The 129,705-nt window shown below is 37.5% G+C and overlaps 2 protein-coding genes, 1 long non-coding RNA gene and 1 pseudogene across 4 annotated transcripts; 1 reads left to right on the top strand and 3 right to left on the bottom strand.

Moving 5' to 3' along the window:
• Positions 1 to 10,130: 10,130 nt before the first annotated feature.
• Positions 10,131 to 16,245, bottom strand: LOC311580099. Its single transcript, XR_014773360.1, has 3 exons — positions 16,140 to 16,245; positions 11,277 to 11,403; positions 10,131 to 10,353 (listed from the first exon to the last, which is right to left on the bottom strand). It is a non-coding gene; the product is annotated as an uncharacterized lncRNA (long non-coding RNA).
• An 11,596-nt stretch (positions 16,246 to 27,841) lies between these two features.
• On the bottom strand, positions 27,842 to 61,733 carry LOC311579598 (vomeronasal type-2 receptor 116-like; the record flags this gene model as incomplete). Its single annotated transcript, XM_084750305.1, has 7 exons — positions 27,842 to 28,737; positions 30,327 to 30,450; positions 32,313 to 32,525; positions 33,798 to 33,944; positions 55,783 to 56,681; positions 60,690 to 60,819; positions 61,563 to 61,733. 7 exons carry the CDS (start codon positions 61,731 to 61,733, stop codon positions 27,842 to 27,844), a joined length of 2,580 nt encoding a protein of 859 aa, XP_084606431.1.
• Positions 61,734 to 62,309: 576 nt separating this feature from the next.
• LOC311579597 (vomeronasal type-2 receptor 116-like) lies at positions 62,310 to 68,165 on the bottom strand (annotated as a pseudogene). The gene is made up of 4 exons: positions 68,144 to 68,165; positions 65,659 to 65,746; positions 63,561 to 63,852; positions 62,310 to 63,218 (listed from the first exon to the last, which is right to left on the bottom strand). The product of its transcript is annotated as a vomeronasal type-2 receptor 116-like (transcript).
• A 7,604-nt stretch (positions 68,166 to 75,769) lies between these two features.
• Positions 75,770 to 97,439, top strand: LOC311579596 (vomeronasal type-2 receptor 116-like; the record flags this gene model as incomplete). The annotated part of the gene is made up of 6 exons (XM_084750304.1): positions 75,770 to 75,879; positions 79,762 to 79,861; positions 80,333 to 81,145; positions 82,498 to 82,725; positions 93,638 to 93,761; positions 96,535 to 97,439. 6 exons carry the CDS (start codon positions 75,770 to 75,772, stop codon positions 97,437 to 97,439), a joined length of 2,280 nt encoding a protein of 759 aa, XP_084606430.1.
• Positions 97,440 to 129,705: the final 32,266 nt, after the last annotated feature.

Genomic DNA, 129,705 nt, shown 5'->3' with positions numbered 1-129,705 from the left:
CTAGAAAGGACTTTAAGTACTATATTGGAGAGTTAAAGAGAGAGAAGACAGCCTTGTCTTCTCCCTGGTTTCAGTGGAATTGCTTCAAATTTCTCTTTATTTAGTTTGATGTTACCTATAGGCTTGCTGTGTAACGTCTTTACTGTGTATAGATATGTGCCTTCTATCCCTGAGCTCTCCAACACTTTTAACATGAACAAGTATTGGATATTATCAAAGGCTTTTTCAGCATCTAAGGAGATTACCATGTGTTTTTTTTTTACTTTAAGTTTCTTTATACTGTGAAGTAAATTGATGGATTTCCATACATTGAACCATTCCTACATTCCTGGAATGAAGCTTACTTGGTCATGATGGATGGCATTTCATCTGTGTTCTTGGATTCTGCTTGTGAGCATCTCATTAAGTATTTGTGTGTCATTGTTCATATGGAAAGCTGGTCTGAAATTCTCTTTCTTTGTTGGGTCTGTTTGTGGTTTAAGTATCAAGGTAACTGTGTTCTCATAGAATGAGTTTGAGTGTTTTTCTGTTTCTATTTTGTGGATTAGTTTGAAGAGCACTAGCTATTCTTTGTAGGTCTGGTAGAATTCTGTGCTGAAGCCATCTGGTCCTGTGCTTTTTTTTTTTTTTGGTTGGGAGACTTTTGATGACTTCTGTTTTCTTATAAGATGTAGGATTATTTAATTTTTTACCCAATCTTGATCCGACTTTAGTAAGTGGAATCTGTCACTTGTTGTTGAATAGAGAGTTGTTCAATTTTCATACAATCGAAAGACATTTTATTATTGTTGTTGTTGTTGAGGTCTAGCTGTAGTTCATGGTACTCTGATAAAATATAAGGTATTATTTCAATCCTCTTATATCTGTTGAGGCTTTCTTTGTGACAAACAGTATGGTCAATTTTGGAGAAGTTTCTGAGGGATACTGAGAAGGTGTACTCTTTTGTGCTTGGTTGTTAATGTCATTATTTCTGTTTTGTTGGCCTGTACTTTGGCAAGAATGGGGTGTTGAAGTCTTCCACTATTATTGTGTGTGGGACTATTTATGGTTGAAGCTTTATTAATGCTTCTCTTACAAATGTGTGTACCCTTGTATTTGGGGCATAGATGTTCAGAATTGGGGTCTTCAGAATTGATGGATTTTTCTTTTGATGAGTATGAAGTGTCCTTCCTCATCTGTTTTGATTAATTTTCTAGAAAGTCTATTTTAAGAGCTATTAGAATGCCTACTCCAGCGTTCTTCTTGGGTTCGTTTGCATGGAAAACTTTTTTCCAGCCATTTACTCTCAGGTAATATCTATCTTTCTATGCAACAGAGTGATCCATCCTGTTTATAAATCCATTCTGTTACCTTTGCCTTTTCAATGGTGAATTGAGTCCATTGACATTGAAAAATATTAACGACCAGGGCCTGTTAGTTCCTTTTATATTGATGTTGGTTGTCATAGCATGTTTGTGTGATTTTTCTCTTTTGTTTTTTGTTGTAGTGAAGTTACTTATATCCTGTGCCTTTTGGGCTTGTAGGCAACTCTTCAGGTGGGTGTTTTCCTTCTTGTACCTCCTGTAGAGCTGGGCATGTGCATAAATAGTGCTTAAATTTGGTTCTGCTGTAGAATATCTTGTTTTCTCCATCTGTGGGGGCTGAAAGTTTTTCTGGGCATAATAGTCTGGATTGGCATCTGTGATCTCTTAGGGTTTTTAAGACACCTGCCTAGGCCCTTTTGGCTTTTATGGTTTCTGCTCAGAAGTCAGGGGTGATTCTGATAGAATTGCAATTAGATGTTACTTGGCTTTCTTCCCTTTCAGCTTTTAACATTTTTCTTTGTTCTGTATTTTCAGTGTTTAGGATTTTCTTTTTCTTCCATTATTTTGTTGAGTTTTTTTTCCTGAGCCTTGCAGCTTGGAATCGTCTCTTTCTTCTATTCCTATTATTCTTAGATTTGGCTTTTCATGGTGTCCTTGATTTCTTGGATGTTTTTTAGTCAGGGATTTTCTATATTTAACATTCTTTGACAGATACTTCAATTTCTTCACTTGTCTCTTCTACAACTGAGATTATTTCCTCCATCTCTTGTGTTCTTTGGGTGATGCTTACCTCTGTAATTCCTGTTTTCCACCCTATGTTCTCTATCTCCAGGATTTTGTCAGTTTGTGCTTTCTTTCTTGTTTCTGTTTCCATCTTCAGATCTTGAACCATTTTATCCATTTCCTTTACCTGTTTGTATTTTCCTGCATCTTTGAGTGATTTATTCATTTCCCCTTTTAAGGCCTCAATCTTTTCACTCTATCTTTCTATATTTCTTCCAGGGTTTCCTCTTCAAATGCCATTATCATCTTCATTAACATAAATTTAATGTCAGTTTCTTGTGTTTCAGTTGTGTTGTGGTATCCATGGATGATTGTTGTTGCATTACCGGCTTCTGGAGATGTCATATTGCTCTGGTTTTTGTTGGTTGTGATCTTACACTGGCCTTCAGCCATCTGGTTGTCTCTGGAATTGGCTGGTAGTTCCTGGTGTCTGCTGTAGATATTGTGGTGTGGGAAGAGCCCTAGGCAAGAAGGTGGATGTTCCTGCAGGAGCCATTCTTGGATTGGTTGGTATGTTCTCTGACTGGATTCTCAAGGAATTGCACACAGTTATCTTCAGATATGTGATCATGCAGACAGACTGGGATCTGTCAGAGTCTGGGAGCCCTCCTCTCATCAAGACAAGTCCTGGAGTCAGACAGCTCACTACTGGATTTCTTGCTCTGAGGTTAATACATTCCATATCTCCAGACACTATAATCAGACACTTGGCTCCTTGGGTCCAGACATTTTGGAGAATCTGTGACTACAGAGGTCTAGTGGGTCAACATGTAGAGACAGGTTGAGCTTTGGCATGATGGCTGTGGCTGTTTCTGTGGCTCCTAGGCCTAAGGAGCCATGCACCTCAGTATCTGAAAGGTATCTATGCATAGGATGGTGTGAGTATATGGGTGGCCAGAGACTGATACCCTGCTCCACTCTAAACCTGGGGTCTTTTTTCACAATTATCCAGGTGACCTGAGGTTGGAACTAGTTGTTTGCCTCATCGTGGGCTCTCCTCTCATCTGGAAAACACAGATGCTGGAGTTTTGGGTTACACAGGATTGCCAGTTCATAGGTCTGCAATTGCTGTTGTTTTGCTAACCACATACAGTGGATGATTGGAATTGCTATCTTGGGACCTCTCCACTAATTTTTACTACAGGAAAAACCAATGTAATATGTCACCACGTAATACGCCACCTACAAAAACTCAAATCTCATGGAAATATCCCCCTAATGAAAATGATATGGAAGAAATTAGAGACCAATAAAAAGAATAGCTATAAATATGTTCAAAGTACTTAAAGAACACAAAAACAAAGAAAATTATCTGGGTAGTTCAACTGATGACATGAAAATAGACTTTGCAGTTTTTAAGAAAATAAAAACTAAAACAATGCTGAAAAGGAAAACCTAACTCAACATCCCTAGTCATCAGGGAAATGGAAATCAAAACGAACTTGAGATTTCCTTTTATACCTATCTGAATGATAAAGATCAATAACTCTAATGACAGCTCATGCTGGCAAGGATGTGGTGAAAGGGGAACACTCCTCCACTGCTGGTGGGAGTGCAAACTTGTTCAACCACTCTGGAAAGATATATGTCACTTTCTCAGAAAAGTGGGATTAGCTCAATCCCAAGACTCAGCTATACCTCTCCTGGGCATATATCCAAAAGATGCCTCACCGTACAGCAAAGACATTTGCGCAGCTATGTTCATAGCAGCCTTATTTGTAATAGTCAGAACCTGGAAACAACTGAGATGTCCCTCAGCTGAAGAATGGATCAAGAAACTGTGGTACATCTATACAATGGCATACTATTCAGCTAACATGGTAGTGTACTCTGTAGATGAAGGCAAAACAAAATGGAGGACTCTAGAAATGATTCACAAACTGCCATGCAGTGTCAGAATATGAAAATATTCAGCGAGCATTTTCAGTTAGTATACTCCAACTTCTACCATTTATAATCACACTCAAAACACAAGGGCTGGCATGAAAGTGGGTGACTGGCACAAGGATATTTTGCACTGCTGAGTTTCTGAATTTATCATGGAAGAAAAAGGAAAGAAGCCATACACCAACAGAACACACATGAAGAAGAGATAAAATATCATACAATGTTCTTTGATCCTCTGAGAATTTTTTTCCTCTGTGAGATATAAGACTCACTCAAACTGAGCTCTGACACTTGCAGAGTTTCTCCTGAGAAGGAGCAAGTAAGACTGCAAGAAAACTATTCTCACCCATGGGGATCAGATGGCTGCAATTGCACAATGTCTAATATCTGTACAATGTTTGTTGAGAAGGCCTTACTTAGGGAAGTACAAAGCCATAAAACTAGATGCCATCAAATCTAAAAATTAACAGTGTTTGAGACAGCTGTGTTGGTATGCTGCTTTATACCTAGCATTAAGAAGGCAGAGGGAGGTAGACCCCATAGAAGATCAGGCTTGGACTACAAGGCAAGTTCTGAGCAAGAAAGCACAATAGAGTGATATACTTATTCAGTGAAACAAAACAAGAATCAACAATACAGTACAGTACAATACATAATGCAAACCCACATTGTCCATGCATTTATTGGAGGATTACTCTTTGTTGGTCCAAAAGACAACTTGAGTCTATCTCATACAGCTGAATGCTCAAAATTATTTAAAAGAGGCTTTCTAATTTTGTCCTAATATATAGTGCATTTTATAACTGTAAAAAAACAGTGTGGCCTCATATTCACCCGCAGTATATATACTGCACTTTTCCTCATGCTAAGGTGTAACATTAAGAATGCATCATGAGTTCTTAATAAAGACATATTTCTGAATGCTGTATACACACTCTATAGTTTATACACCTCAGATGGAAAATAACAGAAAGTAAAAATTTGCTTAGTAAATGTTAATGTTTTCAACCATTATTGTAGAGTTCCATTATTCTAGAGTTCAGCAAAGATTCCATCAAATATGCACGGGTTCCTTTTGAGACTGATTTCTAAACAACTCTTGGAATACTAGGCCTGGGGGCAAATCCCACTCTCTTGAATAGGCAAGGTAGAACAGGGGACTTAGAAAGCATGGATGAACTTAAATCCCAAGAGTGTTGTAACTGCTACAACAGCACGAGGACCATGTTAGTAAACAAAAGAAAATGGAATGCCTCTCCCAGAGGATTCTTCCATAACAACCTGGCAACCAGAGGATAAATAAAAACATCCCAATAAGCCCCAGGATATATGACCTGAAGTTTATGGACATGGGTACATATCCACAACACAACTTTGACATCTGGTGTCCTCCTGCACAGCAGCAGAAAGCTATTCAGATCCCTGGCTGGGTTCTCACTGCCTGTCTCCCAGCCCTACTACTCTTCTAGGCTGCAGTTCCCCTACTGCTCTGCTGACTCCTGGAGGATGCCACACAGGGTGCCCTGCAACTAAGGGGAGTTTTTCTGTCTGCACAAGATACAGAGATACCATGTGTGTCCTCTATTTGGTTCTGAGCAAGGTAGCTTCTAGAGGTCCCTCTGGGAATGCTGGGCTTTCCCAGCCTATCATGGCCTGGTTCAGGTAACCTGGCTCCTATAACCTAGTTCTTACCTTGCACTTGTACAAGTGCTGAATTTTCCAAGCCCATACAACCTCTGTATCACTTCCTCATCATGTCTCAGATGAGACAATTGCCCCAGGCCCAAAGATACCCACCTGCCTCACTCTGTCAAGGCTACCTTCAATACAACTCCACTTGTTAGGCTGTCCTGGACCTGTTCTATACAGCTTCCCCACAGGTAGCTGCCATTTGACACCAGAACAGTGTTTATAAATGAGCACAGAAATAAGAAAACAATACAGTGTGAGAGGTACAAGATGAGATATCTTCATTGTGCACAAGCTTATAAACTTAGGGCTGAAAATCTGTGATGAATTAAGTAGTGCAATCATCTAATGTCATCACAGGGGCCTCCATCCATAGATCAGCTAATATTGGCAGTCCAGGAGTCTGTCTGTCTGGTTACATTCTCTAGATTACTAAGGGACAGTCCAGAAGCTTAAGTTTCTACTGTCTCCTGTCTCAGATCGATCAGCCCTGATACATGAGCAAATTGATACAAATTATTGTATGGTCATTTGCCAACAAGAGCCTGAATTTACTCAATGTTGTATTAACCATCTTCAATACTACCTTCAATACTGAGAACACCAAAATGTCCTCAAACAATAGCTTCCCATTAGTTGATATGACCATCTTCTTGTATTGAAATCCATGAAGCACTTTTTGCATGGTATGGTTTGATTCACTGTAACACACTGCCTTGTCTCTGGTCTCAAATGTCTGAGTTTTGCTGTTTTTAGTATCAATATTCTAATATAATACTTGGGAATGGGACTAAATACTTTACCATCTTTTTTCAGTACTTCAAAATTATCTTCCCACACACCCTTGGAGACTTTTTTAAAAAAAGGATTTATTTATTTATTACATAGACAGTGTTCTGCCTGTATGTAGGCCTGCACACCCGAAGAGGGCACCAGATCTCCTTATAGATGGTTATGAGCCACCATGTGGTTGCTGGGAATTGAACTCAGGACCTTTGGAAGAGCAGCCAGTGCTCTTAACCACTGAGCCATCTCTCCAGCCCTGCATTGGAGATTTCTAAACTATATATGAGCATGTTCATCCTCTGTTCTTCATAGGTTATTTCCTTAAAGCTTCATAGTCTCCTGATATTTGTTTGGATGGACTCACACATGAAATTAAGCTGAATATAAGTCTTTATTAAAGCATTTTCTTGAGTTTTATTTCATGCTGAATATTTGATATGCTTATAATATTGGCATTGTATAAACGATTTAACAAAGAAATTCAATCCATTTGCTGAGGCTTTTAGAGTGGAACTTATAAGGTACAGCAGAGCTCAAGGATGGTACAATGGTGTTCAGTATTGGTCCATGGACAGCAAACAGGCTTCTGAGGGCCATTGGAGTTGGACTGAATCATAAAAATCAGCCCAGTTTGGACACTGTCTATCAATAATAGGATTGTAGCTGTATTTCCATTTGTCTCACTGCAGACTTCTCCCTTTCCATGAATGCAAGGAAGAGAATAGTCTTCTTTCTAAGGCCCCCCCAAGCCTCTGAACACTGTCTTGAGCTCTTTTAATGGCACCATGTATACTACCATAGTAGTAAGCCTGAAGAGGAGGCAAAAAGACTTCCCTACTTTATTTAACCAATTGTTTTCTCTCTAAAGTCGGTTCTCCGATGTACAAGTTTGGAGGAACAACGAGAGGGTTTGGTCACATGTTGTAGGAGAGGCTCCTCCTGCGGAGATAACAACATTCATATGCACCCACGCAGCCAAGTGGGAATTGACAACAGAAGCCAGTATGCTTGCCAGCGAAGTCCATCCTGTCCAATCAATGGGGTTTATTGGGGTTACTTATATAAATATGGGAACAGAGTTGCTTCTAGGAGCAAAAGGGATTCAAAGACAGTCGCCATCAAGAAATGCAAGCCAACATGACATACAGCTTATGAACACTGAGCACCCAGAGCACACTACACAACTGTAGGCTTATCTACAGGGAAAAGGGCATCGTATCTTACTGGTTCAAGCCATCAAACCCCTTCTATGCAGCAACACTGGTGTGAGTTTCTTCAGATGTTACTAAGCACAATTATTCCTGTCTGCTTCAGGGACTTCTTGATGCTATTTTGAGTGGTTTATTTCCTGTTTTAATTCACTTCCCTAGAGGATGAAATGTTTTAGCCTCAAAAATAGCCAAAACAACAAAACAAAACTGCTACACAATAGAATATTCTTAGGGATTCTCCATTTCATCTTCACTATGAAGTAGTTGAGGCTGAAAAAGTAAAACATTTTAACAGATTTTTTTTCTACAACATCACATTTGCATGTATTCCTTCAGTATAAAGTCTTGATATCTTTTCACCAAGATTTGAACATAATTACTTAAAGGCATTCCCAGGTTTCTCACATTCACAACGATTTTCTAGTGGGGAACCTGTAGTGGCCCATTGGAACAGAGTCTGGACAAAGCATATGCCATATTATTTACTATTTAACCTTCTTTTGTTCCAGTATGAAGTTTCTGATGTTTTCTTAGGCCTGAGAGGCAGGTAGAGACTGGGCCATACACACTGCATTGATTAGGCTTCTCTCCTGTATCAATTCTTTGATGAGTTCTAAGGTAGGCTTCTTAGATAAAGGGTTGGTCAGATTCATGGCATTGCTAAAATTCACACTTCTTCCACTATGAATTTTCTGATGTTTTCTAAGAACAGAGCCACCGGTAAAGGACTCTTCACATTCACTACATTTGTAAGGTTTCTCTCCTGTATGAAGTCTCTGATGTGTTCGAAGATGATCTTTCTGGATAAAGCGTTTGTCACAGTCACTGAAGTTGTAAGGCTTCTCTCCTGTATGGATTTTTTGATGTGTCCTAAGATTGGCTTTCTGGATAAAGCATTTGGCACAGTAACTACACTTGTAAGGTTTCTCTCCTGTATGGATTCTGTAATGCCTTCTAAGGTAGGCTTTCCAGATAAAGCATTTCTCACATTCATTGCATTTGTAAGGTTTTTCTCTGGTGTGACATTTCTGATGCTTCCTAAGGTCTGAGCCAACCGTGAAGGATTTCCCACATTCGCTACATTTGTAAGGTTTCTCTCCTGTGTGAATTCTCTGATGAGTTCTAAAATTGGCTCTCTGGATAAAGCATTTGTCACATTCACTACACTTGTACAGTTTCTCCCCTGTTTGAATTCTGTGATGTCGTCTAAGGTTGGCTTTCCAGATGAAGGATTTGTCACACTTAGTACATTTGTAAGGTTTCTCTCTGGTATGGATTTTCTGATGCATTCTAAGGTCTGAGCCAACAGTAAAGGATTTGTCACATTCACTACATTTGTAAGGTTTCTCGCCTGTGTGAATTCTCTGATGTTTTCTAAGCTTAGCTTTCTGGATAAAGGATTTGTCACATTCACCACATTTGTAAGGATTCTCTCCCGTATGGATTTTCTGATGCATTCTAAGATCTGAGGCAATGGTAAAGGATTTGTCACATTCACTGCATTTGTAAGGTTTCTCTCCTGTATGAATTTTTTGATGTTGTCTCAGGTGGGCTTGCTGGACAAAGCACTTGTGACATTCACTGCATTTGTAGGGTTTCTCTCCAGTATGGATTCTTTGATGTATTCTAAGAGATGAGTCAACGGTGAAGGATTTCTCGCATTCACTACATTTGTAAGTTTTCTCTCCTGTATGAATCTTTTGATGTGTTTTAAGTTGGGACTTCTGGATAAAACATTTGTCACATGCTGAACATATGTAAGATTTCTCTCCTCTATGAATTCTCTGATGCCTTTGAAGGCCTGAAGAAGTGGAAAGGAACTTACCGCATTTGTTACATTGGTAAAGCTTCTCTCTATGGTGGATTCTGTAATGGTGTTCAAGGTGTGATAATGTATAGAAGGACTTGCTACATTGCTTACATTCGTAAGGTCTCCCCTCCTCCATGAATTTTCTGAGGTTTTCTAAGACCTAAGCATCAGAGAAAGGATTTTCTACCATCGTTATATTTGTAAGTCTCCTCTCCAGTGTGGATTCTGTAATGTTTTTTAAAGCCTGATGAATGATAAAAGCATTTACCACACTCTGTACATTTGTACGGTTTTTTTCCATAATGAATGTTGTAATGTACATTGTGGTGTGACAAATACAGAAAGGACATGTCACATTCTGTAAAGTTATAGGGTTTCTCCCCAGGATGAGCTCTCTGATGTCTATAGAGGCTCAAATAGGTCCTGAAGCATTTCCCACATTTCCTGCACTGGTATGCTTTCTTTCCACTACAGAGTTGTTTCATCATGAGTTTATGTTTCCAGTAAAAAGATGTATCATACTGTGTATTTCTGTGTCCTTTCTTTCCAGTGTGGACTTGTTGATATTGGCTAATGACAGAACACAAATTTAAATATTCTCTATAATCTTTATATTTGTCTCGTTCTTCTCCAATGTCCCCACTTTTCTGTGTCGTGGGAGTTGATGGTTTAATGGCGGCATCCTTGAGGTTCCCACTTCTGTACTCGCAGTTTTCTGTAGTATCATTTGTGTTACAAGATATGCCTTGGGAGGATTCATGAACTATTTTGCGAAACTCACAACATGTGTAAGACTTCTTTTGGGTACTTGCATGTTGACAGACAATATGCCTTGATCCTTGATCCACACCTTCCTCATATTTACCACATATGCAATGGTTCTCTGGAAAATTAGCACAATTAGGGACAATAAGGATTGATGCTTGATTAAACAGAGTCAATAACTGATGCCTCCTTAAGTTCTCAAAGACAGATAAACTAGCAATTATTATAAACAGAGCCCTCGGCAGAGGACTTTTTTTTCCTTATTATTAACGGATGCTCAGAAGAACTTCTACTCTGATCTCTATCAACCTGAGAGGACCAATAATAGCCTTCTCTCTCTAATCTACATATGTTACAGAAGGTTTAATGAAATGGTAATCAAATAATAATGCAATTTCAGAAAGACACTCTCTAAACAAGCATATAGGAAACTCTATCTATTTTTTTTGTTTGTGTTTTTGAGAGAGTCAAACTGTGTAGCTTTCATCGGCTAAAACTCAGTATAACCCATGCCAGCTAGACACTCACCAGATCCACTTGCTTCAGCCTTCCTCCCTAGTGACAGGATTAAAATCATGCTGTGCCAAAACTAGAGACCATATCTCAAAAAAATGAATAAAATAAAACAAACAGACCCCAATACACACACCAACAGCTTTCTGTATTTTAAACCTCTCCATTTTTAAAAAAATCAGAAACAGGTACACAGCTTAAACCAAGAGTAAAATCAAAGTATTCCAACAACAAAATATTGCACTACATTGCATTTCACTGTTTTGAATATTCAATTTTCTTTGAATTCTAAAATCAGGATTAAAAACAAGATGAAAGGGTTAGAGAGCGCTTATACTATATAGCATTGTGTATTCTTTGCACAGAACACTGAGAACTGTAAAATTACAGCTACTGTTATTAGATTTTTTTCTTCCTGATAGTCTGTAGACAGGTCATAAACTTTCTAGAGATAAACATACATACCCACAAAGTAGGTAAATACAGAGAAAGGATGGGTGATGAATTTTACAAGAAAAACACTCTTACCTACAAAAACTAGGTTGCTGTGATTCTCCCACATTACGTCCATGTACAAAGCCCTTTGAGAAGAGTTGAGAAATTCCCACTCCTCCTGGGCGAAGTCCACAGCCACATTGCTAAACGTCAACAGATCCTGTAATGAAAGGTTACCCATTTGCCATGTGCAGCTGGACAAAGTGCTCGCCTAGTTGAAAAGAGACCTAAAGAATTAGAGGCAGTTTTGTGATATAGATGAGGCATGCCATTTATTCAAAGGCAAACGTTCTCCAATGATGCTGCAGACCGTGGTTCAGAGCACTGATGGCACTTCCGGAAAACTCAAGTTGATTGTCAGTACCCATAGGGCACTACACAATAGGTTGTAACTCCAGTTACACCAGATTCAATGTTTTCTTCTAGACTTTCTAAGAAGAATGTACTCATATTACTCATGCATACATTCAGGCAAATATACCCACAAAGTAAAAATGCGAGTTAATTTTAATAAAAGATGCACTCCAAAATACTCACAATCTCTCTCTATATTCTCTATCTGTGAAAACAGGATGACATAATAGACATACAATCAGCAAACTTTGGGTACATATAAGATACACATTTGAGGTCTAGATCCAGGAGTATTCCTTTATGAAGCCTGTGTTGATATCAAATGGTATCACATTGTTGCAACGCAGATGAAAAGAATTACGAGCAAAACTGTGATTCCATTGTCAACCTTGCTCAATAAGAACACTGCACCAGGGCCTCATCTGACTCAATTCTAACACGCTCAGCTGGAGATCCTGTGATGTAGGTTACAATGCTACACCATTTGTAAAACAAAGAGGTAGAGTATGGAATGCAGAGTTTACAGATAAATAAAAAGTCAAGGTCAAGTATGCAGATATAAGTGAGTATATACCATTTGAGTCTTTCTGCTTCTGGGTTAACTCACTCATTATGATCATTTTCTAGCTCAATCCATTTGTCCACAAATTTCGGGAAGTCCTTGTTTTTAATAGCTGAATAATATTCCATAGTGTATATGTACCACAGTTTCTTTATCCATTCTTCTACTGAGGGACACTTAGGCTGTTTCCATGTTCTGGCTATTGTGAATAAGGCTGCTATGAACATGGTTGAGCACATTTTCTTGTTGTGTGCTGGAGTATCTTCTGGGTATATTCCAAGGAGTGGGATAGCTGGGTCTTGAGGAAGCCCTATTCTCATTTTTCTGAGATAGCACCAGATAGATTTCCAAAGTGGCTGTACTAGTTTGCATTCTCACCAGCAATGAAGGCCTGGGGGCACTCAGAGGAAGGACAGCAGGCTACCAAGAAGAGACTTGATACCCCATGAACATATACAGGGGGAGGAAATCCCCCTCAGCAACAGTCATAGGGGAGGAGAGTAAGGGGAAAATGGGAGGGAGGGAAGAATGGGAGGATACAAGGGATGGGATAACCATTGAGATGTAACAAGAGTAAATTAATAAAAAAATTTAAAAAATAAATAAATAAAAAGTTAAGGAGCTTGGGTCTCCTTACTAGCAGCAAGGGGAGTAAGGTCACTGCACACATCCGACATTCCAGACAACACACAGAATCAAGTACTTTGTGGAATTACCATATGAGGATATTTTCAGTATCATCAAGGAAATAGAAAAACCACCATTAAACAGCATCAATATTACCTACATTTTTCTGAAAGTCAACAAAACCAATATGGATGACCGATAATTTTGGAAATTGTTGAGGGCTGTGCAGGAGGAACAACAAAACAGTTTTAGAAACTCATGGAATGTGGCCCATGGGTTAGCACAACCATGATGAGTGCGCCTCGGGTGGCCGAGGCCCAAGGACTGTGTTCTGAGAACTTCATGCTGTTATGGAGCATCGCTCTGCTTGCTTCCCTTGTCATCGCCACATCCCATAATATATGAGTTGTATGAAAACCCTAAGGGGGCTTTTAACCCATCACCGGCACTTACCAATCGTAATGTTTGATCTTTTTCAGGCATTGCTGCTGGAGCAGATTAACGATTCAACCACCACCCTTGGAAAGAACTTAAAGATGCAGATTGTTAGCAATGGCCACCACTTTTAGAAAGAATTTGGAAAAAGATTGTTTAGTAATGTCAGGTAAAGAAGGTTTTGTTAGTGGCTCTGATGTAGAGTATCTTGAGGAATAACTTGAAATTCAGAAAGGTACACACTAATGCTTGAGCTAGGGAGTTTTTGAGGCCAGAGAACAAGAACAATACCCCAATTAGCACTAGCTAATCTGACTCTGCAGAAGTTGTGCTGGTGATTAAGGTAAAGAATAATTACTTGTACCAATTTTTGCCCTCATCTTCCTGATACGATTTGATAAAAATTGTTACTGAGTAGATAACTGCTTGTTTTTATATATAAGTTTAGATTTGTGATTCTTTTAAGATTTGCATAACAATCCTTTTTATGATAATTGATTCTTTCTTTGTAACCCCAATTATACAATTATAGCCTAGCAATAAAGAGAAAGTGGCTGAGAAAGAAATTACTTTGGTTGCTTACAGTTTGTTAATTCATAACAGGTTGCTTAGTCATAAATGCACGTGCGTTCTTGGGAATAGTTAGTTTTCTTCATTGATAATATGTAGAACATTTGATCATATGAGGGCACTGGGAAACATGTTTTAATTATGTATATTCATTGTTATTGTTCACTTGAAAAAAAACAGAATGAAACCACACTGAGAATTTTGTACTGCTTGAAAGATTTTGCTGGGATATATAAGCTGTAGGAGGAAAAAATGAAATTGTTTGAGCTTGTTGGCGTTTGCTCCATCCACTCAATATGCATGTGTGTGTATGTGTATGTATGTATGTAAAGTTTGTTGGAGCTCACTCTTTGGAATTTGCTACTTCCACCCAATGTGTGAGTGTGTATGTGTGTGTGTGTGTGTGTGTGTGTGTGTGTGTGTATGTGTGTGTATGTGTATGTATGTATGTATGTATGTATGTATGTATGTATGTATGAAATTGTTGAAGCTTGTTGGAACTTGCTTTTTGGAACTTTTCTTGCTTCATCCACTAATGGTGTGTGTGTGTGTGTGTGTGTGTGTGTGTGTGTGTGTGTGTGTGTGTGTATTAGTGTATGATTCTTTCCCATCTTTTCTTTTCTTTTTCTTTGATGGCTACAAGTAGTTCCAACCCAGAGAATCTAGCTTTGTAGCTTCAGAAAAATAGTCTGCTGAGTGATCAGTCCCTGACTCTGCACATGCTGTCTCAGTCAGTCTTCCTTGGCCTGATGAAGTTGGCCTTTGACAAGAAATTCCATGTGGGGGTTCACTACAGAATATGTGTAAATATGTGAAAATGAATGTCCTATGTGATAATGCATTCAGATGATGTAGAAAGATATTCTGTGATAGTTGTAATAAGTTGTGTGAAAATGATACTAAATCTTAATTAATTTTGAATATATTGTTGCTCACATAATTGTCTCAACTAAAATTTTGAAGGTATTAACTTAAGTGCTATTCTTCTTTTCAGTATTTGATCTCAATCATATAAAATGATTTTATATTTCATAGACAAGTGTCACTGATGATGCTTTCTCCATTTTGGAAACAAACAGAATATTATACACTGGCTCCATCATCAATGTACATCAGAAATGTAAATCTGAGAGTTACAGAGATGTCTCAGAGGTATCTGTTTCTGTTACTTGTCTCACAGAGAAATAGTTTAATTTTCTCTACACACATGAGAACTTACATCAGTGTACTAAGGGTTGGGTGGCAATTCAAGGCTACATTGGCAGCAATGGAAGTATGTACTACACACATAAAAACATGCAGATGAACACTCATATACTTAATAAAAACACTGTCTTACGTGAGAAATGAAAACTCTCTGTGGGGTCTTTGACTATATGGTACATAGTTTCTGGGAAAGGAAACGTATAAGATGCAGAGAGCCTTCATCCTCCAAAAGATAAGAGCACTGTTATTAAAAGGGACATTTGTTATGCTTGAAATTTGATGGCTTATGCACAAAGTGAAGCCAATAACTAGAACATTCTTAGTAATACATTTGACATGATGTAATACAGAGGTGGGAACAGGCCTGCTTACACCTTGTGTGAAAACTAAAAGACAAAGAGAAAGTCCTGATTTATCTATTGTGAACTTATCTCTGAGCACTGGAATTAAAAGAATGATATGAGCAACACTTTTCCTGAGACAAATTGTTTTCAGATGTCAACACATCTACAAGTAAGTATATCATCCTGTGTGATATCCAATAGCAAAGATAAAATCCACTATGATGCAATCTGCACCTCCTCATAGAAATAACAGTTTTATGGCAAGAGCAAGCCATGTACTCCTTCCATCATCTGCGTTCTGTAGGAAGCTAAATATTTATTACTGAGATTCAAAACAGTGAGTCTCTTCTATTTCAATTTTACCATAAATTGTGATGTAGGCCAAAAAGTCCACGTGTTTTCATGGCTACGAAACCTCCCTGAAATGCAACCATATGAGACACGAGACCTCCCTTCTTCACTAATGTATTAGGACAAGAGTCCATCCTCTGTAAGAACTGGGCATCTATAGGTTTACTTGATCACCAATTATAATAGAAATACATATTTCCTTTCAGAATTATAGGTCTTAAGTGCATGAAAATAATGTCATCACAGTCATAAGCCCGGGAGGATACAATGGGGCAAGACTGTCAAAGGTGACAAAATGCAAACGCCTAATCTTAATTATCAGAGAAGAAAAATAAGAAAAAAATAGGAAATAAACACTTTGGATAACTTTATCAAAGACAGAAAATTAAAGGCGTGCATGATTTCAACAACAACAAATCTTCAAAGGCATGTGGACACAACACTGACCTGGTGTACATTTATTGGAGAAGCATCCATTCCTTCTGTTGCTCCACTCTGAATTTCTATCTCAGGAACAAAGACTGTAACTCTTCAAGACATTTCAGACTAAGCTATCAAAAATAAGAAAGCTAAATTTAGTACAATCCTGTTACAGACAATGCTATCCCACATAAGAACACCCCAGAACGAAAAAGATACAAGAGGTACTGTCCACACTCTTATAGACAGAGAAGCACAGAGGATATATTTAGAGTGATGACAGAAAATAACTGTAGATCTTATCACTGCACCCAGAAATGTTGGTTCTTAAAAGACTTTGAGGAAAAAAGCACACTTGATGAAAGAAAAGAAATAGCACAGGTCATCCACTCAAGCAATGCCAAAGTTCACAATTGGAGATAAACCATACATAGAAAAATCAGAGAGAATTTATCCATGATAACACAGGGAATAAAGACATTTTACATAAAGAATAGATGAACAGAGGGCAGCTGGGTGCAGGATATCATTTCCAACTCTCTCTCTCTCTCTCTCTCTCTCTCTCTCTCTCTCTCTCTCTCTCTCTCTCTCTCTCTCTCGCTCTCTCTCACACACACACACACACACACACACACCAACAAACCATTATTTCTAACTGGAGGGAAGAAACATACTACCAGTAATTTTATCAACCAGAATATTTTTTCTAAAAAGTCATAAGAGAAATACAAAACCTGCAATATGAAAAGTTTGGAAATGTCTAAGACAAAGTTCAACAGATTTTGTGATGAGCTACCAAAGCGACAAGGAATAAACAGAACACTCCAAGGCCCACAGTCCAGTGCAGAGGAAAAATGAGCAGCGTTAGCAGGAAAAGTGGAAGAAGACAAAGATGCATGCCTTCCCTGGTCCCATTTACTCCAGAGGCTTAAGAGTGAGCTGGAGAAATTTGAATAGGCCAAAGGATAAGAAGGAGATAATGCTGGGAAAGAACGGCACCATACTCGTGTTTAAAGATCATGATGTCACAAAATTCCCCACAGATACCGTGTGAAAAAAAATCTCAGAATTTTAAGTGTTTTAACTATTATTGAAAAATATAAAACCAACACACAAAATGACTAGTTTTCCTATAAATCTGTAATGACCATTTGAAAAGCAAATTAGAAACATACCCCATTCGGGTAGCTTCAGAAAGAACTAAGAAAAAGCCTAAATAATGATGATGTCCCTTCTGTGAGGAGATTTTTAAGGCACTGGAAAGAAAAATGAGAAATCAGAGTACATAGGAAGTGAAGTGCCATGCACTCTGACAAATGACAGGAACTGAACTAACAACAACCAGCAGCACTGATGCAATTCCCATCAGCAAAATACTGACATTTTTCCCAACCAGAAACTGTCACATGGTCACAGGAAAATCCCAAATAGCCACGTGAGGCGCTCAACCCTAAGAGAAGGTAAGAGAAGTTTTCTTTAAGTAGAAATTAGGGGTCCAGGAAACTCAGCCTCCTGCCCAAGAATTCGCAACCTTAGGTGAGAGAGCGAAAATCAGATGGATTCTCCTTAGTCCTTTGCCACAAAGAATTTCGGACAATTATTAAAGTGTTCGTTAAGATCCAAAACCCAAATATATTCAGAGGTACAGCTTTGTAACTTTATAGTCACAGGAACTAGTGTAAAGAAAGCCCATGAAAGGGGACATAAAATCTCTTCCAATTATATAAACAAACAAACAAATAAATAGAGAGAGAAAAAACATTTTTCTTCCAGGGCTATCTTGGCAGGGCTGGCCAAATGGACTCCACAGCCACTTGGCTTGCAGGCATGTCCTGTGTGTTTGCAGCTCATCTTCCAAGCAAGCAAACCAAGCCCACTGGAACTTTAAAGCACTCCACCCTCACTGCCTGTTTCAATGAGGAGGTGGGGATTGGGGGATTGGGGATTTAGGGGAATGGGGGTGTCTTTCCTAGGTTGGAGCACTGAAAAGTTTCTAAGGCAACACCTGAATCCCAAAGAGTGGTGAGAGGTGGGGGTGGGGGTAGGGGGGAGAGGGTGGGAAGGGGGTTGGAAGGGGGTGGGGGGGAGAAGGTGCAGTGCTCTGCTGCAGCAGCTTGAGCTTGCTTGGCTAGCCCAAAGCTTAGGGTTTTTGCTTTTGGTTTTGGTTTTAGTTTTGGGTTTTGTTTTTTGTTTTTGTTTTGCCTGTTTGATTTTTCTTTGTTTTCCCTCACATTGGGAGTAACTCAATACACATTGATCAATGCTCCCTCCATGGGGAGAGAGTAATACAGGCCTAACCTCTAGTATAGGAAAGATGGCACTTAGGACACAAAGAACTAAAGCCAATGCTGATGGAATTTCCTGAGGTATTGCACATTCATTATGTGGAGGACACTCTCTTCTCCTGCTTATCTAATCAATACTTAAATGAGTGCTTAACTTTCATGGTAAATAAACAAAAAGAAGGAAATCTAAAATTTTGGGTCTTGTCCACTGGGTACATTTTTGTTTTGTTATGTTTTTCTAGACAGGGTTTCTCTGTGTAGCCTTGGCTGTCCTGGACTCTTTTTGTAGACCAGGCTGGCCTCGAACTCACAGTGATCCGCCTGCCTCTGACTCCTGAGTGCTGGGATTAAAGGCGTGCACCACCATGCCCAGCTATGGGTATATTCTTATCTTTCAATCACTAGTGAAGATTTAGGTCTGCTCTTTAAATTGCCTTTAAGATGCTTGGTTATATTCTGTGGAGAGATGGCTCAATGGTTGAGAGCACTGACTGCTCTTCGAAGGACCTGGTTCAACTCCCAGCACCCACAGGGCAGCTCACAACTATCAATAACTCCTGTTCCAGGGGATCTGACACTCTCACACAAATGTACATGCAGTCAAAACACCAATGTACATAAAATAAAAATAAATTATTTTAAAAAACGAAGTGTAACACCTGAAGCAAGATGGCTTATTAGCTTCTTTAATAATGCTACTGCTGGAGTGCTAACTCATAGAACTAATCCCTTACTGCTTATTCTTCCCTCTTCTTCTTGGCCTGATGGAATTACGTATCAACAAGATAATGGTATTATAGAAATTTATTTATGTCAAAATTCTATGCAACAATCTGTAACTCATTATTTACAAGAAATTATAGACTTAATAGTGATGAAAAGGACACGTCTTAAACAGCTTACTGGCAAAGAGCCTACAGAGACCATTGTCTCACTAAATTAAATTCAGGGTAATTATTTCTTCAACACTGATAATTGGTATGTTGCATTAGCATGTTACTTGAGATCAATAGATAATCTCTATCCAAAGGATACCCTCTTAACACTGCTCAAAGATATACCACAGTATTGCCTAAAACTAATTACATTAAAGAAAAGAGTTAACCCAGAAGCAGAAAGAGTCAAATGGTATACACCATTTGAAGGATCCAGAGGGTCCTAAAAACCTACAAGAGGATCATTATGATGGGCAAATCTGGGTCCAGGGGTCCTGCTCAAACTTGGCCAAGGACAATACAGGCCGTAAACTTCAAACTCCTACCCAGATCTAGCCAATGAACAGGACATCCTCCACAGTTGAGTGGAGAGTGGGGTCTGACTTTCACACGAACTCTGGTGCCTCTTATTTGACCACGTCTCCTGGATGGGAGGCCTGGTGGCACTTAGAGGAAGGACAGCAGGCTACCAAGAAGAGACTCGATACCCTATGAGCATATACAGGGGGAGGTAATCCCCCTCAGTCACAGTCATAGGGGAGGAGAATAAGGGGAAAATGGGAGGGAGGAAGGAATGGGAGGATGCAAGGGATGGGATAACAATTGAGATGTAATATGAATAAATGAATTAAATATATATATATATATATATATATATATATATATATATAAAATCCCTGTAAAGATTACTTTTAATGTTTTTACAGATGACTCTTCAAAAGGATAAGGAACACATGCTTTCTGTTTTATATACAAAGCCCATATGCTCCACACACACACACAAAATAAGATTGCATCCATCCCTCATTGTAGAGCTTAACAGTCTAAACATTAGGTGTCATTAATTTATTCAATCAGCTTTTATTAGATGTTTCCCAACCACTGCATATTTGAACTGACTGTTGTTTATTTAAAGTTAGAAGACATGTACAGGGTGGCCTAAGGAAAATCGGAGTCTTCCTGTCATGTTGAATAGCTCTGGAACCCTAGTTTGCACATCCTCACCCAAAATGGAGGGGGGTCAGCATTAACTGATCTCATATAAAAATTAGACCATGAAGGATAGAGAGGCATTGAGAATGGAAACTAACCTACCTTAAGGGAAAAGGAATGTTGTAGAAGGATTGTTACAGAAGGTTGAAAAGGTACAACAGAAGCAAACACAAGTTCTTCAAGGATACAGTAGTAAACATAAAATTGGAATGAGTGGGACATGAGCAGTTTAGAGACAGATATAGAGATGACAAAAGTGTGTGTGAGAGAGAGAGGTTTAGTGTACTTGTTTAACTGGGTTTGCTCATCTTAAAAATAAAAGGTACCAGTTCTGTTCCTTCTCTTCAATGGCTTCTAGTGTCTATCCTATTTGCGTTTCTGAGTGAGAATTAAGCATAGAGGTCCTCGGAAAGACTCCATGAAGCTGATACTGAGACTCACAGCCAAACTCTGGAGTGGACCTCAAGGAGTCTTATGGAAGAGCCCTGGGGATAGAAGGACCTGCATCACATGTCAGTTTTCAGACTGTCAAAGCAGAACCCAAGTGGTTTTTGTCAGGGGTGATAAAAAATTATCTCTGAATGGGGACCACATAATATTGTTTTGCCATACTACAGATTGCTTATGAACATTTATGCGAGATAGGCCATATTACATCCATGATTCTCAGTAAATCTCTCCAACCCATCAATAGAATTAAGACAGTCCTCTCCGAAAAATTGTGATGGTTCCTTACATCGACTGGATCCTGTAATGGTTGCAGTTACAATACTTTTTTTAAAAAAGAAGTTGCCTATCCCAGGGATATATATTCTACACTAGAATATAAAGAGAAGTTCCAAAAGAGCCTTAGGATTAGTAAAACTACTAATATTACAGCAAAATTACTAGCCTTCTCCCATGCCTATATTAAACATATTTCCTTTATTAATTTTTATTGTGTTGCCTGCATATTTTGTGTCCATTACATACATACCTGTTGCCCATGAAGTTCAGAAGAGAGCATAAACTCCCCTGGTATTGAATTTATATTTAGTTCCAAGCCACCATGTGCATGCTGGAATCTGATCCCAGAGCTTCTGCAAGAGCAACAATTGCTCTCAATCCAAGCTTTCCTTTAGCAGGTTAAGGTTGTCAGCTCTTCAGTGAAGGTCTTTCGTTGCCTTTGGTGGTCAGGATTAATAAGAATCTAATTTAATTCTTGTACATGCCTCTATTTAGTATTACTGCTACATTTATTTTATGTGTATGAGTGTTTTGCTTGTGTAAATGTATGTACACCGTGACAGTCCCAGGTGCCCACAAATGATAGAAGAAGGAATCAATTCCCCTGGAATTGGAGTTATGAGCCACTATGTGAGTGATGAAAATTAATCTAGGATCTTCTTAACAAACGCTCTTTATATTTGAGGGTGATTCTAGCTCTCACCCCTTCTTTGGGACAAGGATTCACTGCCTAGCCCTGGATGAAATGGAACTCCCTTTATAGACAAGGATGGTCTCAAACTCACAGAGATCCATGTTCATCTGCCTCCTGAGTGCTGGAACTAAAGGTCCATGCCACCACAACTGATTCTGTTATTTAGTTTTAATCTTTTGTTAGACAGGCTGTCATAGAGATAGGTGGCATTTACAGTGAAACACCATCTATCAGCTGTGAACTGATCCAAGGTACACATGAACTCGCAACAGCTTTTGAATGCATGCACAAGACTTGTACAAGATAAAACTATAATGAGCTTAGAAGAAAAAAATCTTACCCCAAAATATAACGAGAGTTCACACATAAAACTAGGGTTATTTCCAGCTACTATTATGTTCAAAGTATTAGACACAGGGCTGCATCTCAGTCATTACTATCTTCTTAGATGAGCATGAACAGAGGAGGAAATCCATAGTGTAGATGAAGAAATGGATCACCACAGGATATTGATTTGTTGGAAGTAAGGGTCAGGGAAGGAAGCCATGTTTTATAACTCAAATAATAGTTTCTCATGGTTAATGATGGATTGGATGTTAATAGATTCAGCAGAGCCAGGAAATCTCTGCATTTTGCTTGATTATTGGTTCTCCCCTCAGTGCTCAGCACAAGCCCAGGTTGAATATTCTATATCTATAGCATGGGTCACACTGTTTATTATATATAGATGATGGCTGCCCTACAAATGAGGCTGTTTGGCCCTGGCTTGGATTTCAGAGTATACATATGAGTTCTGACTGTCATAGGTCTTTCCAGAACCCTAGCTCACTTCTTCCTATGGTCCTTCTGAAACACAGCACTGATAGCATTTTTAATGGTAGTCACACAAGTAGCTTTTTGATAGTGATCTGGGACCAAATATGTCCAACACAGCTTCCTGCCAGGAGCCTTAATATATGGGAATGTGTTTGGCATCATTACACCTGAGGCTGAGATGTGCTCAGACCTGAATTTTGCAGCTTGTATTTATAACTTGGAATAAAGACGATAAATGCAGAGTAGTGAGGCAGAGAATATCCAGACTTTTACAGGGGAGTAGATCCTCCTGGAAAGAAAGGAATTGGGGATAGAGGAATGAGTGCTCCAGTGAGCAATAATTAAACAATGTCACAATAATTTTGTTATGCTAATAATAACAATGAATAAAAATAGCATACTAAGTGCCAATATTTCACAGAGGGTGACTGGTGCTGCATGCTGTGGCTGCCAATATTATACAGGGAAGGTTTGCAAACTGGGCTGCTTTTGACATGATTTAAGATGTGTCTCTGCTATTTGCAAGTCTTTCATTTTTTACTTTTACACTACAACTAACTTTCTTTCCCTTCACTAGGAAACTTGTCTAATTAGAGGGTGGCCTCTTAGTGTCTATGGTCCCTGCTACAAAGAGTTGTTGCTAGAGTCCCTCTCATATTTCTCTGGGCATGTAGCCTGGATTAGTTCTCCAGATTATCGCAGAGATGTCCCAGCCCACAATTTATCTTCTCTTTTCAGACATTTCATCCTCCCACCCCCACTCTCCCAAGGTCTGATCTCCACTTTTATATCTCTGTTTCCTCTTCTACCTTATTCCGTTTCTTTTTTTTATTTTTTATTTTTTATTCTTTTCTTATTCCCTTTCTTCAACCACTACCTTTGTCTATTTTATTTCTCTATCTGATTGAGATTTAAGCATCTTCACTTGCTCACTTGGATTCTCCTTGTCACTTACCTTCTTTTGGTCTATGCATTATACTATGTTTATCCAGTACGATATGGCTAAACTCCACTTATAAGTGAGTATATATACTATGCGTATCTTTCTGGGTCTGGGTTACCTCACTCAGGATGACCTTTTCTGGATCCATCTACTTTCACAAAACTTTCATGATTTCTTTTTTTTTTAATAGCTGAGCAATATCCCATTGTGTAAATGTACCACACTTTCTTTATCCATTCTTCAGTTGAGGGACATATAGGTTGTTTCCACATTCTGGTTATTATAAATAAAGCTGCTATGGTCATAGCTGATCAAATGTCCTTATATGGTGGAGCATCTTTTGGGTATATACTCACGAGTGGTATAGTTGGGTCTTTGTGCCGTTTGGGTAGTAGGGTGACTGTGTCTTCAAAGAATGAGTTTTGAGTTTGGTAATTTCATTCTGTTTCTCTTTTTCTGGAATAGTTTGAGGAGTATTGGTATTAGTTCTTCTTTGAATGTCTGGTAGAATTTTACACTTAAGCAATCTGGCTCTGGACATTTTTTTTTTGGTTGGGAGATTTTGATGATAGCTTCTATTTCCTAGGAGGTCATAGGACAGTATAAAGTGTTTGCCCGGTCTTGGTTTATCTTTGTCAAGTAAAATGTATTAAGAAAACCACACATTTCTTTCTATATTTTACAATTTTGTGAAATATAGGTTTTTGAAGTAAGACCTATTGATTTTTTTCATTTCCTGTGTCTGTTTTTATGTCCCCTTTTACACTTCTGATTTTTATTAATTTGGAGACTCTCCATGTACCTTTTAGTTAATTTGGCAAAGGGTTTATATAACTTGTTGATTTTCTCAAAGAACCATCTCTTGGTTTCATTGATTATTTTAATTATTCTTTTGGTTTCTAATTTATTGATTTCAGCCCTGAGTGTGATGATTTCATGTCATCTATTCCTCTTTGGTGTGTTTGTTTCTTTTTGCCCTAGAAGTTTCATATATGCTGTTAAATTGCTAGTATGGGATAAATCCAATTTCTTCATGAAGGTGCTTAATGCTATGACCTTTTCTCTTAGCATGGCTTTCGTTGTGTACCACAAGTTTGGGTATGTTGTGCCTTCATTTTCACTGAATTCTCTAAATTTAATTTATTTCTTTATTTCTACCAAATCCAGTGGTCACTGAGTAGGGAGTTGTTCATTTTCGATGAGTTTGCATACTTTCTGTTGTTTCTGTTGATATGTCTAGCTCTAATCCCTGGTGGTATGATAAGATGAAAGTGGCATTTTAATCTTCTGTGTTTATTGAGGTTTGCTTTGTGACTGAGTGTTAGCAGCCATGCTGAAGAAACAGCAAAATAGCTCTAGAACTCATGGAATATGGCCCATTAGTTATACAGATTTGGGTGTGTCTCTGGTAGGTTTAACCTCAATAACTATGTGTCCTGTGGACTTCATGCTGTTATGGAGCATAGCTCTGCTTTTTGACTTTGTTTTCCTCATAATTCTCCTAATATATGAATTGTGTGAGTACTATGATCCCTCACTGGCCAGTGTCATTGGCCTATGCAATAACAATGCTTGATCTCTTTCAGGAATTGCTGCTGAAGCAGATATTAATGAATCAACCACAACCTTTGCAAATAACCTGCAGATGTAGATTGCTAACAATGATCATTACCCTTAGAATTTGGAAAAATAGATTGTACAGCAAGGTTAGGTAAAGATGCTTTTGCTGGTGGCTCTTATATAGAAAATCTTAGGGTAGTTTTTTTTTCATTTCTTTTCCTGCTATCTTATGTAACAAAATGAAAGTTCATAGAAGACATTTGTGTCCCTTGTAAAGGCTCAGTAGTTGAATCTCATGCTCCATGGCTGATGGCTTTTCATCCTAATGCTCTAACTCCTACATGATGTCTTTGAGAAGGTAACCAACACATAGATGTTGTCTACTGATATCCATGCACTCAAAGTAATTAAAGAATGTTTAGTAAAATCTTCTCTACCCAGCACACAAATGGCAGATACCAATCATTTTACTGGAAGATCTTTGGATTGGAATCTGTTTTCTAGTCTCTGTGGAACTAGGTATATTTATAAAACAAACAAACATACAAACAAAAACAAACAAGCAAGCAAACAAAAATGTTTGGTATTTCCTAATAGAATGCTGTTGTTTTAAGAACCATGTTTTCCTTCAATAGAACTATGACAACTGAGGAGAGTATTGATCATCATAGTCATCTAAAATTCAAACATTCAGAAAAATATCATTTTAATAATATTTTATTCTATTGTCAATAGTTCAACTGTGTCTCTCATAGTAGATTTACCATAGAAAGTTATTATGTGATATGCATAAAGAGAACCCCAGTCATCTCTTCTCAAATATCATTTTCTATGTGTGGGTTCTTCTAAGTCTGACATCTTAACTGTACAAAAAAAAAGGCAGAATCCTAATGCAGAGTTTAAAAATATTCTCTTGTAGTTTTTAAAATATTATGTGTGGAGAGCCACAGATAGCAGCACCCCCTGCTGCTTCCCCGGCTCAATGTGCCCCCTTTTGCGCATGCGCAGTGAGTAAACCTTTGCGCATGCGCAGTGTGCCCCTTTTTTTGCGCATGTGCAGTGAGTAATCCTTATGCACATGTGCAGTGAGCAAGCCCCTTATGCACATGCCTGAAGGCATGGTGTGAGGTGGCATGATTCAAACAAATCATAGTGTCAGGTGGTATGATCTGACAAGGCATGGCGTGAGGTAGTGTGATCTGAATGCACCAACCAGGAGTGACGACGTGGCAGTTTCTGATAGGACAGGCACACTATAAAGTCCTGTGGGAGCTTTTCCCGGGGTCACTCCAGGATCCTGAATAAAAACTGCTGCAAGAAGAGTTCCCGGTGTTGGTGTCTTTCCTGCTGGACGGGAGCGGCATTGGCAATTATGCATTGTCAGTTATTTATATTTCAGTGTGGGTATGCGTGTGTGTGTTTGTGTCTTGTTTTGTGCACCTGTGAGTTCAGGTAACCATGTAGGCCAGAAGACAACATCTTATGCTTTGGAATATTGTTACATGGGGTTTTTGATACCACCTTTTTCAGGGCTGAGTATTAAATGAGGTCTTATTAAAGAGCAGGGTATGACATTAACTGCTGAGACATCAATCCATCTTCTTTAGTAGTCTTTCTGTATACTGAGCCATCACTCTGTAAGTTCAAGTCTTCTATGTCGGTGGATAATATCAGGATTCCCTTGCCTTCCCCCCCCACAAGGAGGACCATTGTTTTACCTTCATGTGAAAGCCTGAGTTCATTCTCCCACAAACATCCTCGAAATTTTAATCACATTCTATAGGCATCAAAGTCATTCATCGAGATATTAAAAAGAACTTTGATTTTATTTTGAATGTTTTTTTTATTTCAAGAGTAAAAGAACATTTGCAATCTGTGTGATGCTCCAATAGTGATAAACTGTGATATATAAGTGGATGGGTGCTGTATTATATCAATGATGTAGACAATTGTAGTAGCCATGATATTTCTATAAAACACCATTAGAGAAGACAGTGAGAATCATTCTAAAAACAAAGAGATCTTGTACTATAGCCCAATATTTGTTGGTTATGCACCAACTTTATATTTGTTGGTTAGAATTAATTCACCAGTCAGAATACCTGGCCCAAGTCAAGATCCAGGCCATGAGAGAGAGCCAACCACCAACACTTTTAATGATACTCTGCTCTGTTGCAGACAGGAGCCTAGATGAATTGCTCTCTGAAAGACTTCACCCAGCAGTGACTCAAAATCGATTGCTGAGACTCACAGCCAAACATTCAATTATACGTAAAGAGTCTTGTAGAACAGAGGAGTGAAAAAGAAAAGGGCCTTCAGGCAATAGGAGCTCCAATGGACGATCAACAGAGACAGCTAACCAGAGCCCAGAGGGGTTTCGTGACTGAAGCAAGAAGCAAGGACCATGTATGAACTGGACTTAGGGTTCTTACACAGATGTATATGATGGGCAACTCTGGTTTCATGTAGTTCCTCAAGTTAGAAGCCTGTGTGCTGTCCCTGACATGGACTCTGTTGCCAGACATTTGTTCACTTCCTCTTGGTAGGACTGCCTTTCTAGGCCATAGATGAGGACATGATCAGTACTGAGGCAATTTAGTAAGCTAGGGTGGATGGGAAGAGGATCTCCATTTATCTGAGGAATAGAGGAGAAGTGTTGGGAGAGAGGGAGGAAGGGTGGGACTGGAAGAAAAGAAGGGATCGGTTCTACACCCAGGATGTAATGTGAATAAATAAATCAATTTTAAAAAGTTTCATGATATATGATTTTAGGAATATTATTTCATCCTGATCTTTGGAAGAGAAATTGTGTGTGGTCTGAATACAATTGTGTAGCACTTGGGAACAAAGATGCACACCAGCATCCCTGCACTGGAAGACAAGATGGAAAAAATCTCCACAGCCACCATGACCTTGCCCTTGGTGCTATGGTAGACAGGGAGGAAAGTGATCCAAACAGTGCAAAACACCAGCATGCTGAATGTCAAGAACTTGGCTTCATTGAATGTGTCAGGCAGGTTCCTGGCCAAGAAAGCCAAAATAAAGCTTCCCAGGGCCAGGAAGCCTAGGTATCCTAGGGCACAGTAAAATGCTATAACTGAACCCTTGTGGCAGATAATAATAATGTGGTCATGCTCAGAGCGTGCATCAATATCAACAAATGGAGGAGAAGCTCCTAGCCAGATTGAACAGAGAATAATTTGGATGAGTGTACAGAGGGGAATGATGTAGTTAAGTGTTCCTGAAACCAGAATGTACTTTATCCTTCTTGCAGGAGCTGTGACTTTGAAAGCCAGAAGCACTGTGATTGTTTTGGCCAACACACTGGAAATAGCCACAGTGAATACAATTCCAAATGTAATTTGCTGCAGGATACAGGTGGCTGAGTTTGGATGGCCAATGAAGAGCAAGGAGCAGAGGAAACAGAACATGAGTGACAAGAGTAAGATATAGCTGAGAGAGCGGTTATTGGCCTTCACAATAGCTGTGTCATTGTGTTTCAAAAATACCCCAAGAACCAGAGCTGTGAAGGCAGAGAAGCACAAGGCCATTAAAACCAGAGCCATCCCCAAGGGGTCTTCATAGCTCAGAAAGATCACAGCTTTATGGATGCAGTAATTCTTCTCAATGTTGGCGTACTGGTCCTCTGAACACTTCACACATTGATCCATGTCTGATTGAAAAAAGGACAGGTTTGTTAGTACAGCTTCAGCAGTTTATTGATAAGATATTTCAATACTTCTGTTGGAGGATCTCTGAAATACTTGCATTTGCTTGCTTATAGCATAATTGAAGGACATTGCTGTACAGCAAATCTTATATTCATTAGTTCTTATATTTACAGAGAACAAAAGCAAACCATCATTTGTCTAACTGTGCTGATGAGAACATTTACATATTTTCATAAAACACAGATTTCTTTCATTATTCTGAATGCTGTCATGAAGTGACTTAGTCTGGTAAATTCATAGAATCTAAAATCACTAACCATAGTGTGGCTGAGAGTGTTTTAAAATCACCAATCCCATACATTCTTTGCCTCCTAAGTGCATTGGCTGTTCAATTAATGCTGTCTTTATGTGAGATCAAGACTGTCTTCTACTTGGACAAGACCTATGGTAGCCTTTCTTGTTCCAATAGCCCAGCCTGAACATATTGATATAAAGAAACAGTAAAAGAAATCATCAGGGTTGAGTTTTATGTTTCTGTTTGTGTGTGTGTGTGTGTGTGTGTGTGTATGTGTGAAAGTGTTTCTATTGGTGTGTGGGGGAAGTAGGAATGTGAGTGCGAGAAGTTAAATTAATATAAATGTAATATTAATGTTTGAAAATTATAAAAAATACTTTATATCTCCTTATTTATGTTATTATCTGGCAGTACAGAGAAAGAATTCCAGAATCTTGATCATGGGAAGCTTTAACCTTAACATTGAAGGTAGTTACCTCTGCAGACTGAGCAGTACAATGCCCTTCATTTTGACCCCTTCATCATGAGAAACATCCTGCACCTTCCTACTTTCCTAATTTCAATCTGTATGAGACCCAGACTCTAATTTATTATTTCATGAAATTCTTAGGGTTGTGTTATTTAAAATTTTCATGTAAGACCCATTAGATTTTGTAGATTATGTATCAACACTTATCCCTACTTTACTAGAAACAAATGGCATCAGACACTTGAAAATGGGCTTCTGGATATTCAATGAATTCTCTTTCATATTTATCAGTTTCTGATAATTATACAAGTAATTTTTTTTACCTCTACACTAATTTCCCTAAAGATACAGATTTGTTTTCCATGCCCTCATTACCCTGTGCATTGGTCATTTGCCTTATCTGTTCTACCTGGGGCTATGTACATACATGGTGCACATAGACATATGTAGTGACACATAAATATATTCAAAAAGAGTAAGTGCATATTTGAAATATTAGTGACTACAATCTTCCCTACATGTAGTTTTAGAGATGAATGAGTAGGAAAGATCTTTGTAGACTATCTCACTGCAGCTTGATTACAAATATTGTTTTCATTTGTAAACATTTGTAAATGAAAATTCATTAAATTTTCAATGAATCAAAATGTAGCTTTAGGCATAAGAGTTTTTCGTTATTATGTTGTTAATGTTTGTATCCCTATATAGACTGATGGAGGAAATGGTATATTTTATCTTTGCAGTTACATTTTATACTCCTTCAGCATCCCTTTGTTGGTGGATCGGACTACCAATGTGAAGGCTTTATGAGAGCACCAAACACTCACTTGTTCCATTAGAAATTTCATTTTCTGGGCAAGGCATACAAATAAAACAGCAAGCTGACATTCCCTCCTGCCTGAATTGTCTGAATCCAGGACGACAATCAGCACTGCATACAGAGGGCAGCATCTGAGAAAATAATATACATGCTAATACCAGAAGTTTTATCTGCTTCTGCCATACCTATATTATTTTAGCATGTTAAGATATCAATAAGATTATTTTATACACAGAAACTGAAGTACCACATGTCACTTAGCACTTTGTATAATGCCAAACATATGAATCTATTAAAGCAAATGAATGAAAAGTGAGAATATTATCAAATCTTGGAAATTCTAGAAAAGTAACTTTTAGCTTCCTTTCTGTGAGCAGTACATAAATTGTAACCTGGTTTTCTAATTAACTTTCATTGAGCTCATACAAAGTACAGTAAAAACACAGAAGTTAGTAGGGGAACCTTAATTAAGGAAATTTCTCTAACAGACTAGCCTGTCTTTATATCTGTGAGGTATTTCATTAATTGGTATGCGTTGTAGGCATACTTATTTACTATGGAGAGTACTATTCCTAGGCACATATGCATGAGAAATGAAACAGAGCAAGACAGTAAGCAATGTTCCATCAAGTTTCTATGCTTTTGTTTCCAAATTTCTTCCTTTTCAGTCCTTGGCTGTAATCAGTGGGCCAAATCAACCATTTTTCCTCAGTTTTTTATGGTCAATGTTTACTCACAGCAATGGCTTATCAAGTCATGAGTAAAGAATATCTAAAACAGATGAACTATCTTCTCAAACTGCAGATAACAAACATCTCCAATAAATCTCGACAAACTCAGTTTAAAGAAAAAATATCTGAAAACACAGATCCTGGTATAGAGGTAGTGACAAAGTGCTGAGTTACTGTGTAGGAAGCTAGAACTTGAATTGTTTCCTGAAATAAGAAGACTTTACAAAGCCTGTGAATACTGGGAGAGCCTGAGTAAAACTTAGTTTATGTAAAGTCAATTGAATGATTTCTTAAGTTAAAAGAAAAAATTTCTATTACACTGAAGATGATGATGGGGCTATATAGGCTTCATCAGAAATTTGCCGATTATTGCATGCTCACTTCAAATCTTTAATTCAATATTAAGGTCTATGTAAAAGCAACACTGTTGCTGGGTATGGTGGTGCATGCCTTTATTCCCAGCACTAGGGAGGCAGAGGCAGAGGGATCACTGTAAGTTGCAGTTCACCCTGTTGTACAAGGCGAGTCCAGGACAGCCAAGGCTAACACATAGAAAGACCTTGTCTCCAAAACCAAATAAAAACAAAAACAAAGCAAAAAAGAAAACAAAAACAAGTAAACCAACAACAACATAAAACCACACACACACTGTCATGCAAAGTCTAATCTTATATTCTTCCCATATATAGTTAACTAGAACTCTTCTTGTGGTTGAGTAAAAAGGGTCTCACTGTGTAGAATTTGGGACCTCAACTTCTTATGACTATTTTGAAGAAGAGTGGAGACAGTACATAATGTTGCCCAATTTCTGTTCAGTATTTTAAGGCATGGTCTCTATGTTACACTGCCCGCCTTGAATTAGTTATATGGGCCAGACTGGCCACATAAGGACAGAGAATTTCCTGCCTCTGTCTACAAAGGGCTTGGATTAAAGACATGCACTACACACACCTGGCTTCTTTCTGATTTTAATTGATGCTTTAAATTTTTCTCTCCAACTAGTACAGTGCTGTCAATCTGTTTGCCTAGGAGATCCTATTCTGCCAAGATATATTCTTTCTGTCCCATCAGTTTTTGTTTTTAAACACTGAATGGATAACGGGCTTCTTTAAAAGTCTTTTATACTTTTTTAATAATCATATTATTGTACCCTAGATTGTATTTATGTATGATGTAGGAGGGCAGAAATAGGTTCTTTATATGACATTTCACTACATTACAAGAAAGCATAAATGCAAATCAGTATGTTACGTCAAACTTACCTGTCTGCTTTCTGAGGTCCACTCTAGAATGTCTTCAGTTAAATGGAATTGTTGTCTATGTGGAAAACAGGGGTTAAATCTTCCAATCTTCACCTTAAGTCCAACACCGTGTGGGGAATTCCTAATGTGAAAGATGTCACACTCTTTCTGGTTCATATTCACTTTGTCACCAAAAGGATTAGTGAAGTGCTTCTTTCTCTGAAAGGAGTTCATCTGAAAGACAGGAAGAATTCTATAGTCAATATGCCCTTCCTTGATGTGAGAAAACCTATTCTGATTTCATCTGAAAGGCAATTTTTCAAAGGTGTCTAGAGGGAAATCTCAATGAAAGCAAAATGTAATTTGACTTATCATAATGTTTGCTAAACTATAGTTATCTGGATGGAACCTAACAAAGAAAAGCATAGACATACATGTAGACATCAAACATAGATGTATAATGCACAAACATGGGCATACAGAGATGCACACATAATATATCAACACGTTTACTTACACACACATCAACATACATGACCAGAAAGTAATATGAGCATACAGACACAGTCAGACACACAAGTGAAGAAATGCAGAAAACACATACATAGGCACACACATGCATGCACAGATATATAAACACAAAAAGACACAATGAAATACAAACATCCATACAGAGACATATTGACACAAAGACCGATTCATGAACACAGCATCCAAATAAAGACAGACAGTCAAACACACACACACACACACACACACACACACACACACACACATATGCATACCCACAGCAACCTAGACATACAGATGTGCAATCCCATACACAGAAACACACAAAACATACAGTCAGGAAAACATAGAAACTTTCACTGTCATATTCCCCCAGAAAATCCACAAAGACAAAAACAAACAGACACTGACATTCAGACAAATTTATGCTATATTGTACAGACAGACAGTGTCAGTTGGACAGAAACACACACACACACACACACACACACACACACACACACAGACACGTAAAGTGAGAAACATAAATTCAAATATATGAACAGACGTGTATGTAGTAAACAGAGTCACAGCATTATTACACTCAGCCTGTGAGAAAAGTCCTGAGAGACAAAAGTTGTGAGATAATAAGTTGATAAAACTTGAGAAATATATCCTAGCACTTATTACCACAAATTTTACAGTTAATGCACAAACACTCATCTTCTCATGTATAAGATTAATGAGGAAGGTCCAATCGTGTCTCCAACATTAGAACATTTATTAGTATATTAAGGTACTGTGTGAAAAAATCACTGATTTTCACTAATAAAAAGTGTCCTCCACTTTAGTGCCTTTATATTGGATATATATATGTTTGTCAGCATAAAACACGTTTAGAAATAAAAAATTTCAGGCAAATGTTTCCTAGTCCACTTCAACTCACTTTGGGAATCTGAGAGATTCCTGAAAACTATGATATTAATGACACAATTATCATCCAAGAAGAAACAGTACCTTCAAGCAGCTATTACCATCTTCTTTCCCATTGTCAATTGGCTGATTTTTTACCTTTTGAAGAAGCATCTCATGAAGGGAATGGGCCACAGCATACACAGCATTGTATATGTCATAATTGCTATCACTAAATGCCATGTCAAAAGTCTGTGTCATTAGCAAGTCTGATGAGGCATTAGATAAGCAGTTCTTCATAGTCTTACAGATAGATGCTGAGGCTTCACAGTTAAAGTACATCCACTCTTGGCTTGCCAGATATTTATCTGAGTATTTGAGAGGGTTCAATGTCTGCACAAAATCTTTAAAACCAGAAATCTTACCACGGTCATGTGCAAAAGCAAGGATCCCATGGAATGAGTCAAGTGTGGAGTCTCCTTTTCCTGTAGTAATATCCCACTGTGAGGTGGTGATCCATATTCTCTGTATCCCTTCAGATACCCAACTTCTAAAGCTCCAAGCTAGAGTACTGTCTGAGTTGCCATAAATGATAATAATATTTGTTGATGATGTAATGATTTGGTTGTAATATACTTCAGCCATTGACATATATAACTGCATATTGACAGGGATTATATTCACAAAGGCAAAGCACATTTTATTTTTTTCCATCTCTTTTCTCAAATATGAGAGAAATTGGTTGGCTGGATCATTGTCTGAGATGGCTAGACCGATCCAGTTCCAGCTGTAGTAAAGTAAGAAGGAGACCATGGCCAAGGCTAGAGATGTATCCTCATGGGCCATCTGATGCAGATAAGGAAATTGTACATGGTCATTTAGGAGAGGATGAAAAGTGCCATAAGTAAGCTGAAGCATCTAGGACACAGGGATCAGCATGAGGTATGATGCACTTCTAAAATCTGTAAACATATTCTTATTTGTAACAGTGCAATAAATCCCCCTTTTCTCTTACTTTTCCCCTTATCCCTATTTCATACAAATAAAATGTAGAATCCCTATCGAGTCTTTGAATAAAACCTTTGAGCTACATAGATTGACATAAGGTCAGAAGGGCCAGTCTCTTCTTTGCACCCTTCTTTACACCTTGTTAATGCCACCAATAGATATACAATTTCATTAATTTTCACTGCACAAAATCTCACCTGACTATATTTGAAGACATAAAAGAATGTATGAAATATCACAGATGTTTCCCAGTTTGGTCCTGTAAGCATTGTGAAACATACGACCTCGTGGCCACAGAAATAATTAGGAAAAATAATATGACCTTGTTCAGAAAGATGGATGATATCATATAATTCTGACACATGTAGACAAAGTGGATGATTAAACATTAAAGATGTATTTGGTAGAAGATCAGGGTTTCTGTTGATTTCATCCATTGAAAAAGCCAAGGCAAGAGCAAACATTTTGTTTTCATCTTTTGTTCTATTAAAATAGTACAATATCTATTATAGACAAAGTTCTACACAGGACCATTTTCAGTCAATACAATGGCTATGCTGTGATGCATGTACTTGTGCCCCACTCCTAAAGTTTGAAACAAATATCCAATGTAATGAGGTTGTGATGACATAAAAATCTGGAATGTTGGAAATCTATACATGTTCATGTGAAGTCATCTCACCAAAATAAGCATTTTCTATATAAGGAAATTTACACCTTTGGTTGTTTATTGTTTGCTCAGAAGGTAAAGGTAAGGCCACATGCTTTGATCAAACTTCAAACCTGATCATGTTTTCATATTTTAATTATTGAGAAACACAAAAATTACAAATGATGTGTGAGTTGGTGAATTTCTAGTATTTCCTTATGAAATCAACTGAAATGGCTCAGGTGCTGAAAGAATGACTGATGAATGAATAGGCAAGAGTGTTTCTGCATCAGAATTTGGCTCCTGTGCTGAAAATTCATTATAAGTAGTTGATGTATATTTAAAATATTTTCACACATCCATCTTCATAGAGTGTCTTGTTCTTTGTAGTTTGTTTTTTCAGGCCAAACACCTTTAAACACACACACATATATGTATCTGGTTCTCTCTTCACTGTTTTTATTATGTTTTTTTTTAACATATGCACTTCTATTATTACACATTGATAAAATTAACTATATAAAGCAAGAAGAACCACAAGACAAATGATTTATAAAAATGTTACATTCTTAATGATTTGGTTATTCATATTTGGCAAATGTGATGTAAACATCTTTTTTATTAATTTATTCTTGTTACATCTCAATGGTTATCTCATCCTTTATATCCTCCCATTCTTTGTTCCCTCCCATTTTCCCCTTATTCCCCTCCCCTGTGACTGTGCCTGAGGGGGATTACCTCCCCCTGTATATGCTCATAGGGTATCAAGTCTCTTCTTGGTAACCTGCTATCCTTCCTTTCAGTGCCACCAGGTCTCCCTCTCCAAGGGACGTGGTCAAATGTGATTGTTATCTTGTTGGGTCCAAGTTTCTGAATGAAGGTCAATATCTATCATATATCATCTCTATTAACTTGAAAAATCTATCTTGGTCTAAAAACACCTTAACCCTAAACAATTAAGCTTAATTGTAAGACTAAACTATCTGGTCTTCAACCCTATCAGAGACTTGAGAAGGAATATAACTTAATTATCTGAGTAAACTGGTAATGCAGGTTAGCAGCTTCCAAAATGAAAAAATGACAGTTTGTTGCCTGAACAATCCCCCAAAATTCTTAATAACGTTGGAGCATCATCTTCAACCTTCTGTCCCAATATATCTGACAGACATAAATGTGAGGCAGAAACTATTGAGGACTTGCTTATAATTTCTTGGCAGAGTTCAGCCATCGACTCTCCCTGCATCTAATTTGCCTATTTTTGGCAGAATTCTTTCTGTGGAAGAAAGGAGGACATTTTGACCAGTGACGGGTTTGTCACATTTGAAGTCTACTCCATAAGGAGGTTCCTTGATGCTCATCATCTTTGATGCAGGCAGGGTGTTGCTGGGAGTTAACTTCTCTTATCAAAGAATCTTTAGAATAATAAAACCATCTTTTAAATGCCATATTCTGTAGGTCTCTGATGTTTTTAAAGATCTTATTTAACTATTTTACCTTATATATCTATAGGATCATATCTATCTATGAGACCTAGAAGATATATTCTTTTGATAGAATTAGAGTAGTATTTGACATGATCATGATTTGCATCAATATACAAAATTCAATACCACTGAATTAAAAAATAACTTATTTGTGAGTACCTATTAAGGCCTTGATATGAAGAGTAGATTAAATAATCTTTTTGTTTTATCGTCTCTCTATATTTCTATATCCCTCTTTCATTCTTTTCACCTCATATCTCCTTATCTAAAAAAAAAGATAAACAAAGAGAGAGATGTCCCTGAGTCTAATCTTATTTCTAATGAAAATAATCATCTGTAGACCAAGAGAATGAATAGAAATCTATCAAACCAGATTCTGGTTATTACAAACAAGGGTGCTATAAAAATAGTTGAGTAAATGTCCTAGTTGTCTGTTGGAGCATCTTAGGGTATATACCCAAGAGTGGTATGCCTGGATCTTGAGGTAAATTTATTCCCAATTTCCTGAAATAGAACCATAATGGTTGTACACGTTTGCACTCCCACCAGCAATGGAGAAGCGTTCCTCTTTTTCAGTATCCTCACCAGCAGGTGCTATCACTTGAATTTTTTACCTTAGTCATTCAGATAGGCGTAAGATGGAATCTCAGTCTTTTTATTTGCATTTCCCGGATGACTTGGGATGTTGAACATTTCTTTAAGTGTTTCTCAGCCATCCAATATTCTCTTGTTGAGATCTCCCTATTTAGCTCTCTACCACATTTTAAAATTGGAATATTATGCTCAGCGCTGTTTAATTTCTTGAGTTCTTTATATACTTTGGATATTAGACCATTGCCAGATGTAGGATTGGTGAAGATCTTTTCCAAGTCTGGAGGCTGTAGCTTTTGTTCTGTTGACTGTTTCCTTTGCCTTACAGAAGAGTTTTAGTTTCATGAGGTTCCATTTATTAATATTTGACTTAGAGCCTGGATTGTTGGTGTTCTGTTCAGGAAGTTGTCTTCTGTGTCAATGAGGTTGAGGATCTTCCCTACTTTTTCTTCTAACATATTTAAGGTGTCCAGTTTTAAACTGAGGTCTTTAATCAATTTGGACTGTGGTTTTGTTCCTTTTTCTTTGCAGTTTATTTTTTCAGGAAGAACAACTTTTTAATGATTTATTTTTAAATAAATTGACACACCAAAGATGCATTTTAAAAAGATGTGTTTCACTTTGGAAGCCAATCTGTCCCTTTCTCAGAAAGCTGGAAAAACTCTTTCTCAATACATAGCAGTACCCTCCCTGGCATAAACCCAAGAACACTTGCTTAACTGTGTTCACAGCAATTTTATTCTTGACAGCCAGAATCCTGAAATAATCTAGATGTTCCTCAATCAAAGAATGGATAATAAAACTGTGATACACTTACACAATGAAGTTCTACTGAGATACTAAAACCAAAAATATCAAGACATTTCCAAGTAAGAAGGTGTAACTAAAACAGAATATCCTAAGTTTGGTGACCTCACCAAGATAGACACACTTGGTATGTTATTACTTAGCTATATAGTACAGGATAAACATACTAACATTCATCGACAAAAGTAAATAAGTAAGAAGGAGGACCCAAGAGAGGATGTTTAATTCTCACTCAGAAGTGGAAATAGAATAGACAGCAAAAGTGAAAGATAGGGATCAAGGTAAGAGAGGGAGTGCAGAGAGAAATGAGTATATATATGAGACTTAGGGAGAGCCTGTGCTGGAGGACAGAGGGCCTGAATAAAAAAGAGAAAACATTGGTGGAGACATCTCTCTATCAAGATGGAGAACTAATACAGCATGAGTTCTGGGATAACATAGAGCATGACTGTAGCTGAGAGTCATAGTATCAGGGTCATTGGATTTAGAGGATGCCCTCTAACTAGACAGAATTCCCAGTAGAGGGAAGAGAACACCACTATAACCACAACAACTTTGACCACATTTTACTCTGCCTACAAGATATGCAGTAATAAATATGGAGCAGAGACTGAGGGAATGTCCATCCAATGCCTGGCTTAAACTGAGACCCACCATACAGGAGAGAGCCGACTTCTGACACAATTACTTATAGCCTGCTATGCTTGCAGACAAGAGCCTGGCTTAGCTGTTCCAGCTGATGAGCTCCAGGCTTCAGTGAATCAAAACAGATGCTGAGAATCTCAGCCAAATATTGAACAAAGTGTTGTGAGTCTTGTGGAAAAGCAAGGAGAAGGACAAAGGATGAAAGAACCAAGAAGTGACATGAGCTCCAGAACAAATCCAACAGAGTCAACCAACTCATGAGGTCACAGAGTGTCTTGTGGAGAGTGAATCACCAACTGAGTACCATGAATAGACTGGATTTGGTCCCCTACACACATGTATCCAATGGGCAGCTCAGGCTTCTTGTAGGTCCCCTAGTATGGGTAGCCAGGGCTGCCACTGGCATGGACCCTATTGCTTGTTTTTAAATCTTTGCCGTGTTGGGGCTTCATTTTCAGGCTACAGGGGAAGAGAACATGTTCTGTCCCAATGCGATTGATGAGTTTGGATGAGTTGGTAGTTTGGCTGCCCTTCTCTGAAGAAGATAGGATGGTATGGATTGATATGATTGGGCCAGGAGTAGAAGAGGGAGGAGGCAATAGTTCAGAGGTAAAATATTTAAAGAAATAGATTAATTAAAAAGATGTACTTCTTTATGCATCTCTGTGAATGGACTTAAGCAATGCTCATTTATGCTTGTAAATGTACGTAATCCCACAATTTTGAATGAGGTTTTGCTCTAGACTACTTCATCTTTAAATACACAGGAATATATCTTCTCCAGACATGCACCCAGTGATTAAGCGTATGCACATTCATCCCAGGATCATTCACTTATTTTATTCCTAAGAAAAGCTTTGTGATTCACATTTGACAATTAGTGGAATATATTTTCTCTTCTACAAAACTTATTTTACCACATTTCCAGTTACACTAACAGAACACTTGCATCCTACTGAGAACTAGAAACATCTGGAAATTGGAGGGGATTTCTTTGTGCCAATATTCCAGTTTGTAAAATAGAATATAAAGAGTAAAACATATGAGAGATCTTTATGGTATACTTTGAATAAAAAAGACAAAAATTAATTTGGCCTATAATACTTTTTCTCTTTAAAAGGAATAATAATCTCTCCTGTCTCTGTCTAGTAATTTCATATCATCTGAACAAGAAACATCAGACATACTCCTTCATTTTGAAGAATTCACTCAGATTTAAATATAATTAGTTTTCCACTTGGAAATTGTACCTTTGTGTTATCTTTGTCTGTAAAATAGCCCCTTTTAGAATTCCCTTTATTACCACAAAGAAAATTACTATTGAAAATTCAGTGCCAAAAAATAGGAATTTGAGATTACAGTTTGTGTGACTTAAACACTAACTCATACATACTAAACAAAACAAACACCGGCTACTTGATATATCAAAGTTTCCTTGTAATGTAAAGTTCTGTGCTTGAAAACAAATAGCAGAAATCCATAAAGCCAAAACGTGTACAGTATCCACATGGTAAAATATGCAATTATACTTAGTAATCTTAATGAAAGAGAAACGTAAGTGGTAAGTGTGATAAAAGCATCAGAAAATAAACAACTTAGACATAAAAAGAAGACACATAATTCTTAAGGAAATGCAGTGATGTGCTACTAGGAAAATCCTCTAATCATATTCTCAAGTACTCTCAGGTACATCTGCTACAAATTTAACTCAGTCAAGTGAGAAGGAAAGTAAGTTGTCACCACTGTTAGTGATAGCCTCCCTTTTCAAACATTAAATTTACAGTCTGAGCTACTTTAAAGGACTACTTTAAAGTTCATATTGGAACAAAATCCTACTTATATTCTTGATGGAGGTTAAGAATTCATAGACTGACCAGATCCAGATAATTTCAGAGAGTAACTGATCATCTTTGTGAAAGCTTTCTGTACCTAGGTGTAGTGCAAACATTAGGGACCTTAGCACATGTACTGGTAGCTACACACTGACATAATAGTCATCAGCATATACTCTATGGCTATTTAATTGTGTCTTCTCAGGATGAAATGTACTGAAACGATATGGGGTATCTTTTGATAATAAAGCACTGGCTCTTATACACTGAAAAATGTCAACAGGATGGCTATTTCATATGGATCACAATAGAGGTACCTGTGCTCAGTCAACTTCTAGCCTTGAAATCGGGAGGTTAACTGTAAAAGCATAAAATAGCAATTTAAAATCATAAAATAACATTGAACTCAGAAATGAATTTTGGGTTGTTTCTTGGTGTGCACATTGGAAGAACAGGACAGAGCACTCAAAGCATTGTTCTGTTTCTCATCTTCAGACCACTCCTGAAATACTTGTGATGAAATTTACAAGAAAAACACAAAAGCACTTACAGCTTATTCAGGAGTATGTTTAAATCGTCTTTCTTCATAGGACTTTTCACTGCCTCAAGGGAGAACACACAAGCTGTCATTAAGTTTCCATCCTTTTTTTCATTCTGTTTCATTCTCCAAAAGCATTTGGAAGGAAAGAAACTGGTCATGAGAAGTGGAATGTTCAGAAGCAAGTAGAACAAAATCAACGTGAACATCATTGTCCTACTGTAGGCCTGGGTATTGTGGATTGCAAAGTGTCATACATATCAACCTATCATATGGTCACCCATGGGTTCCTTTCTTCTTTTATATTTCTGGACAATGGAAATTCTACTTGCACATTCTTGATTACTTTTCTCTCCAAGGCCCTTGTTCATTCTGGGAGGAATCTTCCCTGGGGCTTGTCATCTGTGGTCCATAGTCCATGTGATAAATATGAGTTGATAAATATATATAGCAATAGTTTTTCTCTGGTTCCATGACATCATTCATGTTTGTGGCCAGTCAAATCCCTAGGCAGAGCAACCTTTATAAAAAAATTTGGTTTCTAAACTATCTTACAGATTTGTTTATGTGAATACCATTAGAAATTATGTAACTAGGTTTTTTCTTAGATGATTCACAGTGAAACATAAATTATTTATTCAGGAGGGATATACAAAAGGCCTCATGTCTACATGGTGAGCATTGTATTGCCAATCTATGTGTTGGAGAGGCAGCCTCTTGTGTGAGGCATCTGAGACCCATAGAGCATTTAAACTGTGGAATATGTGATACCAGTTTCAAGTACAGATTATCTAATGCAAAACTGTGTATACATTGTCTGGAGAATCAACAATCAGGTGAAATCCATTAATTTTATTTGACTTCTTCTGTATCCAAAATCATGCACCTACTCACAAAATCTCAGACAGTTTACATATTAAATGTTGATTTTTAAGGTTAAACAAGATCTAGAGAGAACTCCAGACCTTTTGTGTAATTTCAAATATCAAAACATGTATCACTCCATTAACACCCACATTTTTAATGAGAAGCTAAGTTAAATATTTGAGTTCTTACACATGATCTACATCCTAGATTGTCAGTTCTCACATATCAATAACTTGTGGTGACCCATTTCTTGTACTTCATCTTTGATTTTCAACATTGAGTTTTGTTTTTTACATTCAGGTAATGTGTGTAAAGAATTATTATTCTGAGTATCTTAGAAGTGAGTAAGAACTGGGAAACAAATATGGGTTTAATGTATACAGTTTTCCTATTCCATTTTCCTAGTAATCTATTCTTTATTGGAGTTTAGAGTCTGTATTGCCAGTGTGATAATGATATTTTCTTCCCACTGGCTTTACACAATACTCCATCCTTAACTTCTCTATATCTTTGCAATTCTCAAATAATACTTGTCCTACTTTATTTGTGTAAAAATGCATATGTCACATAGGCACACCAGCAGACACTTAATACACACACAGACACAACACATACACTAATGAAACTAGAGTCTACGAAAATGCTGAATTTCCCAAGTTTTACTGTATACCTTGACATGATGCCTTCCTATTTCTTCCCCAATTCCTGATAATGATATCATTATTTTTTCCAGGTTAGTAACAACTCCTTTATTTATATATAGACCACCATGTGCTTTTTATCTGAATTCAAATAGGTCTATAAAAGTATGGACCTAGTAGTTATATTTGTTTAGTTTCATCTTTGATTTTGGGTTTTAACCAAAAATAAATTTAATCAAATTAAATAGAAGCTAATTTTAAAGTATCTATATAATAGTTATATTATTTAATTAAAAATAAGTTTGTAAATATGTAAGATGTAAGAGGTAATACATTTAATGAAACTTTCAAAATTCTAATAATGTTTCTTGAATAGAAAATTGACTATGTTATATGAAGGTAAAAAATCACACAATTTTGGATGATATGATTTTTTATTTGCCCATCTGTTAATGCCATTAAATTTGATATCATATCTTGTATATTATGAAATAAACAATACAGACAAGTGTCTGTGTTATGCTTACTCATGTACATACATCATATTTCATATGAGGTTTGGTGGAGCAAAAGTTATGCATACATTTGCCAGATAAAGAAGCTGTAACCTGCAGTCCACACTGGAGCTCTCAGTTTCAACTCACACTAGAAACATTAGGCAGAACTTTCAAAATTCCCCTAGTCTCATTAAATTATCTGTTTATTATTTATCTACCCATTCTCATTGTGATGACAAACACTCCTACTGAGTAGCGTTTCATGAGATGTGAGGTATGGATGGCTTTATGACCCTGAATCTCAGACTTAGTTGGCAAATAAGAGTCAGTGTGTTTTAGGTGGGCTTGTTTTAATGGTTCCTAAGCATTGGCAAACTATGCTTGTGATAGTAAAAAACTGGGAGAGGATCTTTTCTCTCCTTGATTCTTTTTATTTTAGGTAAGAGCAGTGACTTGGGTACATCATTTAGGTAGTAAATAGCACCTGTGGCCCTATGACATCCCATGTGGGAAGGAAATACTCCTAAACAAGATTTGTATTTGTCAAGTTTTATGCCAGGCAATTTTAAGAGGGTTCATATCTCTTTAATACCAGGGTCTGTTCTATGTGATGAATTGTTCCCCATGAAATATAAATACAGTAAATGTTTCTGGTGATTACAATGTTGTAGAGGCAATTTTGCCAGGAGGGATTGGCACGCCCTACCAACATAAGTCTTTCAGCAGTTTTAAGAAGCTGGCAGTTATATTAATGATGACTATGTGGATTCTGAATTACCAGTTTTTTGAGAGGCTAAAAAATCATTGCCTATGCCCAGGTTGGGCTCATGGAGTGTAGAAACACTGCAAGGAAACCTAGGCCAATATCAGGTAGTATAGCAACAGTCTTCAGTTGTTACACAAACCATATACAGCCTCTCAATAATGTGAAGATTAAAAAGAAAGTAGGAAAATATTTAAAACAGTTAGACAAGGTCTTCAAAGACTTCAGAGGCATACACAATATGTCATTTAAAATGTTTTAATTATTTTAAAGACTCACTGACAATGAGAGAGGTTAACTCCTGGCAACACCCAGCCTAACTCAAAGAGGATGGTGAGCATGAAAGTACCTCTTTATTGAGATGGCTTCAAATTTGGCAAGCAGGCCACTGGGAAAATGTCCTCTTTTCTACCACAGACAGAATTCTGCCTAAAAAGGGCAAACTTGGATGCAGGATGAGTCTAGAGCCAAACTCTGCCAAGACAGGATACACAAGTCCTCCATAGTTCCTGCCTCACAAATATGTCTGTCAGATATATCGGGCCAGAAGGTTGAAGATGATGCTCCAATGTTATAGAGGGTTTTGGGTGACCATTCTGTTAGCAAATTGTCTCTGCTATCATCTTCTCATTTGGAAAGCTACTTGCCTGAACATCTCATATACACAGATAATCAATTTTATTCCTTCTCAAGCTTCATATGGAGTTGAAGACCAGGGAGCTTAGTTTTACAATGCAGCTTAGTTGTTTATGGGTTAAGATGTTTTTAGGTCTAGATAGATGTTTTAAGTTGATAGTGATGAGATATGATAGATATTGGTTATATTAGGAAATTTAGATGCACCAACATAGGAAATATGTTTTCTTCAAGGCTGTCAAATACAAATAGTCAAAAAACTAAGAATGTAACATTTATGTAATTGCTGATTGTGTCAAGGTTATTCTTGCTATAAGTAGTTCATTTTATATACATGTAATAATATAAATGTATATGTGACAAATAATAAAATTTTAATAAAAATTTATTAATAATAAAAAAAATATAATAAAAAAAAGAAAAAGAATAAATTGATACACAAGACAAAGAAAATTCTAAACCTAAAAAGTTTCTGACACAAAACTTCCAGGAAATCTGGGATGCTATGTACAGATCCAACCTAAAAGAAATAGGAATAAAGAAAATGAAGAGGTCCAGGTCCATGGAACAAAAATTATTATCAAGAAGGTCATAGAAGAAAATTTGTCCAAAATGAAGAATATAAAGCCTGAAAATATACCATAAGCTTACAGAGCACCACTTCAATTGGACCAGAAAATGAAATCGTCTTGGCACACATTAATCAAACACTAAGTCTACAGAAGAAAGAAAGAATATTAAAAGCTGCCACAGGAAATGTTACCAACATACAAAGGCTGAACTCTCAGAATTTCATCTGAAAATTACAGTAACCAGAAAAACTCTTAACCACCATAGATGAAGGAAAGAAGATATTTCAAGAAAAACTAAATTGAAACAATATCTAGCAACAAACCTAGCCCTACAGAAAAGATGAGAATGAAAACTCCAAATGCAGGAGGCTACCTGCATCCAACAAAACACAGGAAATAAATAGTTATACACCAGCAAAAGTAGGAAGGAAGCACACACACTCAAACACTCACACTCACACGGCATGATCATCATTAAATCAACAAGAATTAATAATTATTAGTCATTAAGATATCAACATCAATACACTCATTTTCCCAATAAAAAAGTTAATAGAATGGGTGGAAAACAGTACCCACCAGCCTGATGCACACAAAAAACACACCTTAGCAAAAAAGTAGACATTACCCCAAAGTAACTGATGTTTCCACTCTGAACATCTGTGCCCCCAAAGCAAGAAAAATACTAACTCTTAAATCACACAGGGAACCCTACTCATTAATAGTAGGAAACTTCAGCACCCCTCTCTCACTAATGGACAGATTATCGATACAGAAACTAAATGGAGAAATAATTAAACAGATTTTAGGAATCAGATGGACTTAACGGATATATACATTACATTCAGCACACAAAAGAAGATACAGTCTTCTTAACATCTCAGAGAGTCTTCTACAAAACTTCCAATAAAGATGTCCAGATAGCAGACATCAACAGATACAAGGAAATGGATAACCTCTTTTATCAGACCACAATCCATGGCTTAAAATTGGATTTCAACCAAAAGAGAACAACAGAAAGTCTATCAACACATAGCAACCAAACACCTCAATTCAATAAGAATTGAGTCAATAAAGAAATAAGTAAAGAAATTAAACACTTCCTAGAATTCACAAAAATGAGTGTACATCATACCCAAACCTATGTGACACAATGAAAGCAGTGCTAAGGAAATGTTTATGTCACTAAATGCCTTTATACCAAAATTGAAGAGATCTCATAGTAGCAATTCAATATCATAGCTGAATACTGTAGAAGAAAAAGAAGCCAACACACTCAGGTGGGCTGGACCGCAGGAGATAATCAAACACAGGGTTGAAATCAATAAATTAGAAACAAAGAACAGTACAATGAACCAGCAAAACAATGAAAAATTAACAAGAGAGAAAAATCTTAAGCCAAACTAACTAAAAGGCAGAGTTACAACATATGGTCTTAGGCTATCAAGTCTCATCTTGGTAGCTTGCTTATTCTTTCTCTCAGTGCTACCATGCCTCCTCCCAGGGGATGTGGTCAAATATCAGGCACCAGAGTTTGTGTCAGAATCAGTCTCTGCTTTCCATTCAACTGTGAATAATGATCTGTCCATTGGGAAGATCTGAGTAGGGGGTTGAAGTTTACTGCATGTGTTGTCCTTGGTTGTTTCACTACTTTGAGCATACCCCCATGGACACAGGTCCGCCTATAATGATGTTTTTCTTATAGGTTTCTAGGACCCTCTGGATCCTTCTGTTTCCCCATTATCCTATACTTCTCTCATCTAGAGTCCCAATAGTAGGTCCTCACATCTACCCCTGGTAAGATGGGACCTCTTTTCATGGGACATGCTTTTGGGGTTAGTGCCCAATTATAAGTGAGTGTATACCATGTGAGTCTTTCTGCTTCTGGGTTAATTCACTCAGTATGATCATTTTTAGTTCCATCCATTTGTCCACAAATTTTGGGATTTCCTTGTTTTTAATAGCTGAATAGTATTCCATGATGAAAATGTACCACAGTTTCTTTATCCATTCATTAACTGAGGGATATTTAGGCTGTTTCCTGGTTCTGGGTATTATGAATAACACTGCTATGAACATGGTTGAGCATATGTCCTTGTGTGGTGGAGCATCTTCTAGGTATATTCCAAGGAGTGGAATAGCTGGGTCTTGAGGAAGCCCTATTCCCAGTTCTTTCTTGAGTCTTTCTGTGCTTTAGATATCACGGTGGTAGTGACTTCATAGAATGATTTTGGCAATGTTCCTTCTATCTCTATTTCATGGAATCATTGAGGAATACTGATATTAGCTCTTCTTTGAATGTCAGGTAGAATTCTGCACGAAAATCATCTGGCCCTGTTTTTTTTTTGTGGTGGGGGGGGGATTTTTGATGACAGCCTCTGTTTCCTTAGGGGTTATTGGACTTTTTAAACTGTTTACCTGACTTTGATTCAACTTTAGTACATGAAATTTATCAAGAAAAGTATCCCTTTCCTTTACGTTTTCCAGTGTTACAGAATACAGGCTATTGAACTAACACTTCATAATTCTTTGTGTTTTCTTAGTGTTTGCTTTTATGTCTATCTTTTCATTTCTGATTTTGTTAATTTGGATACTCTCCCTCTTCCTTTTAGTTAGTTTGAGTAAGGGTTTGTCTATCTTGCTTATTTTCTCAAAAAAAAAAACAGTTCTTGATTTCACTGATTCTTTGTATTGTTTTTTTTTTCTAATTCATTGGCTTCAGCCCCGATTTTGATTATTTCCAGTTTCCCTCCTCCTCTTTGCTGTGTCTGATTCTTTTTGCTCTAGGGCTTTCAGGTGTGCTGTTAATCTGCTAATATGGGATCTCTCCCTTCTTTATGCAGGTGCTTAATGCTATGAACTTTCCTCTTAGCAATGCTTTCATTGTTTCTGATGGCTTTGGTATGTTGTGCCTTCAGTTTTAATTGAATTTGAGAAAATCTTTAATTTCTTTATTCCTCCTGGACCCAGAGTCCTTCAACTAGAGACTTTTTACAGATTCCATGGGCCTTTTGGGTTTCTGTTGTTTCTGTTTTTGCATTCCAGCTGTAGTCCATGGTGTTCTGATAAGATTCAACTGGTCATGTCAATCTCCTTGTATTCGTTGAAGCTTGCTCTGTGAGTAAGTATATAGTTGATCTTGGAGAAGGCTCCATTGGGGGTGCTGAAAGCAAGTTGTATTCTTTTGTTTTTAGGTGATTTATGCCATCTGTTAGTTTCCTTATTTCTTCATTTAGTTTCTGTCTTGATCTGTGCATTGGTGAGAGTGAGGTGTTTAAGTCTCCCAGTATTAATGTGTTCAGTTCAATGTTTGATTAAGCCTCATTAATGTTTCTTTTATGAATGTGGGTAGCCTTGCCTTTAGTGCATTGATGTTTTGAATTGAGACATCATCTTGGTGCATTTTTCTATTGATGAGAATGAAGTGTCCACCTCATCTCTTTTGATTAATTTTGGTTGAAAATGTCTTTTACTAGATATTAGAAGGTTCACTCCAGCTTATGTCTTGGGTCTGTTTGCTTAGAAAACCTTTTCCCAGCCCTTTCCTCTGAGGTAATGTCTATTTGTTTTGCTGAGGTGTGTTTGGAGAGTTGAGGCCATTGATGTTGAGTGATATTAATACCAAAAGTTAGTAATTCCTGTTATTTTGATGATGCTGGTAGGGTACATGTAAGTGCTTCCTTTCTTTTGCTTTTGTGGATGTGGTGTCATTGATATATTTTTTTGTGTTTTCCTGGTTGTCTTTAGCTTCCTTGAGTTGGAGTTTTCCTTCTAGTATTCTGTAGGGCTTAATTTGTGCCTATGTGCTGTTTAAACTTTGTGTTTTTCATGAAATACCATGTTTTCTCCACTTCTAGTGATTGAAAGTTTTGATGGGAATAGCAGTCTAGGTTGGCATCCATGGGCTGTAAGATATCTGTTCAGACCTTTCTAGCTTTTAGAGTCTCTGTTGAGAAGTCGAGTGTAATTTTGATAGGTATGCCATTGTAAGTTACTTGTTCCCTTGTAGATTTTAATATTATTTATTTGCTCCATAGATTTACTATTTTATTATTATGCCATGGAAGGATATTATTATCTGTTCCAATCTATGTGGTCTTCTTTAAGCATCTTGTATGTTTCTAGGCATTTATTTCTTTAGGTTGAAAAAATTTTCTTCTATGACTTTGTTGAAAAAAAATTCAGGGTTTTAGAGCTGGGAGTCTTCTCCTTCTTCTAATACTATCATTCTTAGGTTTTGTCTTTTCATAGTGTCCCAGATTTCTTGGATGTTTTTTGTCATGAACTTTTTAGATTTAAAATTTTCTTTTACTGATGTTTCAATCTCTTCAATTGTACATTCTACACCTGAGATTTTTTTCTTCCATGCCATGCATTATGTTGGTGATACATGTGTCAGTTGTTCCTGTTCTCTACCTTAGGTGTTGCTTCTCTAGATTACCTTTGATTGTGTTTTCTTTATTGATTTTAGTTTCATTTCTAGATCTTGACCTGTTATACTTATTTCCTTCTCCCTTTTTATTGTATTTTCCTTCATTTCTTTATGAGTTTATTCAGCTCCTTCCTCTGTTTGAATGTATTTTCCTGTATTTAGTCTCCTCCTTTAAGTTCTTTTCATTTTCATGAGCTCAGATTGGCAGTCATTTTCTTGTGCTTCAGGTGTAACAGTATCTTCTGGGCTTGTTGTGGTAGGGAAGCTGGTTTTATGTGGTGTCACATCAGCTTGGGTTTTGTTGGTTTTGTTATTATGCTGACCTCTAGCCATCAGGTTGTCTCTAGTGTTAGCAGGCTTGGTGTTCCCTCTGCTGGTCTTGTCCCAGGTGGGTTTGGCAGGTCATGAGTCATCAGCAGAGAGAGCTTGAAGGTAAATATTTCTCGGCCTGATAGGCCTCCTCATGATGACAGAAAATGGAGGTTGGGTCCAAGTGCTGCTCACATTTACTGGCTCAGATGTCTCACTGCTATTTGTATTCCTGTTGGGTCAGGCAGATGGAATCACCAGAGAGGGTTGTAACCTGAATGTTGCTAGGGCCAGACACAGGTCTCCTTGGGATGAGGGACAATGTAGCTTTGATCTCAGAAACAGATCACCTCCGCTGGCTCTATTTGCTCTCTGCTCTCTGTGTCCCAGGTGGGTCAAGCAGATGAAGTCAGCATTAGAGAGGGCTTTGTGCTGCCTGTTGCTCACCTGACACCGGCCTCTTCAGGATGTAGGACAAAGGGGTACGTGTCCTGCCAACAGCTCTGCTCTGCTTGCTCTGGTGGCTAACTGCTATCTGTGTCCTAGGTGGGTCAGAGAGATGGAGTCAGTAGCAAGGAGGGCTCTAAGCTGAGTGTTGCTCAGGCTAGATATACGCCTCCTTGGGTCTCTGTCCAAATTCTCTTTTCAAAAATATTTATTTTTTTGTCATTATGAATACAGTCCTCTGCACCTTCAGGCATGAAAAGTGCATCAGATCACATGATAGATGGCTGTGAGCTACAATATGGTTAATAGGCATTGAACTCAGGACTTGTGGAAAAACAGTCAGTGCTCTTAACTTCTGAGCCATCTCTCAGCTGTCTCTCCAATTTCTTCATGAAGGCACTTAGTGCTTTGAACTTTCCCTGTAGCATTGCTTTCATGATGTCCTATAAGTTTGTGTATGTTCTTCCTTTATTTTAATATAATTATACAAGTCTTTAATTTTTTTATTTCTTCCATGACCCAGTGGTCATTGACCCAGGTGTTGTTCAGTTTCCATGAGCGTGTAGTCTTTTCATTATTTCTGTTGCTGTTGATGTCTACCCTTAATCCATGGTGATCTGGTAAAGAATAGGACAATTCAACTTTCTTGTATTAGTTATAGTTTGTATTTTGACTGACTATATGGCTGATTTTGGAGATTTTGTGTGATGCTGAGAAAAAAGTATTCTCTTTTGTGTTTGGGTGAGACATTCTATAGCCATTTACTAAGCCCATATGAATCATGACCTCTGGTAATTTTATCATTTCTCTATTTAGTTTTTGTTTCTTTTTTTAAAATTTAATTGTTTATTATTTGTACAGTATCCTGGCTGTATGTATGTCTGCCTGCCAGAGGAGAATAATATATTTCATTATAGATGGTTGTGAGCCACTATGTGGTTGCTGGGAATTGAACTCAGGACTGTTGGAAGAACAGACAGTGTTCTTGACCTCTTAACCATCGCTCCAAAATCGTAGTTTCTGTTTCAATGATCTGTCTATTGGTATAAATGGGATATTGAAGTCTCCCACTATTGATGTGTGGGGATCAGTGTGTAATTTAAACTTTAATAATATTTCTTTTACAACTGTGGGTACACTTGTATTTGGGAGCATAGATGTTCAGGATTGAGATTCTCTCTTAGTGAATTTTTCCTCTTATGAGAATGAAGTGTCCTTTCCCATTTTTTGTCTATTTTTGGTTGAGGTCTACTTTATTAGCCATCAACATGGCTATTTTAGCTTGCTTCTTTGGTTTGTTTGTTTGGAAAACCTTTTCCCATCTCCTTACTTTGATGTAATTTCTCACTTTGTTGATGGCATATATTTCTTGTATGCTCAGAATGACAGATCCTGTTTAAATATACATTCTTTTGTCCCATGTCTTTTTATTGGAGACTTGTGTCCATTGATGCTGATAGATTTTATTGTGCAATGGTTGTTAGTTCCTTTTACTGTGATGTTGACAGTGATAGTATGTTTATGTGCTTGTCTTCTTTTGGTTTTGCTGTTGACCTTGTTGGGTTTGAGTTTTTCTTCTATGATCTTCTGTAGGAAGGCTTTGTGCATAGATATGGTTTAAAGTTTGTTTGGTCATGGAATAGGTGATTTTTCTCCCTCTATCATGATTGAAAGCTTGGCTGGTAATAGTAGTCTGGGATAACATGTATGGTCTCTTAGTTTCTGTGTAACATCTTTCAGGCCCCTTCTGGCTTTCATAATCTCTGTTGAAAAGTCAGGTTTGAGTCTGATAGGTCTGCCTTTATATGCTACTTGGTCTTTTTCCCTTGCTAATTTGAATATTTTCTCTTTGTTCTCTAGATTTATTATTTTGATTATTATGTGGCTATTGGAATTTCTTTTCTGGTCTAGTATACTTAGTATTTTGTAAACCTCTTGCATGTTTAAGGATATCTCTTTAAGTTGGGTAAATTTTTTCTATGACTTTTTAAAATTAATTTATTCTTGTTACATCTCAATGGTTATCTCATCCCTTGTATCCTCCCATTCTTCCCTCTCTCCCATTTTCCCCTTACTCCTATCCCCTATGACTGTGACTGAGGGGGATTACCTCCCCCTGTATATGCTTATAGGGTATCAAGTCTCTTCTTGGTATCCTGCTGTCCTTCCTCTGAGTGCCACCAGGTCTCCCCCTCCAGGGGTCAAATATGAGGCACCACATTCTATGGTTTTCTTGAAAAAATTCTGGTCCTTGGTGTCTAGAATATTTCTTCTATTCCAGTTATTCTTAGATTTCATCTTTTGCTGCTGTCCTTTACTTCTTGGAGGTTTTCTTGTAAGATTTTTTCTATTTAAAATTTTCTTTGTCAGATGTATCACTTTCTTCAATTGTATCTTCATGCCTGAGATTCTCTCCTCCATCTGTTTTATTCTGTTGTTCATGCTTACCTCTGTGACTCCTGTTCTCTTCTTAAAACTTCCATCTCCAGGATTTTCAGATTTGTGCTTTCTTTATTGGTTCTATTTCCATTTTCATGTCTTGAGCAAATTTTATTCATTTCCTTCACCTGTCTGATTGTATTTTCCTGTAGGTCTTTGATGGCCTCTATTTATTTGATTGTATTTTCCTGTATTTCTTTGAGACCCTTATTCATTTTGTCTTTAAATGCCTCTAACAACTTCATAAGCATAGATTTAAGGTCACTTTCTTGTGTTTCAGCTACATTAGGATATCCAGTGTCTCTTTTGTTTGTTTTGTCTTGTTCTGTTCAAGCTATATTGACCTGGTTTTGTCGATTGTCTTTCTACACTAGACTTTGCCATCTGGTTGTTCATGGCATTGGCTGTGTTCCCAGAACCTGCTGTGTTTCTCAGGCGTTTGTGCTTCATTGGTGTTCTGATGGTCTCAAGACAGGTAGTAGAACCATCATATTTGTGTTGGGAATCAAATTCTACTATTGCTGAATACCAGCCAGTGCTCTTAACTAGTAAATCACCTCACTTGCTCCTCTAGAAGATATTTGAAAAGAATGAGAACCAATTATTCTCAAGTTATTCTATAATTAGAGAACTTTTTCCAAAGGAGGCATTCCACTGATAATAAAACAAGAAAGATATACAGTAAAGAAGAAAATTATAGATTTGATTTTCTAATGGTCATAGGCAAATAATTAAAATAAAACACTTTTAATGTATTTTAGAAATACATCAATACATACCAGTTTTTAAAGTGTGACAGAATGTGAAGGAGTGAAAGGATAAAGGTGGCTTAGATGTTTAGAATAAAACTGAGAAATAAGCACAAAGTCACTAGTATTAGCTACGTCTGCATACTTGATACCACCATAATTCCAAGAGTGGTTTTATATACTGATAGAAAATTGGTTTTTCTTGCTGACATTTGGCATTGGGTTATAAAATGAGGTCCTATGTTCTTAATAACTTTGTATGTAGCTCATTATGCCTTGACCAGGTATAGAATAATATTCATGAAAAGTTATATCAAATGCAAAGAAATCAGATTTCTTGAGAATAAACACATATATGAAAAGAAAGTATGACACTATATGAAATTTCTTTAAGAACACCAGAAAAGTGTATATATTGACACAAAATTTCTATATTAAATATCAAATCTTGTCAGTAACACACATAATTGATATAGGAAACACTGTTTTTGGATACTGTTGAAAAATTAATCAAATACTTGAATGAACTAAGTGGAAGAACTCATATATTAAGATTTCCTCAGCAAACTAAACCAGTAACACAAAAGTAATAGTGGAGAACAAAAAAGTGTAGCATATATTTCCACATGAAAACAGGATGTCTTAGACTCAGTAATGTCTCTCTTTTCCCCTATTTCACATCCTTAGGTTTGGAGATAGGGGTTGAAAAGTAAGAAGGGTGAATATAGAAATATATAGAGAAGATAGAACAATAAGATTAGTGAATCTACTAGTCAACTTAATGCCTCATTTGTCACTCAAAAGGTTATTTTTAATTGACTGGTATAGAATTTTGTAGATAGATACAAAATCAGATTAATTCCAGATGTAGTTGTATGGAATACAAATGTAAGTTTATTCTTCACACACATTATATATAAATATATATATATTCTACTCTAATATAAGGTATTATACTCATATAACTCAATTATAATACCAGGTTTACTTTCATAATTTGAAAGTGCTAATGCAAGCTGTTTAGGACAAATAAGTTATACAAGTTAATTGTTATCTGACCAAATCATGGTCATATAAATCACTACTAAACTTTTATCACAAGAATATACATTTCAGGTGCAACAGATAGATATGATTCTACAGAAAGATAAGATAAGATATTTAGATAAGGTCTTTAAAAAACCTCAGAGACATGCAGAATATGGTATTTAAGTTGTTTTTATTATTTTAAAGATTCACTGACAATAAGACAGGTTAACTCCTGGCAACACCCAACCTACCTCAAAGAGGATGATGAGCATTAAAGAATTTATTATGGAGTTGGTTTCAAATGTGGCAAACAAGCCACTCAGCAAAATGTTCTAATTTCTACCACAGACAGAATTATGCCTAAAAAAAGAGCAAACTTAGATGCAGGCAGAGTTGCCTGTCGAACTCTGCTAAGATAGGGTAAGCAAGTCCTCAATAGTTCCTGCCTCACAAATATGTATGTTAGATATATTCAGCCAGAAGGCTGAAGAACATGCTCCACCATAATAGAGTTTGGATGACTATTCAAGTAGAAAACTATCTCTGTCATCTTCACATTTGGAAATCTATAAACATGCACTCCCGATATACTCAGTAATTAAGTTTATTCCTTTTCAAATCTATGATGGAATTGAAGACCAGAGAGCTTAGTTTTACAATGAAGTTCAGTTGTTTAGGGGCTAAGATCTTTTTAGGTCTAGATAGATGTTTTAGGTTGATAATGACAAGGTGTGATGGAGATTGATTTACACCCAAAATTTTAGATGCACCAAGATAGGAAAGATGTTTTCTTCAAGGCTGTCAAATACAAATAGCTAAAACACCAAGAATGTAACATTTGTATAATTCTGATTGTGTAGTGGTTCTTTGTGCTATAGGTAGTTTAATGTGCATATGTATAATAATATGAATGTATATGTAAAAAATTAAAAAAATATATTAAATAAATAAATAAATACATAAAGGAAAAAAAGAAAAAAACCAGGATGGCTACAGAATCCAATTATCCTAAATGATTACCTAAACAAACCCATGATATCAAAGGGAAAATTCTAACATTATATTTGATTGTTCAGAAGGTGAAAATCAACAGCCTTCGAAGATATTACTTAAGAAACACAGGAGCTAGGATTTAAGAAGGTCTTTCTTCCTAGCATATTTTCTGTCCCTGATGTAATGAAGTGAGTTCTGTTCAGGCTTTAATAATATGATGTAGCACTTAGGGCCAAAGATGATGCCCAAGCGTGATGCACTGGAAGCCAAGATAGAGAAGACTTCCATAGCCACCATGACTTTTCCCTTGGTGCTGTGGTAGACAGGGAGGAAGGTGACCCAGACACTGCAGAATACAAGCATGCTAAAAGCCAGGAACTTGGCTTCATTGAATGTGTCAGGCAGATTTCTGGATAAGAAAGCCATAAAGTAGCTCCCCAGGGCCAGGGCTCCCAGATATCCAAGGATACAGTGGAAGGCAATAGCTGATCCCTTGTTGCAAATGATGATGATGTGTTTATGTTCTGAGTGAGCATCTTTATCAATGAAGGGAGGAGAAGTTGCCAGCCAAATTCCACAAAGCACAACTTGGATCAGGGTGCAGATGGCAATAATGAAATTAGGGGCCCTTGAGATCAGCAACCACCTCCTAACTCTTCCTGGAGCAGTGATCTTGAAGGCTATAAGTACAGTGATAGTTTTGGCCAACACAGTAGAAAGAGCTACACTGAAGAGGAGTCCAAAAATGTTTTGCTGCAGGACACATGTGGCTGTGTTAGCATGGCCAATGAAGAGGAAGGGACAAAGAAAACAAAGGGTCAGAGTGATGAGCAGGATATAACTGAGATGCCGGTTATTGGCCTTGACAATAGGAGTGTCTCTGTGTTTCAGAAACACAACAAGAACAACAGCTGTGAGTGAGGAGAAGCTCAGGGACGTGAAGCTGAGTGTTGTCCCCAAGGGCTCATCATAGGCAAAAAATGTCACAGTTTTCTGTAAGCATTGGTGCCTCTCTTTGTTTGCATAGTGAGTTTCTGGACACCTCACACATTGATTCATATCTGCCAGAAATGCAGTTGATCATGAATGTGCATTCAGGTTTCTCCTTTGACCAGATGCCACTTGCCAGGTGTACCATCCTGCACTGTAATTTGAGTCATTTTGTTTTGTGTGTATAAAATACACACAGTTGGAAACCATACCATACCCAGAAAACTTTCTATTCCAGACCTCTATAGGAAGAAAAGCTTTCAATCACCATAGATGGGAAAAACAAGATACTTCATGACAAAGTCAAACTTAAACAATGTCTGTATAGAAATATATCCCTACACAGAGAATACTAGCAGAACACTAGATTAAAGGAAAAGTTCAATAAGACCAAGGGAATGGCCAGAAAAACAGGTATCGGTGACATCAGTTAGAGGGACAGAGACCCCATGCCCACCAAAGGCCCAATTTGTCACCTGAAGCCTTGTCCCCAGCCTGTTCACACAATCTCAAGTCAGCTGTCAGAAATTCAGGCCTCAAAGACTTGAAGACCAAAAAAGAAACAAAAGCCAAGGACAAAAACACCATGCAAGTGAGACTCAAACGGTATATACTCATACTTATATCTGCATGCTAGCCCAAGGGGCATGTCCCACAAAAGCCTTCACTTACTAGGAAACTGGAACAGAGGGCAGGACATCCTACTGGGACTCTAGATGAGAGAAGCATGGGAGAGTAGCAAAGTAGAAGGATCCAGAGGGTCCTAGAAACCTACAAGTAGAACATTATGAAAGGCAGATTTGGGCTCAGGTGTCCCACTCAAACTAAGGCACCAGCCAAGAATAATACAGGTGGTAAACTTTAAACCCCTACCCAGATCTAATCAATGGACATAACATTCTCTATAGCTGAGTGTAGAGTGAGGTATGACTTTCACACGACCTCTGGTGCCTTATATTTGACCATGTCCCCTGGAGGGGGAGACCTGGTGGCACTGAAAGGAAGGATAGCAGGTTACCAAGAAGACATTTGATATCGTATGAGCATATACAGGGAGAGGAAATCCCTCTCAGGAACAGTCATAGGGGAGGGGAATTAGGGGAAAATGGGAGGGAGGGAAGAATGGGAGGATACAAGGGATGGGATAACCATTGAGATGGAACAAGAATAAATTAAGGAAAAAAACCACCATGCAATAAATACAAACTCAGAAATCAGCTCTTAGACCTATAATCACCTCAAACCTACATGTCTTAACTGCAGTGTGAGAACACAGTCAACAAATAGCCAAAGCCATAGGGCACCACCAGGTCCCAACTATCCTAAGACAACAAGACTGCAATATTTCAGTGCAGGTGGAAGCACAAGAAAATGACCTTAAGATCAACTTCACGAATATGATTCAGGCTCCTAAAGAAGAAAAAAAAACATTCTCTTAAAAAAATTAAGGAAAGAGAAAGAAAAAAATTAGAACGACTCAATGAATTCCTTAATGAAAGCCATGAAATCCAACAAAAACACAATAAATAAACAAACAAACAGATGAATGAAACTGGTCTAAAAATGGAAATAGATGCCCTGAAAACATAAACTGAATGAATTCTAGAATGGAAAATCTTAGCAAACAAAAAGGAGCTACATATGCAATCATCAGGAACAGAATTGAAGAGATAGAAGAAAGAATCTCTGAAGGTTGATGATACAATGACAGAAGATTCATTTGTCAAAGAAAATGTTAAATCTAAAAATTCTTAACACAAAACCATCCAGGACATTTGAGACATTATGGAAGACCAACCTATAAATAGTAGATGTAGGAGACTAAGAATAATTCTAGCTTGATAGTGTTAAAATATATTTGACAAAATCACAGAAGAAAAATTTCCAAACATAAAAAAGGGCATGCCTATAAAGGTAGAAGTTTACAGAATACCAAATATATAGAACCAGAAATGGAAGACCACAGGCAAAATAATAACCAAAACACTAAATGTGTAGAACAAAGAAAGAATATTAAAAGCAACAAGAGAAAAAGGCCAAGCTACATATAAAGGAAGATCTATTAGAACTATACACAACCTTTCAACAGAGACTCTGAACCAGAAGTACCTGGACAGATGTCTTTAAGGCTCTAAGAGTCCACCGATACCAACCTAGACTACTATACTTAGCAACACTTTCAATCACCATAGAGAAAGAACATGACAAAGTCAAATTTAAGCAATATCTGTGTACAAATCCAGCCTTAGAGAAGACAATAAAAGATACATGCCAACACAAGGAGATTAAGTACACTCCTGAAAACACAAGGAGTAAATTGCACACTAACAAAACCCAAAGAAGGTAAACATACACACATGCACACACACACACACACCACCACCACCACCACCACCACCACCATCACCAACAGAAGTAGCAGCAGGAACAACAGAAACACTACCAAAATAACAGGAATTAATCATAATGGGTCATTAACATCCATCACTATCAGTGGACAGAATTTCCTAATAAAAAACACAGGCTAACATAATGGGTATGAAAATATTACCCATCCTTCCACTGCAGGGAAGAAAAAGACCTCAACATCAAAGACAGATGTTACCTCAGAGTAAAGGGTTGGAAAAAGCTTTTCCAAGAAAATGGACCTAAGATACAGGCTGGTGTTACTATTCTGATATCTAACAACATAGACTTCAAACAAAATTTAATCAGAGAGATGGAGGACATTTCACACACATTAAAGGAAAACCTCACTAATATGGTGTCTCAAATCTGAACATATATTTCACAAATGAAAGGGCACCCACATTTGTAAATGAAACCCTAATAAATGTTAAAGCACACATAAAACTTCACACACATTAAATTGGAAGACTGATGTATTCCATTCTCATCAATGGGCAGGTCATCTTGACTGATGACTTTCTAAATAGAACACTGAGAGCCAGCAGGGTCTCTAACTTTGACAATAGGAAGTCATGACAATGAAAGGTTTCCATAAGGCAAAGGACATTACCAGTAAGAACTAATGATATCCTGCAGAATGGGGAAAAGATTTTCCCCAACTCCTCAGTCAATAGATGGCAAATATCCAAACTATATGATGAAATAAAGAAAACCAGACATCAGCAAACCAAATAATCCAATTAAAAGTTAGGGTCAGGAACCTGAAAGTGAATAGCTCAGAGACTATTCGTGGAGTTCCATTTGTTCAACTATTTGGAAATAGTGGAATAGTAGTTGTGGCTCATTAGGGACATTTGTGTCTATGGAAGGGCTTTTAAGGATCTTTCTAGTGACAGTATGTATTTTCTGTCTCCTGTGTTTGGATCAGCATGTGTGCTCTGAACTACTACAATTGTTATTCTTTATTAGTTAATTTTCCATTGTTGTGAAGAGCCATAATGACCAACACAACTTATTAAAGAAAGGCTATAACTCATGGGTTTATAGTTCCAGATGAAGATCATGGAAAGGTGAAGGAATGAAAGCAAATGAGAAAATAGCTGAGTTTATATCTGATCTATAAGCATGGATGTGGGGAGAGAGAGGGGCAGAGGGAGGGAGGGAGAGAGGCAACAAAGCCACACCTTCTATTTATTGCAAATTCCTCCACTACTGTAGAGCAAGTATTCAAACAGTCGAGCATATGGGGTATGGTCTCATTCAAGGTATCAACATGGACTCTAACTATATGAAATCGTAAGCCAATTAAATGCCTTCTTTTATAAGTTTCTTGGTCAAGGTACTTTGTCATAGCAACAGAGAATAAAGTAAGATAAAATGCATGCTGTAATGAAGCATACTTCTCTGGTAGTCTACAGTGGTTTTCTGTAGGCAGCGACATCCACATCTACTGTGGTTAAAGTATATAAAGCAGGTATGAATTTCAATGCCAAGAGTGTATTATTTCTGTGGGAAGAATGAACTTTATATAACCTGTGATTTTCTAACAGCTGGAAGGAAGAGGAATACCTTCACTGAAATGAGCTGGTTGCAGCTCACTTACAGATGTTTTCCATATGCTTAGCCATTGCAAATGATGGGAAGGTGGGTATGCTTTCTGCATGCCTGACAATTATCTGTCTCATTGGAAATCTCATTCTTTGGGCAAGGAGTGCAGTCAAAGCAGCAGGTAGCCTTGCCCTCCTGCTGGGTTTTCCTGAATCCAGGATGACAGCTCTCACTACATAGAGACCGAGGAATCTGAGAATAAAGTGATTGATAGCAAATGATCGGGTATTTATGGGATTTGCCACAGAATGTTGACAAGCATTATACAATTCTAACATTTTAATTGTATGAGGTGTGTGAGATATACAGAGCAATTGAGGCTGGTTCTCTTCTCATTGTATGAGCAGAAGTTAGACAACTGAAAATGTTCTTTCATGCCATACTAAGAATGGTGTCTAATGATAAATCATAAAGAATCTATCACCAACATGAGGCTTTGTCTATGCATAGACATTCTTATCTCAGGCAGTCTCAGAGTTATTCTCAGGTAGTGGGTTTAGCAACATATGTTACCTGCTTTTTCTGCAGTTTGAATTCTTTATATTCCAACTGCAGGTTCCTCCCTCATCACCTCCTGATCCTACTCCTTCCCATACCATGCTGTTTTGTTTTGACAGGGGCCTAAAATCAGAAGGTCAATAGGCCATTGGTTAAAACCTTCTAAGGTGGAATAAAATAAATCCTCTGTCAGATGACCTGTGAAAATGATTAAGGTCATTCTGAAAATGGTATGGTATTTATGGTATTAAAGAAATGAAAAGCTTGGAAAATAAAGAGTTCATCCAGCAAAATTAGGTAGTAAGACAATTCTTCATATTGGTGGTAATTATGTATCTATGAGTGGACCCTGTATGAGCAAGAAATGGTCACAACTTGCTTGTTGTAAATTTCAAATGTACACACTGGTGAAGATACTAAGGTAAGATGCCACCTACCTCTGTCCATCCTGTGGCCCACTGTATCATATCATAAGATAAGGATAATTTCTGGCCCTCCGGAGCATTTGGAGAAAATGTTCCTACTTTCACATTTAGCCCAAGACCTTTTGGGAAATTCCAAAAGTTGAGAATGTCATACTCTGCATGTGACTTCCTTTTCCAATCCATGACCACATGGTCCCCCGCAGGACTGATGAGTTGTGTGTTCTTTATAAAAGGGTGAAGCTAAAAGCGAAACAAATACTTATGTTACATAACCTCCAAAGAAGTATAACAGAGGTAGAATCAGAGAGAATCTCTTCTTGGTTTTAACCTTGATGTGAAAAACACCTTTACTATAGATATTAATTGCATTCAGCAAATGATAGCAAAAGATAATGGGAGAATCACTGTCCTTCTAAAATGTTTAAATCAGTTTAACTAGAAAAGGTAGAACTAAACACTCTTAAATCATGAATATGTATGGAGAAATGTAGTTATTTCTTTAAAAATGTAGTTATTACAATTAAAATTTGAAAATATTTGAAGTTTCATCTGTAAAATGGATGATTTTTTGAGCCATCATTTACATAATATAAGCATTTAGAAGAATTCAGGTGCACTGTGATAATTCTCTGTCTCTTCTCTTGTGTAATTGGAATTTTCATATTGAAAATTTTACCCTGAAAATACTGTATGGCCCATTGTAATACAACTGTCTATTGAATTAAACATATTTCTCCTTACAGTCTCTCTAGAATATTTTCAACAAAATAATCTAAAATATGTATTGCCTAGTTTGAGGGTGTTAATAGGCCTGTAGAGTGTCATGTTGCCAATGTCACAATTCAGCTGAAGTGATGTTACCTGCCATGGGGAGAATACCATCTCTTTTCCTTTTACTTGAGTTGGAAATTGTACTTGATTGAGAGTCATCTCATGCACACTGTGGGCCACAGAATATACAGCATTGTACACATTGTAACTCTCCTCACTCATGGCCATGTCAAAGATGTTCCCAGGCAAGAATCCCAAGGAGGCATTAGGTAGACAGTTGTCCACAATTCTACACGCTTTCCTCAAAAATGAGCAATTGAAGAATAAGTGCCACAATACATGAAGATAAATGTCTTCTGGGAATTTGGAAGGATTGGCTGTCTGTATAAAATCTGTAAAACGAGTAATCTCCTCATTATGGTGTGAAAAAATAAGGGCCCCATGTAATGAATCTAACATGAAATATTCATCAAATTTCGAATGATCCCAGTGTGAGTTCAGGACCCAGACTTTCCATTTAAGTAATTTCTGTTTTATATTCACTATTAAACTTAACAGAGAGTCAGAGTCCCCATAAATAATAATCACATTTGCTGATTATTCCAGGATCTGAACCTGATTTTTCCAGGGTTTGGTAAGATATGAGCCCCTGCTGACTAGGATCATTTCCACAAATGCTATGCAGATTTCATTTTTATCCATCTCGCTTCTCAAATCTGAGAGAGTCTGGGCACCTTTGTGATCATCTATGATAAAGAGCCCCACCCAGAACCATTGGAAATGAAGCATCAAAGATAAAATGCCAAGTGTCAGAGGTGTGTCCTTAGGGGCCACCTGGTACAGAGAAGAAAACCGTCTTTGTTCACTCAGGATGCTATCAAAAGGCCCAAAAGTAAGCTGCAGAGAAAACACAATAAAAAACATAGTCATAAAATTGAACTACATTCTACAGCAATGGTTTAAATCCTTTAGGACAATCCTGCTTTGAAGGTGAAACCTTCCTTCCTATGGGTGTTCCAGAAAAGTACAGAAAGCAATCATAGGTTCACCAGTGTTCTGTGTCTATTCTATATTCCCTTTTCTCTCTATTCTATGCTACATAAATATAGATGTACCATCAACTGTCTGCATCATTTTCTATCCATGAAGAGGGATTTATGTTTCCTTTTTTGCCTCACAGCCCTGGACAATGTCATCAATCGAGCTACCATCAAGTCCTATACCATCCCCCCATCTCACCTGTGGAAACTTGTATAGATCCAGCAGTGTCCCTATGTATTCAGATATTGCCCATGATGGCCCTGTAAGTACAGCAGCTGAATTGCTCTCTTTTACATATCTGTAGTTAGGAATGCTATGACCACGCCCTGAAAGTGAGGCAAAAAGATTGCCCAGAGTGTTCCTTTGACCATGTGGAACATTATGGACTTCAAATCCCAGGGATGTGTTGGGTAATATGTAGTTGTTGCTGTTGATCTCCTCAATGGCAAACATCATGGCCAAAATACATTGGTAGTTCTTCAACTTGTACCTGGACAGAAGGTAGAACAATGTTTAGGAGGAAGATCTGTACCACATAACATATCATAGCGATGACTCCTAGTAAAGCATGCTATGGAGCCTGAACCATATGGAATTTGTAATGAGGCAAACATTCCAGGCTTAGGTCATGGACACCAATGCCACAAAACCTCCCATCTACAATTTATACTATCTGAAAAAAGTGCTGAGACAATGGAGAAGCCTAATTTGTTGTAGAGACCAACCAATGACTTGTCAATATGAGGCCCACACCAGAGAAGGAGCCCTTGCCTAAGGATAACCAGGAACTAGAGGCTGGATATGCCAGAGACACAGGACAGAAATAATCAATAAAATGATTCCTAATGATATTTTGCTACACTCATAGATCAGTGTCTAGCCCAATTGTCATCAGAGAGATCTCTGTTGACAGATGATGGGAGCAGATGCAGAGAGGCCCATAGCCAAACAGGATGAGAGAGCAAAAATTGGAGATCATGGTCAAGTCTTTCCCCAAGGAGCTTTATAAACCATGTGAAGAAAAGGTGGAGGAATTATTGGAGCCAGAGGGGTTAAGAACACTAGGATAACCTGATTCCCAGAATCAAATAAGCAGAGCTCATAGGGGCTTATAGAGATTGAAACAGCACACTATAACAGAAAGAAAAGAAAATAAAACAATAGAAAAACAAAAGTCTATCTATCTGTGTCGCAGAAATGTCAAGATTATAAGCATGATCCACCATGATGCCCAGCAAGATACTCAGTTTTGATAGCATATGGTTTGTTATAATATGTACAATTAGTATGATGAACATTGAAAGGATAAAATCCCATAACTTAATCAGTATACATTTCACTTAGTATGAATTACCATCTTCTACCTCACAAACAGATAGTGATGTCATGATGAGAAATGAACATGTATAAACATTAGTGACTCTGACAGTACAAAACTTAAACTCAAAGAAATTATTGAAAATATGTTTTAGAACAAAACAGCAAAAATGCCATTCCTGAAAAATATAGTTTGATAACTGATAAATATATCTTGTACAACTCACTTATGTCATTTTTTATCTTCAACATGAAATATCATAAATGTTGAAAATAAACCATTCATTATAAAATGTTTAAAAATAACCAGTAAGCAGATATTTATGTCCTTTAATTTGCAAAATGGTTAAAAAATCCCGAAAAAGAAGAAACCTTTAAAATCAGACTTTTCATATTCTTCTACTATTTAAATCATTTTAAGTTATTAATATACAAATATACACATGACTTCTAAAATGCCACTGGAGCATACAAGTCAACCATATTTTTAAGTTAGTGTGAAGGAAAACCTCTCCCAAACCCAGTAAGAGAAACTGTCATTATTACTTTGCAGGGAAGTTAAGCACCATGCTTAAACATCCCATAGCATGAATACATGTACTCCTGTAAATTAATTTCTTTTAGTCAGGATATACTTTGTATATCCTGAACTTATCAACTAATCCTTCACCATCTTCCTAATTTTGACAAGAAAGTAAAATCTAAATATAAAATTAGAAGAAACAATCAGGAATTATATATATGTTACATTCATATGTTTTGAGTTTTTTTCTGGTAGCCTTGAAGAAAACACATTTCTTGGTGAGTCTAAAATTCTGAATGTAAATCAATAAAATCTATCATATCTCATCATTATCAACTTAAATCATCGGTCTCTACTTAAAAACATCTTGACCCTTAAACAAATAAGCTTAAATGTAAAACTAAACTATCTGGTCTTCAACTCCATCAGAGGCTTGAGAATTAATAAATTAATTACCTGAGTATACATGGAGTCCAGCTTAGCACCTTCCCAAAAAAGAAGATGACAGAGATGGTTTGCTGCCTAAAGAGTCTTCCAGAATTCTCTAGAACATTGGAGCATCATCTTCAACACTTTGGCCCAATATATCTGGGCCAGACATATTTGTGAGGAAGGAAGTATTGAGAGCTTCCTCACCCTGTCTTGGCTGAGTTTGGTCATTGATTCTGCCTGCATCCAAGCTTGCCCACTTTTAGGAATAATTCTGTCTGTGGTAGAAATGAGACATTTTGCACAGTGCCTTGTTTGACAGGTAGATATGATTTAATAGAACTCTGTTCTCAAGGCGAGTATGGTCTACACAGAAATCCTGGAATATCCAAATAAGTATACTGAGTACTCTTTTAGAATTATCTTTGTAGATTCTCTTAAGTGCCAAAAAATACTTTATAAGTATAACTAGTAAGACAACACATATTGTCAAGAACCTTTGGTGAAAATTAATATATAACACTGTTTGTGGAAGGCATGAACCTCTCTTGTGTTTCCCACAGTGTGTTTGTGTCTTGGATCTCAAAAGAACAAAATGCAAAGCTCTAAGGCTATATGCTCACTGAGACACACTGGTGTATTTAGTTTTGAATTTCAGTGTACATAGTGTGTAGAAAATATAAAGGAGTTCTTATTTACATCATCTTGTCTCTATAGTTATAAAAAAGGTTTTAAATTAATATGTTTTGTGTTAAAGTTGCCTTTTCAGGTTTTCAAGCATCATAGTCCATAGGATATTAGAAAACAGAAGGGTTCTGAGACAGAATGTTCATATTTTCAGTACAATTTGAAATTACTGTTCTATCTGGATTGGTCATTGAAGGCTTCTGAGTGCATAGCTGGCAAACAATACTTTCTATAAACATGGCATCAATATAGAGGTTTTCAAGTGCCATATAAATTAATACTAGCTGCACAATTTATGATCTTTTGATGCTATGGCAATTGAGATAGGTATACTTATGCAGTTATAATTAGAACATGAGTATAGTTAACTGAAATAAGACAGATCAATTCGTCTTTCAAATTACATATACATTCTTTTCTATATATGTGATAAACTTTATGAAGAGTAGGAAAGCATTGTGAACCTTGAAGAGTCTATGCTTGCAGGTGCCCCACACTCTATGAAAAGTACATTTGGAAATGTGTTGTCTTCATCAAATATGTTATTTGTTTATAGCTTATATAGTTGGAAGTTAATATTAGTTATATTTCTAACTTCAGAAGATATTAAATCACACAGCCCTCTCTTCTTGAACATAGTAGACAAGCAAGCCACAGTGAGCTCATGTAATTACAAGTGTGATATTTGCAGAAATGAGATCGTTTTATGGTCCTTTTTTTGCTATATGTAGTTTATTGTATGTATGTATTATAATATAAATGCATATTTACAACTATTAGTAGTTTCTGACATGCTATTCACCCCCTGTGGAATTGTCCAACACTTTCTTCCCACAGGCTTTGAATCCAAGACCCTGTATTCAGAATAACACAATTTATGGATTAAAAATATATTTAGTCTCTTCTCCAGGCACAGGCAGTATGATTTCATCTAAGACTACAGAGATCTAGTCCCATGACATGAAATCCTTAGTGGATTTCTCCACAAATGTGAACCAAGAAGCAAATCATTGAAAAGCCATTCATGATGATACAAACATGTTACACTAGATGATGCCATGATAGACTAAAGGGAACAGGGCCGAAAAGGCCCATACCAGACCTGACCAAATCATAATAGCAGACACCATGCACTGTAGAACTGGAGGCTATCAATCCCAGTTTTGATTTCCCATATCTCTGCGAGTCATAGAATATTCTCTTTTTCCATAGATGCATGCCTGATTTCCAAAATTATGTCTATGCCCTACTATAAACTGTTTATGTCTCTTTCTGATAAAACCTACAGTTCTGCTCAATTGATTTCCTTATGATTGTTTGATGTCATTGTAGAAATCAGGTTTCTTATTTGAATGTGAACTTTGACTTTATATAGTATTCCTTTGTCCACCATGAATCACTGAGTTGACATTTTGTCATGATACCACCAAGTGCTAGAACACTGTGTCTTCCCACAATTTATTCATATCTAAGGTCATAGTGTCATCAAGAAATATAATACCATAGAAATATATCCACGTTTTCCTCTCCAAAAAAAACTGAGTAAAGCTTTCTGGGTAGAAGGACTCCATTCCTAAAGGCACAGAGATGAGTTAAGTCAGTGACTCTACCAAGTTAGGCACTATAGCCATGACACATGTTATTGCAAAAGTGCTCAGTGTGGAAATTATGTCCAGGACAGAGTGTCAATCATTGTGTAATAATGGCTTTTCTTTGATAGTAATGAATCAATATTCCTGGACTAGAAAACAGGTGAGTTTCATTATCATATCTGTCCTACTCTAGCTTAAAAATCTGGGTGCAGAAGCCCCTCTTCTCTGCCTACCTCCACTTTCTGGGGACTCCATGGCTTGAGAGGATGACACTGCACTTAACATTTTTTGTCATTTTTTTGTTAATCTTTGCCATTCTGACTGAGGTAAAACAAATTACCAAACTTCTTTTGATTTGCATTTCCCTAGTAGGTAAGTATGATGATCTTTTTGAGAGATTTCTTAGTTCTTTTTTCTTTTATAACTCTTAGTACAAATCTCTGACCTACAAGAGAGTATCTTGAATGGCAGTGTGCTTATGAATTTTTCTGTATATTTATTATTGAGACATACAAAACATTTATTTGTGCAAGTTGATTCTCTGTCTTCTCAAATTGCTGAATTAATTAATAATTTCTTGAGTTTTTCTGCAGAATTTCTAGAATTTCTAGTTTGTGTTAATGTAATTTTGTTGTATAATCTACAAATAGTGATAGTTTGAGTTATTCTTGCTCTCTTTCTATCTAATTTTCTTTTCTTCTCTTGCTTCGACTGCTAGTGCTTTAAGCACAGTATTAAAGTGGGCATAGTGTGCATCCTTGCATTGTTCCCGACTTCAGTGACTGTACTTTATGATGTTTTTCCATTTGGGATGACTTTGTCTGTGGGATTTCTGTATTATCCTGTATTGTGCTGAGCTATGTTTTCTCCAATATTATGTTCTCTAGGACTTTTATTATGAAGTAATGTTGGCACTTGTCTAAGAATGTTCTTTTTAAAAATAATTTATGCATTTATTTACTTATTTATTCATTCCACTTACATCCTGATTATAGCCCCTGCACTCTGCTCCAGGTTCCATCCTCCCTCCTTCTTTCTTCACAATCCTACCTCAGCTCATCAACTCATATCTGGACTGAGCACATCCTCTCCTTCTGTTGCGTGCTGAGGTAGCCACACCAAGTGGGAATGATCAAATAAAATCAGGCAGCAAAGTCCATGTTAGAATCAGCCTGCACTCCCTTTTCTGTGGTCCTCACATGAAGCCTGAGCTGCCCATTGGCTACATCTGTTAGGGAATCTAGGTCCAATCTATACATGGTACTTGGTTGGTGTTTCAGTCTTTGCAAGCCCCTCTGGGCCCTATTTACTTGGCTTTCTTGTGGATCTCCTGTAACCTCCAGGTATTTCCTTTTATCCCTCTCTTCACTTTCCCACAAGACTCCCTATACTTCACCCAATGTTTGGTTTTTAGTCTCAGCATCTGTTTTTATCTTCTGCTGTGTGGATATCTATGCTAGGCTTCTGTCTATGAGCATATCAGAACACTGTGAATAGTGTGAGGGGTTGGCTCTTTCACGTGGGCTGGATCTCAGCTTGGTCCAGACACTGGACGAACATTCCCTTAATCTCTGGTCCTTCTTTATCCCTGCACCTCTTGTAGGTAGGGTACATTTTGGGTCAAAGTTTGTGTGGGTGGGCTGGTGTTCCTCTCCCTCTACCAGGAATCTTGTTTATTTAGAGGATTTCTTCTTCAGTATTCATGTCCCTTGCTACTAGGAATCTTAGTTACAGTCACCCCACATATCCTCTCAGGAGCCAAACCTGTCTTAGTTCTCCAGCTTATGATCAGAGATGCCCCTGCCTGTGGATTCTTTTCTCTTTGTAGGCCCTCTGGACTCTGATATCTTCTCTCCCCAGTTCTGTTATCCACCTTGATTTCTGTCTGAACTCCCTCTCACACTTTGTATTCTATATTCAACCATTTCTACTGTCTATCCTATTTCCTTTTCACAGTGACATTCTTGCATTGTCCCTTGGGCCCTTTTTGTTACTTAGCTTCTTTGGGTCTGTGAATTGTAGTATGGTTATCATGAACTATATGGCTAATTCTGCTTATGACTATACACCATGCCTGTTTTTCTGGGTCTAGGTTGCCTCACACTGGATAAACTTTTCTATGTCTATCCATTTGAATTACAGAAGTGGCAGACTTAGGCACTCTAAGCAGTACTCTGCCTGTAGTTTCAGAGGAGGCAGCCATTGGGGACTACCAGCAGTAGTGCAGCTTGTCCTTGATCTTTGCATGCCAGTCCCCAGTCCCCACATCTATTTACAGTTGCTGAGAAACCACTCATTGTGGACTATCAGCAGAGATGAGGACTGCCCTGTGTCCTTTCTGCATGATTACCATGTTCCTCGCTCTGTCTGCAGCTCCAAAGGCAGCATCCATAGGAGATTACCAGCAACTGTGAGATCTACCTCTCAACTTCCATGCACTGTCTTCAGGGTCCCATATCTGTCTGCAATCCCAGAGGTGGCAGCTATCAGGGACTCCCTTGGCAGTACCCAAGAAGGACTACCTACTAGCAGCACATGATGCCTATTCCTAGGCCCCAACTTTACCTACAATTGCAGAGGCATCAGCCACCAAGGACTATCATGGATCTTCAAGTGTGCCACCAGCAGGGAAAACTAGATGGTTAAAGAATAGCATAGGAACACACTCAACAAATCCCAGGGAAATAAAGATTCATCAGAACACAGATATCCTACTAAAATAAGGTTGGGTCAGGTAAAACAACCTTAAAAACTTCAAATTTCTGAAAGAAATGAAGACAATATTAGAGGATGGAAAGACTGTCCCTGTCCATGGATGAGAAGAATCAACATAGTAAAACTGGCCATGTTACCAAAAGAAATCTATAGATTCAATGCCATTCCCGTCAAAATAGCTACACAATACTTTACAGATATTTAAAGATCAATTCTCATCTTCATATGGAAAAAGAAAACCAAGAGTAGCTAAAACAATCCTTTACAATAAAATATCTTGTGAAGGAATCTCTACCCCAGATCTCAAACTGTTCTATACAACAACAGTAATAAGAACAACATGGTACAGCCATGGAAATAGGCTGGTTGATGAAGGGAATCAAATCAAAGACCCATAAATTAATCCTCACACCTATGGGCACTTGTTTTTTTTTTCAGAGAAGCAAAATCCATACCATAGAAAATACATAGGATCTTCAACAAATGATGCTGTTCTAACTGGATGTTAAATGTAAAAAATGCAAAAAAGATCCATATTTTTCACCCTGCACAAAACTAAAGGCCCAGTGTATTAAACACCTCAACATTAAAAACAGAAACACTAAATCTGTTAGAAAAAAATTGTGAGAGAGCCTTGATCTCATTGTCACAGGAGACAACTTCATGGAGAGAATACAAACAGGTCAGGTTCTAAGGTCAACAATTAATAAATGGGACATAGTGAAACTAAAAATCTTCTGTAAGGAAAAGGGCATTGTCAAGAGAACAAAACAAAAACCTACCTACTAGGGAAAGATCTTCCCCAATCCTACATCTGACAAATAGTTAATATCCAAACTATACAAAGAACACAAAAAATTAAACACCACCAATATAAGTAACATAATTAAGAAGTGATGATCACAGCTAAATAGAGAATTTTCAACAGAAGAATATTGAATGGCTGAGAAACAATTAAAGAAATGTCCAACCTCCTTAGTCATCAGAGAAATGCAAATCAAAATGACTCTCAGATTCCACCTTACACTCATCAGAATGGCTAAGTTAAAAAATTCAATTGACGGTACATGGTGGTGAGGATATGAAGAAAGAGGAAGAACACTCCTCCACTGCTTGAGGAAGTGCAAATTTCTACAGACACTTTAGAAATCAATCTGGCACTTTCTCGGAAGGTTGAGAGTAATGCTACCTCAAGACCTACCTATGACATTTCTTGGCAAATATCCAAAAGATGGTCCACTACACAAGAAGGAAATTTGTTCAACTATGTTTATGGCAGCCTTAATCATAATAGCCAGAACTTAAAACCCCTAGAAGTCCTTTATTCAAAGAATGGAAAAAGAAACTGTGGTACATTTATAAGATGCAATATAAGATGCAGTTATTAAAAAATAAAGGAAACCTTGAAATTTGCAGGCAAGTGGATGGAACTAGAAATTATCATCTTCAGTGAGATAACCCAGACCCAAAAGATATGCATGGCATATATTCACTGATAAGTGGATATTAGCCTGACATGAATGTACTCTGAGAGTCTCCACTCACACGGGATCAGTAGAGATGCTGGGAGTCTCTACTGAACTCCAGGTGAAGATGGTATGGAAGAATGAAGAGATAGAGCATCCAGAGTGTCTAGGAGCCCCACAAGAAGACTGTCAACACTTGCAGGTCTAGATATTCAAGGAGTGGGGTCCTGCACAAACCGCTGTACCAACCAAAGTCAATGCATGTAGGAAATCTAGACCCTCTTATCAGATATAGCCCATGGACAGCTCATTCTCCATGGTTGCGGTGAGAGTGGGGACTGCCTCTGACATGAACTCTGGTGACCCCAATTTGCTGGTCTAACTGGATGTCTACATGAAGAAAAATGCAATTAGACACATATTTATAACCATGCACAAAAGTCAAGTCCAGATGGAATAAAGACCTCAACATAAAACCAGATACACTATATTGGTTAGAAGAAAAAGAGAAATTGCCTTGAAGCCATTCACACAGAGACAACCTCCTAAACAGACCCAATAGTGCAGGACTTAAAATCAACAATTAATAAGTGGGACCTTGTGAGGTTGAGAAGTTTCTGTAAGATAGAAGATGCTGTCAACAGAAAAAAAGCAAAAGTCTACAGATTTGCAAAAGTTCTTCACCAACCCTACCTCTGACAAAGGTCTAATATCCAAAATATATAAAGACCTCAAAAAACTAAATACCACCAAACCAAATAACTCAATTAAATTATGGGGTACAGAGCTAAACAGAGAATTCTCAACAGATGAATATAGAATGCCTAAGAAACACTTAAAGAAATGCTCAAAGTCCTTCGACATCAGAGAAATGAAACTCAAAATAACTCTGAGATTCCATATTACATCTATGAGAATGGCTAAGATCAAAAACTCAGGTGACAGCACATGTTGCTGAGCATGTGGAGAAAGGAGAATACTCCTTCATTGCTGGTGGGAGTGCACACTTTATAACCACTTTGAATATCAATCTGGCCGAGATGGCACGTTCTCAGAAAACAGGGAATAGAGCTACCTCAAGATTTAGCTATTCTACTTCTCAGAATACACCTGAAAGATCCTCCACCACACAAGGACATTTACTTAACCTTGTTCATAGCAGCCTTCTTTGTAATAGCCAGAATCTGGAAACAGCCTGGATGTCCCTCCATCAAAAAATGGATGAAGAAACTGTGATACATTTACACTGTGAAATACTAATCAACTATTAAAAACAAGGAAATCTTGAAATTTGCAGGCAAGTGGATAGAACTTAAAATGATCAACCTGAGTGAGTTAACCCAGACCCAGAAAGATACACGTGGTATATACTCACTCATAACTGGACACTAGCCACAGAGGGATGTCCTCTGAGATCCTTCATTCAGCTGGAGAGTGGGACAGATGCTGAGACTTCTTATTGGGACCCCATGTGATAGAGGCATGGGAGAATGGAGAAATAGTAGGACTCATAGGGTCTAGAAACCATACAAGAAGACAATCAAGGATGGTGGATTGGGACTGAGTGGGTCTGCTCAAAATATTGTACCAACCAAGGAGAATGCTTGCAATAAACATAGGTTCTCTATTCAGATCTAGCCAATGGACAGTACATTCTCCTCAGTTGTGTGGAGAGTGGGACTAACTCTGGCATGAACTCTTGTGCCCCCTGTTTAAGCACTTCTTCTTGGTGGGGAGGCCTGCTGGCACACACAGGAAGAGTAAGTAGGCTATGCAGATGAGACCTGATAGGCCATATTCATATGGTAGGTGAGAAAGTTCCCTTCTGTCCCATGCCTAGTGGAAGAGAACATGGTGAAAGAGTGAGAAAGGAAGGAATGGGATGAGACATGTGAGGGAATAACAACTGAGATGTAATCTGAATGAATTATTAAATAAAATTAAATATATATTCTCTTATATTTTAAATACATGCAATGTTATTTTTAACTAAATGATAAAACAGACAGATATTTAAAATTAGTTTGTATATAATGCATAAATGACAGAAACCACAGATGAAAGATGAAACTAAACAAATACAATTATTGGGTCCATACTTCTCTTAGACTTATTTGAATTCAGAGGAAAAGGACATGGTGGTCTATATGTAAATAATGGATTTGACCTCAACTTGGAAAAAAATGATATTATTAGCAGGAACTGGGAATGGAATAGAAGGCTATTATGCTAAGCTAAACATGCAGAATTAAGAAATTCTGAATTTTCATAGACTCTAGTTTAACAGTGTATGTCTTATATCTATGTGTGTAAGAGTGTTGGTGTGTGTGTGTGTGTGTGTGTGTGTGTGTGTGTGTGTGTGTGTGTGTGTGACACATATCTTTATACAAAAATTAGGTCAGGCATTATTTGAGAAGTACAAAGGAGAACCGGAATTAGGGATGGAATATCTTGTGACGCTGGTAGGAAGAAAATATCATCAGTATACTCTTATACCAGCAATGCAGATTCTACACTGCAATGAAGAATAGATTTCTCTGCAGTTTTTATAGGAAGAGTTTACAGATTAAAATGACAGTTGTTTCCCAGTTATTATTCGCTTCTAAGATACTCAGCACAAGAGTTCCTTACAGATATTAATTGAATGGAAATGAGTATAAAACAATACTGAAATGCAAAGATGAAGTACAAGAAATGGGTTATCACATTTTATTGATCTGTGGGAACTGAGGCTCTAGAATGGAGATCATGTGTTAGAACTCAAATATTTAACATGCTTTATTACTAATGATGTAGGTTTTGGTTGAGGGATAAGTCTCATTTAATATTTGAAATGATACACAAAGTTCATGAGTTTCTTTGGATATTGTTGAACTTTTAAAAATCAACATTTAAAGTGTACATGAGCTGCTATTTTGTGAGGAACTGGATGGGTTTTGGTACAACAGGACTCAAGAAATTTCTGGATTTCACCTGATTATTGGTTCTCCAAACCTTGAAACATAGCTTTGGGTAGAAATTCTTTATTTGTCACTGGCTTGACATATTTCACAGTGTGTATGCTCTGAGGTTCTCAGATGGCCCAGACAAGTGGCTACCTGTGCATCATATATACTTGCTGATACAATGCTCACCATGTAGTCATGAGCCATTTTCTATGCCCCTTTTGAATCAATAATTTATATTTCACTGTGCATAATCTAAAAAATCTACTGACATAAATTCTATTGGTGTATACAGAAGCAGATATGTAAAATAGTTCTGAAACACAACTTTCACTAAACAACCTCTGCTCAGGGATTTTAAAATCCATAAATTTGAATGATTTCATGGAACCAGAGACAAAACTATTATCAAATATATTTATCAACTCATGTTTTTCATATGTACTGTGGACCTCAGATGACAAGTCCCAGGGAAGATTCCTCCAGGAATGAGGAAGGACCTAAGGGAAAAAAGGAATCATGAATGTGCAAATAAACTTTCCTTTGTCCAGAAAAATAAAAGAAGGTAGGAACACACGGGTGCCCATTTGTTAGGCTGATATGCATGACACTTCACAACCACAACACCAAGGCTTATAGTAGGACAAAGATGTTCACTTTGATTTTGTTCTACTTGCTTCTGAACACTCCACTTCTCATGATGAGTTTCACTCCTTCCAGGTGCTTTTGGAGAATGAAGAATGAAGAAAAGGACAGAGAATTAATGGAAGCGTGTATTTTCTTTCTTTATACAGCGCAATGGTCTGTGGAGAAAGACTACTTTAGCAACATTCTGGATACGCTGTAAGTGCTTTTTAAGTTTTCATGTAGATGTCATCACAATTATTTCTGGAGAGGTCTGAAGATGAGAAACAGAACAATGCTTTGAATATTGTCTTTTTCTTTCAATGTATGCAGAAAGAAACAACACCAAGTCTTTTATAAACTTAATGCCATTTTATTAATTTAAATTTGCCTATAAAGTATTTTGTTTCTTCCAGTTAGCCTCTTGATTTCAAGGCCAGAAGTTGAGTGAACAAAGCAATCTCCAACATGCTAATAAAGGTTAACCCTCTTGTTGACAGTTTCCATTGCCCAGTACCCAGTGCTTTATTATCAAAACATACCCCATACTATTTCAATAAGTTTCATCATGAGAAGGTAAAATTAAATGGCCATAGAGTGTGTTTCTGTCACTGTGTATCTATTAGCTCCTGTGTAGAGGCACCTAATATTTGGAGTACACCTAGGTACAGAAAGGTTTCACATAGATGTTCATTTACTCTCTAAAATTTTCTGGATGTGGTCACTCCATGACTTTTGAACCTCCATGAAAAATGTAAGATTTCTGTCCAATGTGAACTTTAAACCTGTCCTTATATCTCCATCTTTACTTGTATACATACACAACCATTGTCTTGTAAGTAGCACAAAACCCAGTTCTTCATTTTCTATTTAGCATAAAGAAGGAATACTTAGAGTATAAATTTATGTTTGAAAATTGAGGCTATCTCTACTAGTGGTGACCACTTAATTTCCTTGTCATCTGACTGGGTTACGTTTGTAGCATGTGTAGGTAGTTGACAGTACTTGAGAACATGATTATAGGAGTTTCCTAGTAGCACATCTCTTCAATTATTTAAGAATTATGTACATTTATAATGGGCAGATCTGGGCCCAGGGGTTCTGCTCAAACTATGGCACAAACCAAAGAAAATATGTGCAGTAAATATCGAATCCCTACCCAGATCCAGCCAATGGATAGGACATTTTTCACAGATGAGTGAAGAGAGGGGACTGCCTTTCACGTGAACTCTGGTGCCCCATATTGATCACGTCCCTTTGATGGGAAAGCTCAGTGGCACTCAGGGGGAAGGATAGCAGGCTACAAATAATAGACTTTATATCCTATGATCACATAAAAAGGGAGGAGGTCCCCCTCAGTCACCGTCATAGGGGAGGGGAATAGGGTGAAAGTGGGAGGGAGGAATGGGAGGATACAAGGCATGGGATAATAATTGAGATGTAACATGAATGGAGGAATAAATTATAATAACAATAAAAAAGAAAAAAAGAATTATGTGTCTTCCTTTTTAAGTCTAAGTTGTTTATTTTCTGACACTTCTATCACATTTACCAATTATGTTTCTCTTTCAGTAATTTTACTAAGTATAATTGCATATTTTACCATGTGGATACTCTACACATTTTTTGCTTTGTGGATTTCTGACTGTTGTTTCCAAGCACAGCAAGCACTTTAGACTACTAGGCCACTCTGGTAGCTCAAGTAATTGACGTTGTTTATGTTTAGTATGCAAGAGTTAGTGCTTCTGTCACACAAGTTCAATTATCGACTTTCTAATGAGTTTTCCTTAAATGTCCAATGGCAATTTTTCTGTGCTGTAATAAAGGGTATTCTAAAAGGAGCTATTTGTATAGACAAAGATAACTCAAAGGTACAATTTCTAAATGAAAATCTAATTCTATTAAAATATGAGTGAATCATTCCGAGTGAAGGATTATATTTGATGCTTATTGTTCAGGTGGTAGGAAATAACTAGCAAGAGACAGGAATGATTTTTCCCATAAATAGAATAAAAAACCTCAATTTATTTTTTGTCCATGTCATAAAAGAGCATTGCTTATGTCCATACATACAGACACATACAGGCATACAACATTTTTTTAATGTAATATATTTGTTTATGTATTTTACTTACTGATCATTGCCCCCTCCCTCCTCTATCCCTTGCCTCATTCTCTCTCCATCTACTCCATCTGCATTCTCTGTTATTCAAAGGAGGGGATTCCCCCACCAAATCATTTCAACTCAACAATCACATCAGGATTGAATGTGTACTCTTCCCATGTGGCCTGAAAATGAATCCCTACCAAGGGAAGAGAGTAAAAAAAACAGGCAACAGAGTCCATGTTAGAGACAATCTAAGCTCCCCTTACTAGGGGACCCACACTAAGCCTGAACTACACATCACCTACATCTGTGTAGGAGTCCTAGGTCCAGTCTTTTGAGGATCCTTGGTTGGTGATTGAGTCTCCACAACTCCCTCTGTGCCCTGATAAATTGATTTCTTGTGTAGTTTATGTTAGTTTTTCATCCTTCTATACTTCCTCCTACTTTTCTACAAGAATCTGAACATTTGTCTGATATTTGGTTTTGATTCTTAGCATCTGCTTTGATTCACTGGTGTCTGAAAGCACAGTAGAGTATCAATAGTAGTGTCAGAGGTTGTCTCTCTCCTGTGTTCTGAGTCTCAGTTTGGGCAAGGCATTGCTTGGACATTCCCTAATCTCTGCTTTATTTTATCCCTGCATATCTTGTAAGAAAGGTAAATTTTGAGTCATAGTTCTTGTGGGTTGGTTGGTATTCCCCTTCCTCCATTAGGAGTTCTGTCTAGTTAGAGGGTGTCTTCTCATCTCAGTCACCACTATATTATCCCAGAACTGTCTTGTTTATCCATCTTGTCAGTGAGATATCTCCACACATGCCTTATTCTTACTGTTCAGGCCCTCTGACCTGCTGCATCAGCTCTCCCCAGGTCTGATATCCACCCTCATTTCTATCTGAGCTTTCTTGCCTACCTTGTTCCATATCTTCAACTTCTTCTGCTGTCTATTATATTCCCTTTCTGAGGTAGAATAAAGCATCCTCCCTGGGTTCCTCCTTCTTACTCATTTTCTTTGGGTCAGTAAATTCTAGTATTTTTATCCTGTGCTATATGGCTAGGTAAGTACATCCATGTGTGTTTTTGTTAGTCTAGGTTATCACACTCAGCAAATGTTTTCTAGTCTACTAGCATGAAAAATTTATATTTTCTTTGTTTTTATATCTGAGTAGTATTTCATTGTTTATTCTCCATTGTTTGTTTGAGTGACATCAACTTTTTCTGGACTCCAGCTATTATGAATAAAGCTGCTATGAACATAATTGAGCAAGTGTCCTAGGATAGATGTCCAGGTATGGTACAGCTATGTCTGGAGGTTAAGCTTTTACCAGTTTTCTGATAAAGTAACAGATTGATTTCCAAAGTCAAACATGCATCTAGTTAAATATGCATCTCTTGTGTTTGAATTTATTTGAAAATAAAATAGTAAAAAGATGTTCTGACTGAAAAATAATCTAAAAAGCAAAACAACAATATGATGATGGATAGAATAGAATATTATAGATATATTTCGAACTAATTATAATGAATTGTTAATACTGGGACCAAATATTGCCCCAGAAACACTCCTGTGCATTCATCAGTCATCCTTTCACTATCTTAGTCAATTCAGTTAATTTCATATGGAAATACCAGAAGCTCAGAGGCTCAAACATCATGTGTAATTTTCCTATTTCTATGTAATTAATAAATGAATACATAATCAGGTTTACAGCTTGGTCTAAACCTGTGGCCTTGTCTTTACCTTCTGAGTAATTACTCAATAACCACAGACGGAAATGCTTTCCATAAAATATGCATATTTTGTGTAGATGAACTCACATGAAATTTGATAGGTGTTCTAAAATTCCATATTTTTATCTTTGCAAACTTTATTCCACGGAATAATTGTTCCAACCATAGGGATAAAGACAATATCTTCAAGTACAGGATAGTCATTATATTGATTTCAAATGATTATGTGTATACTTCTGTACATAATAAATATTGTACCATTTTACAGAACACCAGCTGAAAGCCAGTTTCCTATGGTTTTGGCTTTTTCCTTGGATGAAATAAACAGAAACCCTGATCTTCTACCAAATATGTCTTTAGTATTTCAAGTACCACATTTCATAAGTGTGTCAGAATTAAAAGTTCTCATTCATGTTTCTCAACCAACTCATTTGTTTTCTCCTAATTATGACTGTGCTCAAGTAGTCAGTTGTACAGTATTTCTTACAGGACCAAACTGGGAAGCATCTGTATTATATCACATATTCATGTACAGCCATGAACCTCAGCAGGTGAGAGATTGTGCGGTTAAAATTTAATTAATTTGTGTCTCCATTGGTGGCTTTGATAAGATGCAAAAAAAAGTGTAAAGAGGAGACTGGTCTTACTGGCCATATGTCAATCTGTGTAGTTCAATGGTATTATTCAGATACTTGATGATGATATGGAATTTCTTTGTGTGAAATGGGGATAAGAGGAGAAGTAACAGGTAAGGGGAATTTCTAGAGATTTTTACAGATCAAATGTGTTTACAAGTTCTTAAAAGTGCATGTTACCTCATGCTGCTCCCTGTGTCCTAGGTTCTTCATCTTACTTATGGGCCTTTCCATCCTCTCCTGAGTGACCGTGTACAATTTCCCTATATTTATCAGATGGCACATGAGGATACATCTCTTGCCGTGGCCCTCGTCGCCTTCTTACTTTATTTAAACTGCAATTGGGTAGGGCTGGCCATCTCTGACAATGAACAGGGTACACAATTTCTCTCAGATTTGAAAAGAGAGATGGAAAAGGATACAGTTTGCTTTGCCTTTGTGAACATGATCCCAGTGAACATGGCGGTATACATGTCAAGAGCTGAAGTGTATTACAACCAAATCATGACATCATCAACAAACGTTGTCATCCTTTATGGTGACACATACAGTACTCTTGCTGTAGCCTTTAGAATGTGGGAATCTGGAGGTATACAAAGAACATGGATCACCACCTCACAGTGGGATGTTCCTACAAGTAAGAGCGATTTCACACTTGACCCATTCCATGGGACTCTTGCTTTTGCACAGCATCATGGTAAGATTTCAGGTTTTAAAAATTTTGTCCAGACATTGAACCCTCTCAAATACTCAGATAAATATCTGGCAAGCCTGGAGTGGATGAACTTTAACTGTGAATCCTCAGCATCTAACTGTAAGACAATGAAGAACTGCTCAACCAATTTCTCATTGGAATGGCTAATGGCACAGACTTTTGACATGGCCTTCAGTGATAACAGTTATGACATATACAATGCTGCATATGTTTTGGCCCATGTCATTCATGAGGTGCTTTTTCAACAGGTAGAAAATCAGCCAATTGACTATGAGAAAAAACATGGTCATATCTGCTCGAAGGTAATATTTCTTCTATTGGATTATACATGATCTTATCAATGTCATAGTTTTTAAGAGTCTCTCAGATGATTAACTGAGTGAACTAGGAAATGTTTCCCCAAAACCTCGGTTTCTAAATGTTTTTATGCTGACACAATAAATCTAGAGCTTTATATGTATCTTCAAATACAATGGTATTGGAATGAAAGACACCACTTATCAGTGAAAATCAGTGATTCTGTAACAGAGCAACTGAATATGATCATACTTGTTCTAATATTTGAGAGATAATTAGTCTTTCCTCATTAATGTTCTCCTTGATAAGGAGATGAGTGTTCATTAATTCTGAAATTTGAGGTAATAAGTTCAGGGGATTGTTTTCTCAATTGATTATCCCCAAATGTAGTCTCTGTTCACCTTCCTCAAAGTCTTAGTATAATTGCATACAAATAGTTATGTGAATCAGTTTATTACACACACACACACACACACACACACACACACACACACACTAATTTGTTTGGATATATGTTTCCCACTGTATTTGTGTTTCTAAGTGTGTTTCTGTGTATCTCTGTGTATATCTGCATTTATGTGTGTGTGTACAGATATGTGTGCACATGTGTGTGTTTCTGTCCATCTGATTATCTGTTCATAGAAGTGAGCATAAATTGTCTGTGTCTAAATGCTCATGTGTATGTTTGTTTCTCTTTTGTGTATGTCTGTTTGTATTTATAAGCACATGTGTCTGTGTGTTCTGTGTTTTTGTATATTGGATTGCACATATGTAATCTCTTGTTCTGTGTGTGTGTGTGTGTTTCTATCTCTCTCTCCTTTGATATTGTGAGCATAAATGTGTTTTTGTGTCAATGTCTCTCTGTGTGAATGTTTGTATCTCATTATGTCTCCCTATGTGTATTTGTCTGTTCATGTGTGTGTCTATGTATGTGTTTGGTACATTTCTGTACTTGTTTGTCTATTTGGGTGTATATGTATGTCTGTGTCTGTATGTTCATATGTGTGTCTGGACATGTATATTAATGTGTGTGTAAACAAATATGGGGCTATATTATGTGCGTATCTCTATATAGATGTGGGTCTCTCTGTGTGCAGATCCATGTGTGTGTGTGTGCTGTGTGTTTGTGAGTTGTACATGTATGTTTGAAGTGTAAGTGCTTATCTATGCTTGTGTTTCTTAGTTTCCTTTCAGTGTACTAAAATTCTGCAAATATGACAAATTAATATAATGTTCTGTTTTCATTGAGAATCTCCACCTGATACCTTCGATAAAATTGCATTTCAGAGGTAATCATCATACATTTTCTCCAACCTGGGAAGAGCATATAGATTATATAATACTGCCTGTTTTTCAGATGCACTCCTTGATGAGAAAGACCCACTTCATAACTCCTACTGGAGACAAAGTGACCATGAACAAGAAAGAAAAACTTCAGAAAGAGTATGACATTTTCTACATTTGGAATCTCCCACATGATTTTGAACTTAAGTTGAAGATAGGAAAGATTAGCCTATATTTTCCACATGGTCAACAGCTCCATTTATCTGAAGACATGCTAGAGTGGGCCACAGGAAGTCGACAGGTGGGTTTAAAGAACTGTACTGATTTCCATTACATACAAGTAAACACTGTGTGTTTAGTTGGTCCATTTATGCTTTTTATAAGTTAGTGAAATGAAATAAACTGTCCCATAAGGAACCTACTTCTAGTCTGTTATATTTCTTATTTTCACTATTTTTTATGTTATTTCTTCAAGGAGTTCATGCAACAGTTACACTGTATTTTATTATAAAAGAAACTGTTTTGTTTTAATATGAATATGAAACAACTCTTGACCACTCATTTATAATATTTCCAGTAAAGTGAGTAATATACTCATGGTACCATTCTTACTACTATATAGTGATTTCCTCACTTATTATGAATATCTGATAAAAAAAGTTAAAGAGACTGAGGCTAAGTGTAATGATACAGCAAATTAAGAATACAAAGGCATTAGAAAACAAACTCATCATTTCTTTTAGTTTTAATTATCTTTTTAAATTTAAATTTTTTATTTTATTCATTTTACATCCCAGCTTTAGGCCCCTCCCTTGTGTCCTTGCAGGCCCACCCTCTCTCCTCCTTCCTCCTATGCCCCTTCCCTAGTCCATAGAGAGGGGAACCCTTCTCCTCTACTTACTGACCCCAGCCTATCAAGTATCATAAGGACTGCCTGCATACTCTTCCTCTGTGATTTGATAATGTACCACATCACGGGGAAGTGATCAAATTGAAGGCAACACTTTTATTTTATATGTTTGCTTAAGCCTTCTGACAAAGAATTCCTAAATTGTCAACCCCCCTAATCATAAATTAATAATGTTGTGATACATATTAAATATTCTATGAATTATTACTTTATTTTCTTTCTTTTTTATATGTCTGTGGGTTTTCTTCTGGATATATGTCCATGCAACACTGGAGTATGTGGTGTATATGGACATTAAAAAAGTGATGCAAATCCGTGGGAATGTGAGACAGCTTAAATGTGCAAAATGGGTGCAAGATATCAATTGATATTCACAGTTTGTCCATGCCTCAGCTCTTAATTATGCCATGTAAAGAAACTGCTCACTACAATCCTTGCCTGGTCCTCTTAAATGTTGTGTAGTTCATTCAAAGTAATGAAACGGTGTCTAGTTTCCTTCTGTGTATTTGAAGTTATTGGTAGTAACACATTTTTGCTATGCAAAAATTTGGGAATAAAAGATTTCATCATAGCTCCAGGGTATGTCACAGGTACGAATTCTAATGTGGCTGGTTTTAAGATATACTATTCGAACTAACAACTACAAAGTTGTTTACATTTTAAAGCTATATTTTAAATTATATCTCAGGTTACTTATGTACTGTGACATTTGCAGTTAATAGTCCTTCTCAGAGTTATGAGAGGAATCATTTTTTATACAGAGGAACACAGGATCTGAAGTTTAGCTACTGAGATACATATGCATTCAACGGCAGCAATGAAATCGCATGTGTTTTCTAAACAAAGCTTGATTGAGCATTACAAAAACATGCACGAGAATAATACTCAATACTAAAAAAAATATAGAATCAATGCTCTGCTTCCAGATATGCATATCAGGATACATGCAGAAAAAAACAAACATAAAAATGATGATATCAAATTTATCTAGTTCAATATGTTACAGCCATAATTTTAAATAAGAGTATGTTTAATTATATGCTAAATACATAATTCAAAAATGATTATTAGAATGTTTTATGAAAAGTGAGAAGAGGAGACATACATTACCTCTGGAAGGATACAAGGGGTCACAAAAACTAACACAAAATAAGCCACTGAAAAAGGATGTGAAAAAGGAATCCCATGAAGGTACAAAATAATAAAAATAGTCCAACAAAAATATATAAAGGAAAAACAATTTAAAGGAAATAAAATTCTTAGTAAAAGGTCTCACCAAAACAATAGTTCAAAATAAGGACAAGATTGCAAAGCTTGAATGTTGTGCATAAGTATTAGAAAATTCAGACTATAACAAAAATAAAACAAAACAGAAGATACAAAATAGAGGAGACCGAGGGTTTCTTATTAAAAGATCAAATTTACAATCCAGGGACACAAGGGAAAAAGAAGGACATGCTCAACTCATCAGCACTATATCGAGTATAATGTAATCAAAATTTCATGTGATATGTCTGCCCATCGAGATACAACAGTCATTTATATAGCAAACATTCAAAATCAGGAAATGAACAAACCCTGACATATTTAACTTAAAAAATTATTTTGTAACAAAGACATAAAGTTGAAGGCTGCAGTGCAGAAGACTCTGTCATAGTAAGTTCCCATCTGTATATCAGTCAATGTCACTATGGACGTTCTTACAGGAGGAGAGTAACAGTGATGTGTTTCAAACATTTAACAGCCAACCACAGTAAATAAAAGAGAAAAGTTATTCCTCATAGTAGAAGGATACAGAACAGAGTTCAATAATAGTCACAATCACAAGAATTTATAAGCACTGAAAAATCATGATGAAAAAAACTAGTTGAACCACTTCACACAATGAATGTAAGAATCAAAGGAACACATAGAAAGCACTAAGCTCCAGAGAAGAGCAACTATTAGAAAACTATTAAATACTACAATATAAACACGTAGACAATATTCACCATATAATCAACAATAATAATTTATTGTTAATGATCGCATTCTCTAATAAAAAATCCATAGAAACAAGATTGGTTCAATAAAACAACAACAACAACCACCACAACAACAACCCTAAATTTTTCTATATTACTTCCATAGAAAAAGATATTTTTAATCATAATGGAATCCTTCTATAAAAAATGGGAGTGATGCATTGTTATGAAATGGAAACAAACAAATGAAAAACTCTGAAGATATTCACTTTGATGCACATGGATGGCATAGTTCTTAAGTAAACACCTATTAAGACAATTCAACAACACACACAATTCTATTTCACTCAAGAAGTGCAATAGTGATTCAAAAATGCAGATTAGTTAAATGAGATACACAATATAAATACACTCTAAGATGGAATTATATGACTATACAAAAATATTCATAAATGTGTTATAAGCACACAACAAGAAAATTTGCTCAACCATGTTCATAGCAGCCTTATTCATAATAGCCAGAACATGGAAACAGCCTAAGTGTCCCTCAATAGAAGAATGGATAAAGAAACTGTGGTACATATACACTATGGAATACTATTCAGCTATTAAAAACAAGGAATTCCCGAAATTTGTGGATAAATGGATTGAGCTAGAAATGATCATAATGAGTGAATTAACCCAGAAGCAGAAAGAGTCAAATGGTATATACTCATATCTGCATATTAGCCCAAGGGGCAAGTCCCATGAAAGCCTTCACTTACCAGGAAACTGAAACAGAGGGGAGGACATTCTAGTGGGACTCTAGATGAGAGAATCATGGGAGAATGGCAAAGTAGAAGGATCCAGAGGGTCCTAGAAGCCTACAAGTAGAACACTATGATAGGCAGATTTGGGCTCAAAGGGATGGGATAACCATTGAGATGTAACAAGAATAAATTAATAAAGGAGAAAAAAATAAAATAATAAATAAATAAATAAATAAATAAATCCATCATTCATTCAGAATAAAAGAGAAACATGTTGGAACACAAAGAACAGGTAATGTCTTGACAGAAAACAATTTTTATGGCAAACAGATTGCAAGCATTGTGCTAAATGAAGAGAAAATTTTTCAATAAAATCAGAATTTTATGATTATGGGTATATGTGGTATATATTTTAATCCAAACAGTTTGTAGGCATAGTTAGAAAATTCTCTGTTGATATGTGGCCAGTTTGACAAATATAGCTAATCTAAGGCTGTCAGTGTGACATAGAGACCATGCCTTAAAATACTGAACAGAAATGGGGCAGCAATGTGCACTGTCTCCACTCTTCTTCAAAATGGTCATTAAAAATCTTACCAAGTGCCTAGCTGGAGATTGGGATAGATACTGGGACTTCCTACTGGGACTCTAGGTGAGAGAGGTAAGGATGAATGTGAAAATAGAAGGTCCTAGAAACCTACAAGAAGACAAATAAGGCAAGCATATCTGGACTCAGGTGGGTCAGCTAAAAATCCTGTACTAACCAAGGACAATGCATGCAATAAACCTAGAACTCGTATCCATATCTAGCCAATGGACAGCACAATTCTCCACAATTGTGTGGATAGCAGGGACTGACTCAGACACGGACTCTGGTGTCCCCTATTTGACCACTCCCTCTCGGTGGGGAGACCTGGTGATGCTCAGAGGGAAAGTAAGCAGGCTCACAGGAAGAGACCTGAAAGGCTGTGATCTTATAGTGGGAGACAATGTCCCCTTCTGTCACAGACCTAGGGAAGAGGAATAGGGTGAAAGAGGGAGGGATGGGGAATTGGAAGACACAAGTCAGGGGATAAAAAATTAGATTTATTCTGAATAAAATACTTAAATAAAAAAATCTTACCAAATGCCAAAACAACTGTGAAAATATATTTTAAAAAGAGAGAAAATGTTCAATTATAAGTGAGTATACACCATTTGAGTCTTGCTGTTTCTGTATTAACTCACTCAGTATGATCTTTTCTAGTTCCATCCATTTGTCCACATATTTCTGGACTACCTTGTTTTTAATAGCTGAGTAGTATTCCAGTATTCCATAGTGTAAATATACCACAGTTTCTTTAAAAAATTTTTTTATTAATTTATTCTTGTTACATCTCAATGGTTATCCCATCCCTTGTATCCTCCCATTCTTCCCTCCCTCCCATTTTCCCCTTATTCCCCTCCCCTATGACTGCTCCTGAGGGGGATTTTCCCCCCCTGTATATGCTCATAGGGTATCAAGTCTCTTCTTGGTAACCTGCTGTCCTTCCTCTGAGTGCCACCAGATCTCCCCCTCCAGGGGACATGGTCAAATATGGGGCACCAGAGTACGTGTGAAAGTACGTACTCTCTACTCAACTGTGGAGAATGTCCTGTTCATTGGCTAGATCTGGGTAGGGGTTTAAAGTTTATGGCCTGTATTGTCCTTGGCTGGTGCCTTAGTTTGAGTGGGACCCCTTGGCCCAAATCTGCCTATCGTAATGTTCTACTTTTAGGTTTCTAGGACCCTCTGGATCCTTCTACTTTGCTATTCTCCCATGCTTCTCTCATCTAGAGTCCAAATAGGATGTTCTCCCCTCTGTCCCAGTTTCCTGGTAAGTGAAGGCTTTCATGGAACATGGCCCTTAGGCTAGTATGCAGATATGAGTATATACCATTTGAGTCTTTCTGCTTCTGGCTTAACTCACTTATTATGATCATTTGTAGTTCAATCCATTTGCCCACAAATTTCAGGAATTCCTTGTAATTAATAGGTGAATAGTATTCCATAGTGTATATGTACCACAGTTTCTTTATCCATTCTTCTATTGAGGGATACTTAGGCTGTTTCCATGTTCTGGCTATTATGAATGAGGCTGCTATGAACATGGTTGAGCAAATGTTCTTGTTGTGTGCTGGAGCATATTCTGGGTATATTCCAAGGAGTGGAATAGCTGGGTCTTGAGGAAGCCCTATTCCCAGTTTTCTGAGATAGCACCAGATAGATTTCCAAAGTGGCTGTACTAGTTTGCATTCCCACCAGCAATGAAGGAGTGTTCCTCTCTCCCCACATCCTCGCCAGCATGTGATGTAGCTTGCATTTTTGATATTAGCCATTCCAGTGGGAGTAGGATGGAACCTCAGAGTTGTTTTGATTTGCATTTCCCTGATGATTAAGGAGGTTGAGCATTTCTTTAAGTGCTTCTCAGCCATTTGATATTCCTCTGTTGAGAATTCTCTGTTTAGTTCCAAGCCCCATTTCTCAATTGGGTTATTTGGTTTGGTGGTGTTTAAATTCTTGAGTTCTTTATATATTTTGGGTATTAGACCTTTGTCAGATGTAGGGTTGGTGAAGATCTTTTCCCTGTCTGTAGGCTGTCGCTTTGTTCTCTTGACAGTGTCTCCTGCCTTATAGAAACTTCTCAATCACATGAGGTCCCATTTACTAATTGTTGACATTAAGGCCTGGGCTGTTGGTGTTCTGTTCAGGAAGTTGTCTCCTGTGCCAATATGTTCCAGGCTCTTCCCCACTTTTTCTTCTAAGTGACTTAGTGTCTCTGGGTTTATGTTGAGGTTTTTGATCAACATGGATTTGAGTTTTGTGCAAGGTGACAAATATGGGTCCAGTTGCATTTTTTACACATAGACCTCCAGTTAGACTAGCACCATTTGTTGAAGATGCTATCCTTTTTCCATTGAATGGATTTGGCTTCTTAGTCAAAAATCATGTGACCATATATGTGTGGATTCATATCTGGTTCTTCGATTCGATTCCACGGATCAACCAGTCTGTTGCTGTGCCAGTACCATGCTGTTTTAATAACTATTGTTTTATAGTACAGCTTGAGATCAGTTATGGAGATTCCTCCAGAGGATCTTTTATTGTAAAAGATTGTTTTAGTAATTCTGGGGTTTTTTGTTTTTCCATATGAAGGTCAGAATTGAACTTTCAATGTCTTTAAAAATTGTGGTGGTATTTTGGTAGGGATTGCACTGAATCTGTAGATTGCTTTTGGTAGGTTGGCCATTTTTACTATGTTAATTCTCCTGATCCATGAGCAAGGAAGATCATTCCATCTTCTCATGTCATCTTCAATCTCTTTCTTCAGAGTTTTGAAATTTTTTTAAACAGGTCCTTCACTTGCTTAGTTAGAGTAACTCCTACATATTTTATATTGCTTGTGGCTAGTGTGAAGGGTGTGGCTTTCCTAATTTCTTCCTCTTCAAGCTTGTCATTTGTGTATAGGAAGGCTACAGACTTTTTTGAATTAATTTTTTTATCCAGCCAATTTGCTGAAGGTGTTTTTCAGCTGTAGGAGTTCTCTGGTGGAATTTTGAGGGTCACTTATGTACACTGGCTTATCATCTGCAAAGAGGAATAATTTGACTTCCTCCTTTCCCATTTGAATACCCTTGATCTCCTTTTGTTGTCTTATTGCTCTGGCTAGAACTTCGAGTACTATATTGAAGAGATATGGAGAGACTGGGCAGCCTTGCTTTGTTCCCAATTTTAGAGTAATTTCCTTCTGTATCTCACCATTTCCTTTTATGTGGGCTATTGGCTTGCTGTATATAGCCTTTATTATGTTGAGGAAATTGCCTTGTATCCCCAATCTCTCTAAAACTTTAAACATGAATGGGTGTTGGATTTTATCAAATGCTTTTTCTGCATCTAAAGAGATGATCATGGGTTTTTTTTATTTTCAGTTTCTTTATATGATGGATTACATTGATGGTTTCTGTATATCTTACACCATCCCTGCATGTCTGGAATGAAGCCTACTTGGTCATGATGAATGATATCTTTGATGTGTTCTTGTATTCGTTTTGCAAGTATTTATTTAGTATTTTTGCATGGATGTTCATAAGAAAAATCCGTCTGAAATTCTCTTTCTTTGTTAAGTCTTTGTGAGGTTTAGGTATCAATTTGACTATGGCCTCATAGAATGAATTTGATAATGTTCCATCCCTTTCTATCTTTTGGAGTAGCTTGAAGAGTATCAGTATTAGCTTGCCCTGGAATGTCTGGTAGAATTCTGCACTGAAACCATCTGGCCCTGCGCTTTTTTTTTAGTTGGGAGACTATCAATGATTGCTTCTATTTCTGTAAGAGAAATGGGACTATTTATCTTATTTATCTGTGCTTCACTCAACTTTGGCAAGTGAAATTGATCAAGAAAATCATCAATTTCCCTTAGATTTTCAAATTTTGTGGCATATATGTTTTCGAAGTAGGATCTTATGATTCTTTGTATTTCTTCAGTGTCTGTTGTTATGTCTCCCTTTTCATTTCTGATTTTGTTGATTTCAATCCTGTCTCTCTGCCTTTTAGTTAGTTTGGCTAATGGTCTGTCTATCTTGTTGATTTTCTCAAAGAACCAGCTCTTGGTTTTGTTGATTCTTTGGACTGTTTTTTAGTTTCCAATTTGTTAATTTCAACACTGTTTGATTATTTCCAGACGTGTTCTCCTTTTGTGTGTTTCTGCTTTGTTTTTTTTCTAGGGCTTCCAGCTGTGTCGTTAAGATGCTTATGTGCGATGTTTCCAGTTTCTTTTTAATGGCACTTAGTGCTATGAATTTTCCTCTTAGCACTCCTTTTAATGTATGCCACAAATTTAGGTGTGTTGTTCCTTCATTTTCATTGAATTTCAGAAACTCCTTGATTCCTTTCTTTATTTCTTCCCTGACCCAGGTGTCATTTAGCAGAGAGTTCTTTACTTTCCACATACATGTAGGCTTTTTGTTATTTTTGTTGTTGTTGAATTGCATCCTAGGACCATGGTGATCTGATAGGATACAAGGTATTATTTCAATCATCTTGTATCTATTGAGGCCTGCTTTGTATACCACAGTTTCTTCATCCATTCTTCTATTGAGGGACACTTAGGTTTTCTCCATGTTCTGGCTATTATGAAAAGGCTGCTATGAACATGGTTGAGCATATGCCCTTGTTGTGTGCTGGAGCATTTTCTGGGTATATTCCAAGGAGTGAAATAGCTGATTCTTGAGGAAGTCCTATTCCCAATTTTCTGAGCTAGCACCAGTGGTTGTACACATTTGCATTCCCACCAGCAATGAAGGTGTGTTCCTCTTTCTCTACATATTCATCACCATGTGGTGTCACTTGAATTTTTTTATCTTAGCCATTCTGATGGGTGTAAGATGGAATCTCAGAGTTGTTTTGATTTGCATTTCCCTGATGACTAAAGATTTATATCCTCACTTATAATTGTACAGTAGCCCAAGGGGCATGTCTCTCGAAAGTCTTCACTTAGCAGGAAATTGGAATAGATGTGAAGACATTCTATTGGGAGTGTAGGTGAGAGAAATATGGGAGAATGGAGAATTAGAAGGATACAGAGGGTCCTAGAAATTCACAAGAAGAACATTAGGATTGACAGATCTTGGACCAGGAGTTATTCTCAATGTATGGCACCAACCAAGACCAATATGTACAGTAAACATGGACCCCCAATGAGATCTAGCCAATGGACAGAACATTCACCACAGTTGAGTGGAGACTGGAGAATGACTTTCACAAAACTCTGATGCCCCATATTTGACCATGTCCCCTTGATGGGGAGGCCTGGTGGCTCAGATGAAGGATAACAGGCTACCAAGAAGAGACTTGATACCCTATGATGATGTACAGGGGAAGGCGGTCTCCCTCAGTCACAGACATAGAAGAGAGAAATACGGTGAAAGGGAGAGGGAGGGAGGAGCAGGAGGATATAAGGGACGGCATAACAATTGAGAAGTAATATGAATAAATTATAAGAAAATTCAGAAAATAAGAGAAAGTAATGTTCCCCATTCTAGATAGAGTTGAGGTATCCCAATGCTAAAGAGTGAGACCCTGTTTCACAACCACCACAGCAAAAGGAAGCATTCTATTTAACTGTATATGTGGAGAATATGAGATGAACTTGTGCACCAGTGACAATGTGGTCTTCACTTAGCCCTTAATACTGAATGAAACATTCAAATAAGCATGCAACAATCAGCTAATTTCTAATGCTCCTTACAGAGCCTCATCATAAAGTTCAGTGTAATACAAAGATAACCTTCCTTTAACCTAAGAAAACCTTCCATTAACATCAAACAAACTAACTTAAGAATATATTATTAATTTGTTCATATTGCATCTCAATTGTTATCCCATATCTTGTATTCTCCCATTCCTCCCTCCCTCCCACTTTCCACCTACTCTCCTGTCCTACATCTGTGACTGAGGGTGACCTCCTCCCTCTGTATATGCTCATAGGGTATCAAGTCTCTTCTTGGTAGCCTGCTATTCTTCGTCCGAGGGCCACCAGGCCTCCCCTTCAAGGGGCCATGGTCAAATATGGGGCACCAGAGTTTGTGTGAAAGTCAGCCCCGATTCTCCACTCAACTGTGCAGAATGTCCTGTCCATTGTCTAGATCTGGGTAGGGGTTCGATGCTTATTGCATGTATTGTCCTTGGCTGGTGCCATAGAAACAAACTGACTTTTACTCAGGTTCCCACAATATTTGTAGGCTCCTTAAGGTCTTCTCACTTCAGGAAACACATCACATTACAGCTTCTTACACATCAACTCGGCACTTTGTCACTAGGATTGTCTTTTCAATTGTGTTTTTTCTTTACACTAAGTTTGTGATGATTTGAAGTCTTAATTTACTGGAGCATGTGTTTGTCATCTGAGACTTGAGGAGATATTTCGTCTGTTTTAGATGTGCTTTTGTCGTATCTTGCTAAGTCATTGCTTTGATTAAACTTTGGCCCTGAACAAAGTGAGGAGAAAGGTTGTTTTGGCTCATGGGTTATAAACAAGGGAAGACAAGGACGGAATTTGGAGACTGAAACTAAGACACAGGCCCTTGAAAGAACACTGCTTACTGGCTTGCTCTGTTTCATTTCTCATATACCCTTGCCTAGCAACAGCATTGTCTTTAGTAGACCTGGCATGCCTACAATGAATACCAAATATAAAATGCATTAGCGTTAGAAAGATGGGTTATTCTGACAGAGAGAATTTCTCAGGTAAGGTTCATTCCATGCTCTCTATCTTCTTACTATACTTTGCGTCAGCTTGATGAAAATCAGCAAGGAAACCAGGTTGCAATCTCTGTAGTGTTTGCTCAAAATACACTAAAATTGTTTCCAGAATGTCTAAGATTTGGTAAAGAACTCCACTTTTTATCAACTTTTAAAAATATATTCAGATTTTTGGCATTATACAATGTGCTAAGTGACATGTGGTACCTCAGCTTATGTATATAAAATAAGCTTATTGATATCTCAACATGCTAATATAATGTAGTTATGGATGTAGTAGGTAAAACTCAATATGTATCTTATTTTCTCAGATGCTGCCCTCTGTATGCAGTGCTGACTGTGGTCCTGGATTCAGAAAATTCAGGCAGGAGGGAATGCCAGCCTGCTGTTTTATTTGTATCCGCTGTCCAGAAAATGAAATTTCTAATGAGACAAGTGAGTGTTTGCTGCTGTGATAAATCCTTTACACTGAGACCCCTCTCCACCAACAAAGAGATGCTGAAGGAGTCTAAAAGGCAACTACAAAAATAAAATATACCATTTTCTCAATTAGCAGTCACAGGAATACAAACACTAACAATGTCATAACAGCAACAACAACAATCACAAAAACCCTTTTACCTAGATTTACATTTTTATTCAATTTATGTCTGTCACATCATATTTTCTCAAAGAAACAAAATCGACATGCAGTGTGAGCACATTCTGTATGAGATCTGGTATGGTTATTATTTTCCCCTATAACTTCATGCACACAAGTTTCCAGTCATGAATTTTTAAAATGTCCTTTCATTCTTTTTGCATATATACATATACATATACATATACATATACATATACACTCTACGTGTGTTTATGTACACAGTGTATGGAAAGAATCCAACAGAAGACAGAATATGGCACAAGAACTGATGGACTGTGTAATGGAGGTGCTAGAAACCAAGTCTGTGTCCTTAGAAAAATTAGTGTAGAGATCAAAAAATTAAATGTAAAATTAGCAAAAACTGCTGCATATGAGACAGAATTTGTGTGATATGTAGAGCCCCATTTTCTTTTTCCCCCTTTTTTATTGTAATTTAATTTGATTACATCCCAATTGTTATTCACTCATCCATTTTCAAATGTCTGATGTGATTTGTTCCTAGGAAGGTGAAGATAATTCTTAACACATAATGTACAAAATATAAGGAGTCTTATATCAAATATTTTATACATAGCACCCAATTAATAATTTCGTGAAATAATAGATTAGAATCGTTTTGTGCTGAAAGTAGTTAGTACAAAAATTAAATTTTTATTACAGCCTACAAAGCCAGTTTAGTAAAATGATTATATACTTATGCTTGACAAAATGCAAGTTGACAATGTGAAGTTTTTACAACATTTGCCTTTGATACTATGCAATGAAATTCAAGTTCTTAAAGTACCTTTCTGGCCAATAATATGGCTCTACATTTAAATCATTTGCCACTAAGAATGATAGCTGGAGTTCATCCCCAGGACCCATATAGTGAGAGGAGGCAAAGAACTCTTAGAAATGCCTTGTGACATCTATGCACTCAAATAACATACATAATGATGAAATAAACTGTAATAAAATTATTTTAAATGTTAAAAATTAATAAGAACTCATGGTAATAACATAAATAGATAGAAAAAGAGTAATAGTATTTATAGGTTTGTAGGTATGTTGTGAATGTATGTGTACATAAGGGCAGATGAAGGTGAGAGACAACTAATACCTCTATAATTAATTTGAAGGCAATTGTGAAACACCTCACATGGGTTCTGGGAACTGAACTCAGGTCTTGTGCAAGAGCAGGACATTCTCTTCATAGTTCAGCTAACTTTCCAACACTTTAGGCAAAGTAACTAGTAACAATTTCCCATCAATAAATTGTTCTACAGGAAAGATTTAACAACCAGGAAGCATCTTATAACTCTGTGAAACTATCTAATGAATCAGTGGTATTCCAATGAAATTTCCTACCATTGCCATTTCAGGAGAGGATATTATGAGTGAAGTAGTTTGTTCCACGCAAAAAAATCTGTCACTGGCCAGATGTGGTGGTGCACGCCTTTAATCTCAGTACTTGGGAGACAGAGGCAGGTAGATCACTGTGAGTTCAAGGCCAGCCTGGTCTACAAAGTGAGTCCAGGACAGCCAAGACTACACAGAGAAACCCTATCTTGAAAAAAAATCTAGGTAACTTTTGAGTTTTGTTTTTGTTTCTTCCATGGTGCTTATTGATATATAAATTTACCTCAGAATATGTTCAGAAAGTTTGGGTCTCATAGAGATTGAAACTAGGGAAGCAAGAAGATGCTGAATGCTTCCCACGAAGGTAAAATAAAGATGAAAAGCTTCTAGTGATCAGTCTGTAGAGAGGTTTCTACCTTCAGTGATAGAATTAGTGCTTTTCATTATCAAGACTCAGGAATTGTTTTTCTTTACTGCCATATGAGAACATAAATAAGGACATATTAATAATTCTTTTTTATTTTTTACAGTTTTCAAGCCTTTATATTACGTTTATATACCGAGAAACTTTACTTCTCGTACTCACATTCCTACTTCTCCCAAATGATTATCAAATTTATGAGCACATCTGTTACACTTTTTTGGTCACATAAATATAAATACTCACACACACACACACACACACACACACACAAACACACACACTCCCAACCCTAATGATTTCTTTTACTGTTCCTTAGATATCATTATGCTCAGGCTGGGAATTAGAAAAACTGTCACAGTTCTTCCCCAAGCAGAAGACAGTCTCTGTCTCTGATAAAGAAAGCATTAATTAAACAATCAGTGAACTCAGGCAGCACTGAGTGCATGGGAAAGGAGGTTTTAAATGACATTCAGTCATGCTGTGGTTAATGAGTTTAGATTCTGTGAATTTATCAGAATAAGTCATTTCATGAGAGCATCCAGAATGATTTAAGAAGTCTAGTTTATAAAAACCTTGTAAATGATATCAGCAACACTGTTAAATAGACAAAATTTGCTTTGGTTTTCTTCTCTAAAAAGATAATAAGAATTAATAAATAGAAGCATTGTTGTACAGCAATGTCGTTCAATCATATTATCAGCAGTAAGGTGGAGATATTGCAAAGCTTTGCCAACACACTTATTGAAATATCTTGTAAATAAACTGCTGAAGCTATACTAACAAATATTTCCTTTCTGATTCAGACATGGACAAATGTGTGAAGTGTCCAGAGGACCAGTATGCCAACACAGAGCAGAATCACTGCATCCACAAAGCTGTGATTTTTCTGAGCTATGAAGACCCCTTGGGGATGGCTCTGGCCTTCATGGCCTTGTGCTTCTTTGCCTTCACAGCTCTGGTTCTTGGGGTATTTTTGAAGCACAATGACACAGCCATTGTGAAGGCCAATAACCGCACTCTCAGCTATATCTTACTCATGTCACTCATGTGCTGTTTCCTCTGCTCCGTACTCTTCATTGGCCATCCCAACTCAGCCACTTGCATTTTACAGCAAATCACATTTGGAATTGTATTCACTGTGGCTATTTCCACTGTTTTGGCCAAAACAATTACAGTGGTTCTGGCTTTCAAAGTCACAGCTCCTGCAAGAATAATGAGGTACATTCTGGTTTCAGGAACACTTAACTACATTATTCCTCTCTGTACACTCATCCAAATTATTCTTTGTTCAATCTGGCTTGCAGCTTCTCCACCAGCTGTTGATATTGATGGAGACTCTGAGCATGGCCTCATCATCATTGTGTGCAACAAGGGTTCAGTAATTGCATTTTACTGTGTAATTGGATATTTGGCATGTCTTGCCTTGGGAAGCTTCACTGTGGCTTTCTTGGCCAGGAACCTGCCTGATACTTTCAATGAAGCCAAGTTCTTGACATTCAGCATGCTGGTGTTTTGTACTGTGTGGATTACTTTCCTCCCTGTCTACCATAGCACCAAGGGCAAGGTCATGGTGGCCTTGGAGATTTTTTCCATCTTGGCTTCCAGTGCAGGGATGCTGGGGTGCATCTTTGTCCCAAAGTGCTACATAATTTTATTAAGACCAGACAAAAATTCTCTTCAAAAGATCAGGGGGAAATCATATTCCTAAAGGCATAGTTAATGAGTACTTTTTGTTAATTTAATTTATTTATTCAGTTTACATGCTGATTATAGACCCACTCCTTTATCTCCTTCCAGTGCCACCCTTCCTTCCTCTCTCCATCCCCTCTTCTCTGTGCCTCAGATTAGTGGAGAATCACTTCCTATGCATGTCATCTCTCCATGTTGCATCAGTACTGACCATGTCCTCTTCTCGTGGCACCTAGAAAGATAGTACCACAAGGAGGAAATAATAAAAAATCTGGCATCACAATCCATGTCAGTACCTGCCCCGAAATTTCTTACTAGAGGACCCACATGAAGCCTGAGCTGCCCATCATCTAGATCTGTGTAGGGGGCATAGGTCCAGTTCATACATGGTCCTTAGTTGCTGCCTCAGTCTCAGCAAGCCACTAAGTGCCTTGGTTAGCTGGCTCTTTTGGTATTTTTATGGATCTTGTGTCACCTCCAGATCTCTTTCTCCTTCCTCCCTCTATTCCACAAGACTTCCTATTATCACTCAATGTTTGGATGTGACTCTTAGCATTTGTTTTAAACCTGTGTTTAGCAAAGCCTCTCAGAGGACAACACAAATAGGTTTCTGTCTACAAGCATAGCAGAGTATCATTAATAATCTAAGTGGTTAGCTCTGTCCATGGACTGTGTCTTGGTTTGTGCCAGATAGTCTGACTGGTAAATGAATTCTAACTGACAAATATAAAATTGTTACATAACCAACAAATATTGGGGTACAGTGCATGATCTGTCTCTTAGAATTATGCTCACTGTTTCCTCTAATGATATCGCATAGCAGTATCATGGCTCCTAGAGTTATCTGTGTTGTCCATATAATCTTGCCCTGATCTACTTATTTCACAATTTATAAAAATTCAGGCATATGTAGAGTGTAAATATTCTTTTTTTATTTAGAATAAAAAACTTTCAAACTAAAATCAAACTTCTTTTAATATCTGTGTGAATTACTTTGATGCCAGTAGAATGGTGATTAAAAATTTAGGAAGTTTGTGGGAGAGTGAACTCATGTTTGTGCATGAAGGTAAAACAATTTTCCTCCTTACAGGGGGATGGTAAGGGAATCTTGACATAATCCAAGGAAGTGGATGATTTAAACTTAGAAGAGTGATGGTTTGATAAACATAAAGAATACTAAAGAATATGGATTTGTGTCTTGTCTTTAGTATCTCATACCATGTCCTGCTTTTTAATAAGGCCTGATTCACTGCTCAACTATGAAAATTATGTTATTACCCCTATGATAGAATAGCTCCAAAGCACAAGATGTCCTCTTCTGGCTTATATGATTACCTGGACTCACTTGTGCACAAAACGAAACATGAAAACACACACACACACAAACATACACAAAGATACACATGCATACATGCACTGATATACATATATATAATCTTTAAGAATATTTTAGGAGGATATTTTAAAGATTCTGATCTTTAAAAGCAGGATGCTGCTTTTCAGGAAGATCAAAAATGGTGGTGCCAAACACTGCCAGGTGGAGACTAGGAACCCTTCTTGGATCTACAGACCACAAGACCTGAAGAGTCCTAGGTCAAATGGGTCCACAATGTCCAGACCACAGGTGTGTCCGACCTCATTTCTTCTAAGTGGCTCAGGGAGGACAGGTTTCCAGTTACCACAATCTGGACCTGTACCTACTCTGGTGATCTGCAGCCATGCTCTATAGCATGGATTTGGTATCTGAGACTGAACTGTGGGTGGTAAAGTGCCGAATTCCGGACCTGCTTGCCCAGGGAAATCTCAGGAAAACAGGTGCACCTAACCTCAGACCTAGCCATAAGTCCACAAAAAGCCCCAGGTGCTGGCGATCACACAGGCACAAAATCCAAAGCCCAAAGGAGCAGAGAGTGCCTACCTCATCTGTACCCTTCCTCTCCCCCTCTGACTGATCCTTAGAACACACAATAGTACCAGAACCAGTGGGCACAGGGGGACCTGATAGTGTGGATATGGGATAGATCTGATCTCAGATATCTCTGCCCATCTACAGAGGGACAATGGGCCCAGAGGAGGGCCCATGTGGCTTTGGACATGCACTCTAGCTACAGCTTCATAGACACACACTCAACTTGAATCTTCTAAGGAGTCCTGGTCTGAATGGAGCAGGCAAAAGCCAAGCCAGCCATCCCATCAGACTGTTTCTTCTAAATTGGGCAGAACTGATCTGGCCTGAACAGATCCTGCAGATGCCTAGCTAGCCAACACAGTTCAGTAGGGCCTCCCATGCTCTAGTGAGGGTCTGAACCTAGCCACCTGCACCAACCCAGGGATCCATTCCTGCAAGCTATGGTGGAGCCTGACCAGCTGCCACAACACAGCAGGAGTGCCTGTGCACACCCAGATGGGACTGAGCCAGCATGAAGGGATCTGGTGGAAGCCTAGCCTACTACCAAAACCCAGAGGGCAGTATATGCTCTCTGAAGCAGGAATCAACCTAGGCACCATGGCCTGGACGGATCATGCAAAATCCTATCCAAACATTACAAGCCAGCAGGGGTTCCAGTACTCTAAGGTACATTGAGCTTTGGCTCCCAAAGACTCAGTGGCTGAGGACAGAGTTTTCAAATCCTAGACAAAGACAGGATAATTAGCTTTATCTATGCTACCTCTAAGAGATCCTTAGAATATAGAGCAAAAGCACCAGTCTCTTCTGACCCCGTGAGGAATCCAGGGTGTGGAGTAACATTCCCTGGAGCTGCAATCAGGTCACCTGCCTGATCCAGAGAAAGAAAAAAGAAACTACCGCTCAATATCAGAGACATCAAGATGACTAAAGTACAAATGTAAAAATATAAATAACAAAACCCAAAACAATATGGCATCTCCAGGTAATAGCTATCTCAAAGAAATCAACCCTGACAACTCAAATACAATTGAAACACAAGAAAATGACCACAAATCCTTAGTAATGAAGATGATAATGGAGAAAATGAGTAAAATACATAAACAAATTCAGGAAGATGCAGCCAAAAAGATTGAAGACCTTAAAGAGGCCCATAGAGAGGCACTGAAAATGCAAACAATCAGATTAAGGAAATCAATAAAACAGTTCAAGATATGAAGATGATAATGGAAACCAGCATAAAAGCACAGACAGAAGAAAACCAGGAACAAGAGAACTTACATAAGAAAACAAGCAGCGTAGAGGCAAGCTTCTCTAAGAGAATTCAAGAGATGGAATAATGAATCTTGGACTAGAAGATTCAATCATAGAAATTGAAACAGCTATCAAAGAAAAACCATATCCTTCATAAGGCCTCTAAATCAACTGAGAAAATCTCATATGCACTCACAGAGGCTTAAGCTGAAATCACAGGTCCTACATAGTCTGAATCAGATAATTTGCATATATAGCATAGCTTTCAGGTTAGTATGGGTTAAAATACCTCTGTGTGTGTGAATGTGTGCACATCTGATTCTTGTGCCTTCTCTTGAGTGTTTTTCCTTCTGTTATTTTGCTTTGTCCATCTTTGAAGTGATGTATTTTGTTTTGGGTTTTTATACTTAATTTTGTTAAAAAATAACTGTGAGAAAATATAAATAAAAGTTTTTGTTAGCTTTAAATAGATAGTAACACATACTTCTGTATTAAAAAAGATTTATACATCTTATGCAAATAAGTGAACAGAGTTTAGAATAGATAAGAAAATCCTCTAGAACTGAATTTATAAATGGTTATAGGCTCTATATGGATACTTGGAATAGAACCCTAGATCTCTGTAAGAGCAGTCTCTGCTCTTAACGACTGGGTCATCACTCCATGCCTACTAGTGCGTATTTCCTCATATCCAGAATTACATTTTTAACTTTTATTTTATCTAATTTAGCAAAACTTCAAATTATGTTAGTTTAGATATAAAAATATGAAGCAATAGTCAGGAGGAGTGTCTCTCATCCTGATGAGCATGGATAGATAAATAATGACCAAATAAGTTAATAAAAATAAGGGAGTTTCCTTGTATGCTTGTAGTGTGAGTTGAAACTGAGGGCTCCAGTGTGGTAAACCAGATACAGGTACTTCATTTGGAAAATGTAGGAATAACATTTGCTACATCAAATCTCTCATGAAATATGTATGTATGTAGATAAGCATACAGTGTCCTCACTTGTCTGCCATGTTTACTTCAGAATGTACAAGATATGATATCAATTTTAATGCGTTTTAACTGATGGGCAAATAAATAAGACATATCATCCAAATTTGTGTGATGTACATCGTAATTTTTGCTATTTGCAATGCATTCTTAGAAATTTGAAAGGTTAATTAAATATATTATAACTTACATCTTAAGTATGTACAATGTTATTTTTATTAAATAATATAACTGCTTATATAGACGCATAAAATTAGCTTCTATTTAATTCATAAAAGAAACAAAAAAATCACAGATAAAACTAAACAAATACAATTATTGGGTCCATATTTTTCTACACCTATTTGAATTTAGATGAAAAGCACATGGTGGTCTCTCTATAAATAATGGGGTTGTGCTCAACCTGGAAAAATAGTATCACTATCAGCAATTGTGGTTATCATGTTAAGCTATGCAGTAAAACTTGCGAAATTCGGAGATTTCATAGACTATTTCTTCAATAGTCTATGTGTATAAGTGTCTGTTGGTGTGCATGTGTGACATATGCATTTTTTTACAGAAATAAAGTAGCATAAGTATTATTTCAGAACTGCAAAGGCCTAGAGGAATTAAGGATGGAGTATCGAGTGAAGCTAATGGGAAGAAAATATCATCATCACACTGGCAGTGCAGATTCTAGATTGTAATCAAGAATAGATTATTCAAATAAATAGGAAAATGGTATAGGAAGAGTTTACAATTAAACCCAGGGTTGTTTCCCAATTCTTTTCACTTCGAAGATGCTCAACATAACAATTCCTTACAAACATTACTTGAATATAAAAGACCAAACTCAATGTTGAAAATCAAAAATAAAGTACAAGAAATGGGTCACCAATGGTTATTGATCTGTGACAACTGAGGATTTAGGGTGTTAGAACTCACATATTTGACTTAGTTTCTCATTAATAATGTAGGTGCTAATGGAGTGATACATCTTATTTAATATTTGAAATGATACAAAAAGGTCTCAAGTTTTCTCTACATCTTGTTTAACATCTCAATATCAATACTTAACATGTAAATTATCTGCCATTTTGTGAGAAGGTGGATGATTTTGGATACAGCAAGACTCACAGTATGTCAGTCCTCTCCTGAATCAATAATTTATGTTTCACTGTGAATCAGCTAAAAACTCTAGTGACATAGTTTTTAGTGGTAGTCTCACAAACAAATTTTTATAAAAGGGCCTCTGCCTAGGGATCTTACTGTGCGCAAACATGAATGATGTCATGGAACCAGAGGCAAAATGATAGTGATATAAATTTATCAACTCATGTTTATTACATGGACTGTGGACTTCAGATGACAAGCCCCAGGGAAGAGTCCTTCCAGAACCAGAAAGTGCCTTGTGGTGAAAAGGAATCATGAAATGCAAGTAGACTTTCCATTGTCCAGAAATATAAAAGAGGGTAGGAACACATGGGTGCCCATCTGATAGGATGATATGCATGACACTACGCAGCCCATAATACCTAGGTTTAAAGTAGGATAAAGATGTTCACTTTGACTTTGTTATACTTGCTTCTGAACATTGCACTTCCAATGGCCAGTTCCATTCCTTCCAGGTGGTTTTGGAAAATGAGACGGAATGAAAAAAAAATGATGGAAACTTTAAGACAGCTTGTATTTTCTCCCTTCATGGAGTGCAAAGGTGAGTGAAAAAAGTCTATTTTAGCAACATTCTGAATACACTGTAAGTGCTTTTGTATTTTTTCATGTAGATTTCATCACAAGTATTTCAGGAGAGGTGTGAAGATGAGAAACAGAACAATGCTTTGAATACTCTGTCTTGTTCTTCCAATGTGTTCACCATTAAACAACTCTGAATTCTGTTATAAACTCAATGTTATTTTTTACTTTAAATTGGTAAACAGAGTATTTTATGTTTCTTTCAGTTAGCCTCCTGATTTCAAGGCCAGACACTGAGTGAACACAGGAATCTCTACCTTGATCCCCAGGATTAGCCCTCCTGTTGACAGTTTCCAAAGCACAACATTCAGGGCTTTATTATCAAAAATTATCCCATACTCTTTCAATAAATTTCACTCTGAGAAGGTACAATTAAATGGCCATAGAGAGTATGTTGATAACTTTTCAGTCAGTGTGTAGCTACCAGTACATGTGCTGGGGCCTCTAATGTTTGGACTACACCTAGGTACAGAGAGCTTTCACATTAAGTGTTAAGTTACTCTCTGAAATTCCCTGGATGTGGTAATACTATGAATTCTGAACCTGCATCAAGAATGTACTTAGGATTTCTGTCTAATGTGAACTTACACTAGCCCTTATATCTCCATCATAACCTGTATACATGCACAACCACTGACTTTTATGTATTGCAAATCCCTGGTATTTACTCTCTCTTTAACATAAAGAAGGAATGCTTAGAATATATATTTTATGCCTAAAAAATTAGGCTAATAGTGGTGACAAATTACTTTTCTTGTCACTAGACTGAATTACATTTGTAGGATGTATAGTTGACAATGGCTGAGAACTGGATTAGAGAAGTTTCCCAGCAGCCCATCTGTTATTTATTTAAAAATTTATGCCTAAGTTGCTTATTTTCTGACACTTTTATGACATTTGCCACTTATGTTTCTCTTTCATTAATTTACTAAGTATAATTGCATATTTTGCTATGTGGTTCCTGTACACATTTTGGCTTTATGGATTCCTGCTAGTTCTTTTCAAGCACTGCACTTTATACTACTAGTCGATTCTGATAGCTTAAGTAACTGGTGTTTCTTATGTTTAGCATGCATGAGTTGGTATTTGAGTCTCACAAATTCTAGTCTCAAATTCTTATTGTGTGGCACTGAAATTTTCAATAGCAATTTTCTGTGTGGTAATAACTGAATTGGTTCACAACAGTATTTTCTGTATAATTACTCTCAGGCTGTTGTGTAGTTGTGTAATTGTGTAATTGATATCATAGTTTTAGGAATCTCTCAGATGTCCAAATTGAGTGGAAGTGGACTAGGATATGTCCCCCCAAAAAACTAGGTTTCTAAATTGTTTTATCCTCACAAAGTAAACTTAGAGATTTGTATATATCTCCCATATAAAGGCACTGGAGAGGGAGACATTATTAATGAATATCAGTGATTCTGTAATAGAGCACCTCAATATAATCACACCTGGTCTAATATTGTAGACATTATTGGATCTTCCTCATTAATGCTATATATGATGAGAAGATGAATGTTTGTTCCTTAACTGTAAAATTTGAGATAATAAGTGCTAGGATTGGTTTCTCAATTTTATCAATGGATTCTGTTTGAGCTTTTGTCTCTGGGGAACTTCCTCACAGCCTGAGAGTAATTATACAGAAAATACTGTTGTGAACCAGTTCAGTACATACATGTATGTTCATGTGCTTGAATGTATGTTTCTCACTATACATTTGTATACACACATGCACACACAAACACACACACATATATACATATATACACATGTGTATGCACATGCATGTGTGTGTGTGTGTGTGTGTGTGTGTGTGTGTGTGTGTGTGTGTGTTTCTGGCCAACTGACTCTGTGTGTCTGTCTGTAGAAGTTAGCATAAATTTGCCTGTATGTCAGTGTGTCTCTGTTTTTGTCTTTGTGTATTTTCTGAGGGTATATGTCAGTGCATGTGTCTGTGTATTCCTCACTCTATGATTTCTGTGTTTCTGTGTGTGGGATTACACATATGTATATCTGTGTTGCTGTGTGTGTGTGTGTGTGTGTGTGTGTGTGTGTGTGTATCTGTCTTTTTGTCTGTCTGTCTATTTGTCTTTTTTCCTTTGGATGTTGTGGGCACAAATCTTTCTTTATGTCCATGAATGTCGATGTGAGTGTTTGTATTTCATCGTGAATTTTTGTGCTATGCATGCATGTGTGTGTCCATGTATGTGTTTTGTTCATTTCTGTACTTGTGTGTCTATTTGTGTCCATATGCTCATATCTCTGTTGTGGCTTTATGTTGATGTGTGTGTGAGTAAATATCTGTTGATATATTATGTGTGCATCAATGTAGGATGTGGGTCTCTGTATGCACATATTTGTGTGGTGTACATCTTTGTATGATGTATACATGTATGTCTAAGCTTTTGGTTTTTAGGTTCCTTTAAGATAATTAAATTCAGCAAATATTATGATAAGTTAATGTATCATTTCACTTTCATTGAGACTTCACTCCAGATACCTTTAAAAATTGCCTTTCATATGAAATCAGAATATGTTTTCTCACATCAAGCAAGGGTATATTGATTGTAGAATTCTTCCTGTCTTTCAGATGCACTCCTTTCTGAGAAAGAGGCACTTCATTAATCCTGTTGGTGACAAAGGGAATGTGAACCAGAAAGAGTGTGACATCTTTCACATTAGGAATTCTCCACATGGTGTTGAACTTAAAGTGAAGATAGGAAAGTTTAGCCCCTGTTCTCCACATGGACAACAGCTCCATGTATCTGAAGACATGCTAGAGTGGGCCTCAGAAAGTAGACAGGTAAGTTTGACATAACTGTACTGATTTGAATTTATGTCTTCTTGTAACTTAGTGAAATTGAATGAACTGTGACATAAGGAACCTATTTCTAGCTTCCTATATGTTTCTTCTTTTCACTATTTTGATGTGATATTTTTACTAATTCTTTAAGAAATCTAAACATGCACTGTATACAGTATATTTTATTTTATTAGAACCTGTTTTATTTTTAATATGAATATAAAATCATGTTTGCAGATTCATAGATATTATTTATATAAAATAAGCAATAATCTCGAGGTACCATTCTTATTACTCTATAGTGATTTTCTCACTTATGAAGAACCTTTGAAAGAAATGTTGAAGAGCCTAAAAAATTGAACATAATTTGAACAGCAATATACATTGTCTCCACTCTTCTTCAAAATAGTCATTAGAATCTTACCAGTGCCAAAGTAAATGTGAAAATATGTTCCAGCCTGTGGGATGAATCGAACCAGGGTTCACCTGAAAAGGGAGTGGGGATTGAAAGTGGGGATAGAGATGCAAGGAAGTTGAATCGAGTCAGAAATTTCTGATCAAGCCTCGCTTTAATGCACATAAGTAAGACTGTATATAGCAAGGTCAACAGGATCTGTTTGAATCCCACTTTCCCTAGCCACCAGGCAAGAATACAATCACCTGAATAGCTCCCTGTAAGAACTTGTTTAATCCTCTGAGTAGTTCCATGTAAGAACTTCCCCATTTCTCTGGGTAGCTCTCTGTAAGGACTTCACTATTTCTTTCATAGGTAGATAAGCCAAAGATAGCCTAGAACACACAGCTTCCTTCAGCAATGGTCAATAACTCAAAGGTCACAGCATGCAGCCTAAGCATGGGATTTCTAACATGGTTGAATTTAGCATGGCTTCCCACATCTGCCTCTTATAAAACAAAATTATGAAGAGTCTATCTTAGTTGAATACTTATGTTTACCCATTATTGGCACATGAATTCCATCATTCATGCCATGGCTTAGGTTAGATAAGACTCTTACTCACCTCTGGCTTGCCTTCATATCAACATATGAAGAAGGGCAGTGTCTATGAGCTCTATGTCATGTATTTGTGCTTGTATTGGCTGCAATTGCTGAGACAATGAGCTGTGTTAAGCAAGGAAGGAAGGAACAGACTAAAGTTTCCATCCCTGCCATCCCAACCAAGGATAATCCATGCAGTAGAATACTGTTAATTCTAAAGAGATTATATTGAATGTGAATCTATCTGCATCCTACTCACAAGGAGTCTGTGGAACTCTCGCATGACATTGTAATTTGCTCAGTCTTCTCAAATTGCTAACCTCTTAGTTAAGGCAAAAATAATATTAGTAATGCAATGACAAAAACAATAATGATACAAGAATAATAACAGATATTTTTACCAGGCAACTGAGTACTAAAAGTCCCTCTTCAGTTCTTCACAGTCTGCAGATGAAACTGACCCTAACAACTAGGGCGGAAAAGTACTTATAATGCTTAAAATATGAGCTTCTGGAAGGAAAATGTTCTAGAGGAGACTCTGCAAAGGACCATCCCCAAAGTTCAGTCAAGTCTGTAAGAAGGATGCTCACGTGTACTGGAACATTTGCATTCCTCTTTCCTCATCATACACAGGGAAATCAAGTAGTGAGTGTTTTTGACATAAGCAGGTTGAAGAACAGAAGGATTAGGAATGAGTGTCCAACGAAGCTTCAGCTCCAATCTCAGGATCATCAGCTGAATCATCTATGGCAGCATCTGCTTGACACACAAGATTCTTAGATAGCCAGAGTGCAGCATCATGTTCCTGTGAGAAAACACAAACAAAGCATCAACCCCTATATTAATACAGGGTTATGTCCATTCCACTGTCCAGTTAAACAGTCCTTCCATGTCACTCTAGTGAAAGATGACTGAGTATTGGTGTGCCAGACTCGACCACCTGCACAATTCCCTTTGGCATCAAGTAGTAACAAAAATTAAAATAAAGAGAACATGATTCAGAGCATTTTTAGGTGATTGGGGGTAAAGTTCCTCTTTACTTTTAGTAAATAGGTTCATATGGTAGAATGAGATCATTCCACCATAACTTGTCCTTGAGATTATAAAGAATACCTGTAACATACTTTATGGATAAAGAATCACAACATTTTTGAAAAGCTTTGCTAGCATACTCTGAGTCATTATCTGTCTTGATAGCCTTAGGCATACCAATTTGAGAAAAGGGAGACAGACAATGAGAAATTATATTTTTGTGGCTTCTCTGGATTGGAGAGAAGTGAATAAATATCCAGAATATGTATCAATAGATGCATGAACATATTTTAAGTTTCCAAATTCAGGTACATTCCAAAGTTGGCTAGGGATCAGTCCTTCACATTAACTCCCAGATGTGGTACAGGAAGAAACTGGGGACATGTGCATCATGGCTTCCCAATGGCTTGAGCTTGCTCTTTTGTAATCCTATATTGAAGTCTTAGACTTTGGCTATTGATAAGATGTAAATCTTGAGATTTCTGAGCCTTTTCAACATTTGTTAGTCATACCAAATTTTGGGGGGCTGCATCTGCTAATGCATTATCTGCAGCTAAAGGTTCAGGTAAATCAGTGTGAGCTCTTAAATGTCACATAAAAAGGATGTTTTCTCTTTTGCATAAATGTCTGGATTAGAGAAAATAATCCACTTGCCCATGATTGAAGTTGGATTTGTCCTGCTGTTTCTAGACAAGGAACTGCCTCTGATACATAGCCACTATCTGAATATAAATTAAATGAACAAAGGGCATACTGTTCAGCAATTTGAGCAGAGTTAGCAGTAGTAGGAATAACATATGTTTGTTCTTCTACTATGTAACTAGCTTTTCCATTAGAAGACCCATCAGTAAAAATCAGCAAACCATCTATCAGAGGCTGAAATTGAGTTATCTTAGGGAAATAACTGGTTGTTTCTTTAAAAAGTGGAGAAGCATATTAGAGGAGAAATGGTTATCTAAATATCCACAAAACTGTGCACAAGCCAACTGCCAATCGTCTGTGTTAGAAAACAGCCAATTTTGTTGTTTCATAGAATATGGCTGAATAATAAAACCAGGTTCTTTGCCAAAATACTTTCTTCTTTACACTCAACATATATGAATCAACTTTGCAACAACCAAACAATATGGTACTATTACCTTGTTGGGAGAATGACAAATGTTCCCACATAATAGGAGTGCCTTGCCAGAACACCATGGTGGGTGTAGTATGAATGGCCAAGGTGATATACTCTAGAGGCTTGTCATAATCTATATAGGTTATACATTGATGGGAGATAGCCACTTCCACTAATGCCAAGGCTTTCCTAGCTTTAGCTGTAAGCTCCTGGTGTGAATTTGGAGAGGAATCTCCTTGTAAGATTTTGAATAAGGGCTGCAAATCTCTAGTTAATGTTAAATAAGGTCTAAGCTAATTTATATCACCAAGCATATTTTGAAAATCATTTAAAGTCTTTAAATGATCCATTCTCAATGTGATCATTTGGTGTTTTTCTGAGAAGGAAAAAGCTGAAATCCCAAATACGAATATGAATCCCCCCTTGAACTTTTTCAGGAGCTATTTGCAGACCAAACTGAGATATTTGGGTCTCCAAAAAACATAATATAAAAGCACTTGTCCATCCTTGTCAGCAATAAGTATATCAGCCATGTAATGAATGACATATAAATCAATATATTTGTCTCTAACCTTTTGTAAAGCTGTAGCTACAAATTTCTGTCACAGGGTGAGCCTGTTAACCATTCTCTGAGGCAAAACCTGCCAAAGATATCTCTCCATTGCCTCTTTAAAATTCACAGAAGGCACACTGAAAGCAAAGTATTGGCAATCTTTTGGATGCAAGCGAATAGTGAAAAAACAATTCTTAAAGTCTATGACAATTTTGGGAACAGCCACATGAGAGGGCAATCTTGGCAGCAATGCTGCCATAAGTTGCATAGTCTCATTAACTTTTAACTTACATCTCTGTAAATAACTTAGTTTATCAGTATAGACCAGGTTGGAACCCAAGAGCTCTGCCTGTGTTAATCCCCATATTTTGGGATTAAAGGCGGGTACCTCAATGCCCTGTAGTTCTTTTAATTTCAGTAAAATCTTTAGAAATTTCAAGCAAAAATTAATCAGGGAAATTAGAAAATTTCAAGCTCTAGGCAGTTAACTACATTCCCTAGGCTAGGTTAGAAAACTATCAGACTCCTAGTTTCACAGCCTACAGATAACTAGGAGCAATGTCTTACAAAATTATCTGGCCCAAGAGCGTTCTAGCTCTGTGGTTGTTTATCTAGTTTGATCTAAACTGGAAATTCCCCAATGTGAATGTTTGGTTTTAAGGACAACACTAGTCTATCTCTCTTTTTTGAGAATCTAAAAACTTTTAGAAATATGTCAAGTAAAAATGAAGCAAAGAAACAAGAAAATGGTAAACACATTGTAGCTAAGGAGTCTGGAGTTAACTCCATTCCCTAGACCTTTTTTTGAAAACTGTTAGTGTCTCACAAGCAAAAGTTAAGTAAGAAAATTGTAAGTTTTAGGCACATACTCTATTCCTTACACCATACTTCTCCAACCAGCCATGTGTTTGCAGACATCCCTGTTTTGTAAGAGCTGAGAAAGGGCAGTGCCTGTGGAACATTTTGGTGCATGTATGCTCCAGTCCTGGGCTTGTTCCCCAAGGGCAGCCACTGCGCCGGGGTCTAGGCCTCAAGAATGGTGGGCCTGCTGCTGGCCAGCACCACAGAGGCAGTACTCTTCTTACCTCGTGGGCTTTGCAAACCACGTTGGGGAGCACTATTTGTTTAGAAAATTGACCAGCAAGTAAAGCTTAAAATACAGAAAAATGAAACAATATTTAAACACTTAAACAAGTTTACAGACATAGACATGAAATTTGACATGACAATCATAAAGCAAACAGTAGACTGATAGGCAAGACAAAAAGAAACAGTTTTGAAACCTTGACAATAAACGGCATATGTAGGGTCTACACTATCTTTAACTAATGACAACATATATATGTCTAAAAGCATAATATAGTTTTCCTGTAATTTTTTTCCAACTCTATCTCACATTTTGAAATTAACCACTTCTACCTCAAGAAACCATGGACATACTTCATTGAGTAAACCTAAAAACTTATCCAAATGTTCAGTATTTACCCTTTTCCCTTGCATTTGAAACTTATTTTTCCAATGTCTCTCTGAATAAATCTTTGCTATTTCTCTGTTCAATGTTTGTTTTGCCCACCCCACTGTTTCTCTGCGAAGCTGGTGACTTCGGTGAAATGTCCAGTTGGCTTTTCACAGGGCCCCTTCTACACAATGTCCGTCACTTAATTCCTGTTTTCCAGGCCCCACTTTGGGCACTATATGTCCTGGGCCATGGGACAAATCGAACCAGGGTTCACCTGAAAGAGGGAGTGGGGATTGAAAGTGGGGACAGAGATACAAGTAAATTGAGTCAAGTCTGGAAATTTCTGATCAAGATTCTCTTTAATGCTCATGAGTAAGACTTTTTATGAGAAGGTCAACAGGATCTATTCTAATCCGAGTTTCCCTAACCCCAGGCAAGAATACAATCACCTGAATAGCTCACTGTAAGAATTTGCTTAATCTTCTGGGTAGTCCCATGTAAGAACTTCCCTATTTCTCTGGGTGGATCCCTGTAAGGACCTTCTTATTTATTCTAAAGAAAGATAATCCAAAGATAGCCTTAAACTCAAGACCTTTTTGAGCAAGGGTCAACAACTCAAAGGTCACAGCCTGCATCCTAAGCACAGAATTCTAACATGGTTGAATTTACCATGGCTAAATTGTGGTCCCCACAAAATTATATCCAAAAATAAAGAAGGAAACATTCTCTGTTCTACCTAGGGTTTGAAATATCCCAGATATTTGAGATCATTTTCTCTTCCACAGGAAGAATTGTAGTTAACCCTGTCTGGGGAGAATATGAGATTACACTGTGCATGAGTGACAGTGTGGTTTTCACAAAGACCTTAATACTGAATTAAGGATTCAAAGTGAATTTAGAAGAATCAGCAAATTTCTGATGAAGCATATACGGTCCCATCATCAGGTTCAGTGTAATACAAATAAAATTTTCTTGTAATTTAAGAAACCATTCAATTAACTTTACACAAACTAAGTTTTACTCAGCCTCTCCCAGTACTCACAGGCTCTGTAAAGTCTTCTCATTTCAGGAAACAATTCAAATGTTAGCTTCCTACACATCAGCTCAGCACTTTGCCATTAGCAATACACCAGGTCTGTATTTTCACCTATGTTTACATTGAGTTTGTCATATTTGCAGTCTTAATTTATTGGAGGATATGTTTGTTATCTGAGGTTTGACTAGATAGCTCACCTGTTTTGGGTTAGCTTTACTCAGATCTTGTTAAACCATTGCTGTGATGAAGCATTGACCTTGAGCAAAAGGAGGAAAAATGAGTGATTTGGCTCATGGATTACAGTCAAGGGAAGATAGGGAAGGAATTTGGAGACTGAAACCAAAGCATAGACCCTTGAATGTGCATTGCTTACTGACTTGCTCTGCTTGATTTCTCATACATACTTGCCTAGGGATGGTATTTGCAATAGAAAACTGGGCATGCCTACAATGCATAACAATGAATAAAATGCTTCACAGATATGTAAAGAGGCTTGTCTGTTAGAGAGAATTCCTCAATTAAGGTTCCACTAATCCTGTCCTTTTACTGTACTTATGTCAGAATGATGAAAATTAACTAGAAAACCGGGTTACACTTTCTGTCCTGTTTGCACAAAGTAAACTAAAAGTTCTCTTTTATTGGATTGCTAAGATTTGGTAATAATCTCAACTTTTCATCCATTTGCTTAAATAGATTCATATGTTTGGCATTATACAAAGTGCTAAGTGAAATATGGTCCCTCAGTTTCTGTGTATGAAATAATCTTATTGTTATTCACATGCTAATATAATATAGTTATGGCAGAAGTAGATAAAACTTCTGATATTAGCATGTATATTACTTTCTCAGATGCTACCCTTTGTATGCAGTGCTGATTGTGGACCTGGATTCAGACAATTTAGGCAGGAGGGAATGTCAGCCTTCTGCTTTATTTGTATCCACTGCCCAGAAAATGAAATTTCTAATGGAACAAGTGAGTGTGTGCTGCTGTGGTAAAGCCTTCACAATGGTAATCCTCTGCACAAAAAAATGCTGAGGGAGTCTAAAAAGCAACTTCAAAAATAAAATATACAATTTCCTCCATTAGTCTTTATAGGAGTACAAATAACAACACCTTATGTGTAGACCTACATTTTGATCCATTGAAAATTTATGTCATATGACATTTTCTCAAAGAAACAATTTTCGTAACCAAACTGCAGTGTGAGCAATTCTACACAAGATCTTTTCTTGTGAATAATCTCTATAACTATATGTAGGAAACATTCCAGTCATTAATCTTTCAAATATGTACACATTTTTGAACATATGTATGTCTCCCTACATATGTTTATGCACATCATGTATGTTCATAGCACCATGTAACACACATAGGACAAAAGATTTCCTGGACTGGGTAATGGGGTGGGGAAAATATATCTGTATCCTTAGGAAAATTAGCATAGATGTAAAAAAATACTACTTATAATATTATCAGAAACGGATACATAAGAGACAGAATTTATATAATATCTAGAAGCCCATTTTCAAGTGTCTGACATCATTTGTTTCTAGTAAAGTAGGGGTAAATGTTGACACATAATCTATAAAATATAAGTGGTCTTATATAAAATATTTTTTATATAGCACACACTTAATAATTTCATGAAATAATAAATTAGAGTGGTTTTGTATTGAAAACAATTAGTCACAAATATTAAAGTTTTATTGCCACCTACAGAGCCCTTTTAGTCAAATGATTATATGTTTATGTTTGGCTAGATGCAAATGGGCAATGATTTTTTTTCTCACACTTTGCCTTTATACTCTGCAATGAAATGGAAGTTTTAAAAATACATATCTGGGAAGTAAGATGGCTCAACATTTAAATCCTTTGCCACTAAGAATAATGACTGTACTTACTCCCCAGGAACAATATAGCAAGAGGAGTCAAACGACTCCTAGAAAATGCTTCTGATATTTATGCATTCCAATATACTGCAAAAGTATTAAACAGACTGTAATAAAATTGCTTTAAATATAAAAATAACAAGAACTGGGTGTAGTTACATCAATAACTACAAAAAATTTTTATTATTTCTTTATTAACGTTATGTGTGAGTTGGAAGGTATATGTTCTCAAGGGTAGATGCAGGGGAGAGGCAACTAATAACGCTGTAGTTATAGTTGCAGGCAATTGTTAGACACCTCAAATGGGTTCTGGGAACTGAATTCAGGTTTTCTGGAAAAGCAGAACAGTCTCTTCATTGTTAAGCCAACCTTCTGGCTTTTCAGGCAAATTAAGAAATTATAGTTGTCCAGAAATATATTGTTTTACATAAAAAGATTTTTAAAACTAGAAGCACATCATAAGTTGTGGAGAGCCACAGATAGCAGCATCCCCTGCTGCTTCCCCAGTGCAATATGCCCCTTTTGCGCATGTGCAGTGGGCCCCTTTTGCACATGTGCAGTGAGCAAGCCCCTTATGTGCATGCCTGAAGGCATAGCGTGAGGTGGCGTGATCCGAACACACCAACCAAGAGTGACAATGTGGCAGTCTCTGATAGGACCAGGCACACTATAAAGGTTATGTGGGAGCTTTTCCCAGGGTCACTCAGGTAGTCCAGGATCCTGAATAAACTGCGGCAAGAAGACTGTTGGTGTCTTTCCTGCTGGTCGGGGGCAGCATCAACATTTTGGTGGCCCGTACGGGGAATCTCAGAACTTGCGGCGGCCAGGGCAGCTAGCTGGTAAGTTCCTGGTCAGTGGGACATAACTGTTAAGTTCTCCGGCTTTGGGACAATAAAGTTCCGGGACTCGGACAAAATGAGGAATTATATTTTTGGGAACGTGAAAGAGGAACAGTTTGAAGGGGACGATTCTGGCACCAAGGACAAAGAATTAGAGGATTTGGCTGAACAGCTAGATAGCATTATTATACCAAAAAAGAAGGGGATCAAGATTACGCAGCCTTCAGCTCCTGAACTAGAGCCACCTGAATCTCCAGGCAGAAAAAGACCCCTGCCCCATATACCAGGGGGAGGTAGGTCTGCCTGTCCTGAGGTATGGAGGCAATTTCATTTGCAAAATGCCCCTCATTGTTACCCAGGTTTTCAGAATGCACAAGGGAATCGTTATCACGAACCCTTGGATTTTAAAATTGTCCAAAGACTGGCTGAGTCTGTTCGTGCTTATGGCATGACCGCAGCCTTTGTTATGGTGCAGTTGGAGTCCCTAGGGAGATATTGCATGACACCCTCAGATTGGCAAAATTTAGCACGAGCCTGCCTTTCACCTGGCATCTATTTAGATTGGAAAGCTTATTATATTGAGTTCTCAGCTGAGCAGGCAACTGCCAATGCAGCTAACGGACAACCGGCATGGGACCAGGATATGCTTATGGGGCAGGGACATTTCGCTAACCAACAGACAAGATATCCAGTGCAAGTTTTTGAGCAAATTAATTTTATTGGCACAAGGGCATGAAAAGCCCTACCTAAACGAGGGGAAGTATCAGGAAATCTCACAAAAATTATTCAAGGAGGCAATGAAATACTTGCCGATTCTGTGGCCAGATTAGTTGATGCCGCTGGAAAGATCTTCGGCGACCCAGATACTGCAATGCCTTTGATAAAACAACTTATTTTTGAGCAATGTACCAAGGAGTATAGACAAGCTATAAATCCATACAAACATGAATCTTTAGATGTGTGATTAAAGATCTGCAGAGAGATAGGAGGACCATTATCAAATGCAGGATTGGCTGCAGCTGTGATGCAGGCAGCCCAAGGAAGGAATAGAAATGGAATTACTGGTCCCCACAATTGCTTCAAGTGAGGCAAAGAAGGACATTTCAGACGCCAGTGTCCCAGGGGGATTAATCAGAATAGTCAAAATCTTCCTCCACGTACACCTGGCCTCTGTCCCAAATGCAGGAAAGGAAATCATTGGGCTAATGAATGCAGGTCAGCAAAAGACATTAATGGTCAACCACTAGCAGCAGGATTTAGGGGAGCACGACCAAAAAACGCGACATGGAGCCTTCATCCTCAGGGCCCTCAAATATATGGGGCAATGGAGGAGACCAGGGCTCCGGAACAGTGGCCGAGTCTGCCTTCTCCCATAGAATGGCAACGCCCCAGAGAGCTACTAGAGGGAGTGCAGGCCTCGACCTCTGTTCCACCACCAGACTCGTACTGACCCCACAAATGGGGCCTGTACTGATTCCACTGATTTCACTGGCCCTTTACCAAAAGACACAGTGGGACTACTAATTGGCCGTAGTTCTACCACATTGCAAGGCCTTATTATTCATCCTGGTGTAGTTGATTCAGATTATACAGGCACTGTAAAAATTATGATCTCATCTCCTCGTGTGGTGAGCGCAATTTTGCGCGGTGACCGTCTAGCGCAGTTGCTCATTCTTCCTAGCTGTCATAATTTATTCCCGGCAAAAGATCAAACACGTGGAGAGAAGGGGTTTGGATCCTCAGGAGCTTCGGTTTATGTTGCTATGAATTTACAAAATCGCCCCACTCTAAAACTTAAAAAAAAAAAAGAAAAGCAATTGCTGGCCTTATGGATTCTGGAGCAGACATCAGTATAATTGCAAAAGGTGATTGGTCCCCCAGATGGCCTGTTCAAACCTCTAGTCAGAGGGCTGCGTTTCGAGAAAAGCCCAAATATTAGTGCCAGAATGCTAAATTGGAAAGATGAAGGACATGGTGGAGTTTTCCAACCCTATTTATAAGAAGTCCCATAACCTTGTGGGGAAGAGATTTATTGAATGCAATGGGATATAAGATCACTAATCAGGAGTCCTACAGCAGACAGTCCCAGGAGATGAGGAATAATACGAGATATATTGGAGGAAAAGGACTTGGAAAAATTTTGCAGGGATATCCAGATTCTATTGCTGGTATTCCAAAGCTTGACCGTAAGCGTCTGGGTTTTTCCTAGGGGCAACTGAGGATACAATTCCCATTACATAGAAAACTGAGGAACCTGTATGGATTCCCCAGTGGCCCCTGCCCTCAGTAAAATTGCAAGCCATTCATGAGCTGGTTAAGGAACAGCTGGAACTAGGTCATTTACAGGCCTCAGTTTCACCATGGAATACACCCATCTTTGTTATAAAAAAGAATTCAGGCAAATTTAGGTTATTACATGACTTGCGAGCTATTAATAATTAGATGATGCCAATGGGGCCAGTCCAAAGAGGCCTCCCATTGCCATCCACTTTACCTGAAAATTGGCATATTATTGTGGTAGACATCAAGGATTGCTTCTTCTCCATTCCTCTGTCTCCAAAAGACACAATGAGATTTGCTTTCACAGTACCCTCAACAAATCATACAGAGGCTGATCAGAGATTTGAATGGGTAGTGTTACCACAAGGGATGGCTTATAGTCCTACGATGTGTCCGTTATATGTTGCTGACGCCATTCAGAGATTTAGGAAAGAATTTCCTCAACTTAAGTGCTTTCATTACATGTATGATATTTTGATTTGTGCAAAGAGTGAGGAGGTTTTAGTTCAAGCTTACACCTGGCTAGTCCTGAGCTTAAAGGTAAAAGGATTGTTCATTGCTCCAAAGAAGGTGCAGAAGGCTACAATTATTGATTATCTAGGAACAAGAATATGTCAGGATAGAGTTACCCCACAAAAAATTACATTAAGAACTGATAGTTTGAAAACACTTAATGATTTCCAAAAATTCCTGGGGGATATATAATGGCTGCGACCCTACTTAAAACTCACTAATTCCCAATTATGACAACTGTATGATATTTTGCCTGGGGATCCTGCCTTAACTTCTCCTAGAATTCTTACCCCTGAGGCAAGAGCGGCCTTATCCCTTGTTGAGGATGGATTAATTACTTCAAGTCTTACCAGATGGAACCCCAATATAGCATTCCAATTATTAATCTTGCCCTCATATAGACAACCTACGGGTGTGTTATGGCAATCGGCACCTTTATTATGGATTCATCCAAAGATTTCTCCAGGAAAAACACTCAGTCATTATCCTGATGCAGTAGCAAATTGGCCTTTGTAGGTTTACATCAAAGCCTTCAATATTTAGGACAATGGTCTGAGAAGCTTATTATACCTTATACAGCTCAACAATTTGAAGTACTTTCTCATACTCTGGATAATTGGGCAATACTTCGCTGCAGTTATACTAGAGATATTGATAATCACTACCCCAAAGATCCCATTATCCAGTTTGTCTCAGAGCATCCTGTTATTTTTCCTGTGGTCACATCTAAGCAACCATTAAAAAATTGCCCCACTATTTTTACTGATGGATATAAAACAGGGCATGGAGCATATTCAGTTGATGGAGGCCAGCCGGTAATAAAGAAATTTGCCTCTGCTTCACCTCAAATAATTGAATTAAAAATTGTCATCACTGTTTTTCAAGAATTCCCACAATCTTTTAAACTTCTCTCCAAATACCTGGTTAATATAGTCAAAGAGTTAGAGATAACAGGGAAAATTAATATGAAAAGTGTGAATGGAGAATTGATATCCCCATTACAAACCCTCATTTGGAAACGTACTCAACCTTTCTTTATTCAACATATTCGAGCACATACCGGGCTCCCAGGGCCTTTATCAGAAGGTAATGATATAATGAATAAAGCCACGTGGGCCCATTTAATCCTAACTGCTTTGACTAATCTGGATTGAGCCCGTCAATTCCATTCTTATTTCCATGTTAATGCGAAAACTTTACCTTCCCGCTTTGCCATTACAAGCGAGGAGGCACAAATTGTGGTGAAAGAATGTCAAGCATGTGCTCCTTTTAGGTCTCAACTACCCCTGGGTGTAAATCCTTGAGGCCTACGTCCCTTGCATATCTGGCAGATGGATGTCACTCATATACCAGAATTTGGGAAGCTAAAATATGTGCATGTTTCGATTGACACTGCCTCAGGTATTATATTTGCATCCCCACATACAGAAGAAAAATCCCACCATGTTATTGATCATTGCTTTGTGGCATGGAGTGCCTGGGCCATGCCAAAAACTTATAAAACTGATAATGGTCCAGCTACTTTTACCTCTTTCTGTGCACAGATGGGTGTTACATTACTTCATGGCCTCCCTTATAATCCTCAGGGACAAGGCATCATTGAAAGAGCACATCGCACCCTTAAGGAATGCCTTCAAAAAGAAAAAAGGGGAATAGGGTATAAAAGAACACCTAGAGAGTGCCTTTCTTTGGCTATGTTAACTATAATTTTTTTTTCAATTAGATAAGTCCGGCATGATGGCTGCCGAGCGTCATGAGAGCCGAGACTCTACTTATAAAGTCACAGTCATGTGGAAGGATGTCCTTACAGGGCAGTGGATGGGCCCAGACCCAGTATTGGTCTGGGCGAGAGGATCTGTTTGTGTGTTTCCACAGGATGCAGACCAATCAGTGTGGGTGCCTGAAAGGTTAACTCGACTTACAAAAAGAAAAAATGATGATGTTCCAAAGCCTCTGGCAGAGCCTGACCCCATAGATGGGAATCTGGATGATAAAGGTGGGAAACATTCCGGGATCCATGACACAGCCTGAGTATAGGTGGGGAATCTTGTCGTGTTTTCCAAAACATACAACCGCAATTTTCCCAAAAATCTTCATCACCAATGTTTCATTAACAAAAGAGATTGCATCTGATACAGAAAATATGGGCTTTCCCCTTAAGAGAAGCTTATGTTTTCAGATTATTAACTTGTCTAGTGGTTTCTCCCAGTATCTTGCAGGTAACTGGAGCAGAAGCCTGGATGGTCTCCTGCAGGAACTGCATCTCTCCCTAGTGCACATCAATTCTACACGAACTGACATCTCCATGGTCTCTGGGCTGTCACAGTGGTTCCAGAACGCCTTCTCTAATCTGCAGGAATGGGCAGGAATAAGAGCTTTGACAGTGTGTCTGGTCCTTGTCAGTTGCCTAGCACTCTGGTGCATATGTAGGATGCACGCCCACCAACATCGCACGCAGGCCTCTATGATGCAAGCATTTGCTGCACTAGAGGCTGGGTAATTTCCTCAAATGTGGCTTGGCATGATAGAGAAGTAGTCAGTGATGGGTATAGATCCTCCGTTCACTTGGCAGACCAAGGCCATGACACTAATGTGCTTCCGTTTCCCCTTCCTTGGCATGGTGAGAATGGCATATACTCAGATATTGCCTGCCATAAGGCATGGGCACCTGCAAAGGGTGTAGGACGAGGTACCACAGGGGGAGGACCCGATTGTCTGACTCTGAGTCCCCCGAGAAATAAACCTGATTGCATAGAGGTTGATGTCGGAAACTGTCTTGTTTGCTGTATGTTGGAGATGCCCACAGACAGCAGATCAGGACCCCCCTCTCCTCCTCAAAAAGACATCTTGACAGGCCAATGTGGCCCCAGGAGCATCAGGTCAATGCTTTCCCCCTCTGGTTAATGCCCACTCCCTTCGGGGACCCAAGCTCACCTGTATATTATGGATCCATCTACCTCCTTTTCTAATAAAGAGAGGGAGGAGAAGAAAAAGATGTTGGGGATGGGCTACATGGCCAATTTTCAACCATCTTGTCAGCCTAGTTCTCCAGAGCAGGGGGGACAACCTACCAGGCATTCTTTGTGCCACTTGCTCAAAATTTAATGAATAAGGGGGAACTGTGGAGAACCACAGATAGCAGTGCCCCCTGCTGCTTCCCCAGCGCAATGTGCCCCTTTTGCGCATGTGCAGTGTGCCCCTTTTGCACATGCGCAGTGAGCAAGCCCCTTATGCGCATGCCTGAAGGCATAGCGTTAGGTGGTGTGATTCAAACAAGGCATAGCGTGAGGTGGCGTGATCTGAACGCACCAACCAAGAGCGACAACGTGGCAGTCTCAGATAGGACCAGGCACACTATAAAGGTTTTGTGGAAGCTTTTCCTGGGGTCACTCTGTTAGTCCAGAATCCTGAATCAACTGCGGCAAGAAGAGTTCCCAGTGTTGGTGTCTTTCCTGCTGGTCGGGGGCGACATCGACAATAAGTCTCTGAAATTATCATGCGAATTGACACAATTTCTCTCAAGTTTCCTGAGCATGCTGTTTGGGAAAAGCATATTGTAAATGCGGTACTTTGCTCTACACAAAAAAATCTGGGCAACAACTCTTGATTAATGGTACTTATTTCATTTTATTCATGCTGTTTATCAGTAAATATTTTATCCCAGAGTATACTCAGATTCTGTGTATCATACAGTTTGGAATTAGGAAAGTAGGAATGTGCAGGATGTTTCCCAAGAAGATGGGGTCAAGATGAAGGGTTTTTTAGTGCTCAGTTTGTAGAGGTATCTAACTTCAGTAGACACCTAGTGCTTTTCATGAACTAGATTGAGGAGTTCTTCTTTATACTCCCAGATGACAAATAATTAGGGACATATTAATTACTTTTACAATTTTCCATCATTAATATTACACTTATATAAATTTTACTTATCACACTCACATTCCTACTTCCCCCATATAAATCAAATTATTTCCAAATTTATGAGCTCACCTGTTTCTTTCATATGGAAACACACACACCCCTCCACACACACACACCTAACCCTGATAATTTCTCTTACTATTCCTTTTATATCAATATGTTCAGGTTGGTCAATTGGAACAAGAATAGATATGACAGGTCTTTCCCAAGTAGAAGACAGTCTCCATCTCTCTTAAAGACAACATTAATTAAACAGTCAATAAACTTATGAGGCAATGAATGTATAGAGTTAGTGGTTTTAAAACACACTCAACCATTCTGTGGTTAATTTTTGATTTTATGAATTTATCAGATAAGTCATCTCATGATAGGATTCCAAATAATGTAAGTAATCTGTGCTTTATGAAAATATGGTAAAAATTCTCATCAACACAGCTAAATAGACAAATGATGGTTTGGATTTGTTCTCAGAGAAGATAAGAATTAATAAACATAAGCTTTGCTGTAAAGCAATTTCCTTCAATTATATTATCAGTAATAAAATGTAGGTATTGCAAATCATCTTCAACAGACATATTGAAATGTCTTCTCCATAAACTGCTGAAGCTGCAATAACAAGTCTTTCCTTTCTCATTCAGACATGGACCAGTGTGTCCAGAGGACCAGTGTGTCAACACAGAGCAGAATCACTGCATCCACAAAGCTGTGATATTTTTGAGCTGTGAAGACCCCTTAGGGATAGCTCTGACCTTAATGGCCTTGGGCTTCTCTTCCTTCACAGCACTGTTTCTTGGGGTATTTTTGAAGCACAATGACACAGCCATTGTGAAGGCCAATAACCGCTCTCTCAGCTACACCTTACTCATGTCACTCATGTTCTGTTTCCTCTGCTCCTTGCTCTTCATTGGCCATCCAAACTCAGCCACTTGCATTTTGCAGCAAATCACACTTGGATTTGTATTCACTGTGGCTATTTGTGTTGGCCAAAACAATCACAGTGCTTCTGTCTTTCAAAGTCAGAGCTCCTGCAAGAAGGATGAGGTATATTCTGGTGTCAGTAACACTTAACTACGTAATTCCTCTCTTACACTCATCCAAATTATTCTCTGTTCAATCTGGATAGGAGCTTTTCCTCCAGCTATTGATATTGATGCACACTCTGAGCATAGCCACATCATCATTGTTTGCCACAAGAGTTCAGTTTTAGCATTTTACTGTATCCTAGTATACTTAGGCTGTCTAGCCCTGGGAAGCTTCACTATGGCTTTCATGGCCAGAAACCTGTCTGATTCATTCAATGAAGCCAAGTTCCTGACATTCAGCATGCTGATGTTTTGCCCTGTGTGGATGACTTTCCTTTCTGTCTACCATAGCACCAAGGGCAAGGTCATGGTGGCTGTGGAGATTTTTTCCATCTTGGTTTCCAGTGCAGGGATGCTGGGGTGCATCTTTGTTCCCAAGTGTTACACAACTGTATTCAGGCCACACACAATTTCTCTTCCAAAGATCAGGGAGAAATCATATTCCTAAAGGGATATTTCACAAATCCATTTTTGAAATTAATTGATTGATTCACCTACATTCTGGATGTAAACCCAATATCTTCTGTCCTTCCTGTCCCACCCTTCCTCCCTCTCTCCCATCACCTCTCTCCTATTCCTCAGATTAGTGAAGATCCCCTTCTCATCCACCCAGCTCAACAAGTTGCATCAGGACTGAGCATGTCTTTTTCACCTATGGCATAGGAAGACAGTTCCACTAAGAGGAAGTGATCAAAAGCCTTGCAACAGTGTCCATGTCAGAAATAGCTCCCAAACCTCTACCTAGAGAACCTACATGAAACATGTGTTTCCCATCATCTACATCTGTGTAGGAGACCTAGGCTAAGTTCATATATAGTCCATGGTTGTTGCTTCAGTCTCACTAAGCCCCTCTGGGCCCTGGTTAGCTGATTTTTATCTTCCATTGGGGCTTCTATTACCTGAAGGCCCTTTTCTCTTTCACTTTACTGTTCTACAAGAATCTTTATGTATCACTCCATGTTTGGCTGTGCATCTCAGCATTTGTTTTGAATCACTGCTAGGTGAAGCCTCTCAGAGGATAATTCATCTAGGCTCCTGTCTGCAACAGAGCAGAGTATCATTAATAGTGTTGGTGGTTGTCTGTCTTCCATGGGTTGGGTCTTGATTTGGGCCAGGTATTCTGACCAGTAAATTAATTCTAACCAACAACTATAAAGTTTGTGCATGACCAACAAATACTGAGTGATAGTACAAGTTCTATCTGTTTTTAGAATGATTCTCACTGTTTCATCTAATGGTGTTATAGCAGTCATGGCTACTACAGTTCTCTACATCATCCCCATAATCTTGCACTCATCCACTTATATTACAGTTTATCACTATTCATGCATGGTGTGGTGCAAAGTGTAAATGTTCTTTTCCTCTCTAAAATAAAAAACGTTCAAAATAAAATCAAAGTTCTTCTTTTAATGTTAGTGAATGACTTAGAAGCCCATTGAATGGTTATTGAAAGTTTGCAGATGTTTGTGGGAGAGTGTACTCCTGTTTTCACATGATGGTAAAACAATGTTCCTACTTGCTGGGGAAGCCAAAGGAATCGTGATATTATACAAGGAGTTAGAAGATTTGAAGTTAGGAGAGAGAGTGATGGCTTGATAAATAGAAAGAATACTGAAGAAGATGGATTGACATCTCAGGAGTTAATGGCATATCCTGCTCTAGAATAAGACCTGATTCACTACTCAGCCCTGACAAAATTATATTTGCAACCCAATGTAACAATAGTTCCAATGCATAAGATGTCCTCTTCTGGGCTACATGGTTACCTGAACTCACCTGTGCACAAAACAAAACAGAAACACACAGACCCACACAGGGACACACACATAAATAACTGATAATGCATAATATTTAAAATTAGAGGAGAATATTTAATGACTCTGCATAAGGATGCTGCTTTTTGATGTACAGTTAAGACGCCAGACTAAGTACCTACTAAAGAGATAATTGGGAAGAGATGACTGAGACTCTCTTTATGCATACTACATATTAACCTTCAATGTTAAATCTCCCATAAGAGACACAGTTGAACGATTGACAAGAGAATAAAATAGACTCTTTAGCATGTTTGAATTTTAGATGACTATGATGATCAAAACTCTCTGCAGTTGTCATATTTCTATTGAAGGACAACATGGATCTTAAACAGCAGCATTTCACTAAGAACTACCAAACAACATTTTTGTTTGCTTGCTTGCTTAATCTTTGCTTGTTTGTCTGTTTTATAAATATCCCTGGACCTAGGTTATAAGGATTAGATTTCTTTTTTAAATAAATATTTTATTTTCATTTCCTATATAAAGCTGTTTTATAATATGCTTGCAGTGATCACAGAGACTAGAAAAGCGAGTCCAGTCCCATGATCTGCCAGTAAAATGATCGACGGCTGCCATTTGGGTGAAGGGTAGCGATTTCATTCTATTTTCTTTAATTACTTTGCAACATGTTTTATGTTTTAGTTCATGGATATCAGTATACATCTTCTAGAAGTTTGTCACCTTCTCAAGAACATATTCTAGGAGTTGAATCATGATGATAAAAGACCATCAGCCTAGTGGCAAGGGACTTAAATACTGAGCTATTAAAAACACCACAAATGTCCTCTAAGAACTTTCATTTCATTACATAAGGTTACAGCAAAAGAAATAAAAAAAAATACCTGTGTGCCATTTGTATTGAGTCAACACTAAGTAAATAATTATTTGACTAATATCATCTGTATGAATGGTAATATAATTTGAATAATTTTGGCTAATAACTTTCACTATTACAACCATTCCAGGTACTATTTCATGACTTTATATGTAACAACATTGAATAAAATATTACTCAATATTTCATATCATGTGTCAACATTTGTCACACTTGTCCAAAGTTTAAAATACATCAAACCTTTTAAAAAGGGTTTCTAGAACATTCCATTCATCCCTTCTGGTCTATGACCATTTCATTTAAATGTCCTGTTAAATTTTTCTATAATTGCTTGTCCTGTAGGTGTGTAAGATCTATTTGTAATATTTTATATTGTACAGTGTCTAAATAATTGTTGTATTCTATAGGACTCATATGTTGAGGCATCATCAGATTCAATTTTAAATGCCTTTGCAAGTAAGCAATGACCCCTAATTATTGTACAATCTCAGAATCATCCCTATTAGAACTCAAGACAAAAGCACCCTGAAATTCTCTATAAGACTGTATGGAATGGTACCCATGTTTTGTTTTATGAAACTCTGCAAAATGGAACACTTAAGCTATAGTAAGCAATTGCTTTAAGGTGACATTAATAGAACCTGTAAATTCTTAAATTTAATTTAATTAAATTATTCAGAATACATCTCAATTGTTTCCCCTCACTTGTATCCTCCCATTCCCCCCCCCATCCACTTGCACTCTACTCACCTACCGTAGGTCTGTGACTGAAGGGGACCTCCTCCCACACCATATAGTCACAGGCCATCAAGTCTCATTTTGGTAGCCTGCTTATCCATTTTCTGAGTGCCACCAAGGGTAAGTGGTCAAATATGGGGCACCAGTGTGCATGTCTGTGTCAGTCCTCTCTCCCCATACAACTGTGGATGCCCAGTCCATTGGCTAGATCTGAGCAGGGGGTCAATGTCTATTGCATGCATTAGACTTGAGAACATGTATTTTAAATTCATCATATTGACCTTCATCTATTAATTGATTTTGAAAATATACCACATATTCTGATTCTGATGGTTTATCACTGAAGCCTCTAATGTTTCAGTGGGATAGCGTTCTTTAATTTTGTCACAAGGTGTCACTGTAGGCCTTATATTGGATTTCCCTGAAGCTCCTTATTTTAATGAGACAGGGTGTCTCTGTTTAACAGCCCAGGTGGTCCTAGAATCTCTTTGTAGACCAAGCTGGCTTTGAACTCACAAAGATCCAGCTGCTTCTATCTCCAGAGTGCTGAAATTAAAGATGTGGCCTGTCAAGCCTGTTTTCCCTGAAGATTTTTTTCTTTTTCTTTTTTTTATTTTCTGTTAATTTATTCTTGTTACATCCCATCCCTTGTATCCTCCCATTCTTCCCTCCCTCCCATTTTCCCCTTATTCTCCTCCCCTATGACTGTTCAAATATCCCTGAAGATTTTTAATTGTGGTTTAAGGAATATTCTAGTCTCTGTTTTTACAACCTTCATTTTAACATTCAATTTTCAGTCTCCTTTCTCTGTAAGCCTTACTTCTTCTGATGTTCTTTAAAATGATATATAAAATTGAGTTATAATTGGACATGCTTTTTGGTGTGGTGACAATAATATTTATAAAGCATACAACCCCCAATTCTACAACATTTCTCAATTTTTTACATGTAATATACTTTATCTTTAAATCTCTCCAGTTTTCTCACTTCATGGAGACTTGTTTTATTATTTAAATTCTGTGTTTCTTTCTATGACTATCTGGTTTGTGTTTCCAGATTCAGCTCAGAACTCAAGCTATGGCAGACTCCATACACTCAGAGCAGTATGTCCCTACACCAAGCCCAGTCCCAGATAGGTAAGTTTGCCAATTTTCAATGATCAATTGTTCTTGAGTTCATATGTTCAAAAGAGGTTTCATTTTTGTGCTCAAAACATATGTTCCAGTTGTAAACTGCATTGTTTTGACTTAGCCACTGTTATGCATTTGTGAGGTGACTATTCAAATACCAGCCCCTTTTGCTTTATAAACATAGTCCTCATGGGACCCCTGGTGGATGTGCTTGCATGACGGACTTGGCACAGCTATGCTTGCTTCCACAGAAGTACAGTTTTTTCCTAGCCATTTTCTTGAGATGCTCAGACTCATTTCTAACACAAAAACAGCTTAATTTTCTAGTTCTGTTTTAATGTCTTCCTTTGCCTGAGTGCCGTATTTTTAAAGTATTTGTTTTGATCAAATGGATATATGTCATTTAGTTCATGCTTTGCAAATGCTCGTACACTATTTGTTGGGCTTTGTTGGTTCACATTCACAATAATCAGGGGTGCAGTGACTAAGAACACTCAACTTTGTTTTCAAACATGATTTTCTGTTGTGGTATGTAAATTCTATAAAGACATAACATGAGAAGGTGAAACCATCGATTCATGCCATCATTTAAAATTTCACTAGCCAGCCTTTGGTGTTTTTGAAATGGTATTTCTTTATGGAGCTCTCATTGTCCTGGAACAAGAAGCTTTGTAGACTAGACTGGCCTCTCACTCACAGACATCTACCTGCCTCTGCTTCCTGAGTGCTGGAATTAAAGGCATGTGCCACTGTCTCCTGACTAAACTTTTGTTTTATTCTGATGCTTTCATTACAGGTATATAATTTCTATTAAAGATGTGATATATGCAGTGATAGATTTATAAGTTTCTCAGACCTCTGTAATAAAGTTTCCTTTTTAAATAAACACTACAGAGAATATTTTCCCTGACAATAGTAACTTTGTTAGTTTACGAGGTGTGTAATAAAGAGGCCGGTATCAGGGCTGGAGAGATGGCTCAGCACTAAAGAACACTCAGTGCTCTTACAGAGGACCAAGGTCTCAGCACCCACAGGGAGGCTCACAACTGCCTGTAACTCCAGTTCTAGGGAATTCAATGATCTGCTCTCTCAGGTACTCTGAGCATTTGGTGCATTCACATTTTTGTAGCCAAAACACTCATACATATACAATAAACAACAGTCAAGGCCTTCTTTACTGCCTTATGAAAAACAGATGGTATTTTGCATCTACAGAGTGATTGAATTATTGAACTATATTTTTATTAAATAACAAAAACAATCTCTAAATTAATTTTTTGCTATGCAAATATAACATTTTAGGATAAGCCTGCTTGCAGAGATTTTCTTCATAATTATTAGGTCTTGATCTAATTAAAATATACAGAGCTTGTAAATGAAGCAATGGACTAAGTTTTCAATTGTGACTTAGGCTGTTTTCAGAAACTTTACTTCTGGCAACAATATCTTCATCATTTCTTTTAAATAGTTTTTTAGATTATAATTAAATCATTTATCTCTTTCTCTTCTTCCCTCCAAACCTTCCAGCGACTCAAATGATGGCCTCTTTTTTTCATTAACTGTTTTGAGATAAGGATACATAAATGCGCACAGATTATATGCATCAGCGATTTATTCCAAGTCTCCAGTGATGCATCAGGGTCCAGGAAAGAGATAAAAGCACTTCTCCTCTGAGTCATTTAACCAAGAGAGAGTCCAGAGTTTCTCTGTTCCCTGTTTCCACTGTCTTCTGTCCTGTCTGTTGCATGATTCTCAGTATGTGCTGCCTGAATGCTGTCTTGTGACTCTGTCCCTGTGTGTCTGTCTTTGTCCTCTGTCTGTGTCTGTCTGTCCCTAACAGGGCACAGGGAACATGAAGCAGAAAGTTCAAATCTATACTTGCCTTTAGTGAAGTGACTCCAAGGAAAAAATGCTTTTATCTCATTCCTTGACTCAATATGGATGCATCATTGCTGACACGGAGTTAATTACTACTATATTTAATTCATCCATATATGCAGAATCTATTAATTACCTGGTAACATGTGTATGTGTGTGTGTGTGTAAACATTTGTTTTGTATACATAAAAAAACAACAATTTTCCGACAATGTGAAACAAACAGCCCCGTCATTTGAAGGGTGCCCATAGACTCAGAACCCCGTGCTTTAAGGACCAACCCCCTAGCCCTGGGTTTGATTTTATGAACTCACATCCCCTTGCAGAGCTGAGATGCCTTCTCACCTGTCACAATCATGACAGTCCAGTCTGAACCTGAGAACTCACCAAAGGAACCTGGTCCTCATTATAATTATGACAAATCTACTTTTAGGTAGACTCTCTAAAGAAACGAGTCATTCTGGAGTCTGTTTTCCTC

This window comes from Acomys minous (assembly GCF_964271855.1).
Source record: "Acomys minous genome assembly, chromosome: 12".
Lineage (NCBI taxonomy): Eukaryota > Metazoa > Chordata > Mammalia > Rodentia > Muridae > Acomys > Acomys minous.
The sequence above is the reverse complement of the archived record's forward strand: the minus strand, read 5'-3'. Positions and strand labels throughout refer to the sequence as shown.